General features: G+C 42.8%; 2 protein-coding genes across 2 annotated transcripts; one reads left to right on the top strand and one right to left on the bottom strand.

Annotated features, from left to right (window-relative positions):
- Nucleotides 1–17,126: 17,126 nt before the first annotated feature.
- Nucleotides 17,127–43,192, bottom strand: LOC117510343 (heat shock protein family B (small) member 11). The gene is given in 6 exon segments (XM_034170023.1): nucleotides 17,127–17,426; nucleotides 17,516–17,559; nucleotides 17,636–17,704; nucleotides 34,578–34,683; nucleotides 39,491–39,497; nucleotides 43,077–43,192. Coding segments are annotated over 6 exon segments (411 nt in total). The 5' UTR covers nucleotides 43,169–43,192; the 3' UTR covers nucleotides 17,127–17,333.
- Nucleotides 43,193–43,258: 66 nt separating this feature from the next.
- Nucleotides 43,259–109,721, top strand: smn1 (survival of motor neuron 1, telomeric). Its single transcript, XM_034170022.1, has 8 exons — nucleotides 43,259–43,400; nucleotides 78,976–79,047; nucleotides 79,175–79,291; nucleotides 79,506–79,697; nucleotides 80,260–80,439; nucleotides 87,753–87,827; nucleotides 109,056–109,163; nucleotides 109,415–109,721. The coding sequence occupies exons 1-8, from the start codon at nucleotides 43,353–43,355 to the stop codon at nucleotides 109,469–109,471; spliced, it is 849 nt and encodes a 282-aa protein (XP_034025913.1). The 5' UTR covers nucleotides 43,259–43,352; the 3' UTR covers nucleotides 109,472–109,721.
- Nucleotides 109,722–144,179: the final 34,458 nt, after the last annotated feature.

The raw sequence follows: 144,179 nt of genomic DNA on the forward strand, positions 1-144,179 counted from the left end.
GCAGTGGGATTCAGATAGATGAAATTAGTGTGTTGAGCACTTTTGAAAAAACTAACCCAAGGAAAAGTCATGGGCCGGATGGCATAAGTGGCCGACTACTTAAATGCTGTGCCCCATTTTTAAGTGGAATCTTCAAACACATTTTCCAGTGGTTCTTCTCACTTAATAAAGTTCCCACCTTGTGGAAAAATCCATTCTTGTTCCTGTGGCAAAGGTACCATCACCTAAAACATTAAATGACTATCACCCTGTGGCTCTCACCTCAGTGGTGATGAAGAGCTTTGAGCATATAGTGAAAAAGAGCTTGCTTGCTATGATGCAGACCGTGATCGATCCACTTCAATTTGCTTATCAACCCAGGAAATGGGTGGAGGATGCCTTGGCGACACTATTAAATTTAGTTGTCAGGCACCTCGAAGGCAGGAAAACACACATATGTCTTTGTTTTGCAGATTTTTCATCAGCCTTCAACTGTATGCAGCCTCTTGTCCTTGCTCATAGGCTTTCAGAAATACCTAGTGTTGATTTGGAAACTATATGCGGGTTAGTTGCTTTTCTGACAACTAGGCCTCAGAGAACTCGTGTTAATGAAACCCTGTCCGAGACTCTGTTGTATTCTACAGGCTCGCCCCAGGGATGCCTTTTGTCACCTCTATTGTTCATGCTTTACACAAACGACTGAGGATCGAGTCGAGGTTCATTATAAAATTTGCTGATGACTCTGTGATCGTCAGCCTCCTGCAGGACCATGAGGTAGGCCACGGACCAGTCCTTGACTATTTTGTTAGATGGTGTGGCGACTCATCTGCAACTTAACCTGTCAAAAACAAAAGACATGATAATTGATTTTTGTAAGGAACCACTGTCGCAGCCCAAACCCTTATCAAAGGTACAGCTGTGGACATAGTTAGTCATTATAAGTATGCAGGCACCATCCTGGATGACAAACTGTCTTTTGAGACCAACTCAGATGCCATCTGCAGGAAGGTAAATCAGAGGCCGTTTTATTTGAGAAAATGGAGGTTTTTTAATGTCAATAGAGGTTTCTTAAACTGTTTTACTCATCTTTTATTGAGTCTGTTTTAACATTTGCAATGATTTGTTGTTTGGGAGCCTCAGCATAAAAAATAAGAGAAGGATGAAGAATGTGGTCAAACTCTGCCAAAAAAAAAACCAACTGGCACTAGCCTGAGTGAACTTGATACTGTTTATCAAACCAGAGCCACTCAGAGGGAAAGGGCCATTTTGGCCAATCCTCTCCATCTTCTTCATGCAGAGTTTCGACTCCTCCCATCTAAGAGGAGGCATTCATTCCCTTGTCAGGCCAAATCAAACATATATTTAAAATCCTTTGTCCCTTCTGCCAGTAGATTCCTTAATAGGCTGTAGGTGAACTTGTTGGAAACAATATACTGCACTTTATTAGTCATGACTATGTATGTATGTATGTATTGATCTATATTATCACGTGTGCCATTTTATTGTCTGATTTTGAACTTTTGTTGCAAACCAAATTGCCCTCCGGGGACATTAAAGATTTTCAATCAATTCAATCAATCCATGAGGCACAATATGATGCGATGAACATAGGCAAATTTGGGATGAAATATACAACAGAATGTGAAAGTAAAACTAGAATTAAACAATAGATAGAATGTGTGGCTTGGGATGATACCAAAACCTTTCATTGATATTGAAATGTAGTCATGACTAAATCAAGAAACTGCTCCAGAATGTTTCGAAACCTGTTTCAAACAAGATTACAGGCTGTGTTAAATAGGGCCTCAATGCATCATCAACTTGGTTAGAAACAAATGCTTCAAAATGTCCCATTTGATTTGTCCTCTCTGGTGTTGAAATGCAGCACGGGGCCTTTGTGGTTAACCCTATTGGTTCACAGTGAGAAGGTTTGCTTCTGACCCGGTCCTTTCTGTGTGTCATTTGCTTGTTGTCCCCATGATATAATGGGTTCCCCCCAGGTGATCTGGCTTCCCCCACTGCCAAAGACATACAGGTTAGTTGAATTGCTGTAGTATAAATGTGGCAGCTTGTCCAGGGTGTACCCCGCATCTGGCCCAATGGCCGGTGGGATAGGTTCTAGCACCATGTGACCTAACTGGAATAAGCCATTTGAGGAAAATGCACGAATGAATGAATGGTATTGAAACATATTAAAACACAAGTGAACGAACAAGGACGGCACCCATTTTTCAATTTGATTTTTAAAGGCTGCAGTGAGCGCGGGATCAGTATGTGCACTAGGGCATGCATTGCTTGTATCAGGATTGTGAAAGTGAACTGAACTTATCTGTTAAGAGGACTGTTGAGCCTTAGAGGATGCATGTGCTCTCTGAGCACCTTCCACCTTTTGCAACACGTAGCACCATGCGTCATGCAGCGACGCGTGCAAATGCTCATTTTGAACTTTGAAATAAACACTGATGCTGTCATTTCACAGCATTTCCAGCTGCACTCCTTTTTGTCATTTCCTCATTATCACTCTCCCCTTGGACCCACACAATGAGAACATTGTTTTGCCCTCTATCTCATTTCAGGCTTTATGATAGTGGTTCCTTCCTCACACAGCAACTCGGCTGCCTGTCATAACCACGGTGATTGGACCAAATCAGAACTGAAATCAAATTAAGGCCCATTGTCAGCACACGAGGCTCTGCCAGCGACATGAAAAGAGGACCGCACAGAAGAGATAACGAGAAAATCAAAGTCGCTCCTTTAGCCTGAATGAAATTAGAGAGGGGCAGAGGGATTTTAAATCCAAATTAGCTTGATATATACGTTTATCTCACTTTACACAATAATTACACAAAAATATAAATGCAACACTTTTGGTTTTGCTCCCATTTTGTATGAGATGAACTCAAAGATCTAAAACTTTTTCCACATACACAATATCACCATTTCCCTCAAATATTGTTCACAAACCAGTCTAAATCTGTGATAGTGAGCACTTCTCCTTTGCTGAGATACTCCATCCCACCTCACAGGTGTGCCATACCAAGATGCTGATTAGACACCATGATTAGTGCACAGGTGTGCCTTAGACTGTCCACAATAAAAGGCCACTCTGAAAGGTGCAGTGTTGTTTTATTGGGGGGGGGGGATACCAGTCAGTATCTGGTGTGACCACCATTTGCCTCATGCAGTGCAACATCTCCTTCGCATAGAGTTGATCAGGTTGTCAATTGTGGCCTGTGGAATGTTAGTCCACTCCTCTTCAATGGCTGTGCGAAGTTGCTGGATATTGGCAGGAACTGGTACACGCTGTCGTATACGCCGGTCCAGAGCATCCCAAACATGCTCAATGGGTGACATGTCCGGTGAGTATGCCGGCCATGCAAGAACTGGGACATTTTCAGCTTCCAAGAATTGTGTACAGATCCTTGCAACATGGGGCCGTGCATTATCCTGCTGCAACATGAGGTGATGTTCTTGGATGGCACAACAATGGGCCTCAGGATCTCGTCACGGTATCTCTGTGCATTCAAAATGCCATCAATAAAATGCACCTGTGTTCTTCATCCATAACAGACGCCTGCCCATACCATAACCCCACCGCCACCATGGGCCACTCGATCCACAACATTGACATCAGAAAACCGCTCACCCACACGACGCCACACATGCTGTCTGCCATCTGCCCTGAACAGTGTGAACCGGGATTCATCTGTGAAGAGAACACCTCTCCAACGTGTCAAACGCCAGCGAATGTGAGCATTTGCCCACTCAAGTCGGTTACGACGACGAACTGGAGTCAGGTCGAGACCCCGATGAGAACGACGAGCATGCAGATGAGCTTCCCTGAGACGGTTTCTGACAGTTTGTGCAGAAATTCTTTGGTTATGCAAACCGATTGTTTCAGCAGCTGTCCGAGTGGCTGGTCTCAGACGATCTTGGAGGTGAACATGCTGGATGTGGAGGTCATGGGCTGGTGTGGTTACATGTGGTCTGCGGTTGTGAGGCTGGTTGGATGTACTGCCAAATTCTCTGAAACGCCTTTGGAGATGGCTTATGGTAGAGAAATGAACATTCAATACACAAGCAACAGCTCTGGTTGACATTCCTGCCGTCAACATGCCAACTGCACGCTCCCTCAAATCTTGCAACATCTGTGGCATTATGCTGTGTGATAAAACTGCACCTTTCAGAGTGGCCTTTTATTGTGGGCAGTCTAAGGCACACCTGTGCACTAATCATGGTGTCTAATCAGCATCTTGATATGGCACACCTGTGAGGTGGGATGGATTATCTCAGCAAAGGAGAAGTGCTCACTATCACAGATTTAGACTGGTTTGTGAACAATATTTGAGGGAAATGGTGATATTGTGTATGTGGAAAAAGTTTTACATCTTTGAGTTCATCTCATACAAAATGGGAGCAAAACCAAAAGTGTTGCGTTTATATTTTTGTTGAGTGTATATATACATTTTAAAAAGCATACAACACAAAAAGGCTTTTATGATGTCAAAAGGGCTTTATGACGTCTTAAATATAGGGGGGAACACCTTTAAGGTTGCATGAACTTATAGCTCATAAACAATCCCGTTGGCCTTTCCTATGACAAATACTACCATTTTAAAATATGCTGCAGGAGAAAGTAATTGAAGTGGTTTGTGATGTTTGTATGTGTTAAATCAGCCGGACACACAGTGATAGTCCAGCAGATGTTCCGGAGTGATCGGACAGCGGTTAAGCAGCCATCACAAGAGAACCGGGTGATAACATAGCTCTGCCCTGCAGTGGCATCATGATAATATCGTGCTCATATCCTGCTGTGATTCCGGTGGAGGGCTGACAGTCGAGCACAAAAGGACCTGAATTCATTAGTAATGGGATGGTACATTTCTACTTTGTCCAACATATGACAAAAGACCTTTGACTACAACGCAAACAAAACAAGATGTTGAAATGCAGACACAAAAAAAAGGACGCCTAAAGAATAGGAGTCCAAATGGCAGTTTGTACTGCACTTTATGGTTAAACCTAACCTTTATCATGCAGTAAATACTCCACATACCAGTAAAGAATAGATCACTTTATACCTTACCATCATTACACAGTCCCATACTTAAATAGGCTCCCCCCCAACTATACCCCTAAGCAATTAGTTGCTCAAAATATCAGGGGGCCAGTTATTCCAGTACGCAGTTCAATTTTTTATTAATTTATATGGGAACCTGCATGCAGACGTAACTACGGCAAACACAGCCTCAGTTAATCCCCAGGCTCCTCCACAGTCAGCAAAGTAATTGGGGAGGGAGTCCCAAAGGGTCTCAGTGCACTGCAGAAGCCTTAGCTGGCGACAAGATGAAATGGCAATAGAGGGAGATAGGAGGCGGTGTTTGTGTGTATGTGGAGGATATGAGTACAGGAGGTGGCTTTAGCACTCTGTGTGAATAGACCTGCAGTCCATAGAGACTCATGGGTTGGCTGGGAAACCATCTGGTCCCCCACCCCACTAAGCTACATCACCCCTAGTCCTTTTTTTCTATAGGGCTGTCAAATTCTACTCCTGGTGGGGGTCCTTTTTGAGGCCCACTGCCAAAAATTAGTTAATTAACTATTTACAACACTTTCTTTGGAATTAATTTGGATGTTTATCACATCTAGCTTTTTTATTATCAGGCTTTGCAAACAATCAGTTTGTGTAATTAATTATCAACAGCAGCTGAACAAGGTGGGGGGGGGGGGGGATCCAATAGATTTCTCTTTATTTATGTGCAAATACATCTGACATATTTTAAAACATTTCAGACTTACAGACTTTAAAGAGTGCATTAAATTTCATTGGACAGCTTTGTCTGGCAGTTCAATGAAATTGAAATCTGTAAGTCTGAAATGTTTTAAAATATGTCAGATGTATGCACTGAACAGCAGTTTGGAATGTTCGGCCTTATTGGAGTCCGTGAATGGAGCCTTGTATGGGGCTCTGGTGGGGGACTCCATTGTTCTGCTGGGGCACTTCAACGCACACGTGGGCAATGACAGAGACACCTGGAGAGGCGTGATTGGGAGGAACAGCCTCCCCGATGTAAGCCTGACTAGTCGTTTGTTTTTCAATTTAATTCAATTTATTTTCATTTATATAGCACCAAATCACAACAGAGTTGCCTCAAGGCACTTCACACAAGTAAGGACTAACCTTGCTAACCCCCAGAGCAGCAGTGGTAAGTAAAAACTCCCTCTGAGGAAGAAACCTCAAGCAGACCAGACTCAATGGGGTGCTTCTTGGGTCATGCTACAGACACAAATTACAGAACAATTCGCAAAATGAATATACAGGAAATGCTGTTGGTGCACAGGACAGGAAGGTCCCCAGCACTAATACCACACCCATCTCTGGATGGTGCTGCACCTTAAACAGAGAGAAAAAACAGAATCAGGCATCAGAAAGACAAGAAATACTGTATAATTTGCCAGCATTAAACAACAAGAAAAACAGAAGAAATACTAAGGTGATCGCCAGCCACTAGCCCCAAGCTTCACTAAAAGCCCCAGAATTTAGGTAAAGTTGAGGCCGTGGCACGCTCCGTTTCCTAATAAAATTAATTAAAAGAGTAAAAAGTGTAGAACTATACTATGCCAGTATGCTAGCCATACGAAAGGGAAAATAAGTGCGTCTTAAGTCTGGACTTGAAAGTCTCCACAGAATCTGACTGTTTTATTGATGCAGGGAGATCACTCCACAGAACAGGGGGATGATAAGAGAAAGCTCTGTGACCCGCAGACTTCTTATTCACCCTACAGACACAAAATATTCCCGCACCATGAGAATGCAAAGCCCGGGCCAGTACGTAAGGTTTAATTAGGTCAGCTAAGTAGGGAGGTGCCAGTCCATGAACAATTTTATAGACCAGCAGCAGAACCTTAAAATCTGATCTCATAGGGACAGGAAGACAGTGAAGAGATGCTAAAATGGGTGTAATGTGGACGAACTTTCTGCTTCGTGTCAAAAGTCTGGCTGCAGCATTTTGAACCAATTGGAGAGCCCTAATGCTGGACTGCGGTAAACCAGAAAATAGAACATTGCAGTAGTACAATCTAGAAGAGATAAACGCATGGATCAGGGTCTCAGCATCAGCCAGACAGGATGGGACAAATCTTCACTATATTTCGCAGGTGGAAGAAAGCAGTCCACGTAATATTTCTAATGTGGAGGTCAAAGGAAAATGTAGGATCAAAAATTACCCCAAGGTTCCTCACTTTGTCAGTGTGATGTATAACACACAAACCTAGGCTAAGCGTTAACTGGTCAAATTGATAGCAATGTCTCACTGGACCAGGAACCATCATTTCAGTCTTATCAGAGTTTAAAAGCAGGAAGTTTCTAGACATCCAACTTCTCACTGATTCAAGGCAATCTTCTAAGGATTTTATGTGAATGAGATTACCAGCAGTTATCGGCATGTATAACTGAGTATCATCAGCATAGCAGTGAAAGGTAATCCCAAAACGCCGCAATATGTGCCCAAGGGGTGCTATATAAAGGGAGAAAAGCAGGGGGCCTAAGACGGACCCCTGTGGAACCCCAAATTTCATGTCACTAAGGTTAGAGGTAGTGTTACTGTACAGAACACAGTGAAAATGACTCAAGTATGACGTTAACCATGCAAAGGCACTTCCAGTAATCCCGAAATGATATTCCAGCCTATCAAGTAGAATATGATGATCCACGGTATCAAATGCAGCACTGACATCTAACAGCACCAGAACCATAGTGGTGTCCAAATCCATTGCAAGCAGAAGATCATTCGCTACTTTAGTGAGAGCTGTCTCTGTGGAATGATAATTTCTCAAAGCAGACTGCAGTGGCTCAAAGAGATTAAAAACTTTGCAGTGGCAAAGCCCCAGGGGTTGATGAGATCTGTCCAGAAATGCTGAAGGCTCTGGGTGTGGAGGAATTGTCTTGGATGAGATGCCTCTTCAACATTGCGTTGAGGTCTGGGACAGTGCCTAAGGAGTGGCAAACTGGGATGGTGGTCCCCATATTTAAAAAGGGGGACCAGAGAGTGTGTGCAAACTACAGGGGCTGTTATGTGTCGGACGCAGCCCGGAGAACCGACCAGCGTTTGAAGGACCCAGTATAAAATAAGCAGAGCACGGTACAAAGGATAACAGAGTTTAATAAACATAACAGTGATGTGAAAAAATATAAAAGTGCGCGGTCTGGTGTGGTGGATTGCGGTGCGCTCCCAGCAGCGCTAACGGTCCGGAGCCAGAACCAATTCAGACCCAAGGACCCCGCCGACACCCCCCAGGTGGCCGCGACAAACCGAGTCTGTGAAAGAAGGAATCATTATGTGAGTCCACACTCAACACACAGAGAGACCACTCAAAGGTGTACAAACAGCAAACACTTCCTGGCTTAATTGCAAATCAGCTTCCCACCCTGCAGGCATGGAACACCCTGTTCACAAAACTCCACTGCAGTGGAAGCTGATTTAAACGACCAACATACAGCTCAATATAATAAGGTGTGAGGGACACCACATTTACTGACTGTATAAATGTTAGTCACAAAATCTAACGTACCTCAGGAAGTGTGCTGACGAGCGTGAGACCTCACCCCCTCCTCTTTCACAGACCATGCATCAAACCTGGACGTTCTCTGCATCCACTGATGATGAGATGGCTCCCGAGACGACGATCTCACCCGTCTGGTCACAAGGTCGAGTCTCTGGCAAATACACACTGTGTACTCCAGTCTTAAATTCCACCATGTTCCAATCCATTGTAGATGCACCACAGCTGTGAGTCCTGACGAGCCGCAGGTGATCAGCCTCAGGTGATCAGGGTGAGGTCCTGATAAACTCAGCTACACAGCCACTCAGTCCAAAATGCAAGCCACCTGGAAGGAAAAACAAAAGACAGGACAGAAAACAGAAACAAAAGGCAGCCAGGCCCCCCCCAGCCACACAACAGGGGCATCACAATACTCAGCCACCCTGTTAAAAGTCTACTCCAGGGTACTGGAAAGGAGGGATCAGCCGATAGCCTCCTGGGTGCCTCCTAGGGAGGTGTTCCAGGCATAGGGGAGGTGATGGTCTATTGGTTAAAGCGTTGGGCTTGAGACCAGAAGATCCTCAATTCAAATCCCAGCCTGACTGGCAAATCACTAAGGGCACTTGGGTAAGGTCACATTGGGGTGAATGTGACGCATTATTTGTAAGTGCTTTGAGTATCTGATGCAGATGGAAAAGCGCTGTATAAATGCAATCCATTTACCATATCGATCTGGGAGAAGACCCTGGGGAAGACCCAGGAGTAGGTTGAGAGATTATATCTCCACACTACCCTAGGAAGGCCTCGGGATCCCCCAGTCAGACGTGGTCAATGTGGCAAGGGAAAGGGAAGTCTGGGGTCCCCTGCTAGAACTGTTGCCCCGCGACACGATCCTGGATAAGCGGTTGAAGATGAGTGATAAGTGAGTGTGCTTTGTCTGGAAATACATCAGTATTAGGAAGGCAACACAAATGATCGTTTTCTTTGGAGATTCTCAGTTGGCCAACTAATGGTGTTCAAGTACTTTTAATCACGTCTACTGGATTTGTTGAGTTCTTTGAAAGGGTTTCACTCTTCATTCAAAAAAGCTCCATCAGTCCTAAATTACAATAGTGAGAGGCTCAAATATTCATCCTCTGTAACGTCACTGATTTCACAGTGATGCAAAGAAAGGAATAATTGTCACTGGTCACTGGACATCCCTTGAGTTCAGGTGTGACCTGCCATTGTTCTTTGCTTCAAAAGAGGAGAGAACAATCTTTGAGTCTCTGTGATAAAGTTGAAAGCATAGAATTACATGTGGGAGAGAGGTGGTACCTCAGCCCATCCACCCCACGTAGAGAAGGTTTGATCACTCTGACAAAAATGGCTTCCTTCCAATAAGTCACATTCATTGTTTTATTAAATTGGTTGTGACTGCTTCATGCAATAAGTTAAATGAATTGCCACGTTATTAATTTACAAGGCAAACACTGCATTAGTGAGCAGAAGCTAATGAGCTAAATCACAGAAGCTTCCTCAGGTAAAATTCTTGCTCTGGTAGTCTGACTTCTGTCTTGACTCTTGTAGAGAAGAATAACAGAAGCCACAAAAGCTGGAGTACTAAACCCAACCAGACCCCTCCTACCGAGAGGCAGACTGCTATTGGCTAGTGACTAAACAAATGCTCTAATTAGAACCTATTGTGCTCTAGTTAGCACCCTCCTAATGACGGGGTAGCTGTCCCTCCTAACGATGGGACTGACGCCTCTCATGATGGCTCTCCTGAAGGCTCTCCTGATGGCTCTCCTGATGACGTGAATGACTCATTACCATGAACAAAAGACTGAAACTGCTTAAGCTCCTTTCACACCGGGCCCACTTACAATGCAGAATATCTGCGTCAGGTGCGCGCAGAAGGGGGCAGAGAGGAGGTGAGGATGCAGCCTGCAGGTTCTCGGCACAGAGAAATCAAAGTGCACAGTTTGGCTGCACTCTGATTTCTCTTCTAGTTTATATTTGTTCTTGTGCTGAGCTGCAGGTCTGCGCTCTGAGTTCTGTTATAGTTTATCTTTCCTCCTTTGACCGCGAGATGCGCGCACATGAACCGTCCGTGAGCAAATGTGGAGATGTCTGGAGTTCTACTTGATGTTGACATGTCCTGTGTCTGGCAATCAGTCTGTGAGCAGGACCTATGTCCTTATTTGTCCTTTTTTTTTAAACACAGTGATGAGAGAGTTTGAGGGGAGAACTAGGAACTACCTGCCTGCAGCCAGCCAGTTTTTTTTTCTTTCTTTTAATTGTTCACATGTGCTTGCGCAAACGAACCATCCCTGAGCAAATGTGGAGATGTCTGGAGTTCTACTTGATGTTGACATATCCTGTCTCTGGCAATCAGTCTGTGAGCAGGATTTTTATGGACTTTATACAAACATATTTGTGAGAGAAAAGCAAGGAGCTGCTGCAGCTGCAATCCGCATTTTTTTTCTGTGCTCTTTTTGAGCATGTAGTTTTTACTGCATTGTGTACATGGTATAAAAACAATCCTTCATGATTTATGAAGGTATGCTGCGGGAACAATGGAACACAGCAGGAATCATAAACTGGTGTCGGTTAACGTTGTATTGTGAGTGTGTGGCTTACAGTCACGTTGAGTACCGTCCTGTTGACTTGCGCTGAAACCACTTAATTCTGCGTCGAGCAGAGGACGCAAACAAAAATTAAACATGTTTAACTTTTGGCGTCCAATTTGCTTTGTCCTTTGCGCCCCTTGTGCTGTTGTGGCGCCGAGCTGCATCGTCTCAGCACTGAATTGCTTCCACGTGGCATCGTCGCGACGACATACAATGCAACTGGGAGCAACTGGGAGCAGCCCCGGTGTGAAAGGGGCTTTAGACCTGAGTACCCCATTGTAAACAGGGGACAAAGTGTGTCTCAGACCCCCTCCCCGGTAAAGGCTGGGTTTCAACTGTTTCACATACAACACTTGGCAATAATTATGGAATCACCGGCCTCGGAGGATGTTTATTCAGTTGTTTAATTTTGTAGAAAAAACAGATCACAGACATGACACAAAACTAAAGTCATTTCAAATGGCAACTTTCTGGCTTTAAGAAACACTATAAGAAATCAGGAAAAATAATTGTGGCAGTCAGTAACGGTTACTTTTATAGACCAAGCAGAGGGAAAAAAATATGGACTCACTCAATTCTGAGGAATAAATTATGGAATCACCCTGTAAATTTTCATCCCCAAAACTAACACCTGCATCAAATCAGATCTGCTCGTTAGTCTGCATCTAAAAAGGAGTGATCACACCTTGGAGAGCTGTTGCACCAAGTGGACTGACATGAATCATGGCTCCAACATGAGAGATGTCTATTGAAACAAAGGAGAGGATTATCAGACTCTTAAAAGAGGGTAAATCATCACGCAATGTTGCAAAAGATGTTGGTTGTTCACAGTCAGCTGTGTCTAAACTCTGGACCAAATACAAACAACATGGGAAGGTTGTTAAAGGCAAACATACTGGTAGACCAAGGAAGACATCAAAGCGTCAAGACAGAAACCTTAAAGCAATATGTCTCAAAAATCGAAAATGCACAACAAAACAAATGAGGAACGAATGGGAGGAAACTGGAGTCAACGTCTGTGACCGAACTGTAAGAAACTGCCTAAACGAAATGGGATTTACATACAGAAAAGCTAAACGAAAGCCATCATTAACACCTAAACAGAAAAAAACAAGGTTACAATGGGCTAAGGAAAAGCAATCGTGGACTGTGGATGACTGGATGAAAGTCATATTCAGTGATGAATCTCGAATCTGCATTGGGCAAGGTGATGATGCTGGAACTTTTGTTTGGTGCCGTTCCAATGAGATTTATAAAGATGACTGCCTGAAGAGAACTTAAATTTCCACAGTCATTGATGATATGGGGCTTGTCAGGTAAAGGCACTGGGGAGATGGCTGTCATTACATCATCAATAAATGCACAAGTTTACGTTGATATTTTGGACACTTTTCTTATCCCATCAATTGAAAGGATGTTTGGGGATGATGAAATCACTTTTCAAGATGATAATGCATCTTGCCATAGAGCAAAAACTATGAAAACATTCCTTGCAAAAAGACACAGAGTCAATGTCATGGCCTGCAAATAGTGCAGATCTTAATCCAATTGAACATCTTTGGTGGAAGTTGAAGAAAATGGTCCATGACAAGGCTCCAACCTGCAAAGCTGATCTGGCAACAGCAATCAGAGAAAGTTGGAGCCAGATTGATGAAGAGTACTGTTTGTCCCTCATTAAGTCCATGCCTCAGAGACTGCAAGCTGTTATAAAAGCCAGAGGTGGTGCAACAAAATACTAGTGATGTGTTGGAGCATTCTTTTGTTTTTCATGATTCCATAATTTTTTCCTCAGAATTGAGTGATTCCATATTTTTTTCCCTCTGCTTGGTCTAAAAAAGTAACCGTTACTGACTGCCACAATTTTTTTTCCTGATTTCCTATAGTGTTTCTTAAAGCCAGAAAGTTGCCATTTGAAATGACTTTAGTTTTGTGTCATGTCTGTGATCTGCTTTTTTTTCTACAAAATTAAACAACTGAATGAACATCCTCCAAGGCCGGTGATTCCATAATTTTTGCCAGGGGTTGTACAATGCCTCCTTCACTCCTCTCTCAAACCATTTCTTTTCTCTGGCTAAGATTTTAACTTCCTTGTCCTCAAACGTGTGAGTAGTGTCTTTAAGGTGGAGATGAACTGCAGACTGAGGTCCACCGGCGCCCTCTCTGCGATGCTGGTATAGCCTTTTGTGTAACGGCTGCTTAGTCTCACCTATGTAGTGTTTGTTACAGTTTTCCCTGACATCTGATAGAATACACTACATTGTAACTAGGGATCCTGTCCTTAGGGTGAACTAATTTCTGTCTCAAAGTGTTAACCGGTTTAAAGTAAAGTAAACTGGGATTTTGTGCTGTCTGAAAATCCTCTGTAGTTTAACCCATGTGTCATCGACATATCTGAACCAGTGACTGGAAAAGATGCCCGTGAATGACGCCAAGGCTCTCCAAGAGTTAGCAGATGTGGTCTGGTGTAAGTCTGGTCCTTTCAAGTAGAGACACATCCTCCAGCAGCCTCTGCCTCACAGCTGAGACGGCCTCAGCAGTGGGGATGCAGGTGAACAAGAGTCAAGACAGAAGTCAGAATTTTAGTTGAGGAAGCTTCTGTGATTTGAAGCGAAACGTCCTCGCTTCAAGCAACCCAGTCCAGTCGAAGATTCAAGCTTCTCTACTATGGAAACCACCTGGACAACTGAGAGCCTTCACAGAAACTTTGCGACCAACTGTGGGCATGAGGCCCTGGCACTGGTACGTAAGCTGGAAAAGACTGCTAAAAAGATAGCTAACTTTAGAAACCACTTAAGATTTAACCTGAGACGCAAACAAAACAACATTTTTCCCAAATGCATGAAGCAAAAGGCACTAGAAGCAGGTCGCACAGCAGAAAAGATCCAGCACAGTTACCTTAGGAGGATTTTAGGTCTTAGAATTAGAAGGCTTCATTTTAAAATAGTAGACCTCCAAAATGATCTTGATAGTCTTCACAAAAGGTTAGAAACTTTAGTGTGGGAAGAGGCCCATAATAAGATCACAAAGTTCATAGTTAAAATTCAAATGTCTGAGCATTTAAACAGTAAGGAGTGGTAAATCAGGAAGTTTCACAACCTTTTAGTGCAGAAAAGGCTTACTTTCAGTGGGGGTAGGTATAAAGATACACCCAGACAAATTAGTGACAACAGAGAAAATTGGGTAAAGAATCTCTTCGACAGGGTTCTTACACAGACAGAAAAGGATGTGCTCGCTAAAGGACTAAATTTCTCAGTGACCCCTAAACATATACCGACAGTAGATTACATCACTGCAGTAGAGTCACCCATTAAACATAGCAGTTTGTCAGAGTCAGAAGCTGGGGACCTCCGACTAAGAGTCACAGCAGTGCTGAACAGTGCTAAGCCTCCTTCGTCCAACATCACAGGAGAAGAACGGAAAGCTGTGTCAGCACTGCAGAAGGACCAAAGCATCCTTATCCTGCCAGCGGATACAGGCAGATGCACGGTGGTCCTGAACACATCGGACTAGGAGGCCAAGATCAACAAATTGCTCAGTGACTCCAATATATACGAGCGTCTGAAGAGAGATCCCACAAGCGGCAATAAGAAGAAAATCGTTAACTACCTCCAAAACCTGGAGAAAGAGGGACTCATCGACAGGCAGGCGTACCCTGGGGACACCACTCCATGCATCTACGGGATGCCCAAAATCCACAAAGAGGACGTGCCCCTCAGGCCTATTGTATGTAGCACAGATTCCATCACTTACAATTTGGCCAAACACCTCAAGTGGATTTTGGCTCCTCCAGTGGGTAACTCAGACCACCATGTGGATGACACACAAGATTTTGTGAACAAGATCAAGGACCTTCAGCTGGAGGCAGATGAAACTATGGTGTCACTTGATGTGACATCGTTGTTCACCTGCATCCCCACTGCTGAGGCCGTCTCAGCTATGAGACAGAGGCTGCTGGAGGATGCGTCTCTACTTGAAAGGACCAAACTTACACCAGACCGCATCTGCCAACTCTTGGAGATCTGTCTTAACACCATGTATTTCCTGTTTAGGGGGAATTACTACAAGCAGATCCATGGTTGTGCAATGGGGTCTCCGGTATCCCCCATTGTGGCCAATCTGTACATGGAGCTAGTGGAGAAGAGAGCCTTGGTGTCGTACATGGGCATCTCTCCCAGTCACTGTTTCAGATATGTCAATGACACATGGGTTAAAATCAAGCAACAAGAAGTGGAGGCCTTTACAGACCACATCACCTCGGTGGACTCCAATATCAAGTTCACATGTGAGGATGCCAGAAACAACCATTTAGCCATCTCGGACTGTGATGTTACGATTGGAGAGAACAGGCAGCTCCAGACAGAGGTTTACAGAAAACCCACTCACACTGACCAATATCTGCTCTTTGGCTCAAACCACCCCCTTGAACACAAGCTCGGGGTGATCAGGACTCTTCAACACAGAGCCCTACAGGTGCCCACAACTACAGAGGGAAGGGCTAAAGAACAACAACATGTCCGGAAAGCCCTCACAGTATGTGGGTACCCACGATGGTCCCTGGATAAAGTGCAGAAGTCCCAAAGAACAAAGAGACCACACAGACAGGAGACAGCCAAGAAGAAGAGGAGTGTCTCTCCCTTATTTAGGAGGAGTAGGGGAAAAAACTACAGAGGATCTTCAGACAGCACAGAATCCCAGTTTACTTTAAACCTCTTAACACCTTGAGATAGAAACTCATTCACCCTAAGGCAGAGGTCTCAAACCGGTTCCAGAAAGGGCCGAGAGGGTGCAGGCTTTCTGTGCAACCACCCACTCCAGCAGGTGATTTCACTGATTAACATCACTATGAGCAGGTGGAATCAGTTAATCAGTGAAATCACCTGCTGGAGTGGGTGGTTGCACAGAAAGCCTGCACCCTCTCGGCCCTTTCTGGAACCGGTTTGAGACCTCTGCCCTAAGGACAGGATCCCTAGTTACAAACAGAGCAATGTAGTGTATTCTATCAGATGTCAGGAAAACTGTAACAAACACTACATAGGTGAGACTAAGCAGCCGTTACACAAAAGGCTATACCAGCACCGCAGAGAGGGTGCCGGTGGACCTCAGTCTGCAGTTCATCGCCACCTTAAAGACACTAACCACATGTTTGAGGACAAGGAACTTAAAATCTTAGCCAGAGAAAAGAAATGGTTTGAGAGAGGAGTGAAGGAGGCATTGTATGTGAAACAGTTGAAACCCAGCCTTAACCGGGGAGGGGTCTAAGCAGTTTCAGTCTTTTTGTTCATGGTAATGAGTCATTCACGTCATCAGGAGAGCCATCAGGAGAGGCGTCACTCCCATCGTTAGGAGGGACAGCTACTCTGTCATTAGGAGGGCACTAACTAGAGCACAATAGGTGCTAATTAGAGCAATTGTTTAGTCACTAGCCAATAGCAGTCTGCCTCTCGGTAGGAGGGGTCTGGTTAGGTTTAGTACTCCAGCTTTTGTGGCTTCTGTTATTGTTCTCTACAAGAGTCAAGACAGAAGTCAGACTACCAGAGCAAGAATTTTAGCTAAGGAAGCTTCTGTGATTTGAAGCAAAACGTCCTCGCGTCAAGAAGCCCAGTCCAGTCAAAGATTCAAGCTTCTCTAATATGGAAACCACCTGGACAACTGAGAGCCTTCACAGAAACACAGCTCAGGTAAATGTGCAGTGCAGTTAAATGTTTGAAAACTCAACACATTTTACTTATAACATTTCAAAAATTGTAAGACAATACAATAAGCTGACTTGCTGTTGCCTTGTTGTCTCAAATGTTTTTTTTTTCATTCAGAACTTCTTCTGTTCCCAATTGTGAATCACAGTACCTCATTTAGTATACAGAAGCTTGTCACGTGGAGACAGTACCATCCTATGACAATGGATGGTAATGCAGTATTTGTTTATACATAAGTTGCTTCAGAATGTCAGAAGTCACACAACCTCTCAAACTAGTAAAAAACATATAGTCTGGAAAATATGGTATGTATTTTTTTATTTAAAAATAGGGCTTACATATATAAAGGATACACAAGCATTAAGGAAGATGTTTGTGTGTCTTTTATCAAGACAGACTGATGACAATGAGATTTGCCCTTTAAATTTGAATTAAATTCCAAATATGTATAAAAATATATCCTGGCTGGGACCATGTTTGACAATAATTACAGTGAAATTGTAATCTGTTAATTCTGCACACTGAGTCTGTGCACTGAGACAAAATGGTTATATCCTGAGGTGATGATAAAACGAAGGTGTGTTGCAGTGGTTCCATTTAACTGAAAGATAAAAACAAGAAGTGATAGAGTTGCCCATTAATGGTATACACTTTTGTGTTTTAGACAGGAAAAGTAAAATTTCAACTCACTGAAACAGAATTTGACTGAAGATGTTCTTCTGTGTGTTCAAATTCTGCAAAGAAAATACATGTTTTCGGTTATTTTGCCATGTTTTCAAAGGTGGCCTCAAAGATGGATGGAATCTTTACCTTTCTCTGCAACAGAGTCAAAGTGAGCAGTATCTTCTGAGGTATTCTTTTCAATATTTAGATGCTTGACTGCAAAAAATAAGGGAAAAAAGATATCTTAAAATCATCACTATCATCAAAATTATATCATGTTTAGACAAAGAATGTTACAAACTGTAGGCTCTTGGTCTGTGAGAGATGACAAGAGGCGATTAAAAGTACTGTTCAGAACAAGAAGACATGAAGGGCCTTTCAGACTGAAGGCGTCAGCTGCGGCAGACAACCCCCCCCCCCCCCCCCCCCAACGTGTCAGTGACGTCAGATGCATCGCGTCGGATGTGGCAAGGGAGGCGGAGATCATGACATCACAATCTGTTTTTTTCCACAATGCAAAAAAGCCGAGCGATCGCCATCTTGGATTTGCGTTTGTAGAACCATGAAAGAGCTTTAAAATAAAAAGAAGAACGAGTCTCCCATCACCCTGCTGGGAGAAGCTTTTTTCAGCTACTGTTTGGAGTGTTGCCGAGCCCAGGGAGGACTGATGACTTAGTGGAGTATCGATCGAACTGCAACAGCATGCAGAGCCTCACGGAGGAGCCAGAGTTCAGGCTTCATTCCAGGGCAGAGGAAGACATGGAGCCGGGTTGATGGAGCAGACTGACTCAATCCGAAATTCCTCACTTTTGGATATATATAAACACCCAGGTTGACCAGAATAAATTAAAAATAAAAGTCGACCTTACTGCACTGCTGAAGGTTTAACGCTCAGCTAACATTATCTTAGCCTTTTAGCACAGTTGAGCTGAGTGAACGCTTTAATTTGTAAATGGTTCAGTCTATTTTTTTCACCAAATAAAGCTATAGCTTTATTTGTTACTTTTCTGAGACCACAAAAAGCTTAACATTAAATAACTTAGATTTTTTGGGGTTGTTTTTTCCGAGGAGGGGGGGTCTTTTTAACTATTTAATGTGTCTCTTTATATTTTAAGAAATATTTTTTTATTTGTCCCACAATCAGGAACATTTGCTGTGCAGACAACCTAAATTCAGACGCACTTCAAAAACTTCCTGTGATGAGCTGAACACCATGAAGTCCAGTCAAAAGAAAACATCTCTTCAACATGGGAGAAAGTGTCTTCAAAGCTCCAACAGAGGTCAAAGCTGCACAAGAGACCTTCATCTAGTTAAATGTCCTGAGAGTCCAGCAAACCAACACCTGCTTCTATGCTTCTAAATAAAACAAATCCTCTTTAAACAGAAACTATTTTATTTAAAAAAAAACTGTTCTGTTTTATATTTTAACATTAAATGAATGAATCATCAAACGTGCAAAAAGTTAAAGCTCAGTCAAAAGACATTTGCACAGGTAGAAGCCCCACCCCTATTGTGCACAATTTTAAAACATTCACAATCACTAGTCAAATTCATATTTTAGAAATTACTTTGTCCTGATCACAGCATTAAAGTCAATCACATATTCTGACATAATTACAAGTTGAAATGACTCAATTAAAAATTATATCATGAGGTTTATGTTATATTAAGAAATCCTGCTTTCCAATCACACTGCAGTCATTGTTACATCATCTCCTGTTGCATTTATAATAAACATTTGCATTTATTTACAGTGTCTCTTTTCAAATGCAGATATGAATATCTACCAGATTTTAAAAATGTACACGTTAATTTCCATGTTATATTTATTTGTCTAAAAATAAATGTCCAAGTATGTTAATCAAGGCATCATGTGATCTGAAACAACAGGTAAGTATGGTTTTAATTTACAGATGAAGATGAAGGTTTCTAAAAAATCTTTTATTTTTACTTTTTTTTTTTTTTTTTACTATTTTTAGAACACTTAAGTGTTCTAATGTAAGAAACTTTTTATAGTAATCAGAAATTAATTTTGAGGTAAAAAAAAAAACCTGAAAGGATTTTCTTCAAAAAACTGCTGTGTATAAATGAGCAGTCCTGTGACACGTATCTGCACTGTAGTCTTCTGTGTTTTGGCTTGATGCCTTGTTTCTATTGGACAGCGCAAAGCTACATCACAGCTCACAGCGGTGAAAGTTGGACTGGGTTGAACTTTGACTGCAGCAGCTTTACGACAAGTGGCAATGCCCACTCCCGGCGAAATGTCACTTTAGCTTAGTTTTTGACGCGACGCCAAGCTTCGCTTCAAAAACGCAAAGCGTCTCATTGAGAATAATGCTTTTTTAGACTGATCCGCGATGCATCTAATGCTGTCAACGTTTGCAGTGTAAAAGCCCATTAATCATCTATAGGCCCTGAGGGCCGTTGGTGCCGGTTTCTCCAACCAAACGGTCCCCCCTAAAAATCAGTATGCCCTGCCTTCACTTATCGCCTTGTTTCTGCTTAAAATGGCCTAGTTTCTGCTTAAAACTTACTTTAGAATGTTTTAAGAGGTTTTACTTTGTCATCTGATGGTTAATTATCACATTATTCCCTTTGGTCACTTTGGGTATTGAAACTCAGATGAGGTGCTGTGGTCCCAAATGAGGCATGCGATGCGCAGTGAAGGCAGGGTGAGCTAATTTTTAGGTCATCCTGCATTCGGCCTGCGACACCGGTGCTATCCCCAGATTCCATATCATGAAGTGAAAGAGAGTCTACAAATCACCCTTCAGTGGCATTCCAGTCCAACTGCAAGTTACTTCTTCAGCAAAGACTGGACCAATTTACAGCTGGCTGTACTTAGACAATGCAGATGAAGTGTCATGTACAAGTACACAGATAGGTAGTGCAACTGGGAACTTAACCCGGGTCTACATATTGGTAGCACAACTCCTGTCCCACTGACCTACTGTACCTCCTCTAGAGAGGACAGAAAATACATCAGGAATCCTCTGTAAGTAACTTCCAACTGTGCAAATTCATATAGAAGATGTGTAATAACAAAATTAAATTTCCAATTTATGCATTTTCAAGTGATCCTAATGAACCACTCTGATTTTTTATTCTCTGATATTATTGGTCTCAAAAGGCATTTAACAGCAGCAAATAGTTAGTCATCACTGATAACATTTTAGCTTAGTGCCTAAATTATTAATCAGATGATCAATAGAAAACCCATCTACAAAAATGCTGACAACTGACTAAACAGTCATTTTGCATTAAATTTCTTAAAATATGAAAGCAAACGCAATACGACAGCTTCTCAAATAGGAATATTTGCTGCTTTTCCCCATTTCACAAGACTGTAAATTAAATATGTTCATGAAATAAATATCTTTGAATTATAGACGTGTGGTGAGACGGAACCAAACGGTAACCTTGGACAGTCCCAACTGAGGTCCACTTGGAATTACAAAAAGCTGCAGTTCCTTGACTGGCCACTTGAGGCTGGCTCCAAAAGTATGCTGGTTCCCATAGGAGTCCATGTTAAAATGTCGAACTTTAAAGGAGGGAAAAAGCATGCTTACAGCCTGGTACAAAAACCAGTTTTGGTCTCTATAGCTAGTTTTCCCATCCATGACAACTTTACTAACTTCTTAGTTTAAAGCCCCGGGGCATCACGTACAAAGCGTGCGTAAGCACAAAAACCTGGGGTACGCCCGTCTCCACGTCCACTTGCAGAAGTATCAAAAGTGACTTGAGCGTGGAAATGTGCGGTGCGTCACGCAAAAATCCTGGCTGGCGTACGCACGTTTCCACAGCTGCCATCAGAGTGATGTGCACATCAGAGACACAATGATGAACATTACACACCCATGTGTTTGCAATTATATGGATGGATATAAAAGCACGTGCAAAGTGATGCATAAAAGGTACTAACAATGGCGTTGTTAGAGGACCTTGCAAATAGTGCAATCCGACGTGAGTGTGTATTTGGGGAATGCAAGGACTTACTTCCAAATGAGGATAATTGGCTCATAAACTAATTGAGATTACCAAGGCCACTGATACTGAAGGTGTGCATAGAACTGCAGTCAACCCAGAGGGCAATACGACACAGGAGCTGACCACACTGGGCGTCCAGGCATCAGGGGCTTTTCAGCATGAGCTGGCTGATTGGTCAGGCGTGTGCCAGTCAACCTTGCACCGAGCCGCAATCATCCAAATGTCATCAGGTACATTCCAATACTACAGCGCATTTTGATGAAAAAGCCGGTATCCCGAATGTAATTGGAGCTACTTACTGCACACATATGGCTATAAAGGCACCATCACATAATGAATTTGATTCTGTTAATAGGAAGCATTTTCATTCCATCAATCTTCAAATGATATGTGGTGCGCAAATGCACACTGGAGGCTGCACGGGGGGTGGGGGGGGTGGGGGGACCTTGTGTTTAAATAGCTTATTCATGTAATTGCTCCCAACGAAAACCAGAGGGGGCACTTGGGCATGTGTGCATTCACATACGAGGTCTGTCAATAAAGTATAGGTCCTTTTTATTTTTTTCAAAAACTATATGGATTTCATTCATATGTTTTTACGTCAGACATGCTTGAACCCTCGTGCGCATGCGTGAGTTTTTTCCACGCCTGTCGGTGACGTCATTCGCCTGTGAGCACTCCTTGTGGGAGGAGTCGTCCAGCCCCTCGTCGGAATTCCTTTGTCTGAGAAGTTTCTGAGAGACTGGCGCTTTGTTTGATCAAAATTTTTTCTAAACCTGTGAGACACATCGAAGTGGATATGGTTCGAAAAATTAAGCTGGTTTTCAGTGAAAATTTTAACGGCTGATGAGAGATTTTGAGGTGATACTGTCGCTTTAAGGACTTCCCACGGTGCGAGACGTCGTGCAGCGCTCTCAGGCACCGTCGTTGGCCTGTTTCAAGCTGAAAACCTCCACATTTCAGGCTCTATTGATCCAGGACGTCGTGAGAGAACAGAGAAGTTTCAGAAGAAGTCGGTTTCAGCATTTTATCCGGATATTCCACTGTTAAAGGAGATTTTTTTAATGAAAGACGTGCAGACGGATTGCAGCGTCGGCTCGCAGCCGCCGCGACGCTCCGCCACAGGAAAAACACTTCTGTTGGAAGCCTTAAGGACAAGTTGGAACATGTCCAGCTGTTAAACAATTTCTCATATACTCACTCCACTGAAAGCCATCAAAAGTCGCCTGGATTTTACAAATGGTTATCAACATGGAGGTGTTTTTCCTGTGCCGCCGCACCGCGTCGGCTGCGTCCCGACGCGCGGACCCGTCTGCACGTCTTTAATTAAAAAAATCTCCTTTAACAGTGGAATATCCGGATAAAATGCTGAAACCGACTTCTTCTGAAACTTCTCTGTTCTCTCACGACGTCCTGGATCAATAGAGCCTGAAATGTGGAGGTTTTCAGCTTGAAACAGGCTGACGACAGCACCTGAGAGCGCTGCGCGACGTCTCGCACCATGGGAAGTCCTTAAAGCGACAGTATCACCTCAAAATCTCTCATCAGCCGTTAAAATTTTCACTGAAAACCAGCTTAATTTTTCGAACCGTGTCCACTTCGATGTGTCTCACAGGTTTAGAAAAAATTTTGATCAAACAAAGCGCCAGTCTCTCAGCAACTTTTCAGACAAAGGAATTCCGACGAGGGGCTGGACGACTCCTCCCACAAGGAGTGCTCACAGGCGAATGACGTCACCGACAGGCGTGGAAAAACTCACGCATGCGCACGAGGGTTCAAGCATGTCTGACGTAAAAACATATGAATGAAATCCATATAGTTTTTGAAAAAAATAAAAAGGACCTATACTTTATTGACAGCCCTCGTATGTTTTTATTATTATTAATGTATTTTTTATTGTTGCTTGATGGTGAGCTGCAGAGCTTCTTAACAGGCTTCCTGTGTTCAGTATTTATCAATAAACGTGTGTGTAAATTGTGAATGTTACACTGTCAGCAGACGCGCACCTCACCTTTTTAACGCCAGTGTGTGCGTGCTGTTCTGCGTGTGTGTGTGCGCAGCCTCACACACACACTCCCACGAACATTTTTCCAGTTTCATGATTAATCCGTTTAACAGTGCACTGAATAAACTGTCCCTGCGTGTCACCACGTAATTTCTAGTCACCTGTAGTATAATTCCTTTTCTGTGTTCATGTTGTCTGATGTGACGTCGTGGGGAATTCATGCACCAAGGGCATGTTTACATGAAACTGCATATTTGTTGTTTGTAGTTTGGCTCCACGCTCAATTCCACATTCACTGGGATGTACAAATGGAGCGTGCGTGAATTCATGCTTACGCACACTGTCATACATCTGAATATATTTGTGCTTACGCCAGATTCAGGGTTTTGGTGTACGCCAACTTTTAGCAGAAAGTCCACGCAAGTCCTAGTACATGAGGCCCCTGGTCACACCAAATGATGAACGATGAATAATGAGCCACGTAGTGGTTTTTGTTTTTTGTTTTTTTTTTTGGTACGAGTGGAGTTATTCACGAGACGTGGGAGAATAGTGGCTATTTGAGGCAGATTATTTGGCTAATGAGGCTCATCTCTGAGCGTGGCGCTAATTTCAAGAAGTTCCAAATTTACCAAAAATAGTGTGGGGCAATTTGTGCACAAGGTACTACGAGGACAAATGAGGATGTTAGTGGTGAGTACAAGGCTGTTAGAAACCCATCCGAGTACCTGGCAGCTACAAGGTCAGGACAGGCTACCTGCAACAGAGCAGGTTCCACTCTGAGAAAGCCTGTGTAGTCTTTTTTAGCATCTGTTTCCTGCAATTCCTTCAGAAGAACATCACATACATGGCTCATTATTCGAATAATCACTGAAATTTCTGACAAATCCATACATGGCTCATTATTCATGGCTTTATTATTCGGTTTGACCAGGGCTTAAGATGTTTTAAGCAATAAAGTAATGTATAAATAGTCATGTGGCCTTTTTAAGTGACACCTCACTGTGTCAAGAGTTCAGATTCAGACCGTCACTGAGGCCGCTGGCTGCGACTGCTAGCTGTTGTGGGGGACTGTCTGTCACTTTGAACATTTTATGACAAATACCTTCAGACTTCAGACAACTTTATTGATCCCAAACAAGGGGAATTATGTTTACACTCCAATTACCTCAGACAGGATACAGCAAATAATCAACAATTATTACTTGTTTCCTGTAATAATGGCACACATCAAAATTAAAGACAACACATATACATTTGACATTGTTTATGTGCACTGAACTTGAAGTAGTCCGTCTTCCGAATTGAGGCAAGGGGGGTGAAGGCCGCAGCAGGAGGGGCCCGCGTCGCCCAGCCTGGGGGTTGAAGGCTGCAGCAGTAAAAACCGCGCTGCCTTCGAGGCGAGGTGGCAAGGAGGAAGCCAGGCTGGGGGGAGTAAAGAGACACGGGGGGGGGGTAATAGGAATGGAGGGAGGGAGACATGCGTCGTGTGCAGATGAGTTAAATTTCTGTCAATTTCTGTCCGTGTGTGTAAAGTCTGACAGTTTCTGTCCATGTGTGTGTAAAGTCTGATGTTGCTAGGCAACAGCAGGCTGGGGGGGGGGGGGGGGGGGGGGTGAATTCCTTCACCAAGGCTGTAGATCCTTCTGGGAGAAGAGCAGGGAATTTGGCCTTCAGGAGCCGATAAGGCTGCCATGTTGATGTTTGGCGGAGAGATACAGAATTCTATTTACTGCACCCCTGACCATCGAGAGTCCAAATTTATGAAGAATATTCTCTGGTCCTCAGCAGTACATTCCTTTGCAATGCAGTGATTTTCTCTGAGATTGAATCCATTTTGCGTTTGAGTTCAAGAGTTCACGCAGTCTGAGATTACACAGCATTGCCCAACTCATTAATTATGATGGACTGATGAGGGGACAAAATTCTGGAAGCAGCTGTCTTGCTAATATTCCTGTGGGTCAGGGCAGCGCACAAACCAATCAGCACCAAACCTCCCACCATAAAAGCGAATACGAATGAATCCTCAACGTGTATGTGTGAGTGGAGCTGCATGTCACACTCCATTCTCTCAGGCGTCGAGAGCAAAGCCCACTGGGTAGGTTCCATCAGGGCACGCAGGGTCCCCAAACCCTGATCTCCTTGTCGAAAACAAATGGTGTCAATGGCGTTGAGAGACCAGCTGATCAATTCCATTGTTAATCCAAATCATAACTTGAAGAATTTACAGTCTGGTGAAGATGGGACTTTGAAGGTCGGAGCAGAGATAGAGAGCAGAAAGGAGGAGAGGAGAGGGGAGGAATGCGACCGTCCTTGCCGGAGTCCCAAGCTTGTCTTAATATCGGTGATAATATAACTTATGTGGTTGCTTCTCCTAACAGAGCATCTAAAACATCTGTGCACCACTATTTCTGCTGAGTGAAATTATGGTATGATTTAATTTTGGATGCTAACAACATTAGCACATTTAGCAGCTATTGGCCACTTGATCCATTCGGTTAAGTTAATCAACAATTACTGAGAAAAGTCAGAACTTTTAATGCCCACACCAAAGCAAACTGTTAAAGGCCCAGTCGCACTGCACTTAATGAAGGGCAATGAAGCTAAAACAAAACAAGAAATCTGGACTTTCGTTGACTTTCTCTGCCATCGTTTAACCTTCGCGCAGCTTTGTTCCTGCAGCTGGCGCTTTGTCAGGATTTTTAAATTGTCGAAAAATTTGAACGAATGCCGTTGAAAACCTCAATCTGTCCACATTTTGTTTTGCTGTCATTCTTGATGGTTTCTTATCATTTGCTTAGTTTTTGTAATGTTACCATTTCGTTCGGCTTCGTTTGACCATTTTCATACAGTACAGAAGCCGGTTTGTGAGCACTGCTGTGAAGGAGAGATGGTGCTGGTGTGTGGTGTAGTGTTTCTGCCACTGCGTGTGTCGGCCTCCTCCGCCAGCGCACAGCAGTCCATGATGGTGGTGTTGTTCCAGCGCTGCATGCACCTGAGGAAGGAGGTGCTGCACAAAAAGTCCTGTTGGTGTCATCTCAGGAGCTGCAGCATTCTCTCCAAGAACTCTGAAGAGCTTGCTGTCCTCCAGCCCATGCAGACAGAAGAGCCTGCTGGCCCTTTCAGCGTCTGACAGTTCAAACATTTTGAGGAGGTGATCCTTGATGGCTGCGTATTTGTTTGCAGCAGGAGGGCTTTGCAGGAGCGCAATCAGCCTCGTTGCCGTGGAGCGGCTACCAACCGACACATATATAATAATATTTCACGTCGTCTGCGGTGATTTCTCAGAGTGAACTGTGCCTCAGTTTGTGCAAACCAGGTGGCAGTTTACAGAAGAATGACTTTGAGCATCAAGTGTAAAAAAGTTTCAGCAACAGCGGACATTCGCGTGTGAATAGTTTTGATCGACAGAGGTGTGACAAAAAAAAAAAAACAGAAAACCCAGTGTGATCACAAATGGCTGCATTCTTTTCTGAGCAACGTTTCAATCGCTGAATTATGTACAAGACAGTCCTTTTGTGCGTGCGTGTATGTGTGTTACAACACATCCACACACTGAATCAGCTGGAGAAAAAGTTAAGCGCATGTGTGTGGCTGGTCTGCGTACGCAGCGCCTGTGCGTGCGTGATCAGAACTGTACATGTTCCTCATCAGAATAGGTACTCAAACCCATGCACGTGCATGTGACTGACTGCACGATCACACTGCAACAGCGCCTGGTGATCACAAACAGCAGGCTTTTGAAAAAAAAAAAAAAGGGAGAGAGAGAAAGTGCTATCGCTTTCTCTCTCTCCCCCTCCTCTCCCCTCTCTCTCTCTGCAGAAACAAGAAAAGGGGATCTTTAAGTTTGCTTGTGAGTTTAAATGGCAATATTTTCTCCTTTTTTGGGGGGCAAAGAAGGACTCTGAACTTTGCGATCTGATGTTCCCAACCCTGACAAGGAAGCAGTGTGTCCTGCTGTACATCTGGATACGTGAGTGTCGTTTGCTTTTTACCGTTTTGAGAATGGAGCACATTTCTGCAATGCAAAAAAAAAAAAAAACAAGGCAGGAGTGCAGCAAGGGCTACATGCGACAGAACACATACATTAAAAGTAAACACGCAGCTGCAAGCAAATCTACGAATGCAATGAAACGTGAAAACGCCCAGTACACACACATTTCAGGCATACTCTAAACGCAACACAATGCCGCAAAATGCAGTTCTATGCTCTATGTTTACGCCAGTGTGAAAGAGGCTTTAGAGTTTTGGTAATTGAGAGATTTGAGAAAAATTGGCCGTGTTTGGCGTGTGTATTATTTTTGGTGGAGTATTTAGCGTGTGGGGTTAGTGCGGTGGTGTGTTTTTTTTTTTTTTTGGTTTTGTCTTTGTTTTGTAAAAATGAGGCATGTTATAAATGTTGAGCAACCGCTTCAGTTTTTTTTTTTTTTTTTTTTGTTATTTTTCATTGGAGCAAGATGGAGCCCGCAGTGCATCGTCAGAGTCTGACGCAGACAGTGAAGATGCTGATGATGAAGGAGATGATCCCTCTTTTGCTCTGGACGAGCAATCAGAGCAGGTAGATCCACTGAGGTGCGCACAGATCTCCACGGTGGATCGGATCACACAGGCTTCTCTTTACAGCTTGTCCAGGACTCAGGTGTTACAGAGCTCCGTCGCAGTGCTGAGTCCTGGAATGCAAAGCAGGATGCAGACACACACTGCTCCAGCAGTGGCTCTAGACACATGATGTTTAAAGTGTCGAGGTTAATGTTAGCTTCAGCTTTGTTTCTTTCCTCTTTCGTTCCTTTTGCAGTCTTGATTCGCAGACTATTCGGTGATGGGAAAAGTGAAAGCTCATTCGTTCATCTTTTCTCAACGATTTGTGACTCTGTGGCTTTTTTCCTTCGTTCAGCTATCATCACATGTTGTGTATCCAGGCCATAAGAGAACCACTGCTCAGTCCCCAAAAATATGACTTAATAAACACCTGAACCAAGGTTAGCCTTTTAGCTTACAAGCTTGCTGAAAAAAAGCACGTCCGTGTTCAAAGTCTCACAGGACAAGTTGTGACCTGCCCAGCTGTTACACAATTTCTCGGATACTCACTCGACTGAAAAGCCACCGAAAGCCGTCTGAATCTTCTGAATGGTTTCAACACGGACGTGCTTTTTGTTAGCGCCATTACCGGCTCCGTCCCGACGCGCGAATTCCTCCGCACGTCTTTCATTACAAAATCTCCTGTAACAGTGGAATGTGCCGCAAAAGTGCTGATGTACACCTCTTCCACAATTTCTCTTTTAGTCAGACGAAGGCCCGGATCAACACAGCCTTCACTTTGGAAATGATCTGGTCGTTTCAGCCTGTCGATGGCCGCTCGAAGCGCGGCGCGCCCTGCGGTGGGCCATCTTTAATCCGGTTGTAATGATCCTTAATCTGCGTGACGCCCAGAGTAACTTCACCAAAAGCCGTCTGAATCTTCCGAATGGTTTCCACCTGGCTGTCTCTCACAGTTTCTGGAAAATTTTGATTCAGCGCTGCTCCAATCGCTCAGCCATTTTCCTGACAATGAAAATCCGACGAGGGGGGTGGACCAGTGCTCACTCAAAGCCTGCCCACAGGTGAATGATGCAACCGACAGGCGTGAAAAAACTCACGCATGCGCACGAAGGTTCAAGCTTGGCTGATGCAAGTGCACATGATTCAAATCCATATAGTTTTTTAAAAAAATAAAAGGTCGGATAGTTTTCTAACAGACCTCGTATACACATACATACATACATACATACATACATGTGCTCGCTTGAGCAGGGGGACCTTGCTGCCCTGTAGGATTTTAAACCATGATGGTGTAGTGTGTTACTAATGATAATCTTTGCGACTGTGGTCCCGGCTCTTTTCAGGTCATTGACCAGGGCCTCCCATGTAGTTCTGATTGACAGTCATCTTGTGTTTCTTCCATTTTCTAATAATTACACCAACAGTTGTCTTCTCACCAAGCTGTTTGCCTGTTGTCCAGTAGTCCATCCCAGCATTGTGCAAGTCTACAATTTGTCCCTGGTGTCCTTAGACAGCTCTTTGGTCTTGTCCATGGTGGATAGGTTGGAGTGCAATTGTTTGAGTGTGTGGACAGGTGTCTTTTATACAGGTAGCGAGTTCAAACAGGTGCAATTAATACAGGTAAAGAGTGAAGAATAGGAGGGCTTCTTAAAGAAAAACTAACAGGTCTGTGAGAGCCAGAATTCTTGCTGGTTGGTAGGTGATCAAATACTTATTTCATGCACTAAAATGCAAATTAATTTTTTAAAAATCATACAATGCAATTTTCTGTTTTTTTTTTTGTTTTTTTTTATTCTGTCTCTCATAGTTGAAGTGTACCTACGATAAAAATTACAGACCTCTCCATTCTTTGCAGGTGGGAAAACTTGCAAGATCAACAGTCAATCAAATACTTATTTGCCTCACTGTATGTACATTTGAGCTTAAAAGTTTACATACCCTGGCAAAATTTTTGTTTTTTTTTTGGCCATTTTTAAAGAATATGAATGATAACACAAAAACTTTTTTTTCACTCATGGTTAGTGGTTGGGTGAAGCCATTTATTGTCAAACAACCAGGTTTACTCTTTTTAAATCATAATGACAACACAAACTACCAAAATGACCCTGATCAAAAGTTTACATACTCCTTTTCTTAATACTGTGTGTTGACCCCTTTAACATCACTGACAGCTTGAGAAGTGATGCATTTTGCTTCATAGCAGAGTAGAGCAGAGAAGGATATTCTTTCACCAAAACAGATCAAATTCAGGCTTGCATCTCAGATGTACCTTCTGGCAATTTGTAGCTAAACTTTCAGGTCTTCTTTTTAAGAAAATCCTCCTCTATACCACTTCATCATGAAGATGGATAACTGGTGATAAAAAATGCAAAGCTTGCACTGTGCATAATTTCTCCAATCACAGCCACGTAAGCCTATACAGTAGTGTTCAAATCAAATCAATTTTATTTATATAGCGCCAAATCACAACAAACAGTTGCCCCAAGGTTCTTTATATTGTAAGGCAAAAGCCATACAATAATTACAGAAAAACCCCAATGGTCAAAACGACCCCCTATGAGCAAGCACTTGGCGACAGTGGGAAGGAAAAACTCCCTTTTAGCAGGAAGAAACCTCCAGCAGAACCAAGCTCAGGGAGGGGCAGTGGTTGGGGCTGAGGGGACAGAATCAGGAAAAAGACATGCTGTGGAAGAGAGCAGAGATCAATCACTAATGATTAAATGCACAGTGGTGCATACAGAGCAAAAACAGAAAGAAACACTCAGTGCATCATGGGAACCCCCCAGCAGTCTAAGTCTATAACAGCATAACTAAGGGATGGTTCAGGGTCACCTGATCCAGCCCTAACTATAAGATTTAGCAAAAGGAAAGTTTTAAGCTTAGTCTTAAAAGTAGAGAGGGTGTCTGTCTCCCTAATCCGAATTGAGAGCTGGTTCCACAGGAGAGGAGCCTGAAAGCTGAAGGCTCTGCCTCCCATTCTACTCTTACAAACCCTAGGAACTACAAGTAAGCCTGCAGTCTGAGAGCGAAGCGCTCTATTGGGGTGATATGGTACAATGAGGTCCCTAAGATAAGATGGGAACTGATTATTCAAAACCTTATAAGTAAGGAGAAGAATTTTAAATTCTATTCTGGAATTAACAGGGAGCCAATGAAGAGAGGCCAATATGGGTGAAATATGCTCTCTCCTTCCAGTCCCTGTCAGTACTCTAGCTGCAGCATTTTGAATTAAGTGAAGGCTTTTCAGGGAACTTTTAGGACAACCTGATAATAATGAATTACAATAGTCCAGCCTCGAAGAAATAAATGCATGAATTAGCTTTTCAGCATCACTCTGAGACAAGACCTTTCTAATTTTAGAGATATTGCGCAAATGCAAAAAAGCAGTCCTACATATTTGCTTAATATGCGCATTGAAGGACATATCCCGATCAAAAATGACTCCAAGATTTCTCACAGTATTACTAGAGGTCAGGGTAATGCCATCCAGAGTAAGGATCTGGTTAGACACCATGTTTCTAAGATTTGTGGGGCCAAGTACAATAACTTCAGTTTTATCTGAATTTAAAAGCAGGAAATTATAGGTCATCCATGTCTTTATGTCTGAAAGACATTCCTGCAGTTTAACTAATTGGTGTGTGTCCTCCGGCTTCATGGATAGATAAAGCTGGGTATCATCTGTGTAACAACGAAAATTTAAGCAATGCTTTCTAATAATACTGCCTAAGGGAAGCATGTATAAAGTGAATAAAATTGGTCCTAGCACAGAACCTTGTGGAACTCCATAATTAACCTTAGTCTGTGAAGAAGACTCCCCATTTACATGAACAAATTGTAATCTATTAGATAAATATGATTCAAACTACTGCAGCACAGTGCCTTTAATACCTATGGCATGCTCTAATCTCTGTAATAAAATGTTATGGTCAACAACAGTATCAAAAGCTGCACTGAGGTCTAACAGGATGAGCACAGAGATGAGTCCACTGTCTGAAGCCATAAGAAGATCATTTGTAACCTTCACTAATGCTGTTTCTGTACTATGATGAATTCTGAAATCTGACTGAAACTCTTCAATTAGACCATTCCTCTGCAGATGATCAGTTAGCTGTTTTACAACTACCCTTTCAAGAATTTTTGAGAGAAAAGGAAGGTTGGAGATTGGCATATATTAGCTAAGATAGGGTCAAGTGATGTTTTTTAAGTAATGGTTTAATTACTGCCACCTTAAAAGCCTGTTGTACATAGCCAACTAATAAAGATAGATTGATCATATTTAAGATTGAAGCATTAAATAATGGTAGGTCTTCCTTGAGCAGCCTGGTAGGAATGGGGTCTAATAGACATGTTGATGGTTTGGAGTGTTTAGAATAATAGTAGTGCTATGTGACTAAAAAGATTAATCCAGGTTTTGAGTATATTTCTTATTGTTACATGGGAAACAAGGTACCAGTAGATTCAGTAGATTCTCAAAAATCCAACAAGACCAAGCATTCATGATATGCACACTCTTAAGGCTATGAAACTGGGCTATTAGTAAAAAGAAGTAGAAAAGGGGGTGTTCACAATAATAGTAGCATCTGCTGTTGATGCTACAAACTCAAAACTATTATGTTCAAAGTGCTTTTTTAGCAATCCTGTGAATCACTAAACTAATATTTAGTTGTATAACTACAATTTTTCATGATTTCTTCACATCTGCGAGGCATTAATTTTGTTGGTTGGGAACCATGATTTTGCTCGGTTACTAGTGTGCTTGGAGTCATTGTCTTGTTGAAACACCCATTTCAAGGGCATGTCCTCTTCGGCATAAGGCAACATGACCTGTTCAAGTATTCTGACATATCCAAACTGATCCATGATACCTGGTATGCGATATATAGGCCCAACACCATAGTAGGAGAAAACATGCCCATATCATGATGCTTGCACCACCATGCTTCACTGTCTTCACTGTGAACTGTGGCTTGAATTCAGAGTTTTGGGGGTCATCTCACAAACTGTCTGCAGCCCTTGGACCCAAAAAGAACAATTTTACTCTCATCAGTCCACACAATACTCCTCCATTTCTCTTTAGGCCAGTTGATGTGTTCTTGGCAAATTGTAACCTCTTCAGCACGTCTTTTATTTAACAGAGGGACTCTGCGGGGGATTCTTGCAAATAATTTGCTATAAACAGGCGTCTTCTAACTGGCACAGCACTTACAGATAAATCCAGACTGTCTTTGATCATCCTGGAGCTGATCAATGGGTGAGCCTTTGCCATTCTGGTTATTCTTCTATCCATTTTGATGGTTGTTTTCCGTTTTCTTCCACGTGTCTCTGTTTTTTTTTTTTTTTGTCCATTTTAAAGCATTGGAGATCATTGCAATGAACAGCCTATAATTTTTTGCACCTGCGTATAAGTTTTCCCCTCTCCAATCAACTTTTTAATCAAACTACGCTGTTCTTCTGAACAATCTCTTGAACGTCCCATTTTCCTCAGGCTTTCGAAGAGAAAAGCATTTTCAACAGGTGCTGGCTTCATCCTAACATAGAGGACACCTGATTCACACCTGTTTGTTCCACAAAACTGACAAACTCACTGACTGAATACCACAGTACTATTATTGTGAACACCCCCTTTTCTACTTTTTTTTACTAATAGCCCAATTTCATAGCCTTAAGAGTGTGCATATCATGAATGCTTGGTCTTGTTGGATTTGTGAGAATCTACTGAATTTACTGTACCTTGTACCTTGTTTCCCATGTAACAATAAGAAATATACTCAAAACCTGGATTCATCTTTTTAGTCACATAGCACTACTATTATTCTGAACACTACTGTAACCTCTCTGGTTGTTGGGTGTCTTGGTGGCTTTCCTCACTCTTCTACTTCTTGCACAGTCACTCAGTTTTTGAGAACTCTCTGCTCCATGCAGATTTACCATAGAGTGCCATATTGTTTGTATTTCTTTGTAATTGATGTAAATAAAGTCCAAAACATATTCAGTGGCAGCTTTACCATCAGACAGCCTCGTCCACAACTACCACAAAAGACTCCAAGCTGTCACTGATGTTAAAGGGGCAATTCACACAGTATTAAGAACAGGGGTATGTAAACTTTTGATCAGGGTCATTTGGGTAGTTTGTGTTGTCATTATGATTTAAAAAGAGTAAACCTGGTTGTCTGACAATAAATGGCTTCACCGAACCACTAACCAAGAGTGTAAAAAACGTTTTTGTGTTATCATTCATATTCTCTGAAACATGGCCAAAAAACCAAAAATTCCACCAGGGTAAGTAAACTTTTGAGCTCAACTGTATACACCACACACACACACACACACACACACACACACACACACACACACACACACACACACATCTACTGTATATATCCAGTCAATGGATGTTAACCAGAAGTTTGTAGTAACCTTGAGCTGTACAGATATTTTCTGACAGATATTTTCTGACTTTTTATACAGACTAACATTTAAGCACAGCCATAATAGTTGTCAGGTCAATCAATAATAAATACAACTGCCAGTTGCAGATGTAGATCATCACAGCCACCATACCATTGTAGCTTTCCAGTGTCACAGCAGAAATCTTTGTGGGCACAGCAAAGCGAATGATGAATTCCTGAGGAAACAACCCTGTAGATATCCAAAATGTTTAGTGTTCCTACAGACAAAGACAAGAAAAAAAATTAATATTAAGATTCACGACAGAACAAAGCTGTCTCATTTAAATTTATATCCCAGGGCCTGAGGGTGTTGAAGAGCTCCACAGAGACAAAGCACAGAGGTACAAGAAATCTCAGTTATTCGTACTGACAACTAGCAATATATGCAAGACTTTAGAGCTGCTGAACTACTGTTTAATGGCTTAAAAAGCATGAGTCACTGGCATTAGCATCAATGTATTTGCTAGCACATACTGTATAGACACTGAGCTCACTGTAGACTTTAAATATGAACTTCATCATTTGATCTTCATTGATCTGGTACATGAATGTTCACTGGAGTTCACCACCGTCTAATCAGTTCATCATCATCATTATCTGCTCTTTTAACTACAAAATCAAAGTCAATAAGTAATGCAGAGGTTCAAAGGAGAATAAACAAGGACCCCATAAATAATGCAAGGTTACTTTTTTCATTTTTCCCTGCTTGGTACCAGTGTAGGCATTTTATAACAGAAATGTAGATGAGTGGGTTGTTTGGTTAATCCAATGCAGTCAGCTTGTATGGACAGTAACTCAAAAAAACAACGAACGCGATCATCTTCTATGTTTCCAACTAACTTCTCAGCTTCTCCATTTTTATTTTATTTATTTATTTATTTTTACTCAGGGTCACCACAACAGATCCAAATGTTGATTAAGAACATTTTATGCCCATCCTGATGCAACTCCACATTATGGCCCGCTGACACGGCATACGACGATTCCTGAATGAAGGAAAAAAGTTTAAAAGTCACAAATCATGGAGAAAAGGTGGACGAATGAGCTTTTGACTTCCCCATCACCGAATAGCCTGCGAATCAAGAGAGCAAAAGGAACAAAATGAAATGCGCCTGGAGCCTGCTCTGTGTCCCAGGACTCAGCACTGGGACAGAGCTCTATAGCACCTGAGTCCTGGAGAAGCTGAAAAGAGAAGCGCACAATCCGACCCACTGTGGAGATCTTTGCACACGTTAATGGATCCACCTGCTCTGGTTGCTCGTCCAGAACAAAAGAGGGATCATCCCCTTCATCATCAGAATCCTCACTGTCTGGTTCAGACTCTGACGATGCGCTGCGCGCCCTGTCTTGCTCTAATTTAAAAAAAAAAAACTGACAGCCTTGCTCAAGATTCATAAGACACCTCATTTTTATAAAACAAAAACACCACCACACTAACCACACTCCACTAAAATAACACACACTCCAAACATGCCAAATATTTCTGAAACCTCTCAATAACAAAACTCTAATCGCTGTCTGTACACCGGACATGCACGCATACTCAGCATTTTCACATCATTGCATTCGTAGATTTCCTTGCAGCTGCATGTGTTTGCTTTTAATGTATACGTATTGTCGTGTGTAGCCCTTGCCGCACTCCTGCCTTTTTTTTTGCATTGCAGAAATGCGCCCCATTCTCAAAACGGTAAAGCAAATGGCACTCAGGTTTCCAGATGTACAGCGGGACACACTGCTTCCTTGTCAGGGCTGGGAACATAAGATCACAAAGTTCAGAGACCTTCTTTGCCCCCCACCAAAAAAGTAGAAAATATTGCCATTTAAAAAAGAAAGTTCAGAGAGAAGTAAAAGCAGCTCCAGGTTTTGTTTTTGTTTTTTTAACACGTTCACTCGGGTTAAAATCCTCTCTCTGCTCCGCGCTCGCTGCGTGCACTGATGGTTGTCAGCAGACTAACGTGTCGTGCCTCCATTCAGTAATCTCCCTCACCCACCCTCTCCCTCGCAGTCTGCAGCCTGCTGACTACGCGCGCGTGCGCGCGCACACACACTCACACACCGACAGCTCCTTCAGTAAAGCCGTGGTCACAACCTGCCGTGCTTGCACGTGCGTGCAGTCTACTTGCAAAAACGTGGGATAAATTTGGAGATCCGTACGTCATAAGTACTGCCTCAGTATGAATTTAGGAGCACGCAGACGCACGCAGACACGCCGTAGAGGTTTTAGTGCATGCAGAACTTTCTCTGCGGTCAGGCTGCTGATTCACCAGCAGTACAGATGACGCACGTTGTGAGTACTACCTCAGTACGGATTCAAAGCAGCACATTTTCATTCAATTACTACTGAATTAACCAAATCCGTACGGCGGCAGTAGGCTACTCACCACATACTATGGAATTAAATTGTAGGTATCAGATCTTGAACATTGTGATACACATATATAAATTAGAATTAAGTTGAAATTTAAAAAGCTGGTAATCAAGTATGTAGTGAATAAATTCCTCTATCAGTGTTTCACATCTTGTGTGATGTTTCAGTAACAGGCTGGACATGCTCATGCATCGCCGACGCCGAAAAATACCTGCCGCTCCGGTCCCACTCATAACACACACATCAAAAGAAAAGCCGATCCCACACTGCTTTATTGTCAACTCTCTTTATCGTTACACTCCTAGAGACATGTGTTGAACGTACGCCCTCCCTCCTCTTGCTACTGCCTCCGTACGTTTTCACAAAAACGTAGTGGTCATGGCATCTGCAGAAAACGTATGGCAAAAAAAAACGCATGGTGGGTTGTGACCAGCCCTTAAACTCCGCATTTTAGAGAGTTTTGGATAAGACAGCCACTGTTTTAATCGGCCATCTTATCCAAACAGCAGGACGGATCGCTCCACAGCCTCCATGTTATTGTACTGCCTTAAGACGAGAGTGAAACAGAGTGAGCGAGGCTGCAGCACAATGACGTCAGATTGTGAGTCATTTTATGCATTGTGGATAAAATAAATAATTCACGGTAATCGCGAATATGAAAAATAATTGCAATTGGCGAATATTGTAATAATTGTGACAGCCCTATTCACACATGAATGTCCGCTGCTGCTGAAACCTTTTTCACACTTGATGCTTGAAAGTCATGCTTCTGTAAACTGCTGCCTGGTTTGCACAAACCGAGGTGCAGTCCACTCTGAGAGATCACCACAGAAGATACGAAATATTATTACATTGTGTCGGCCCTCAGGAGCTCCATGGCAACGAGCTGAAACTTTTTCCACACTTGATGCTCAAAGTCACGCTTATGTAAACTGCCGCCTGGTTTGTACAAACCGAGGCACAGTTCACTCTGAGAGATCACAGCAGATGACACAAAATATTATTATGACGTGACGGCCCTCAGCAGCTCCCCACCAAGGAGGCTGATTGCACTCCTGCAAAGCCCCTCGCTATGAACAAATACACAGCAATCAAGGATCACTTCCTCAAAACGTTTGAACTGTCAGATGCTGAAACGGCCAGCAGGCTCTTCTGTCTGCACAGGCTGGAGGACAGCAAGCCCTTCAGAGTTCATGGACAGAATGCTGCAGCTCCTGAGGACACCGGCCGGACTTTTTGTGTTGCAACTCCCTCCTCAGGTGCGTGCAGCACTGGAACACCACCACAACGGACCATGCGCTGGCAGAGCAGGCCGACACATTTTCCTGGCCGCGCCAGCACCACGGCATGATAGCAGCCAACACTCGCCCATCACACGCAGCTGGCAGAAGCACCACACCCACACACAATACTGTACGTAGAGAAGCTGCATCTCTCCCCCACAGCAGCGTTCACAAAACGGGCTTCTGTACTGTGTGAAAATATTCAGCTAGTCAAACGAAGTCAAACTAAACACTAAAGTTACAAAAAACTAAGCAAACGATTAAGAATCATCAAGAACGACAGCAAAACAAAATACAGACAAATTGAAGTGTTTGGCTGCATTCATTCAAAATTTTCAATGGTTTAAAAGTCCTGACGGAGCGCCAACTGGAGGAACGAAGCTGTGCGAAGGTTAAACGATGCCAGTGAAAATCAAGAAAAGTCCAGATTTCTTGTTTTGTTTGGGCTTTGTTGTCCGTCATTAGTGCCGTGTGACTGGGCCTTTACACTAGAGAATGGCCCCAGGTGGTTTTGAACTAAGAACCTTCTCTTTTGGAAGCAAGTGAACTGAGCACTTTGCCACCATGCTTCCCCGTTTCCAACTTATTTGTAAAAGTAGTAAGTAGAACAAACTGATTAAGCCCTTGTGAACTTTGCTGCACCATATCAATCAAAAAAGCAACTTTGTCCCATAGTCATGTCTCCCACCTGCTGGAACAGTGCCCACCTTCACATGAGGTAACAAATTCAGAAAGCGCAAGGAGAAATGTGATGCCCAGTACGTCATCAAACATGAGACAAAATATACAACAGAATGAGAAAGAAAATCCTGAAGTGAACAATGAATAGACTGTGTGAATGGGCATGATGGCAAAACCTTTCTTCGGTACTGACATTACTCATTGTCAACTCAAAACATTGTTCCAAAACCATTCAAAACCTTTGAAACACTCATGTTTTAAACATTTTCATAATTGAGGGAAATGGGCCTGATCATTTAAAATAGTAGGCAAAAGAGGTATTACCTACTATTTTATGTCTGCTCACACATGAATGTAACAATTAACGCAGAATACACCAGAGTACCTCATTCACTTATCTTCAACTGCTTACTCCAATTCAGGGTTGTGGGGGACTGGAGACTATCCCAGCAGTCATAAAGCGTGCGGTAGGGTACACCCTGGACAAGACGCCAGTCTGTCGCAGGGCCACATATAGACAGACAAACATATTCACACCTGCACGCAGACCTACGGACAATTTATTGTTTCCAATCCACCTAACCTGCATGTCTTTGGATGTGGGAGGAAGCACCCGGAGAGAACCAATGCAAACACATGGAGAACATGCAAACTCCACACAGAAAGACCACAAGTGGGAATCAATCCCATGACCTTCTTGCTGTGAGGCAACAGTGCTAACTAGAGGTGCACCAATCGATCGGGCACCGATCATTATCGTCCGATCACGCCTTGTTCGGTTTGATCGGTGATCGGCAAAATGCGCCGATCAAAAGGACCGATCACAACAGTGCAGGCAGTAGCGCAGGGAGCGCTTGGTCCTGTCATGACACGCTTTCCTCTGTGACGTAAACTCATTTTGACTTCTGATATGAGCTGGACGGACAAGGAGAGCAGTCGCCATCATCTAATGTAGTCCATGTCCGTCCAGCTCATATCAGAAGTCAAAATGAGTCAAATGGCTCTGAGAGATCTAAATAGACTGCTGTGTAATTAATGGAACCACACTGCCATCTAGTGGATATACAGTGTGTGTGAGTGTGTATTTGTGAATCAGTAGGCATTTTGATTGTTTATTTTTTCATATGAGTGTAGAGGTACAGAGAGTACAAAGAAGCTTTGTTCATTTGATTTGCTTATATTATGAAGTGCCATGATACTGGAACTGACAACTATGTTAAAAAAAAATGATTGAATTGATTGATTGATTTGTTTGTGGATCTGTGGATTTCGCGAAAAGAATGTCTCAAAATTACGTCACAGAGGAAAGCGATGAATGCATATAATTGGTGATCCACAAATGCTGAAACTCAATTCACATATACAATTTCCAGTTTTACAAATGTATTTTTTTTTTTTTTTACAAATTAAGTTTTATATTTGCAAATACATTATTTGCAAAGACCAATTTACAAGTTACAAATATTAAATTTGCATTTGTGGATATCTGAACACATCTGCAAATCAATGATTATTTGTAGATCACCCTGTGTGCATTTACAAATATTAATAAGACAATTTTAACCCCATAGAATGAAGGCTGTATTTTACATTCTCAACATATTCTCTGTAGGCTGTAACCTGAGCAACATAAAACATGGGAAAAAAAAAGCTTGCTGGTAGAACAAAGCCAGTGTAATAAAACAAAAGTTGGCAGTTTATTCTAGTTTCTTTATTTGAATGCATGTTTTTAGTTTTTATCATTAAGTTTTAATGCAAAAATAGTCCTATACATTGGACCTATATTCTTATTTTGGGCATGATCCAAATATGTACTTGATCGGTATCGGCCTTGATCGGTATCGGCAGATCAAAATTTCAGTGATCGGTGATGGGCCTAAAAAATTCTGATCGGTGCACCTCTAGTGCTAACCACAAACCACCGTGTTGCCATCAGAGTACCCACGATTCCCAAATTGTTTTTGCATGTGCGTTTTGTCTCCTTCCCTCACTTTTCACTTTTCCAAAAAGCTAAAATGTTTCTTTAAACATGCCAAAACTGTCTTCTGTGGAAGAGCGGAAGATGATTTTTATAAGTTTCTTGTTGTGCAGGAGGATCAGATGGAGGCTTCTGCTCAATGAACGGTACGTCCTGATTATTGGATATTGTACCTAAATGTTCACTTTCACCAACTTTTACACAAGCGTGCCACGAGCTGCACCAATTAAATCTGATTATTCATGTTTTGTGGATCACAATTTACCCTGATGTCATGAAGTTTTAAACAAGTTTAAAACATTCAAGATTGCTCATGACAATTGCTGCTTTTATCAATTATTACACCCAATTTCAGGCCTCGACTGGGTATCCATTTTTTGGGGGGGGCAAAACACAGACAATCAAATATTCAGAATCAGCAATGGGAGACCATCCTTACCAATATCATACAGAAATAACTTTTAATGTACTTCCATCAACTGTCAGAAAGTTTATGCACAGGAGAATTCAGGGAGTGACATCATTCTCACGCGTGCCCTTAAACATAATGGTCAAAGCGTACTGTTGTTGTTCACAGCTGAAGAGAAACACCACCAACAGTTCTTGTAATGGACAAAGTTATGTCTGATGTTTCAAAATAAGTGAAAGCGGATGGATTTGAAAACTCAGCAAAGAAACTTCACTAAGCTGAGGTAGGAAAAGGGACAGAAGAATGTCCCTGGTCCATTCAAAATTCCAACTGAGAAATGGAGCTGTGACCTCACACACTATTTGAATTTGAAATTTGGATAAATCTACACGTATGTGATCTTGAGTACAGCTTTATTCAGCCCAACAGCAATGAGAAATTTCAAAATCTTGGAGGTATACGTGTATGCATTACGTCAAGGATCAGCTCTGAGCCTTTTCTTGTTTGCAATGGAAATGGACAAGTTGAAGTACAAGATCAGACGGGAGTCTCCGTGCACTATGATGTTTGCAGATGACAGTGTGATTTGAAGTAAAAGTAGAGAGCAGGTTGCGTTTAGCCTGGAGAGGTGGAAATATGCTCTGGAGAGAAGGGGAATGAACATCAGTAGGAGGAAGACTGAGTACATGTATTTGAATGAGAGGGAGCACAGTGGAATAGTGTGGCTACAAGGAGTAGAAGTGGCTGAGGTAGATGAGTTTAAATACTTGGAGTCAACTGTCCAAATGGAGTGGGTGGTAGAGAGGTGAAGAAGAGAGTGCAGGCAGGGTGGACTGGATGGAGAAAGGTGGCAGAACTGATTTTTGATAGAAGGATATCTGCAAGAGTGAAGGGGAAAGTGAGACCAGATTGTATAGCTAAGAGATGGTATTGCTAACAAAAAGAGAGGAGGCACAGCTGAAGATGCTGTGGTTTTCTTTGTGAGTGCTGAGGATGGACAGGATTAGGAATGAACATATCTGAGGGACAGCACAAGTCGGACCGTTTGGAGGCAAAGTCAGAGAGGAGAGATTGAAATAGTTTGGACATGTGAAGAGGATGGGCCCAGGTTATACAGGGAGAAGAATGCTGAGGATGGAAACACCAGGCAGGAGATGAAGAGGATGAAGTTTATGGATGAGCTGAGGTTAGACAGGTGGTTGGTGTGACAGAGGAAGATGCAGAGAATGGGATGAAATGGAAAAGGTTGATCCGCTGTGGTGATCCCTAAAGAAAGCAGCTGAAAGAAGAAGAAGGGGAAGAAAAAGAAAAAAGGAGAAGAATAAGGAGTCTTCATCTGAATGTTGCAATTGGACATGTTAACTAATGGCTGGCATTATTCACGACAAATTAAATATAAGAAAAGGTGAAATTTGTGATGGAAAACATATATTTGATTAAGTGATCATGACAAAACATGCCCTCCTTTGCCACCAATGTTTTCCCATGACTAGAGTCCCTCCTGTCAGTCACTGCTTTCTCCTCACTTCATTCTTTTAAATTCTGTGAAAACTCAGAGCCACAAATGATGCATTCTTTTCCCACTGTCCGTTTTCATGTTTATCCCACCAGTGTGTGTATTGATGTATAAACACTTCTGATTATGGTGTTTTGAAAGGCAAGCAGCCTGCGCCGATACTTTCGGTGGTGCATTGAAAACTTGTGCTCCGTAAAACATAAGCTCTCAACTGCAGGTTCAAATGTACTTTGACTCAATTTGGACCCCTTTAAAATTACTTCCACGCTTTTGCCCTGCCGTACCAGTTAAACGTGTTCATATAAAGTTACACCAGCACAGCATAAATATCGATCTGACACATCCTGGTCCAAACTAAACAAACAAATAAATTTACCCGTCTAAGATGTTCTCTGGAGGATGATTCTCATCAGCGGAGGCAGCCAAAACCACTTTTGCACCCAAAGAACTCAAAGATGACTCGATCATCTTCACAGTAGCAGAAAACAAACAGATTACGACCCGTGCGACTATCAGATATCGTCTCCAAACCAGTCGTCGTTACGTTACCAAGCCAACCATCGTGTCGCAGGATAAAACGTCACACGTTTTCCTTTGAGGCGCACGCTGCTCTTTGTTTTGCTGTTAGCAGAAGTGTTTTTGTTTGTTTCACATGGCGAATGGCTGTCAAGAAGTGTTATTTACGCGTGGGACAGGACAGGTGAGTTTTGAAGCACTGATAATAACAGTAAGCCGACATGCGGCCCAATTAAAGGTGGAGGAATGTTAAAAGCTAACAGGCTACGCTAACATCGTAGCCTAGCATATAAAAGACAGGAGCTGGTGCTCTTGGTCAATAAAGTTGTTTTCGGAAAGTTAACATCGACTGTAAAACACGTGATGGGCAAATTACAGCGGAAATGTGTCTTTGGATTTGTAGAAGGTAGACTTTTTAAAGGATAAAGTGAAATATGTTTATTAAAGGGGTCGTGTGAAAATTAAGTTTTATCAATATTTTATGTTTAATGTGCGTACATTTTAATCATAAGAATTGTAAAAGTATCATAATTATAGGCTTTTTATGGAGAAGCTGCCCCTGCTCAGTTCGTATCTAGTTTCCTGCTTGTTTTGTCAAACCTGTGAACAGTGTTTTCACGTGATGTCACAGAAACGGAAGTTGCCATCTCAGTGGTACGCCACACACCAGGAGTGGGCAACTTGTTCCAGAAAGGGCCAAGAGAGTGCAGGTTTTCTTTGCAGCTACTGACTCCACCAGGTGATATCACTGATTAACTGATTCCATCTGCTCAAAGTGATATTAATCAGTGAAATCACCTGGTGGAGTCAGTAGCTGCAAAGAAAACCTGCACTCTCTTGGCCCTTTCTGGAACAAGTTGCCCACCCCTGCCGCACGCTCTCACGAGTGCCACTAGCTTAGCTTTATGGCAAGCTAAAATTGGACACTCTCCTTATGGCCGAAAAACTGTCCAGTTTCTGGGTATTCTGTGTTAGTCCGCAGCCGACGTGCTTGATGAATTCCTGCACAAAAAGTAGTTCCCAGATAATTGTGATATATTCCTGTGAGATAATGAGTATATCTCATCTAAATTAATTCTAAGATTTACCAGTAATAAATTTATAAAGATAACCAAAGTTTTAAGATTGGCTGTAATAAATATTTAAGAAACGTAAAGTTTATGAGCAACTTCACCTGTTATCTCTCAAGCACATTGTAAATATTGACGCGATGGAGTTTGATACGGAAGAGTTCAGAAAGGTACGATTGGAATGGTTTGATTACCAATTACAGTTGGCGATGAAAGACTTGGGTGTTAACTTAGTGTTAAAGTCAGAATAAGAAGTCAGAACAAGAAACTATCTGTGAAAAGACACATTCTGTGTGTTGTTGCTACAACACACAGAATGAGAGCGGCACGCTGAACAGTGTGGGGAAAGTAGTCCAGCGAGCTCAATCTGTGGGCGCAAGCTATCCCACAATGCCAAAATAGTCTGTCCAGTGAGAGCGGCACTCTGAGCAGGGTGGGTACTCCGCTCTCCCTTCTGTTTATACCAGTGTCACGCGGACTGAGGTACAGAACAAACTTCCTTTTTTGCGCGTGCGCAGATAGCAACTATACAAATGTGGTATGGAGGTCATCTCAGTACGTGACACCAGCATCTATTCTCGAAGTCGGTCATGTTGGCATTTAACCTCTAGGGGCAGGTTTCGTTGGGGAGCACATCGCCGAGCTCAATACAAATACATGTAATTTGGTCACTTTTCAAAGGTGTCAGACGCATCAATAAAGTCAGTTTAATGTACAATGGTTCATTTCAGGTCAGTTTGGTGTATAAATTTCACCATTCAAGGCAATGATAGCTATCAGCTGGCTAGTAGAAGCAAGCTATAGAAAAATGCAAATTGATTGAAACTAATTTCAATAGAACAGCATACAGCTCAAGCGTGTTTTCATTGATCAGCCAGTCACAGAAGTAGAAATTCTCGCCTTCGGATCGGCCACTGAGCCAAAGTGACGTGGCACCGACCTCGAGAACTGTTAGCATCCACATGCTGTCATGGTGAATTGCTACGTTGCTGCCTGCCACAGTTAGTCAGACAGAGAGCCGACTTGCATTACTATAGATTGCTGAAGGTGATAAGGAAGCAGGACAAAGTTTTTGGAAAAACTGCGAGAATGTAAAAGGTGATTTTCTACAATATGACCACATTAATAATTATCATATTTGATCCGAGACAATACATTTTTAAATCTGTCCATTGAACATTAAAATCAAGATGAAAAACATCATGAATCAAACATTTTTAAACTGTTTTAAGCCTGTCAGAGATCTCTGACAGGTCTCTTAATTGACAGTTGTTAAAATAGACCTGCATTGAAATAAATATGGTCAGATTTCAGAAAGAAATAGCTGATATGTATTTATAAGACCCTTGTGAATGCAGTAAAGTAAATCTGTAAGCCCAGATTTGTAATTCAGCGGAGAAATCTTCGTTTAAAAATGACAAAATTTTCAGCTAAAATTTAGCCCTCTGTGAAAACAGTTTGTACAGCCGTATCATTTCCATGACATCAGGGACAAGACGACGCGCTCCCGCCTTCAGTCTGATCCCGCATTGAAATTGATTTATCTGTTAGTAATGTTACTTATACGTGTCCTGGTTTCAACATCCAAAAGTAAGCTGCAATGAATGTGAGATACAGATCTGTGTGCTCAGATCAGCAACGACATCGACAGCGGGTGTCGTTCTTCCTCTCCTGTTGTCTGCCTCCGCTGCGCTTATTAAGTCTGCGGGCTCGTTAACGAGCTCGTTAACCGCCGACGCGGGCCACTCACACCGCCCCTGTCTGCTTTGCAGCCGGTGTTGTGCCAGATTCAGCGCACAACACCGGCATCACCTCTCTGTCTACTGAATGGAGCTGCAGCACACTTGGCACAAGTCCTGAGATTATGCTCGCTGTTTTAATGCGAAGCGGGCGGTACACCTGTTGCTGCAAGGACAGACTTCTTGCGGCAAAATCCACAGCACCGCACGTCTCGGCAATTGGAGCCCCAGAGCTCCATGGACGCTGAGAGAGGTTTATATATTTTTAATGACTGGGATTCTTTGCGGGTCTCGCCTCCATATCCCGCGATGGTACCGGAGGCGAAAGACAGTAGATTTTCATTGTGACACCACTCAATCAAACGGGCGTATGAAAAAGTCCCCCAAAATAATTTTCAAGCACAAATAAAAGAAATGTGTACTCACCAAACGTGCCGCGAGACAATATGAAGTTTTAAAAAAAGTAGATCCTTCCGTATAAGACAAGAAAAAGGTGCAGATGCAAACTGACGTAAATCCACAAATAACAATTGGCGCAATGCATGCTGGGAGAGGGTCTTGTCTGTGACGTCTCGGCAGCGTCTGTGATGAGAGGGACAATTTGCGGTGGGCTAAATGTTAGCTGTAAATTCTTCATTTTCAAATGAAGATTTCTCCGTTGAATGACAGATCTGGGCTTGCAGATTTACTTTACTACATTCAGAAGGATCTCGTGTAAATGTAAGTCATTTTTTGTTCAAAAAATCTGACTATATTTTTTTCAATGCAGGTCTCCTTTAAAGCCGAACAGAGTGAATATCACCCATAAATGCACAAACTCCCATATTTGACGTTTAACAATGACAGTTATGAAAGCAAGTTAACTTTAAAATAAAGTGTTTGACATGCATCTTAGCTGCATGTGTGGCAGAGCAGCAGGACACATTAACAAGAGAGAACATCAAAGGTAGTAATCCACGCGCTGTGGATGTGCTGATAGCGTTACTTTTCCATTTGTCCTCCACAATCCGTGACATTTTTTTTCTTGGACCTAGCCATAAAAAACTGGTTATAGGCATCCAAGCTTTAGCTGTTTTTCCAGTTCTCTGACAGGGCAAGCTAAAAATAATAAATAATTCACAATGCCCCTGTTGCTAACACTTGCCAATGAACTCCTACTCTCCCACTACACAGATCAGGGTTAGAAAAATATTTTTTGAGCCTACTGGTCAGGACCAGTAGCTTCAATTTTGTTACTGGTCCTCCTGGTCCAAGGTAGTAGCCCCAGGTATTTGGAAGTTCAGAGCCTCTGACAGTGAGACTCAGTGTAGCAGTAATCATCACATCATGCACATGTATTCAATCAATATTGTATTTGTGAATCTAGCGCATGATAGCACGTTTTCATTTTGTGTTGAATGTATGTAAAGTTATAAACATTTTCTTATATGATCCTCTGCTTTCATGTGAATGTACTGTGGACCTTATACTTCGCTTTCCTGTAATTCTAGCCCTTGTGCTTGTCTTATGCAGCCCAAACAGCCTTTACTCTTGTTACCTAATCCACTTGTCTGTTCTTACTGTGTAAGCTCTATAATATCTCTGATTTTTGGTGGGGAGCAACAATTATATCTATTGCTTTTCAGACTAGTATTATCAAAATTTTATGAACAGGTCAGGCGTCTGCAACCTTTACTGTCAAAACAGCCATTTTTGTCCCATCTTCCACAAATAAAATTCTTCTAGAGCCACAAAACATATTTGACCTTTAAAATGAATGAATAAAGATAACACAGCTTATAATGTTTTTCTATATACTGTTTAATTGTTCTTTTTGTTTTGTTTTTTATATCCCCAAATCAGAAAAATTTGGATGATATGAAATATGTGGTGGTGGTGGACCCGTAATGATCCTGACATTTACTTTGACTTCTGTTAACTCCAGACTGTATGAAACAAACATATTTCATGTTTTGTGTGGTCAGCTTTATTTTATTTGTTAATATAAATCCATTCCTACATTTAAGGCCTGCAGCATTTTCCAAGAAAGATATAAACAAAACAGAACAATGCAGGCTGGTTTGACTCCCATGTTTTGTTTTGTTTTTTGAAAATAAGAATAAAATAAGAGGTAACTTACTGTTAAATAAATAAAACATAACTTCAGCCTAATAACTTTGATAAATAGCATAAAATTAGCCAGCTTGTATTTTTATTCTGACTGGAGTACATGTTAGTCTGATGAATCATCCTTTTTTCTACTCGTCAGTCGCGTTTTGTGCTTGAACATAAATCACCTACGTTAAGCTCAAGATCTAAAATAATATCTTAAAAAATAGTAGTCTATTAAAGTTCAGGGTTCTCACCTGCTTAATTTGATTTCTGCTTCCCCCCTCACACGCTGTCTGGTGTGTGAGCCAGCTGGTTCATACACACAGACAGCTTCTTCCTTCGGAAAACTCGACATTTTAGACGGCTTTCAGCAAGCCGGCCACTGCTTTTTGGCATCTTTTCGAAATTACCCATCCAGATGAAGGCTGGACGCTTGATACCCAAAACTCTGTTGTAATCAGCGAATGGGTCAGTTGTTTGAGGCACAAGTTTAAAAAATAATCATCAGACTTGTCAAACACTTTTAATCACTATACCAAGAAGATTTTTAAACTGGATATCGTCTAGCAGAGGAAAATATTCTACTAGGCATAGACCAAAAGTGACTGGTCCATATCCTCGGACCAGTGGATGTCTCTATCCCTACAGATGTGTTGCCATTTCATATTATCTTCAACACCAGTTAACTTCATCTTCATTGAAGCACGATTGTGCTTCACTGCTGAGTCCATCGTTAGATGTCACGGCTGTCTCATGAATTTTGCCATGCGATTGCAGACTTTCAGCATCGAGAGAGTAGAATGTATGCTTCCGTCCTCTAGTCTTTACTTGCCAATACCGCCAAGATTTCAAAGCAGCTGGTGCACTCATAATTCTAACGTCGGTATTCGGGGATCCTGGAAATTATGTAATTTTCTGAGGCATGCGTATGACACTAGCCGTCCACAGAAGAGCTTGTTGTCGTATTTGAATAATAACACTTCAAACGATTCTTGTAACAAATGAAATTATGTCTGATGTTCAGTATATGTGATGGCATTAGATGCTAAAGCTCTGTAAAAATACCTCACCTAGCTGAGATTGGTAGAGTGCATCCAGCAGGTATTCACAGCGCTTCAGTTTTTTCCACATTTTGTTATGTTACAGCCTTATTCCAAAATGGACTAAATTCATTTTTCCTTCAAAATTCTGCTCACGACACCCCATACTGATAACATAAAAGTTTTTTTGGGGGGGGTATTTTAAAAAAAATCACATGCATAAGTATTCACGAGATTTTGCTGGTAACTGTGTTGATGCATGATGCAGACATGACACCTGGCATTCACACCAGAGAATTTAATCTTTACTCCTTATCAAACTAGAGAATTTTGTTTCTCATGGTCTGAGAGTCCTTCAGGTGCCTTTTGGCAAACTCCAGGTGGGCTGCCATGTGCCTTTTATCAAGGAGTTGCTTCCATCTGGCCACTCTACTATACAGGCCTGATTGGTGTGTTGCTGCAGAGATGGTTGTCCTTCTAGAAGATTCTCCTCTCTCCACAGAGGAATGCTGGAGCTCTGACAGAGTGACCATCGGGTCCTTGGTCACCTCCCTGACTAAAGCCCAGGTTACACATAGACGGTTTTGTCAGCGGGTAGTACGTAGACCGAAAGTTCGCGGTAGTTCCGGCTGTTTTCACGGTGAAAGGCGCGGAGCATTTCACCTGCGTTTTGAGCGCCGTACTAGCCGCAAACACGCGGATAAAACGCCGCTAATCCGCCGAATAAAGCAGCGTTTTGACGCCGTAGCATCTGGCACACGTCAGGCAACGGGGGGTTAATACCCAGTTTCTATCCTTTACAATCGCAGGTTAAGACGCGCGTGAGAAAGGCGGTGTTCTGCTGCCACCGATAATTGCCCTGTGTACTGCTGGATTTATCCAGGCAAATCCTGCATTACTCCAGGAACTTTTGCATATAGGCACCGCCCCAGAGTATAATAGGCTGAAGCAGCTGCCCTCCTCAACGTGTTGCTCGTCTCCACACAGGGCTACCCTCTGCTTCTGAACCAGACCTCTTGGTAAGTCCTTGCCGCTGCCAATTTTCTTTTAGGAGGCATACTGGAGCTTCTCTGCAAAAATATCTGGAGCTGGCTGTGTGAGAGGCCTGCATGCAGCGTGCTAAGCGTTTTTATACTGACTTGCCGCCTATCGGGCCGTTTGGAACGCCGTTAACCGGGAGGTGGCGTTTAGAACGTCGTACTGTCCGCTAGCGCCGCCGTTTTGTCTGACTCTGTTGCCGGTTAAAACGCCTTTGAGGACGCCGATATGGGCTCTATCGCCGTTGGTTAGGGATACAATGCCGGCCGCCAATTACGGCGGTGTAAACTGCGGCACTACAGGAAGGGGCAGGATGAAACGGCAATTAAAAAGTATCAAACGCCATTGTTCGCGTTGTCTCCATCGTCACGCGAATTCTCCAGGAGCACTCCCGGAATTATTCGACACATTGAATAATTTTTTTGACGATTCCCGGTAAAGCCGGAACTAAGCCACGCCCCCTAGTGCTGGCGTTAACAACGGCGTATGATCCTTAAGACGACCAAAAACTCTTCCGGGACGCTTCCGGGAGTTCTTACCATCTATGTGTAAACGGGGCTTAAGGCCCTGCTCCCCCGATCACTCAGTTTAGTCGGGCGGCCAGCTCTAGGAAGAGTCCTAGTGGGTCCAAACGTTTTCCATTTACAGATGATAGAGGCATTGTGACCTTGGCATAGAGGCATGTGGGACCTTCAAAACAGCAGAAATGCTTGTTTACCATTCCCCAGATTTGTGTCTCGAGACAATCCTGTCTCAGAGGAAAGTAGAAAGTAGCTAAGACAATTAGGATGTACATAATAAACAATAAAACAAAGCACAGAAAGTGTGAGCACAGAGCCGGTGCATGTACGCATGTCGCCATCTTACTACATGATCATGAGTCCAGCTTTATTCAGCCCAAAAATTTAAAAAAGCTTGAAGTCCTACAGATAGCCTATGTAATGGTTTTGTATTTTAGCAAGCGTTATTCACAACACATTACTGATAAGTAGGGCTGCAGCTAGGGATGGGTATCGAGAACCGGTTCCTTTTGGGTATCGTTAAGAAATGATTCGATCCACCGACATCAATAAGCTTTGTGCTTAACGATTCTGTTATCGGTCCTTCAGAGTGGCTGTTGTTTTGGGGGGTGTTTGTCAGGAAAATGATCATTTCTCTACATTGATTGCAGACCCTGCAGCAGGTCCGTAATCAACTTTTCTGCAGCGCGGCTTTGCTTTGAACCTTGAACCAATCGAAGCAGTGGTTCGTAGATTGCTTCGTTTATTCTTTCTTTCTTTCGCTTAATTTTCCCCCGCTAAATCCCTAAAGAGCATACGTCTGTGAGTATTATTTACCTTTTTTATGTTAAACCGACCTGTTATGGTCTTCTGAAACAGTTGATAGATGTATTTTATAACGTAAAAACGGGAGCGATGCTAACGCGTTAGCATGTCTATGGCATTTTCAATGTTAAAAATGAGCATTAAGCAGTTGCAGCTGTCATCACGTTCGGGTGCATTTGTTTTCAAATTGTATGTTCTTAAATTTATTTTGTTTATATATTAATAATCTAATTATTATTATTATTATATGCAATATATACTTATTATATACAATTTCAGAGAAAGAGACAAAAAGAACCTGAATAGAAACACAACAGAAAATATAAAAGCAACTAACAGTGAACATAAATAAATAAATACATACATACATACAGAAATAAATAAGTGTTTCCTGTGAACACATAGTGACTCTTACACCTCCATTTCATCCCTGTCTTATTTAAGTTTAATGACAGTTTGTTTCGGTCAAAACCTATTTTCAATTTGTTAATTTCTTCATTGATTTCCTCCAGAACTATCTGCCAAACTAGAAAACTGCTGCATCCTAGTAAGAGCAGAATACTACTGAAATGAATTTGAATAAGGAAAGTTGGGTTTGTTCTCACATAAATGGATGCTGCACTCACTGCAGTTTATCGTCTGGAATAGTCCCAGATTTCATTTCAGAGCTTCTAGAATTAAAACATTTTCGTACGGGTGGTGTTGGGGGGTAATTTTGGGTTTCAGCTTTTTTTTGTTTTTCACCACTTTCGTCCCTAAATACGTCAATCATGAGTCACTTTTGTGCGGATTAAAGTTGCTAACTGGGACTCCTGTCTTGTTGCGAAATAAACGAGAATCGTCCTCTGTTCTGTTCACACAGCTCCAGACACTGCGCGGCTCTATGACAAGTCAAGTTAGAATGATAGAATCCAGTCTGAATTAATAACTTCACAGCGAAACACCGTTTTGTTTATTTTTATTTATGTCCAGAGATCAAGGATACAGTGACCAATTTCATATTTATTTACTTTAAGACTCAATGAAATACATAGAAAACCTGTAAAGCCTACTTTTAGTACAAAATTCACGAGGTATCGATAAGGGAATCGATAAGGAATCGGATCGATAAGCAGAATCGATAATGGCATTGATATCGATAAAATTTTATCAATACCCATCCCTAGCTGCAGCTATCGATTATTTTAGTAATCGAATATTCTAACAATTATTCTGGCGATTAATCGAGTAATCGACTAAAAAGTACTTTTGCATTTTTAAACATCATCAATAGTCCAGGGCTCTCCCTAAGCAATAGCACAATGCCGCTGTTCCAGAGTCTTGACATTTTGCTGAAATGGTGATGGGATGTGGCTTTCTGTTCTGTTCTCCCCCCCCAACTTGTAAAATTTAACCATTTTGATTTTTTTTTTTTTATCCCTCGTTCTCTGCGATTCAGCAGATGCATTGAACAAGCAAGCAGTCACTGTTTTTTTTTAAGTTACCGTGTTTGTGAAGCATTGTGTGTTGCCCCCAAAAAAAGCGGAAATTAAAAGGCAGAACACTCAGTGCGAGTCCAAACAAAACGGACAGCAGCCAGTTTTGACTGTGGGTGGCCGTCGGATCAATAGTCACTCACCACGTCAAGCAGACCGTGTGATTTTTTTTTAAAAAGACAAACACACTGCTTCACTTTAAATGCACAGTAAGTTTATTTCAGATGATCAGTGTGGACCCTCTTTCTCTTAAAAGGCTTTATTTTACTCTGTGTCACATTGGAAAGCAGTACCTTTAAGGGCTAAATTATTAGCTGTTACACGGCCTGAGCGCATGCTCTAGTCTTCTTCTGTTGTTTTTCTGGGGATGTTACAGTGTCACACACAGGTCTGGTGCATGTACTACATCGTTAAATGAAGCTTTGAGACACAGAATTTGTCTCGATCATTTTTTGTAATCGAATTATTCGAGTAATTGTTTCAGCCTAAGTGATAAGACATATTTGGATGAAGTGTTCACTATGGGCACCACGGTGGATTACTGGTTAGCATTGTTGCCTCACAGCAAGAAGGTTATGGGATCGATTCCCACCTGTGGCATTTCTATGTGGAGTTTGCATGTTCTCCCTGTGTTTGCGTGGGATTCCTCCAGGTGCTCCAGTTTCCTCCCACATTAAGACATGCAGGTTAGGTGGATTGGAAACTTTATAACTGTCCAGGTTTCCCTTGCAAAAAAGGTCTCCATCTCAGTGAGACTAACGTGGTTAAATTAAATTAAAATAAACACATTTTCCACCTTGTTCCCAGTGTTTTGCAGTGACTTGGGTCCTTTGTTAATTGGTCTCATCCACTGTTTTCTCCTCTCAAAATCCTTAAGAATTCTGTGAAACCTCAGGCCCATTTTATTTATTTTTGTTTTTGTCTGCATCCCTATTTGTACATGAGTAAATGGTGCACTCCTGCCCCTTTGTGCATTTCTGTGGTGATTGTTAAAATGTTTGAGTTGACCCGTAAACACTCTTGATTATGGTGGTTGCAGTTTATCTGCCCGGACTTTTGGAGCGGGATATCCCCTAAAGTGATGGTGCATGCATGTTTCTCCTGCACATAGTCTGTGGGAGAAAGCAATGAAGCCTTATTTTATTTATTTATTGTCTCATTGCACTTTAAAACTGTAATGTACAGCTTTTAAACTTGCAGCTTAAAAAAAATTGCCACAAAAAGATACCACAAGGGGATTTGAACCAGTATTTCTTCTTCTTCTTTGTCTTTCAGCTGTTCCCGTTAGGGGTCGCCACAGCCGATCAATCGTTTCCATCTCACCCTGTCCTCTGTATCTTCCTCTGTCACACCAACCACCTGCATGTCCTCTCTCAGCACATCCATGAACCTCCTCTTTGGTCTCCCTCTTCTCCTCCTGCCTGGTGGCTCCATCCTCAGCATCCTTCTCCCTATATACCCTGGGTCCCTCCTCTGCACATGTCCAAATCATCTCAATCTCGCCTCTCTGACTTTGTCTCCAAACCGTCCTACCTGAGCTGTCCCTCTGATATGTTTATTCCTAATCTTGTCCATTCTTGTCACTCCCAAAGAGAATCTCAACATCTTCAGCTCTGCCACCTCCAGCTCTGCCTCCTGTCTTTTTGTTAGTGCCACTGTCTCTAAACCATACAACATAGGTGGTCTCACTAGTGTTTTGTAAACTTTCCCCTTCACCCTTGCTGATATTCTTCGGTCACAAATCACTCCTGCCACCTTTCTCCACCCACTCCACCCTGCCTGCACTCTCTTCTTCACCTCTCTACCACACTCTCCATTACTTTGAACAGTTGACCCCAAATATTTAAACTCATCTACTTTCACCACTTCTACTCCTTGTAACTGCACTATTCCACTGGGCTCCCTCTCATTCACACACATGTACTCAGTCTTGCTTCTACTGACTTTCATTCCCCTTCTCTCCAAAGCATATCTCCACTTCTCCAGACTAGACTCAACTTGCTCTCTACTCTCACTACAGATCACAGTGTCATCTGCAAACATCATAGTCCATGGGGCCTCCTGTCTGATCTCATCCGTCAACCTGTCCATCACCACTGCAAACAAGAAAGGACTCAGAGCTGATCCTTGGTGTAATCCCACCTCCACCTTGAATGAGTCTGTCATTACGACTGCGCATCTCACCGCTGTCACACTATTCTTGTACATGTCCTGCACTACCCTAACATACTTCTCTGCCACTCCAGACTTCCTCATACAATACCACAACTCTTCTCTTGGCACCCTATCATAAGCTTTTTCTAAGTCCACAAACACACAATGTAACTCTTTCTGTCCTTCTCTGTACTTTTCCAACAGTATTCTCAGAGCAAACATTGCATCTGTAGTGCTCTTTCTCGGCATGAAACCATATTGCTGCTCACAGATCTTCACCTGTTTTCTAAGCCTAGCTTCTACTACTCTTTCCCATAACTTCATGCTGTGGCTGATCAGCTTTATGCCTCTGTAGTTACTGCAGCTCTGCACATCACCCTTGTTCTTGAAAATAGGAACCAGCACACTTTGTCTCAACTCCTCAGGCATGCTCTCACTTTCCAAGATTTTATTAAACAATCTGGTTAGAAACTCTACTGCCATCTCTCCTAGACATTTCCATGCCTCCACTGGAATGTCATCTGGACCGACTGCCTTTCCACTCTTCATCCTCTTCATAGTAGCCCTCACTTCTTCCTTGCTAATCTCTTGTACTTCCTGATTTACTCTCACCACATCATCCAGCCTTTTCTCTCGCTCATTTTCTTTATTCATCAACTCTTCAAAATATTCCCTCCACCTTCTCAGCACACACTCCTCACTTGTCAGCACATTACCATGTGCATCTTTTACCACCCTAACCTGCTGCACATCCTTTCCAGCTCTGTCCCTTTGTCTGGCCAATCGGTACAAGTCCTTTTCTCCTTCCTTACTGTTCAACTTCTTGTACAGCTCGCAATATGCCTTTTCCTTTGCTTTTGCCACTTCTGTTTTCACCTTACGCCGCATCTCCTTGTACTCCTGTCTACTTTCTTCATCTCTCCGACTATCCCAAAACTTTTTCGCCAACCTCTTTCTCCTTATGTTTTCCTGGACCTCTTCATTCCACCACCAAGTCTCCTTGTCTTCCTTCCACTGTCCAGATGTCATACCCAGTACTGTCATAGCTGTCTCCCTCTCCACATCTGGAGTACTTTTCCAGTTGTCCAAAATTGCTTCCCCTCCAACCAGTGCTTCTCTCACCTGCTCGCTAAATTTCACACAACAGTCTTCCTCCTTCATCTTCCACCATCTGATCCTTTGTTGAGCTCTCACTCTCTTCTTCTTCTTTACCTCTAAAGTCATCCTACAAACAACCATCTTGTGCTGTCTAGTGACACTCTCTCCTGCTACCACCTTACAGTCTGTGATTTATTTTAGCTTGCATCTCCTATAAAGAATGTAGTCCACCTGTGTGCACCTTCCTCCACTCTTATATGTTACCCTGTGCTCCTCCCTTTTCTTAAAGTAGGTATTCACCACAGCCATTTCCATCCTTTTTGCAAAATCAACTACCATCTGTCCTTCCCCATTCCTATCCTTGATACCATATCTACCCATTACTTCCTCATCACCTCTGTTCCCTTCACCAACATGCCCATTGAAGTCTGCTCCTATCACCACTCTTTCATGCTTGGGCACACTCTCCACCACCTCATCTAACACACTCCAGAAATCTTCTTTCTCCTTCATCTCACAACCAACCTGTGGGGCATATGCACTGATGATATTCATCATCACCCCTTCAATTTCCAACTTCACACTCATCACCCTGTCAGACACTCGCTTAACCTCCAACACACTTTTAACATACTCTTCCTTTAAAATGACCCCAACACCATTTCTCTTCCTGTCCTCACCATGGTACAACAACTTGTGCCCACCGCCGATGCTCCTGCTCTTACTTCCCTTCCACTTGGTCTCTTGCACACACAATATGTCTACCTTTCTCCTCTCCATCATATCAGCCAGCTCTCTCTCTTTACCAGTCATACTACCAACATTCAAAGTCCCCACTCTCATTTCCACCCTTCTAGTTTTCTTCTTCACCCACTGTTCGTGGCAACGTTTTCCTCCTCTTCTTCGTCGTCTTCGCCCAGCAGTAGCCCAATTTCCACCGGCACCCTGTTGGGCAATAGCACCGGTGGCGGACGTTGTTAACCCGGGCCACGACCGATCCGGTATGGGAATTCGATTCTTAGTCTGCATAGTTCGGTTGACTTGTTTTACGCCGGATTCCCTTCCTGACGCAACCCTCCTCATTTATCCGGGCAGTATTTCTTAATGATATGAATGTTGGGCTAACACTGTACAAATCGTGGCACAATTTATTGTCTTAATTCTCCTCTTGGGTTGAGTGGTGGCATTTAATATGGGTTATGTCAAAAGACGCCCATGTTAACTGGTGATGTCACAACATAAGCAGACGCTGCCAGAACAAATTATTGTCTTATGTGTAGTAAAAGCTGTGGTCCTGATTCACAGTTATTTGTGCATCCCAGGACATTCAGAGAACCCCTGCCAAACCAGAATTATTTTGCTAATAATGATGATGAAAAATCTAGACAAATATCCATTAATTTGGATGGTAATAGCTTACTGGCAGTGATCTGACAGGATCATGATACAACCCCAATTCCAGTGAAGTTGGGACATTGTGTGAAATGTAAATAAAAACAGACAACTTCAACCTATATTCATTTGAATACACCACAAAGACAAGACATTTAATGTGCAAACTGATAAACTTTATTTTTTTGTGCAAATATTTGCTCATTTTGAAATGGACGCCTGCGACACATTTCAAAAAAGCTGGGGCAGTGGTATGTTTACCACTGTGTTACATCACCTTTCCTTGTAACAACACTCAATAAGCGTTTGTGATATAAATGACTTAATTATCAGGTGTATTGACGAGCTGCCAATGCACTTCGGACCACTTTAGTTTTGGCTGTTTCGTGACGCCAATTGCCATCAAGTATTTGACAAGAAAAATATTTCAGCACCAAAAATCTTTGGTTTTGTTTACGTAGGGAGATGTCATTCCTTTGTTGTCCGGTCCTACTGGGCAGGTGACTTTGAGCAGTTGTATGTGGCTGGTCCTCCTGCTAGTATGTATAACATCTCTAATCCACTGTCTTTGCAGCTGATTCGCCATTGAACTGTGATCCACCATGTTAGAGGGCACCGTACATGTGTAATTTTACCTTTTCATTTCAAATGGATGCAAGAATTTTTGGTATCAATTTGTAGGAAATACAGCACAGAACAATTTTGGTTCCAGTGTCAAGCTCTCACATTATTGTTAATTTTTTTTCTTCTATTTTTTTAAATGGCTGCCTCAAAAAATTTGTTAGCAAAAAGTCATTGACCCTTAAATAATTTCTGTATAATATAGCTTTTGACTTGGATTTTTAAGTAACTTTTATGAATAATTAATTGGAGTTGAAATATTGATATATTTGAATTATCTCATAAACAAAATTAAAATAATTATTGCATATTTTTGTTATTTGTAAATTATGCAATTTAATAACCAAGATTACAGAAATATCCAGATAGTGAAAAGTGCCAAATTTGTAGCTAGTATATGGTCATCATCTTCTACCCCATGGTGAGAATTTCCATCCAGTAGCACATCTATTTTTAGACACACCATCTCTTAGTCACAGCATGCAAATTGTCCTGATTTAGACAGGACATTTAGTGGGGTGCTGGGGCACTTCACTAAATGTTAGTGATATTGCATAAGTAGTGGAACAGCTGAGGGTGAGGAACGCTCCAGGGATCTGTGGTATTGCAGCTGAACTTCTCCAGATGGGTGGAGAGACTATATTGTGGCCTTTGTTTCACCCTGGGAGCCGGTTATCACCATTAATTAGCAGAATTATAGTCTTACACACCTCTCTGCAGCTTCTCTCCCCCTGCCATCCCCTCATTACCCCTTCCCTGTAGAGACGGTGCCTGCTGCCAGACCACCAATAACCAACAAAAATCTATTTAAGCATAAAAATTCAAAAAGAAAAAATAATATAGCACCTTCAACTGCACCACAGACTAAAACAGTTAAATGTGGTCTATTAAACATTAGGTCTCTCTCTTCTAAGTCCCTGTTAGTAAATGATATAATAATTGATCAACATATTGATTTATTCTACCTTACAGAAACCTGGTTACAGCAGGATGAATATGTTAGTTTAAATGAGTCAACACCCCCGAGTCACACTAACTGCCAGAATGCTCGTAGCACGGGCCAAGGCAGAGGATTAGCAGCAATCTTCCATTCCAGCTTAATTAATCAAAAACCCAGACAGAGCTTTAATTCATTTGAAAGCTTGACTCTTAGTCTTGTCCATCCAAATTGGAAGTCCCAAAAAACAGTTTTATTTGTTATTATCTATCATCCACCTGGTTGTTACTGTGAGTTTCTCTGTGAATTTTCAGACCTTTTGTCTGACTTAGTGCTTAGCTCAGATAAGATAATTATAGTGGGCGATTTTAACATCCACACAGATGCTGAGAATGACAGCCTCAACACTGCATTTAATCTATTATTAGACTCAATTGGCTTTGCTCAAAATGTAAATGAGTCCACCCACCACTTTAATCATATCTTAGATCTTGTTCTGACTTATGGTATGGAAATTGAAGACTTAACAGTATTCCCTGAAAACTCCCTTCTGTCTGATCATTTCTTAATAACATTTACATTTACTGTGATGGATTACCCAGCAGTGGGGAATAAGTTTCATGACACTAGAAGTCTTTCAGAAAGCGCTGTAACTAGGTTTAAGGATATGATTCCTTCTTTATGTTCTCTAATGCCATATACCAACACAGTGCAGAGTAGCTACCTAAACTCTGTAAGTGAGATAGAGTATCTCGTCAATAGTTTTACATCCTCATTGAAGACAACTTTGGATGCTGTAGCTCCTCTGAAAAAGAGAGCTTTAAATCAGAAGTGCCTGACACCGTGGTATAACTCACAAACTCGCAGCTTAAAGCAGATAACCTGTAAGTTGGGGAGGAAATGGCGTCTCACTAATTTAGAAGATCTTCACTTAGCCTGGAAAAAGAGTCTGTTGCTCTATAAAAAAGCCCTCCGTAAAGCTAGGACATCTTACTACTCATCACTAATTGAAGAAAATAAGAACAACCCCAGGTTTCTTTTCAGCACTGTAGCCAGGCTGACAAAGAGTCAGAGCTCTATTGAGCCGAGTATTCCTTTAACTTTAACTAGTAATGACTTCATGACTTTCTTTGCTAATAAAATTTTAACTATTAGAGAAAAAATTACTCATAACCATCCCAAAGACGTATCGTTATCTTTGGCTGCTTTCAGTGATGCCGGTATTTGGTTAGACTCTTTCTCTCAGATTGTTCTGTCTGAGTCCTCCAAACCATCAACATGTCTATTAGACCCCATTCCTACCAGGCTGCTCAAGGAAGCCCTACCATTAATTAATGCTTCGATCTTAAATATGATCAATCTATCTTTATTAGTTGGCTATGTACCACAGGCTTTTAAGGTGGCAGTAATTAAACCATTACTTAAAAAGCCATCACTTGACCCAGCTATCTTAGCTAATTATAGGCCAATCTCCAACCTTCCTTTTCTCTCAAAAATTCTTGAAAGGGTAGTTGTAAAACAGCTAACTGATCATCTGCAGAGGAATGGTCTATTTGAAGAGTTTCAGTCAGGTTTTAGAATTCATCATAGTACAGAAACAGCATTAGTGAAGGTTACAAATGATCTTCTTATGGCGTCAGACAGTAGACTCATCTCTGTGCTTGTTCTGTTAGACCTCAGTGCTGCTTTTGATACTGTTGACCATAAAATTTTATTACAGAGATTAGAGCATGCCATAGGTATTAAAGGCACTGCGCTGCGGTGGTTTGAATCATATTTATCTAATAGATTACAATTTGTTCATGTAAATGGGGAATCTTCTTCACAGACTAAGGTTAATTATGGAGTTCCACAAGGTTCTGTGCTAGGACCAATTTTAGTCACTTTATACGTTTCCCTTAGGCAGTATTATTAGACGGCATTGCTTAAATTTCATTGTTACGCAGATGATACCCAGCTTTATCTATCCATGAAGCCAGAGGACACACACCAATTAGCTAAACTGCAGGATTGTCTTACAGACATAAAGACATGGATGACCTCTAATTTCCTGCTTTTAAACTCAGATAAAACTGAAGTTATTGTACTTGGCCCCACAAATCTTAGAAACATGGTGTCTAACCAGATCCTTACTCTGGATGGCATTACCCTGACCTCTAGTAATACTGTGAGAAATCTTGGAGTCATTTTTGATCAGGATATGTCATTCAATGCGCATATTAAACAAATATGTAGGACTGGTTTTTTGCATTTGCGCAATATCTCTAAAATTAGAAAGGTCTTGTCTCAGAGTGATGCTGAAAAACTAATTCATGCATTTATTTCCTCTAGGCTGGACTATTGTAATTCATTATTATCAGGTTGTCCTAAAAGTTCCCTGAAAATATATATATATATATATATATAAAATAATTATTTTGTGGCAGATTAATCATTTTTTTCTGCAAATTGGCCATTGAAAATGCCTCTAATCACATCTTGAATCACAGAGGAGGCTGCAGCCGTAGCCGTTCACATGCGCGCCTAAATACCTGCAGAAAGCATTTTGAACCATCTTAAAGGTAATTAATTATTTGTCATGTTTACACTGTCACAACCTGTTAAAACAGTTGTTCTTTCCTTCTTGTGTGCAGCTGTTAAAGTATGTTTATAACAGATTTAACTTCTTGTTATAATCCTTAAGATGAGCTGAGCTCTGATGTGATCCGCTGACATCGCCACTCACTCTGTTCGATTCTTCTTTACTCCACTTGATGAGCTGCACATAGTGTTAGAGATTAGATCATGCCACATAGCACAACATTTGTGTGTGAAAGTTTTTTGAACATTTCAAAATTCTCTGTGTGTAATAGCACACACCGGCACCACTCTCGCGTCCTGTCTTCAACCGTTAAAGACGAGTTTACTCTCCAGCACGAGACAGGTCGTGCTATTGCGTGAATCAAAGGCATGCTCATGTCAGTGGGCCCTTAATCTGTGAAATCACCCAAACGAGTGGGTGCATCAAGCCTGGGTCTCACCAATAATGAAGGATGAAGAAGGAGCCACGCAGCATGTTTTCTTTGCTACGAGAGGGTTTCTTCGACTATCGTGGGAGTTTCATGGCTCTGAGTGGCTCTTGGAGGCATTATCTTTAGTTAACGAGGCTCCTCTCTGAGTGTGGCGCTAATTTCAAGAAGTTCAAAATTTAGCAACAACAGCGAAAGTTTGTGTACGAGTTACTGCGACTGCTTAGAGGCATTTGCGTGGTGATTACGAGTCTGCTAAAAGCCCATTATCCATGTGTCTGGCAGTTACGCAGGACCTGAGAGGCTATTTTTGGAGTGGCTCTCCTCTTACGCACACAATTCCACCTGCTCTGTGCGCTGGACTCTATATAAATAATCTAATCATTTTCTGCCAAACCTTGGATGCTGAAAACACCTCTAATCACTTCTGGAATCACAGAGGACTGTTTCATCTGGACGCTTTTTTCCCCTCTCTTTCCTGCTCCATGTGGAATATATTTTGAACAGCTTAAGGTAACTATTTTTAATGTTTTTTATAAGTTGATAACATCACGCTACACAGCACTGCGTGGCTGATACAAGCCATTCGAGGCTCTAATGACCTGTCGGTCGTGGCTTCTACGTGGCACGTGCGGGGTACAGAGAGGCACCTCAGTAGTGGATACGTGTTAGATGAAAACGTGGGTCATTCTTCGAATAATCACTCCACACCCATGCGTGGCTCCTTCTTCATCCTTCATTATTTGGTGGGACCCAGGCTTTACAAAGAAAGCCTGCACCCTTTAGGCCCTTTCTGGAAACAGTTTGACACCTGTGTACTAGAGGTTCAAATGAAAGTGGACTCATTCTGTTGTTTCATAAAGGACTAAGAAACAATTGAAACAGCTTTTTTTGCTGCATATCATTGTTGTTGTTTGTAGTTGATCTCCTAAAGTCATCTCCACAATTATTTTCGATATGATGCACCGTGTTGGAGCACACGTGTGCAGTTCATCCTGCTGAAATAAAAAGGAAAATACACATGCACAAGATGGGACCAGATGACGTTTGACATAATTTATGTAATATAGAGTGTCAGCAAATGAGCAGTGCAACAAAGCTTACCATAACTGTCATTCCTGAATTATTTAGACACAGGAACAAATTGCATTAGTGCAGCACAGCCTGTGTTCAAGTGCTCAAGCTCTGCGATGTGGAGCACATACTCATAAATGTTTGACCTTTGTGGGAGTGGTAACAATCCAAACATTGATTCGGTCATGTGAGCCCAGTATTACACAGCTTGCTAGGACTATGAATAATAGTCAGTCCCAGTTAGTTGCCACTGAGTGATGCACCCAAGAAATCAACCATCCACTACTTCCCAGTTATGCTAGAAGCTCATCAAACAAAAGCGCAAATATCAGCAGTGTTTCTTTGTAGCCTTTGTTGATTTTTGTAAAGTGCTTGATTTGGTTGTGCAGACTGCCCTCTGGGACATGCAGAGAATTTGCTGGACCACTAAGAAGTTGCTAGCTGTCATAGCCGATGTATACACAGGTGTTATGAGTAAACCCGTTGTAAACCGAAAATTTTGAAATGTTCAAAATCTCCGTCACGCATTAATTACGTGAATGTTGCGCAAACAATTAAAAAACACTGCGTGTGAGTGCGAGTGATTGCATCAATCAATCAATCAATCAACTTTTTTCTTGTATAGCGCCAAATCACAACAAACAGTTGCCCCAAGGCGCTCCACATTGCAAGGCAAGGCCATACAATAATTATGAAACACAGTCTACGTCTAAAGCAACATAACCAAGGGATGGTCCAGGGTCACCCGATCCAGCCCTAACTATAAGCCTTAGCGAAAAGGAAAAGTTTTAAGCCTAATCTTAAAAGTAGAGAGGGTATCTGTCTCCCTGATCTGAATTGGGAGCTGGTTCCACAGGAGAGGAGCCTGAAAGCTGAAGGCTCTGCCTCCCATTCTACTCTTACAAACCCTAGGAACTACAAGTAAGCCCGCAGTCTGAGAGCGAAGCGCTCTAATGGGGTAATATGGTACTACGAGGTCCCTAAGATAAGATGGGACCTGATTATTCAAAACCTTATAAGTAAGAAGAAGAATTTTAAATTCTATTCTAGCATTACAGGAAGCCAATGAAGGGAGGCCACACGGGTGAGATATGCCTCTCCTGCTAGTCCCCGTCAGTACTCTAGCTGCAGCATTCTGAACCAACTGAAGGCTTTTTAGGGAACTTTTAGGACAACCTGATAATAATGAATTACAATAGTCCAGCCTAGAGGAACAAATGCATGAATTAGTTTTTCAGCATCACTCTGAGACAAGACCTTTCTGATTTTAGAGATATTGCGTAAATGCAAAAAGGCAGTCCTACATATTTGTTTAATATGCGCTTTGAATGACATATCCTGATCAAAAATAACTCCAAGATTTCTCACAGTATTACTAGAGATCAGGGAAATGCCATCCAGAGTAACGATCTGGTTAGACACCATGCTTCTAAGATTTGTGGGGCCAAGTACAATAACTTCAGTTTTATCTGAGTTTAAAAAGCAGGAAATTAGAGGTCATCCATGTCTTTATGTCTGTAAGACAATCCTGCAGTTTAGCTAATTGGTGCGTATCCTCTGGCTTCATGGATAGATAAAGCTGGGTATCATCTGCGTAACAATGAAAATTTAAGCAATACCGTCTAATAATACTGCCCAAGGGAAGCATGTATAAAGTGAATAAAATTGGTCCTAGCACAGAACCTTGTGGAACTCCATAATTAACTTTAGTCTGTGAAGAAGATTCCCCATTTACATGAACAAACTGTAATCTATTAGACAAATATGATTCAAACCACCGCAGCGCAATGCCTTTAATGCCTATGACATGCTCTAATCTCTGTAATAAAATTTTATGGTCAACAGTATCAAAAGCAGCACTGAGGTCCAACAGAACAAGCACAGAGATAAGTCCACTGTCCGAAGCCATAAGAAGATCATTTGTAACCTTCACTAATGCTGTTTCTGTACTATGATGAATTCTAAACCTGACTGAAACTCTTCAATAGACCATTCCTCTGCAGGTGATCAGTTAGCTGTTTTACAACTACCCTCTCAAGAATCTTTGAGAGAAAAGGAAGGTTGGAGATTGGTCTATAATTAGCTAAGATAGCTGGGTCAAGTGATGGCTTTTTAAGTAATGGTTTAATTACTGCCACCTTTAAAGGCCTGTGGTACATAACCAACTAACAAAGATAGATTGATCATATTTAAGATTGAAGCATTAAATAATGGTAGGACTTCCTTGAGCAGCCTGGCAGGAATGGGGTCTAATAAGCATGTTGATGGTTTGGATGAAGTAACTAATGAAAATAACTCAGACAGAACAATCGGAGAGAAAGAGTCTAACCAAATACCGGCATCACTGAAAGCAGCCAAAGATAACGATACATCTTTGGGATGGTTATGAGTAATTTTTTCTCTAATAGTCAAAATTTTGTTAGCAAAGAAAGTCATGAAGTCATTACTAGTTAAAGTTAATGGAATACTCAGCTCAATAGAGCTCTGACTCTTTGTCAGCCTGGCTACAGTGCTGAAAAGAAACCTGGGGTTGTTCTTATTTTCTTCAATTAGTGATGAGTAGAAAGATGTCCTAGCTTCACGAAGGGCTTTCTTATAGAGCAACAAACTCTTTTTCCAGGCTAAGTGAAGATCTTCTAAATTAGTGAGACGCCATTTCCTCTCCAACTTACGGGTTATCTGCTTTAAGCTACGAGTTTGTGAGTTATACCACGGAGTCAGACACTTCTGATTTAAAGCTCTCTTTTTCAGAGGAGCTACAGCATCCAAAGTTGTCTTCAATGAGGATGTAAAACTACTGACAAGATACTCTAACTCCCTTACAGAGTTTAGGTAGCTACTCTGCTCTGTGTTGGGTATATGACATTAGAGAACATAAAGAAGGAATCATATCCTTAAACCTAGTTACAGCGCTTTCTGAAAGACTTCTAGTGTAATGAAACTTATTCCCCACTGCAGGGTAGTCCATCAGGGTAAATGTAAATGTTATTAAAAAATGATCAGACAAAAGGGAGTTTTCAGGGAATACTGTTAAGTCTTCTATTTCCATACCATAAGTCAGAACAAGATCTAAAATATGATTAAAGTGGTGGGTGGACTCATTTACTTTTTGAGCAAAGCCGATAGAGTCTAATAATAGATTAAATGCAGTGTTGAGGCTGTCATTCTCAGCATCTGTGTGGATGTTAAAATCGCCCACTATAATTATCTTATCTGAGCTAAGCACTAAGTCAGACAAAAGGTCTGAAAATTCACAGAGAAACTCACAGTAACGACCAGGTGGACGATAGATAATAACAAATAAAACTGGTTTTTGGGACTTCCAATTTGGATGGACAAGACTAAGAGACAAGCTTTCAAATGAATTAAAGCTCTGTCTAGGTTTTTGATTAATTAATAAGCTGGAATGGAAGATTGCTGCTAATCCTCCGCCCCGGCCCGTGCTACGAGCATTCTGACAGTTAGTGTGACTCGGGGGTGTTGACTCATTTAAACTAACATATTCATCCTGCTGTAACCAAGTTTCTGTTAGGCAGAATAAATCAATACGTTGATCAATTATTATATCATTTACCAACAGGGACTTAGAAGAAAGAGACCTAATGTTTAATAGACCACATTAACTGTTTTAGTCTGTGGTGCAATTGAAGGTGCTATATTATTTTTTCTTTTTGAATTTTTATGCTTAAATAGATTTTTGCTAGTTATTGGTGGTCTGGGAGCAGGCACCGTCTCTACGGGGATGGGGTAATAGGGGGATGGCAGGGGGAGAGAAGCTGCAGAGAGGTGTATAAGACCACAGCTCTGCCTCCTGGTCCCAATGCTAGACAGTCACAGTTTGGAGGATCTAGAAATGAGAGCTGCTCCCTCTAAAGTGGGATGGATGCCGTCTCTCCTAACAAGACCAGGTTTTCCCCAGAAGCTTTGCCAATTATCAATGAAGCCCACCTCATTTTTTGGACACCACTCAGACAGCCAGCAATTCAAGGAGAACATGCGGCTAAACATGTCACTCCCGGTCTGATTGGGGAGGGGCCCAGAGAAAACAACAGAGTCCGACATTGTTTTTGCAAAGTTACACACCGATTCAATGTTAATTTTAGTGACCTCCGATTGGCGTAACCGAGTGTCATTACTGCCGACGTGAATTACAATCTTACCAAATTTACGCTTAGCCTTAGCCAGCAATTTCAAATGTCCTTCGATGTCACCTGCTCTGGCCCCCGGAAGACAATTGACAATGGTTGCTGGTGTCGCTAACTTCACATTTCTCAAAACAGAGTCGCCAATAACCAGAGTTTGATCCTCGGCGAGTGTATCGTCGAGTGGGGAAAAACGGTTAGAGATGTGAACGGGTTGACGGTGTACACGGGGCTTCTGTTTAGGGCTACGCTTCCTCCTCACAGTCACCCAGTCAGCCTGCCTTCCCGACTGCACGGGGTCTGCCAGGGGGGAACTAACGGCGGCTAAGCTACCTTGGTCCGCACCGACTACAGGGGCCTGGCTAGCTGTAGAATTTTCCACGGTGCGGAGCCGAGCCTCCAATTCGCCCAGCCTGGCCTCCAAAGCTACGAATAAGCTGCACTTATTACATGTACCGTTACTGCTAAAAGAGGCCGAGGAATAACTAAACATTTCACACCCAGAGCAGAAAAGTACGGGAGAGACAGGAGAAGCCGCCATGCTAAAACGGCTAAGAGCTAGTAGCTACGCTAAGCTAACGGATTCCCAAACAGGGAATCCGACACTAGACAGGCTGTGGAGCAGCACAGGTAACGCACGACAACAGTGCTAAAATAAAATAAAAATCCACTAGACAGGCTGTGGAGCAGCACAGGTAACGCACAACAACAGTGCTAAAAAATAAAATAAAATAAAAATAAAAATCCACTGGACAGGCTGTGGAGCAGCACAGGCAACGCACGACAACAGTGCTAAAACAAAATAAAAATCCACTAGACAGGCTGTGGAGCAGCACAGGTAACGCACGACAACAGTGCTAAAATAAAATAAAAATCCACTAGACAGGCTGTGGAGCAGCACAGGTAACGCACAACAACAGTGCTAAAAAATAAAATAAAATAAAAATCCACTGGACAGGCTGTGGAGCAGCACAGGCAACGCACGACAACAGTGCTAAAACAAAATAAAAATCCACTAGACAGGCTGTGGAGCAGCACAGGTAACGCACGACAACAGTGCTAAAACAAAATAGAAATCCACTAGACAGGCTGTGGAGCAGCACAGGTAACGCACGACAACAGTGCTAAAACAAAATAGAAATCCACTAGACAGGCTGTGGAGCAGCACAGGTAACGCACGACAACAGTGCTAAAACAAAATAAAAATCCACTAGACAGGCTGTGGAGCAGCACAGGTAACGCACGACAACAGTGCTAAAACAAAATAAAAATCCACTAGACAGGCTGTGGAGCAGCACAGGTAACGCACGACAACAGTGCTAAAACAAAATAAAAATCCACTAGACAGGCTGTGGAGCAGCACAGGTAACGCACGACAACAGTGCTAAAACAAAATAAAAATCCACTAGACAGGCTGTGGAGCAGCACAGGTAACGCACGACAACAGTGCTAAAACAAAATAAAAATCCACTAGACAGGCTGTGGAGCAGCACAGGTAACGCACGACAACAGTGCTAAAACAAAATAAAAATCCACTAGACAGGCTGTGGAGCAGCACAGGTAACGCACGACAACAGTGCTAAAACAAAATAAAAATCCACTAGACAGGCTGTGGAGCAGCACAGGTAACGCACGACAACAGTGCTAAAACAAAATAAAAATCCACTAGACAGGCTGTGGAGCAGCACAGGTAACGCACGACAACAGTGCTAAAACAAAATAAAAATCCACTAGACAGGCTGTGGAGCAGCACAGGTAACGCACGACAACAGTGCTAAAACAAAATAAAAATCCACTAGACAGGCTGTGGAGCAGCACAGGTAACGCACGACAACAGTGCTAAAACAAAATAAAAATCCACTAGACAGGCTGTGGAGCAGCACAGGTAACGCACGACAACAGTGCTAAAACAAAATAAAAATCCACTAGACAGGCTGTGGAGCAGCACAGGTAACGCACGACAACAGTGCTAAAACAAAATAAAAATCCACTAGACAGGCTGTGGAGCAGCACAGGTAACGCACGACAACAGTGCTAAAACAAAATAAAAATCCACTAGACAGGCTGTGGAGCAGCACAGGTCACGCACGACAACAGTGCTAAAACAAAATAAAAACCCACTAGACAGGCTGTGGAGCAGCACAGGTAACGCACGACAACAGTGCTAAAACAAAATAAAAATCCACTAGACAGGCTGTGGAGCAGCACAGGTAACGCACGACAACAGTGCTAAAACAAAATAAAAATCCACTAGACAGGCTGTGCAGCAGCACAGGTAACGCACGACAACAGTGCTAAAACAAAATAAAAATCCACTAGACAGGCTGTGGAGCAGCACAGGTAACGCACGACAACAGTGCTAAAACAAAATAAAAATCCACTAGACAGGCTGTGGAGCAGCACAGGTAACGCACGACAACAGTGCTAAAACAAAATAGAAATCCACTAGACAGGCTGTGGAGCAGCACAGGTAACGCACGACAACAGTGCTAAAACAAAATAGAAATCCACTAGACAGGCTGTGGAGCAGCACAGGTAACGCACGACAACAGTGCTAAAACAAAATAGAAATCCACTAGACAGGCTGTGGAGCAGCACAGGTAACGCACGACAACAGTGCTAAAACAAAATAGAAATCCACTAGACAGGCTGTGGAGCAGCACAGGTAACGCACGACAACAGTGCTAAAACAAAATAGAAATCCACTAGACAGGCTGTGGAGCAGCACAGGTAACGCACGACAACAGTGCTAAAACAAAATAGAAATCCACTAGACAGGCTGTGGAGCAGCACAGGTAACGCACGACAACAGTGCTAAAACAAAATAGAAATCCACTAGACAGGCTGTGGAGCAGCACAGGTAACGCACGACAACAGTGCTAAAACAAAATAGAAATCCACTAGACAGGCTGTGGAGCAGCACAGGTAACGCACGACAACAGTGCTAAAACAAAATAGAAATCCACTAGACAGGCTGTGGAGCAGCACAGGTAACGCACGACAACAGTGCTAAAACAAAATAGAAATCCACTAGACAGGCTGTGGAGCAGCACAGGTAACGCACGACAACAGTGCTAAAACAAAATAGAAATCCACTAGACAGGCTGTGGAGCAGCACAGGTAACGCACGACAACAGTGCTAAAACAAAATAGAAATCCACTAGACAGGCTGTGGAGCAGCACAGGTAACGCACGACAACAGTGCTAAAACAAAATAGAAATCCACTAGACAGGCTGTGGAGCAGCACAGGTAACGCACGACAACAGTGCTAAAACAAAATAGAAATCCACTAGACAGGCTGTGGAGCAGCACAGGTAACGCACGACAACAGTGCTAAAACAAAATAGAAATCCACTAGACAGGCTGTGGAGCAGCACAGGTAACGCACGACAACAGTGCTAAAACAAAATAGAAATCCACTAGACAGGCTGTGGAGCAGCACAGGTAACGCACGACAACAGTGCTAAAACAAAATAGAAATCCACTAGACAGGCTGTGGAGCAGCACAGGTAACGCACGACAACAGTGCTAAAACAAAATAGAAATCCACTAGACAGGCTGTGGAGCAGCACAGGTAACGCACGACAACAGTGCTAAAACAAAATAAAAATCCACTAGACAGGCTGTGGAGCAGCACAGGTAACGCACGACAACAGTGCTAAAACAAAATAAAAATCCACTAGACAGGCTGTGGAGCAGCACAGGTAACGCACGACAACAGTGCTAAAACAAAATAAAAATCCACTAGACAGGCTGTGGAGCAGCACAGGTAACGCACGACAACAGTGCTAAAACAAAATAAAAATCCACTAGACAGGCTGTGGAGCAGCACAGGTAACGCACGACAACAGTGCTAAAACAAAATAAAAATCCACTAGACAGGCTGTGGAGCAGCACAGGTAACGCACGACAACAGTGCTAAAACAAAATAAAAATCCACTAGACAGGCTGTGGAGCAGCACAGGTAACGCACGACAACAGTGCTAAAACAAAATAAAAATCCACTAGACAGGCTGTGGAGCAGCACAGGTAACGCACGACAACAGTGCTAAAACAAAATAAAAATCCACTAGACAGGCTGTGGAGCAGCACAGGTAACGCACGACAACAGTGCTAAAACAAAATAAAAATCCACTAGACAGGCTGTGGAGCAGCACAGGTAACGCACGACAACAGTGCTAAAACAAAATAAAAATCCACTAGACAGGCTGTGGAGCAGCACAGGTAACGCACGACAACAGTGCTAAAACAAAATAAAAATCCACTAGACAGGCTGTGGAGCAGCACAGGTAACGCACGACAACAGTGCTAAAACAAAATAAAAATCCACTAGACAGGCTGTGGAGCAGCACAGGTAACGCACGACAACAGTGCTAAAACAAAATAAAAATCCACTAGACAGGCTGTGGAGCAGCACAGGTAACGCACGACAACAGTGCTAAAACAAAATAAAAATCCACTAGACAGGCTGTGGAGCAGCACAGGTAACGCACGACAACAGTGCTAAAACAAAATAAAAATCCACTAGACAGGCTGTGGAGCAGCACAGGCAACGCACGACAACAGCGCTAAATAAAAATCCACTGGACAGGCTGTGGAGCAGCACAGGTAACGCACGACAACAGCGCTAAATAAAAATCCACTGGACAGGCTGTGGAGCAGCACAGGTAGTAACGCACGACAACAGTGGTAAAAAATAAATAAAAATCCACTAGACAGGCTGTGGAGCAGCACAGGTAACACACGACAACAGTGCCAAAAAAAATAAAATAAAAATCAAAATCCACTGGACAGGCTGTGGAGCAGCACAGGCAACGCACGACAACAGTGCTAAAACAAAATAAAAATCCACTAGACAGGCTGTGGAGCAGCACAGGTAACGCACAACAACAGTGCTAAAAAATAAAATAAAAATAAAAATCCACTGGACAGGCTGTGGAGCAGCACAGGTAACGCACAACAACAGTGCTAAAAAATAAAATAAAATAAAAATAAAAATTCTCTGGACAGGCTGTGGAGCAGCACAGGCAACGCACGACAACAGTGCTAAAACAAAATAAAAATCCACTAGACAGGCTGTGGAGCAGCACAGGTAACGCACGACAACAGTGCTAAAACAAAATAGAAATCCACTAGACAGGCTGTGGAGCAGCACAGGTAACGCACGACAACAGTGCTAAAACAAAATAGAAATCCACTAGACAGGCTGTGGAGCAGCACAGGTAACGCACGACAACAGTGCTAAAACAAAATAAAATCCACTAGACAGGCTGTGGAGCAGCACAGGTAACGCACGACAACAGTGCTAAAACAAAATAAAAATCCACTAGACAGGCTGTGGAGCAGCACAGGTAACGCACAACAACAGTGCTAAAAATAAAATAAAAATAAAATCCACTGGACAGGCTGTGGAGCAGCACAGGCAACGCACGACAACAGTGCTAAAACAAAATAAAAATCCACTAGACAGGCTGTGGAGCAGCACAGGTAACGCACGACAACAGCGCTAAATAAAAATCCACTGGACAGGCTGTGGAGCAGCACAGGTAACGCACGACAACAGCGCCCAAAAAAATAAAATAAAAATCAAAATCCACTGGACAGGCTGTGGAGCAGCACAGGTAACGCACGACAACAGTGGTAAAAAATAAAATAAAAATCCACTGGACAGGCTGTGGAGCAGCACAGGTAACGCACGACAACAGTGGTAAAAAATAAAATAAAAATCCACTGGACAGGCTGTGGAGCAGCACAGGTAACGCACGACAACAGTGCTAAAAAAAAAAAAAAAAAAAAAATAATAATAATAATAAAATAAAAATCCACTGGACAGGCTGCGGAGCAGCACAGGTAACACACGACAACAGTGGTAAAAATAAAATAAAAATCCACTAGACAGGCTGTGGAGCAGCACAGGTAACACACGACAACAGTGCCAAAAAACAAAACAAAAATCCACTGAACAGGCTGTGGAGCAGCACAGGTAACACACGACAACAGTGGTAAAAAATAAAATAAAAATCCACTGGACAGGCTGTGGAACAGCACAGGTAACGCACGACAACAGTGCTAAAAAATAAAATAAAATCCACTGAACAGGCTGTGGAGCAGCACAGGTAACACACGACAACAGTGCTAAAAATAAAATAAAAATCCACTGGACAGGCTGTGGAGCAGCACAGGCAACGCACGACAACAGCGCCAAAAAATAAAATAAAAATCCACTGGACAGGCTGTGGAGCAGCACAGGTAACGCACGACAACAGTGCTAAAAAATAAAATAAAAATCCACTGGACAGGCTGTGGAGCAGCACAGGTAACGCACGACAACAGTGCTAAAATAAAATAAAAATCCACTAGGCAGGCTGTGGAGCAGCACGACAACAGTGCTAAAAAATAAAATAAAAATAAAAACGAAAGCGTTAGCAAGCTAGTTAGCTTGCCAACGCTGATGAAGGTTAGCTGATAAAAGAGCTCCGTCGCGATGCTTCGACCGTTAGAGGTCTTCTTTAGGCGTTGGAGCACGGTGAAAAAGTAAAAAAAGTCTTGAAAAAGACTGTTAATTCAAAGAACTCAAACAGCTCAGTCCAAACAGCTAACAGATACAGCAGAACACCGCTGTGCTCCGGAACCAGAAAAAAGTTCCGGAGCACAGCGCACCGCATCACAGTGCAGCTCATCTGAACAATTATAACGAGATGTTAAATCTATCATAATTGTACTTTTACAGCTACTTGTAAGAAGGAATGAACAGGCAACTGTTTTATCAAGCCATTACAATATAAATATTACAAATAATTACCTTGTAGATAGTTCCATTGCATTCTCCACCTCATTAAGTCTATGAGAGAGAGGTAAAAAAAAAGAGAGGCAGATGAAACGGTCCTGTGTGATTCCAGAAACAATTTGAGGCGTTTTCAACAGCCAACTCTGACAGAAAATGGTTAATCTGATATGAAATATTTATTTTATATACGCAGCATCCAGCGCACAAAGTGCAGCATCAAGTGGAACAAAGCACGACATCCATTTGGGAACTCAGCGGGTGGGATTGTTACGACGAAGTGCATGCAAATGTGCGGATCAAAGTCCTGCAAGTGTCAGGACACCTTTAAGATGCTCTTTACAAGGTCTGTCCGAAAAGTAACGGACCTTTTTATTTTTTTCAAAAACTATATGGATTTGAATCATGTGCACTTGCATCAGCCAAGCTTGAACCTTCGTGCGCATGCGTGAGTTTTTTCATGCCTGTCGGTTGCGTCATTCGCCTGTGGGCAGGCTTTGAGTGAGCACCGGTCCAGCCCCCTCGTCGGATTTTCATTGTCAGGGAAATGGCTGAGCGACTGCCGCTTTGCTCCATGAAATTTTTTCAGAAACTGTTAGAGACAGCCAGTTGGAAACCATTCGAAAGATTCAGCTGGCTTTCGGTGAAGATTCTGTCAGCATCACATGGATTAAGGAGTGTTAAAACCTTTTTAAAGATGGCCCACAGCGGCGGAGGGCGCGCGGTGCACCGAGCGGCCATCGACAGGCTGGAACGACCAGATCATTTCCAAACTGAACGCTGTGTTGATCCAGGACATCGTGTGACTACCACAGAAATGGCAAGAGACCTGGACATAGCACTTTTGTGGCACATTCCACTGTTACAGGAGATTTTGTAATGAAAGACGTGCGGAGGAATTCGCCCGTCGGCACGGATCTACTCATGGCGCGCAACAAAAAAACACCTCCGTGTTGGAAATGATTCGGAAGATTCAGACGGCTTTCGATGGCTTTTCAGTCGAGTGAGTATCCGAGAAATTGTGTAACAGCTGGACATGCCACAACATGACCTGTGAGACTTCCAACACGGAGGTATTTTTTTTGTTGAGTGCCATGAGCGGCTCCGTGCTGACGGGCGAATTCCTCCGTACGTCTTTCATTACAAAATCTCCTGTAACAGTGGAATGTGCCACAAAAGTGCTAAGGTAACACGATGTCCCGGATCAGCACTGCGTTCAGTTTGGAAATAATCTGGTCGTTTCGGCCTGTTGATGGCCGCTCGGTGCGCCACGCGCCCTCCGCCACTGTGGGCCGTCTTTAAAAAGGTTTTAACACTCCTTAATCCGTGTGACGCCGACAGAATCTTCACCGAAAGCCATCTGAATCTTTCGAATGGTTTCCAACTGGCTGTCTAACAGTTTCTGAAAAAAATTTCATGGAGCAAAGCGGCAGTCGCTCAGCCATTTCCCTGACAATGAAAATCCGACGAGGAGGCTGGACCAGTGCTCACTCAAAGCCTGCCCACAGGCGAATGACGAACCAACAGGCGTGAAAAAACTCATGCATGTGCACGAAGGTTCAAGCTTGGCTGATGCAATCACACGTATTCAAATCCATATAGTTTTTGAAAAAAAATAAAAAGGTCCGTTTACTTTTCGGACAGACCTCGTATAGGTTAGTGTCCAATCAAATGTTATTCCAAAATACACTGAATGTGTCTCATGTTTTGGGGGTGTTTCCATCCAAGAAGACATTTAGTTTGTTATTGGCATGTGCATTATGTAGATGAAATACACTGACCACTGTTTTGGATGAGTTTGGTTTAAGTCTCCATGTGTAGCAGTAATTTGTCAAGAGAGCAACGTCACTAGTGAGTGTGTTCTTCAAATCGGTAAAAACCTTAGCTTGAGTGCAGAGGCAGATGTCATCAGCATTTACAAACTTGCGAGCCTTTGTTTGTGGCAGGTCATTGGTGTATAGGCTAAACAGTATAGGGACCAGAACGGACCCTTTGGGAAAGCCATTTAACTGAAATCTCCATCGAACACGGAAATATCTGTTTTGTAAAAGCAACCTAACAATATGTGTGAACCATGGCTGCATGGTTTGATATTTTATGCAGACCTGTATGCCATAGTGTGTCATAGGCTGCAGTTAAATCTAGGAAAACAGCTCCTGTCTTCTTTCTGGACTGGAAACCATTTTCTATGTATGTAGTGAGAGCTGCAACTTGGTCACACGTGCTGCGGTTTTTTTTTTTTTTTGAAAGCCTGCTTGGTCAGAGCTCAGTCTCCTCATAGATGGGTGAGATCAGCTGGAGAACAGCACGCTCTCCTTGCAGTTCTTCTGCCCTGCTGGTACCCTTCCACTGATGCTGGAGAACTCTAAGCCAGCCAGACATGAAAGGACTCTTTCTTCAGCCCGACAGCTTCCCTCACCACAGGCAGTCCCAGCGTGATGGGCGGGCCTTAGGGTGCCTGGCATGCCCTCGTTGGCATTTGGGCCCGCCCTGGATGGACGAGCCTGTCAGTCACCTGCCTACCACAAAAAAATAGCAGGGTGCCATTATTACAATCAGTTTGTACAAATTTCCAATGTAGATGAGTCATAATAATATTGATAAACACACGTGCTTTATCTAATTTTTTTTTACTAAAATAATTGTGAATGATTCAATTGGTTCATGAAATGTTCTTGGTAAAACAGAAATGGAAAACAACATGATATGTGTAGAATGTTGACTACATAAGAAAGTGCATTGCATTCACTGGACTAACAAAAAAAATTGACATAGTAATTATGAGAAATCTCATAATTATGAGCTCAGGAAAGGTGCCTTAAAGGTTCCTTTAAGGCAGGGGTGGGCAACGAGGGCCGAGACACTGCATGTTTTCCTTGCAACCAATCACCTCAGCAGGTGGGTTGCTGATGAGCTTCTCCCTTGAACATAAACACCTGGTTGTCAATGAAATCACCTGCTGAAACACCTGAAGATTAATGAAATCACCTGCTGAGATGATTGGTAGCAAGGAAAACCTGCAGTGCTTTGGCCCTTCATGGCGCATGATTGCCCACCCCTGCTTTAAGGTGTTACTGGATGAATTAAATTCCTCCAGGGAGGGGCAGGGAGCACCCAGACTGATGTGAGCCCCTCTATCATAATCATAATCTGGGGCAAAGAAAATCCACACATTGTGTCTGATCACAGCGCACCGTCTGCGTTTGCAAATTGACGATTTTCAGTATATGGTTCTGAGTGAAGTGTTCAATGTGGCACCTTTCCTTATCTCATAATTACGAGATCGTAATTATGAGATCTTTTCTCAAATTACAAGATAAGGTGAGTATTTTTTATTTATTTTTGTATTTTTATCCAGTGAATGCAATGCGCTTCCATAACTAATAGACCAAGCTGTGAAAGAGTGAGAAGTCAAAAAACTATGCGGAACTAAAAGATGAATATACTGTATTTCTTTAATCAAGGACCACTGAGGGTCCTAGAAGAGAGTGAAAGAAACAGAGAATTTCACCGTTACGGATAGCTCACGCTGGGTATGAGTTACGTGTAGCCTATACTTGTATATGATTCATAAAGGAGGTGTATGAAGCTTTAAAATCCTATTCACTAGCCCGATATTAGAGGTGCATTTAAACTGCGCTCAGTAACCTGCACTTGCTTTACAGCCCTGCGCTTTGTTTACTTGAGTCAGACATGATAAGATTGCTCTTTCCTTCTCATTGTGCATTATAATTGCATATTCAACAGTTAAAATTTTTAAATGTCTCGGGGAGAAACCCCCAATTAAATAAGACTACAATTCTGGCCTAAAAAAGTGCCCCCTCAGAGCAATGCGGGGCCCCTCTGCAAATCTGTGGCTGGCACTGGGACTGACTACAGGTGTCCACCAATGGGTTTCAGGGTTTTTGCTATGACAAGCATGACTACAGTTTGGCCACAACTCAAAGCAGCTGCCTCATCGATGGAGGCATTGTTTAAAAATAATCATCATATGTCTAAATATACAAATAAATCTTATGGGCTCTAAAAATGGAGGCACAATGTGTACAAATGTCTACAGGGCTCAAGAGTAAAGCTTGTCCACCCGACATCGGCGAGTGAAAGGTGCTATCGGAGTAGTGCTCCATGCCTCCGTCTTGTGTTTTCTTCCTGGTCACAGTCATAGTCTGTGAAATGGGTGTAGGCAGAGGCACGGGGAGTAGGAATACCCCCACCCTACCCCCTTGGAGTAAAGACCACTTTTGTTTTAATCCCTTTCCCCTCGGTGCCTGAAATAAAGGGCCATTTGCTCAGACATTAATGTGTCAGTGTGAAGTAGAATAAATAAGAAATTCAAGATTTGTAATGTTTTGTAATTAAGGGTCATGGGGGGGTGGAGCCTACATCAGCAGCCATGGAGCGTGAGGCAGGGCACACCCTGGACAGGTCTTTGAATTAAAGCTAGCAGTCTACACTGCAAGTGCATCTTTAATTTCAGCACCACTATGGCGGTGTACAGAGGCAAAACTTAGAAAATTTGTCACTGTTCAAATACTTATGCACCCAAATGTCTTTTTATAAGACATGCTGTGTAATATTACCACCATCTGCTGTTGTGAATCCTCTGGATTCCAGGACGTTGAAAACTGTCAACCTCCATCTACAGTCAAACAAACCTCTGTCTTGTATGTGCTTAACCAGTGGATTTTATTCAGAGCACCATTACCATCTCATCATCTACTCATCTGCATAGGTTTTAATCCTGTTTGTGTATTTGGTTTTTTTTCCTAGAGTGATGATTCTGATATATGGGATGACACTGCATTGATCAAGGCTTATGACAAGGCAGTTGCATCATTCAAGGTAATGTAGCTGGACTTTTCTCTTCCTTCATTTGTTTGTTTGATTAATATACATGTTAAAGTGTCTGTTACACGTTCATGTTTGGGCTTTGGTTGGGTCCTGACTCTGGTTTGGCTTTATTTGTCAGACTGCCCTAAAGGGTGAAGAGGAGCCACAACCCTCCAAGAAAAATCAAATGAAAAAACGCAAGAACAACAAAAAGAACCAAAGCAGAAAACGAACCAATGCATCGCCAGATAAAGAGGTAAATAACTGGAATTCTAGGAAGAAAAACAGAATATAGTTCATTTGAATTTAACATTGAGGACTCTGAACATACACATGAAGAGATATTTGTCCACCTAAACTGGTTCTTTACTCGTGCTTTTGTAGATCATGAGACGCATGCTATTTGATAATCTCATTGAAACACTGAAATTAAGCTCTGATTCTACTGAAGCTGTCATGTTGTGTCTCAGTGGCAGGTTGGGGACTCATGCAGCGCCTACTGGTCAGAGGATGGCCAGCTGTACGCAGCCACCATCACCTCCATAGATGAGGAGAGGCGCACTTGTATAATTGTTTATACCGGCTACGGCAACGAGGAGAAGCAGAACCTTAAAGACTTGCTCTCTGAGGTTTCTGGAGGTGGCGAGCAAACAAATTCACAGGTAAATGCAGTATAGGTAAAGTTTGTGACAGAGAAATTGCATCATAAAACAGACATTTTCTTTGATTATTCTGTTCTATTATTCTCTGTTTTAGCCAGCTGGGAATGCATGTTATGTTCAGACTATACAGAGGCCTGTCTGTCAATTTCATGCACAGATTCTTCAGGTAGCAGGATTGTTGTTCTCTGTACTCTAAAAGGTTATGCTATATTACAGTGTTTTTACTCAGCAATGACCAGTGAACATCATCCAGCTTTTATTTCACATTTAATCAATTGCAAGGATGTTCGTGTCTTTGATTAAGTGGACATACTTGTCTGTAGTAGGTCAGGACTGTAGAAAAACAGGGATTACCTTTTCTGTCAGTGGTTGGTTGGTTCAGTGCTGTGGTATGTTACCTCATGATGTTGGAGAAGAATATTACAGGACGTGTTTCAGTGTAGGTGAAAAAAGTGATTTAGTCTATACAAGTCTGTGACTGGGTCCTGGCTAATTAATAGAAAATAGATGACTGTAGTTTTTTCTTCTTCATTGTTAAAAGTAGTATTTGTCTGAAATACAGGAGAATGAGGCAGAATCATCAACAGAGGAGAGTGACAGATCACTCACACCAAACCTACACAAACAGCAGCCACACAGTAAAGCTCACAAGTTCAAGGCTCACAGAAAACCTCCTCCTGCTTGGGCTCCTGGGTTCCCTGGGTTACCTATGGGTCCTCCTCCCATTCCGGCTTTCAGACAGGTAAGAATATTCTCAGGAGCTCCTTATCATCACACATGGATGTAGAATCAGTACAAATAAGGTCAGGCCTGGAACATGCGCTGGTGCCACATGTCACCACACCTGCTACACTACAGGAATGTCAACTACTAGGCCAGAGAGCCAGTCTGTCCCCACCTCATGAAAATGGGAGTCTGTCTGCTGCAGCAAGGTGATTCATGGGTGTGTACTTGACTTTCTTCAGCTACTTGGGTCACTGAGATACCTGCTAAATCATGTCCACAGAAACGCACCATGTGGCCAAAAAACATATCTGGCATTCCCTCACAATGCAAAGTTGTACTCCTTATCCCAATGTCTGTTCTGTTGTTCACTGTTTTAACAAGCTGGGAATGCATGTTACAGGAATCTGTTTGACAAAACCATTCCAGCAGGATCCAAAGCTCCTTTGTAGACTAAAGGCACCTTGACACTTGCACACATTTAACCACCACACTGCCGTGCAATTCGTCGTGCCAGTGCAACCCTCTGTGCTCCACTGGATGCTGTGCTTTGTTCCGCAGGATGCTGTCTTTATATAAAATAATTATTTTGTAGCGGATTAATCATTTGCTTTCAGAGTTTGGCTGATGAAACCATCTGTAATCACTTCCGGAATCACAGCTTTTTTCCTCTGTCTCCTGCGCTTCATGATGTGGAGAATGCATTTGGAATCATCTGAAAGGCAATTATTTGTAATATTTATATTGTAATGGCTTGGTAAAACAGTTGCATGTTCTTTCCTTCTTAGGAGTATCTGTAAAATTATGTTTATTATAGATTTAACGTCTTGTCATAATCCATCAGCTGAGCTGTGCTGTGATGCGGCCCGCTGATGCAGTGGCTCGCACTGACACTCAGTGTTTTTGAATTGTTTGTGCGATGTTTACGTGTAGTTCACAAAATTAATTTGTGCCAGAGATTTTGAACATTTCAAAATTTTCTTTGCCCACAGCCACGCACAGTTTACAACAAGTTTACTCTCTGGCACGGCACATTGCGTACCAGTGCACAGATCAAATTCATGCAAATGTCAAGGTAACATAAAGGCCCCTGACACTTGCACGTCCTGTGTCGTGCAGGCGAGTAAACTTGTCTTTAATGGGTGTAGACTGAATGCGAGAGGGGCATCGGCGTGTGCAATTGCACAAAGAGAATCTTGAAATGTTCAAAAAACTCTTTCACACATAAATGTCGTGCAACATTGCATGATCTTTTCACCAACACTGTGCAGCTCGTCAAGTAAAGAAGTGAAAACTGCGAGTGATTGCATCAGCGCACCGCATCAGAGTGCAGCTTGTCTGAATGATAACGAGATGTTAAATCTATCACAAACATACTTTTACAGCTACACACATTAAGGAAAGAACATGCAACTGTTTTACCAAGCCATGACAATGTAAACATAACAAATAATTACTTTTTAAGATGGCTCCAAATGCTTTCTCCAGCTCGTTCAGCGCCAGAGTGGTCCTCTGTGATTTAGGAAGTGATTAAAGCAGTTTTCAACAGACAACTCACAGAGAAAATGATTAATCCGCTACAAAATAATTATTTCATATAAGCAGCCTCCAGCGCACAGCGTGTGGCAGCCAGTGGAACAAAGCACAGGGTCCAGCTAGGAACAATGTGCGTGCAAGTGTCAGGGGGCCTTAAGCCCCTTTCACACTGTGGCTGCTTCAAGTTGCTTCTTGTGGCATGACGACGCAGGAATGTCTGCATCAGGTGCGCGCAGCAGGGGAGCAGAGAGGAGGTGACAGCACAGAGGAGAACCTGCAGGCAGTCTGACTCTGCACAGAAAAACAAAGTGCACAGTTTGGCTGCAGCCAGACTGTGCACTTTGATTTCTTGTCAAGTTTATATTTGTTCTTGTGCTGAGCTGCAGGTCTGCGCTCTGATTTCTGTTATAGTTTCTTTCTTCCTTTGACTGAGAGCTACGTGCGTGCGCGCATGCACGAACCATCTGTTAGTAAATGTGGAGATGTCTGGTGTTATACTTGATGTGGACATGTCCTATCTCTGGCAATCAGTCTGTGAGCAGGACTTATGTCCTTTTTTATCCTTTATTTAACATAGTGATGAGAGAGTTTGAGGGGAGAGCGAGGAAGTGCCTGCAGCCAGCCAGTTTTTGTTCTTTTTTCTTTTAATTGTTCACATGTGCGCGCGCAAACTAATCGTCCGTGAGTGGACTGGAGATGTCCGGACTTTTTACTGGATGTGGACATGTCCTGTCTCTGGCAATCAGTCTGTGAGCAGGACTTTCATGGACTTTATTTAAACACATTTGTGAGAAAATCTAAGAGCGAGGAGCTGCAGCAGCTGTCAGGCTGCAATCAGCATTTTGTTTCTGTGCTTTTTGCACGTGTAGTTTTACTGCATTGTGTACACAGTATAAAAGCAATCCTGCATGATTTATACTTCGGGAACAATGGAACACAGCAGGAATCATAAATTGGCGTCAGGTGACATTGTATTGTGAGGGTGTGGCATGCAGTCACATTGAGTACCATTGCGTTGCCCTGACTTGCACTGAAACCACTTCCTATCTGCGTCCTGTGCTCGATGCAGAAAAAATTAAACGTTTAATTTTTGGTGTCCAATTCGCTTTGTCCTTTGCATCCCTCGCACTGTTGTGGTGTTAAGCTACAGTGGGGAAAATAAGTATTTGACCCCCTGTCAGTTTTGCAGGTTTTCCCACCTACAAAGAATGGAGAGGTCTGTAATTTTTATCATGGGTACACTTCAACTGTGAGAGACAGAATCTAAAAAAAAAAATCCCGTAAATCACATCGTATGATTTTTAAATAATCAATTTGCATTCTATTGCATAAAATAAGTATTTGGCCCCCTAGAAAAACAGAGCTCATCAATTGGTACAGAAACATTTGTTTGCCATTACAGAGGTCGGATGTTTCCTGTAGTTCTTGACCAGGTTTTCACACACTGCAGTAGGGATTTTGGTCCACTCCTCCATACAGATCTTCTCTAGATCTTTCAGGGTTGGAGTTTCAGCTCCCTCCAAAGATTTTCTATTGAGTTCAGGTCTGGAGACTGGCCAAGCCACTCCAGGACCTTGAAATGCTTCTTACAGAGCCCCTCCTTAGTTGCCCTGGCTGTGTGTTTGGGGTCATTGTCATGCTGGAAGACCCAGCCATGACCCATCTTCAATGCTCTTACTGAGGGAAGGAGGTTGTTTGCCAAAATCTGGCAATACATGATCCTATCCATCCTCCCTTCAATACGGTGCAGTCATCCTGTCTCCTTTGCAGAAGAGCACCCCCAGAGTATGATGTTTCCACCCCCATGTTTCACGGTTGGGATGGTTTTCTTGGGGTTGTTCTCATCCTCTTAACATGGTAAGTGTAGTTGATTCCAAAAAGCTCTATTCTGGTCTCATCTGACCACATGACCTTCTCCCATGCCTCCTCTGGATCATCCAGATGGTCACTGGTGAACTTCATACAGGCCTGGACATGTGCTGGCTTGAGCAGGGGGACCTTGCTGCCCTGCAGGATTTTAAACCATGACTGCATCATGTGTTACTAGTGTAATCTTTGTGACTGTGGTCCCAGCTCTCTTCAGGTCATTGACCAGGTCCTCCTGTGTAGTTCTGAGCTTTCTCAGAATCATCCTTACCCCACAAAGTGAGCTCTTGCATGGAATCCCAGACCGAGGGAGATTGACAGTCATCTTGTGTTTCTTCCACTTTCTAATAATCATAACAGTTTTTGTCTTCTACCAAGCTGCTTGCCTGTTGTCCTGTAGTCCATCCCAGCCTTATGCAGGTCTCCAGTTTTGTCCCTGGTGTCCTTATGGCCCAGTCACATGGCACATGACGATTGCTGAACGAAGGGAAAAAGTAAAAAAACGTCACAATTTGTTGAGAAAAGGTGGACGAAAGAGCTTTTATCACAGAACAGTCTGCGAAGCAAGAGCGCGAAAGGGCCGAAAGAGGAACTTAACAAAATCAAAGCGCATGATCTTGATGCTTTAACGAAACGTGCCTGGAGCCACAGCTGGAGCAGCGTGTGTCTGGATCTCTGAGTTCCAGGACTCGGAGCTGGGATGGAGCTCATAGCGCCTGAGTCCTGGAGAAACTGCAAACAGAAGCTGTGGAGATCTGTGCGCACGTTGGTGGACCACCTGCTCTGGTTCCTCGTCCAGAACAAAAGAGGGATCATCTCCATCGTTATCAGAATCCTCACTGTCTGTCCACACGCTGCGCGCTCCGTTTTGCTGTAATTTAAAAAAAAAAAAAAAAGTGCTGTGGTCACTGCTCTATCACTGTATTATGTTCTAAGCCATATATATTGATTTATAACAAACTGTCAAAAGGGAGAATAAATATAAGTGTAAAGATGATTGACTATATCAGAGCAGCAAATTGATCAGTGCGTGTGAACGTGCGCATTGACTCACGTGCGGTTATTTCCACCAGCTGATCACTGATCCACAACGTGAATTCTTTCTTCCAGAACAGCTCTTTATATAATCAATTTGTGGCAAAATAATTAATTATATCCACACAAAAGATTAATTCTGTCCTATGTAAGGTGCCTGAGCCCATTGAAGCTGCCCCCCCCCCCTCCCCCCCCCACACACACACAGATTAAAAAAATCCAAGCAAGCAGGCTGAGTTTGCCCTGTAATTTCCAATGGTACATGAAGCAGCAGCAGCCTCAGTGCTCACAAACCGGCTTCTGCACGGTGCTCCAACGAAGTCAACTTAAACAATAATGTTACAAAAACTACACAAACGATTTAAAAAACGTCAAGAACGACAGCAAAACGAGACACGGATGAATTGAGGTTTTCGTTGCCCTTCGTTCAAATTTTTCAACAGTTTAAAAATCGTGACGTAGCGCCAGCTACAGGAATGAGGCTGCGCGAAGGTTAAATGATGCCAACGACAGTCAACGAAAGTCCAGATTTCTTGTTTCGTCAGGGCTGCGTCACCCTTCGTTAAGTGCCATGTGACTGGGCCTTTAGACAGCTCTTTGGTCTTGGCTATGGTGGACAGGTTGGATTGTGATTGTGATTGATTGAGTGTGTGAACAGGTGTCTTTTATACAGGTAACAAGTTCAAACAGGTGCAATTAATACAGGTAAAGAGTGCAGAATAAGAGGGCTTCTTAAAGAAAAATTAACAGGTTTGTGAGAGACAGAATTCTTGCTGGTTGGTAGGTAATCAAATACTTATTTTATGCAATAAAATGCAAATTAATCATACAATGTGATTTTCAGTTTTATTTATTTATTTATTTTTTTAGATCTGTCTCTCACAGTTGAAGTGTACCTACGCTAAAAATTACAGACCTCTCCATTCTTTGTAGGTGGGAAAACCTGCGAAACTGACAGGGGGTCAAATACTTATTTTCCCCACTGTACATTGTCTCAGCACTGGGTTGCATCCACGTGGCGTTGTCATGACGCCGCACAATGCAACTTGAAGTGGGCCCGGTGTGAAAGGGGCTTTAGGACTAGTATCTCACTGGGCACGACTGTTAGAGAGTAGTTGGAGATCCAGATTAGAGACCAAACACGCAAATGAGTGGCAAATTTGCAGTTGGTATCTCACTGAAGTGGTACAAATAACATGTTGCACACAAAGTGCTCAGCTGGAATTAACCTGCTATTATCCATGTGAATAGACGTTGTGGACATTCCCCTGACTGATAATAATAAAACAATAACAACAAAACCTTTTTCAGAGATTAAAATTCTCCATCTGTAAAACAGCTTTACATCAATTTGGCTGCCAAAAAGCAGCATTTATATGGTCATATGCTAAAGTAGGAAGCATCTGGGACCTTGAACCTTCTTTCTCCTGCAAAGGTATCTCCATAGGCAAACACTTCTGCTCAGCGAACTCATGACGCCATGAGATCTTCCCACTTCTCTCTTTTTCTCTCTCTCTCTCTCAAAGGCCATTTAGAGACACTAATGTCACTGCCAAGATGATTCTAATAATTCTACATATTCAACACTTTCACCATATACAAATACACCTCTGATTGCCGAGTCCAAGAAATCAGTGAAAGCTGGGATCTTTGTCTTGATCCAGGGCGATTACAAACCCAGAAACTCTGATTCCTCACTCAGCTTCTTAAGTGCTGCAATCAGGACATCCAGTGACTACACAAATATCACAGCATCATCCAAGAAGTCAAAGTCAGTAAAAATTTCCTGACCAGCAAATGCACTTGAACTGCTCGTTTCCACCATCCTACCTAACATCTAGTCCATGCAAGCATTGCACAGCGTAAGAGCCAGAACATGTAGCTGATGAAGTTGTAGTTACTGTTTGTGTTTTATCCATCTGTTGTTGCATATTTTTATTTATTTATTTTTGTGTCAGATTGGAGGGTCAGTTCAGTATCCCTAAAATGAGGGTTTTAGTCTTTCCAATATATCCCATTTATTGAACACGAAAAAAAGAAAAATCTAAACAGTACTGTAATTTAATGCTCTACCAAATAATAAGTCCCTTCGGCTGCTCCTGCATGTTGATTTGGCACAAGTTTTACACCGGATGCCCTTCCTGACACAACTCCACAGTATATGGAGAAAGGTGGCAGGGGTTGGGTTTGAACTGGGAACCTTCTGCAGTGAAACTAACCCCCTACCAAATGAAAAGCCAAATTTCTTGTTTTATTATGTTACAAAATGCTTTTGCATGAAGAAGCATGTTTTAGTGGATGAAGCTTACTTTGTCCTGTCCTTCTTTTGTATTGAATTCAAAGTAGTTGTTTACTTCCTGAAAACAAAACAGTTGTTAAAATAGTTTGAGACACATAACTAACTGAAGAAAAAAGGAAGTTCATTAAACAGTATTGCAACATAAATTTTATTTCCTGTAATAAAGGTGGCTCACACCTATTTAAAACTTCCAAGGGATGTGAAATGTCAACAACTGGTACAATGTGAGCAGTAAAAAATACAATATAAACATTTATGGGGTAATAGACACATGAGCATCTCAAAGTTACCATTTATGGCAGATGTTGACATCTGTATTTTTGTGGTGCTGCAATTAAAAAGTGGGCTATAAAAATCTATTTTTAAAGCATGTATCCACGTGTGTGGAGGCTTCCTGCAGGCACCAGGTACTTTTTGTGGAAGATGCTGAGATTATAAGAAGCAAGTGACCCGAACTGAACTTATTTTATGTAAAGCAGGGTTCACATGAAAGTGTTGCTGGAACTGTTAGCCTGTTGTTTATGTAAAACCTTGTGATTATGTTAATTCAGTGTGAATGAGACCTGTGTGTTTTTTGTTTTTTTTGTAACCTGCAGGGGGGAAGCAGGCAGTCTGGTGGTTATGGCCCTGTTCCGCCGTCCTGGCCTCCCATGATGCCCTTTGGGCCACCAGTGAGTTAACCTGTGTATGTATGTATATAGATAGGTAGATAGAACTAGTTTCATGTTCTGTGTAGAAGGAGGCAGGATCTTGTGCCTGAGAAAAGGAGGTGTGGCCACACCCCCTCTGCCTGCTGTGTGTGACTGACTGGTAATGGAGGGAACGGCGAACCAACCAGTTGAAGCAAGCAATTGCATTATTCCAATCAGAAACTTTGGAATATGAATAGGAATCTAAAAATATACATGGAATTGGTTAATTTACTTTTTCTTCTGAAATACAAACCTAAAAGCATAAGCGTTCTGATGCCACATTTGATGTTGAACCACTGTGCTCGGATGAAATCAGACCGCATTCCAGTTTAGACGCCACCGACTTATAACAAAAGGTGATGTTTTCCATGAATTACAGTAATATTTCACGGTGGAGATGACAGGCAAATAGCGACACTGTACATTGATTTCAGTCTATACAGAGTGAGATTTTGTGAGATGCTGTCATTGCGCAAAACACAAATAAATTTAAAATGGGCAAAATATTAAAGGGAGTTTGGCTGCACATGTTGCATAAAAGCAAAACACTTAACATGCTGCACAGTAAAATCATCCTAACGCTAATCACAAGATGTAATCTAAGTCAGAAATGTTTCATGAAAAAAGAAAGTTTACATTTATATTAAGGGTCAAAGGGGAGCTGGAGCCTTTCCCAGTGGTTATTAGGTGACAGGCAGGGTACACCCCGGAAAGGGCATCAGGCTATCACAGGGCCACATATAGACAGACAACCACAATCACCCGCACGCACACCTACGGACAACTTAAAGTTTCAAATTCACCTGGCCTGCATGTCTTTGGATGTGGGAGGAAGCCGGAGCACCCGGATGGAACTCACGCAAACAGGGAGAACAAACTCCACACAGAAAGGACCAGACAGGGAGTGATCCCAGGACAAACAAACACTATTCACCCATATTTTTCATACGCAGAGGCATGTGACACTGAGGGCAGCAGCTTGAGTTTTTGATATCTTGGATATCTTGATTGGTTTTTCTAACGAGACAACAGACCAAAGCTTGCCAGATCCTCTCCAACTCCCTCAGCTTGTCTTTCAGAATGAATCTAATTCTTTCCCAATGAAGAGTGTCTGTCAAATCTGTCAGCCAGTGTTGGAAGAAGGGCACCTGTTTTGTTTTCCAGAGAAGTAAGTTCCAATTTTTTGGCAGTTACAACCCCATATTTTAGAAGGTGCTGCTGTGCTACTTTAAGTTTCATAAGCTCATCAGAAATTCCCAAAATTATTAAAATAGGATCTGGATCTGTCTGAACTTCCACGATCATGGGGGAAAAGTTGAATATTTCACACAAGCACTCACATAGTTTGGGGCATAGGGCATATCTATATGATAAGGTAGTGTCCATGGATTCACGTTTCTCCCACAGATGTGGTACTTCTGGGAATATTCTATGCATCTTTGTGTTTGAATAGTGTAATCTGTGTAAGATTTTGAATTGTTTTAAACAGTATTGGGCTTTAATAGAACAGTCATGGATGTGCTCTAAACTCTCCTCCCACACACTTTGGTATATAGGCCCCCTGACATGACTTTGATGCATGCACTGGCACGCCCTGTGATGTGCAGGAGAGTAAACTCTTTAAGGGGTGTAGACTGATCGTGAAAGGGGCGTCGGTGTGTGAAATTGCACAAAGAGAATTTTTAAATATTCAAAAAAATCTATCGCGCATAAATGTCGTGGAACGTTGCGTGATCTACTCGCCAGCACTACGTGCAGCTCATCAAGTCAAGTAAAGAAGTAGTGAACAGAGCAAGTGGTTGCGTCAGTGCACCGCACCAGAGCGCAGCTCATCTGAATGATTATAACGAGATGTTAAATCTATCATAAACGTACTTTTACAGCTGCACACAAGAAGGAAAGAACATGCAACTGTTTTACCAAGCCATGACAATGTAAACATGACAAATAATTACCCTTTTTAGACGGCTCCAAATGCTTTCTCCGTCTCGTTCAGCACGCACACGCTCGAACAGCTGCAGCTGGAGCAGTCCTCTGTGATTCAGGAAGCAATTAGAGCCATTTCCAACAGCTAAGAGAAAATGATTAATCCGCCACAAAAATAATTATTTTATATACACAGTGTCCGGCGCACAGCGCGTGGCAACCGGTGGAACAAAGCACAGCGTCCAGCTGGGTGGGATTTTCACGACAAAGTGCATGCATCAAAGTCGTGCAAGTGTCGGGGGGCCTTATGAATGTATCAAGCTCTCTTTCCCACTTCTCCTTTATACAGTTGAATTTCAGAATGCACATGCTTTGTAGAGCCTCGTATAGTTGGGGGATTATGAAATGTGAGTTGGCAACAATTTAATGAAGCTCTATAGCTTGTCTTGTTTTGCCCTCTCAAAATTAGGAATGTGTGATTTAACATGGTCTCTAATCTGAAGATATTTGAAGAAATAGTCCTTGGGCAAGTTTTGTCTCTGCTGGAGTTGTTGACAAGCAAAATCCTTTGAGTGTACAGGTTGTCAATATTACAGATCCTAATCTGTTTCCAGATATTGAAGGTCCCATCCATATTGGAGGGAGGTAAGGTGGGGTTTGCTTGTATAGATAGTTAAAACGGCACTGTACTGAGCTTGAAATGTTGTTTCAGTTGTCTCAGTATCCTTATTGTGTCGTACATGATAGAGCTGTACTTCAAGTATGCTGTGGACTGGCACAGGTGATAATATAACTGCACTAACAGAGTACAATAGGCCAGTGATTCTGAACCGGGGTGCCGCGGCACCCTAGGGTGCCGTGATCGATCGTCAGGGGTGCCGTGGGTATTTTTCATATTCGCGATTATTTTTCATATTCGCGATTACCGTGAATTATTTATTTTATCCACAAAGCATAAAACGACTCAGAATCTGATGTCAAACGTGCTGCAGCCTTGCTCTCGTCTTAAGGCGGGACAATAACAAGGAAGCTGACAGCAGATTAAAACAGTGCTGTCTTCTTCAAAAGCCTTCTAAAATGCGGAGCTGTCGGTGTGTGTGTCTGTGCTTGTGTGTGCGCGCGCGCGGAGTTAACAGGCTGCAGACTGTGAGGGAGGGGGTGAGGGAGGGAGGGAGGGGGTGAGGGAGATTCCTGAATGCAGGCGCGACACGTTCAGTGCGCAGCGAGCGCGGAGCAGAGAGAGGATTTTAACCCAAGTGAACGTTAACAAAACGGAAACGTGAAGCTGCCTTTACTTCTCTCTGAACTTTCTCTAAAGGTGTGATTCTGCCGTTACCATCCTGTTCACACCATGTGCGCGTCGTATGCTGAATTTATGAGATCATGAGGTGAAATAAATGGTCAAATATCTTTAAAAACATATTTAAAAAATGAGAATATATGAATGAACTGAGCCACACAAAAAAAAAAAAAAACAATGTTCAGACGCAGAGATCACAAAAAGCAGGTGAGAACTCTGAACTTTAACAGCTGTTATTTTCCAAAGGTATTTATTTGTTCAATCTTGAGCTTAATGCAGTGTTTAAGCACAAAACGTGACTGATGAGGAGAAACAATTTCAGAAATGCAACAGAAACAACCACAAATCAGAAAAAGGTGGGACTGTATGTAAAATGAAGATAAAAATAAAAATGTTGCACCATTCCCAGTTTCTCCACTCACAGAAGCCAAACGTTCTTCCAGAGTTGTATAATTATACTACAATAGTAGAATATAAAGAAGGGGAAAAAAAAGAAAAAAAAAATAGACAATATATTCGTCAATCGCAATTATTTGTCTGACAATTAATCGTCTCCAGAAATTTCTAATCGTGACAGCCCTACTTGAGATCAGAGCGCAGAATGCTTGAGGATTTTGAACCAGTCCCAGCAGAAGACTGCCCCTCCCTGAGCCTGGTTCTGCTGGAGGTTTCTTCCTGTTAAAAGGGAGTTTTTCCTTCCCACTGTAGCCAAGTGCTTGCTCACAGGGGGTCGTTTTGACCGTTGGGGTTTTACATAATTATTGTATGGCCTTGCCTTACAATATAAAGCGCCTTGGGGCAACTGTTTGTTGTGATTTGGCGCTATATAAAAAAAATTGATTGATTGATTGATTTTCGAAATGCGGTGTTTTCTGTATCGATTTTCTATTGCGATAACTGGGTTTTGCGCAAAACCAGAGGTAATAGCCTTATAATATTATTTTGGTTGGTGGTGTGCCGCAGGATTTTGTAAATATAAAAAGGGTGCCGCGGCTCAAAAAAGGTTGAAAATCACTGCAATAGGCAGTCCTCACATTCCATCTGTAACCCACCATAGGGTGATTGGGATGACACACAATCAGACGTTGATGATTTGTGCAATGGAGCGTATTCCAGTAGCCCGTAAATATAGGGTGAAGTCAGGCAGCGCGAGTTCCCCGTTGGTTTTATGCTTGCAAAGATCTTTTTTTTATTCTGTAGCCTTTATAATTACATAGAAAGGGAAGAATGGTCGAGTCCAGTTAAAAAAAAAAAAAAAAAAAAAGGTTTAGTGAGGTATATAGGTAAGTTTGGGAAGAGGTAAAGTATCTGGGGCAGAAAAATCATCTTTATACCATTGACTGTACTTAGCAAAGAAATAGGGAGTGTATTCCAAAATTGGATATTGTGTTCAAGTTTGCTTCATAGAGCAAACCATCTTGATATTTTATGGTGCACAGTCTATAGTGCAAATACATGTTGGTCATGCCTAACTCCACATTGCTAGTTACGAGCGGCGATTGAGAAGTTCTGAGCCTGACTCAGGAAAAAGTAGGGTGTGATTCTTCATGTTTTGCTTTCTGAGAAACCAACATTTCTCAAGAATGTGTGGTTTTGACTCACTGGGTCCAATGTTGAGAAATGTTGGGTTCTCAGAATGCAGACGATGGAAAGCCACACCCTACTTTCAGGCTCAAAACGTCTCAATCACCTCTCGTAACTAGCAATACGGAGTTAGGCATGGCGATGGTACATGACATGAAATCTGAGCAAAAAAAAAAAACTAGGATACAAAGGATGGATTCAGTCAAGTAACCGTAGTCATGTCATGGTGGAGGATTGAGCACAACATAAAATAAAAAAGCTGTCATTCCCTTTCAGACACAAGTGCACTGGTGTTAATTTCAGCACGGCAGCATTACGTTAGCAGTATAGAGGCTTTGCACGTGACGTCACAGGTCACGTGCAGGGCGGTACCACCCACAGCTGCAGGTCAAGTTTAGCCGGTCACAATACAGTTGGCTGTGAAAACAAGCCATCTCAACTCCTCTCTCCTCTGTTTTTTGCTGTTTTGTTCTGCTATTACATCATACTAGGGTTAGAAATAAGTTTTGGGAAAAAAAAAGTCCCACTAAAACATTACTCTTTTCATTAAGGAAGCCACGGGACCACAAAAAAGGGGAAAAAAGAGTAACCTGGATTTTTCTCCACAAACACACAGCAGCACACCACATTCAGTAAAGTTAAACAGTATCACAGTGTAGGGTTGGAAATACTGAAATAAAAAATAAACGCACCACAAAACAACAGACTTTGCTCATTTTTATTTATTTATTTATTTTTTCACAAACAGAGCAGCGAACACAACATTCAATAAAGTTAATTTTCAACAATATCACAACGGGTAGGGTGTCGCCGACCAAAGGGCCCCCCCCTAAAAATCGGTCCACTTTTTGCATCTGCACATGCGTCATTAGCCGCAGTTCACGGATTAAAACCTTGTTTCTGCTTCAAACTGCACTCCAGTCATCATCTGTCTCAACGACAGATATCTGATACTTTTGTACAACAGTCATTTCCCAATAAATTCAGCATTGTTTCATTACAAAAGGCAGTGGAAGCAATCAGAGCGCCGCAGCTAAACGAGCTGTTAGCTGAGGCATTCACTGTGCATTGCCCATTTCAAAGCGTCACAGAATTTTGCCTCGTTTCTGCTTAAAACTGACCTTAGAATGATTTAAGAGGTTTTACTTTAATCATCTGATGGTTAATAATCCCATTAATCCATTTAATCGCTTTGGGTGAAGAGACTTTGTCTCAGACAAGCTGCTGAGCTCCGAAATGATGCATGCGCAGATGCTAAATGCAGACCGATCGGTCTGCTACAAGGGTTAGAAATACTGAAATAAAAATAAATGCACCACAAAAACATTACTCATTTTGTTAAGGAAGCCATGCATGATGGGACCACAAAAAAAAAGACTACTCATTTTTTCACAAACACAGAGCAGCGAACTCACCATCCAATAAAGTTTATTATAAACAATATCACAAAGGGTAGGGTTAGAAATACTGTAATAAAAAATCAATGTGCCACAAAAACGTTACTCGTTTTGCTACGGAAGCTGTGAGGCAACCACAAAAACAAGAGGGAGACTCGGCTTTGTTTTTCTCAACAAACACTCAGCAGTGTTAATAAAGTTAATGATGAACATTTTCACTAAATACTATTACAAATATGCAAGTCTGCAATCCTCAATTAACTTAAGTTCTGAGTGTACTTACACGTGCGGTGATAATGTTGATCCAGGTCCAGTCAGCTGCTGTGTACAGGCACCCAAAAACAGCAATTTTCTCCTTGTAACGCAGTAATTCAGCACCAGAAAGACACCTGGTATGTTTGGCTACTCCACTGTTAGGTTCAGAGATGACGGGTTTATCTCAACGCTTGTCTAAAACATCACAGTATGTAAAGTGTTTCTCGTGTAAATAATCCTGGAAGCCCTGCGCATGACTGGCAGCGTAGCCAGGGGGAGTGGCCAGGTCACATGTCTGCAAAGCCTTTATAGCGGGGCTATTCATCTATATTTTTCCGGGGGCCAAATTTGTCAGAATACTATGATCTGTGGGCTGGACATTCTCGTGACCTGTACTATTACTCTCAGATGTACAATTGAGACAAATGCCACTACAGTTTTTCCCTTTTTATTTAACAGGACATCAAAAGTCACACTTTAAGTGCAGGTTTCAACCAACATTAGCAGCCTCTGGTATAATAACATCACAGTCACAACAGGAATAACTGCTTTTAGTACAAGTAAAAAGTGAACAAAACCATCTTCTGGCTTGACAACAAAACAATAACTACTTCTGGCTTAATGTGCAAAAAAGAGAAGATACTTAACTTCTGGGTCGGCAGCATCACAGTAACCCTAAATGCTGTTTTTAGTGCAAAAACGTAATCATACAGCTTCTCATAAGGAACAACAACACAAACCAATAGAAGCTGCTGGCTTTATGTGCAGCAAAAATGAAACATAACCAACTTCTGGTTTAAATAACTATACATGTCACTGCTGACATTTATGAGAAAAACAAAAATGGACATTTTTTGTACATGGTGCAAAAAAAATTAAAGCTTTGTGTGTTAGAGTGTTTGTACTGAAGAGATAAAAAGACAAAATAAGAGATGGGGAAACAACCAGTCTTCTTACTACTCTACATGTTTTTTGCTATTAGTGAGAGAAGTTGTGTGTGTGTGTGTGTGTATGTATGTATGTATGTATGTGTATATATATATATTATATAATATATATATATTTTTTTTTTACTTAACTAGGGCAGAAAAATTTGGCTTGTATGGAGTGAGGGTGATCTGCAAACAGTGATGCAGATGCTAATTTGTCAAAGAGGCACGATTGTCTGTTTTTATGGCAATCATGTGAGAGAAACTGGATTCGCAGGTGTATGTTGACTGTCAAACATTCTTAACACACACAAAGCCAACCTTTTCATTTTGGGCAATTTCTCTGCAACAACATACCTAGTCCAAAAGTCTGCACAGTTTCAGTTCACTTGATGCCTGCATGTCAACAGTCTCCAGCTGCATGAGCCCTTCATCAATGTCATGTAGCCTGAGGAAGTCTCCTGCTTTGGGAGAAATGTGTGTTGTGTTGGTAAATGGGTCCCTCACTACATCCAGCAGCTCTTTTGGGATGCCAAAATCATTAAATCTCTGTGGAAAGTTGTGCCTCAGTTTATCTAGAAAATCTGACATTAGTTTTGTGACACTGGCACATTGCGATGACTTAATAAAGTCAGTGAGTGTGGGAAAGTGCAGCAGCCTGTCATTAAGATCACATGCAAAAATGTCTAGTTTATTTATAAAAGCAGTCAGCTTTTCAACGACATCAGACACTGTTTTATCCCTCCCCTGAAGACTCAGATTAAGACCATTCAAATGATGCATGATATCACGTAAAAAGCACATTCCTGAGACAAATTTCTCATCCATTAGAAATGGAGAAATTAGAAAGGTGATCATTTCCTCCGTCAGTTCACAGGCTCTCTGAAGTGGATTAACCCCATCTTAACCACCATACGTTGTTGTGTACAAATAGGTCAGAGTGCTCAGCTGACATATCAGCAAGTAATCTGCGAAACGACCTGTGTTGAAGACACAGAAGTTGTTGCTCTGATAAAGTTCACTGCAGCAATCACAGAGTCCATGGTGCTTTTCAACTCACCACTAAGCTGAGAGCAGACAACACTCTGGTGAACGAGACAGTGGAGAGAATGTAGTTTTGGTGCAACAGCAGACAGTCGTGCAGACAGTCCGTTGATCCTTCCTGCCATTGAGGGAGCTCCATCTGTAACCAGCAGGTTAACACGCTCCAGGTCTAGTCCATTGTCTTAAAAAAAAAAAAAAAAAGCAATAATCTTTAATAATCCTTCCAGTGGAATTAGGCCCAATACTAGGGGAGCTGCGACCATTGCCTTTGCAGGACTACACCAAACAAACTTTTGTATGTTCCTTAGATGACCTCAAAACACATTCAGGATGTTCCCAAAAATAAAAACTGGCCTCAAGCCAGTTACCCAAGATGGTGTCCAAGATGGCTGCCAAAATAGGGTTTGTTTGTTTTTTTTCCACTAAAACACCTTTAAATAACATAAACTACTTCCTACTATGTATTTTAATAAGGGTCTATTGGTGGCCATTTTGGACGCCATTTTGAGTCTTAAACCCATGAATGAATTTAGTTTAGGCACAAATGAGTTTGCTGTGACCTGCAGTGGTCTTCCCATTGAATCTCTGTAATATTTAAGTTGTTTATATGTTGTTTAAAGGTGTTTTATTGAAAAACCCCATTTTGGCAGCCATCTTGGACGCCATCTTTGATAACTGGCTTGAGGCCAGTTTTTATTTTTGAGAACATTCTGATTGTGTTTTGGGGTCATCTAAGGAACCTAAAAAAGTTGGTTTGGCTTAGTCTTGGGGGGGAGGGGGTGCAAAGGTAGTGGTCGTAGCTCCCCTAGTACAACAGATCCTCCTTGAAACAGTCACCATTGAAAAACTACACATACAAAGTTGTGCTATATCAGAGCTGTCACTCGACTCATCCACAGCCAACGACATGAATTCAACTTTCTTCAGTTGAGTTAGTCTCGAAAACATCTGTGGCTAAAGCATCCACTCGTCTTGCAGCTGTTGTATATGACAGAGGGATTGACTTGATTGAAGACATTACCCGCTGTTTTAGCTTGTCTTCCGCTACCACCTCGTCGACGGCAGCTAATATACATTCTTTCACTGTTTCGGAGTCAGTGAATGGCATTTTCTTTTTAGCAAGAACCCACGCAACACGCAGGGATGCTGCTGTTGTCTTCTGTTGCAGAGTGCAGCTACGGGAGAAGATTGCAGTGCTTCGCTTGTAGTTCAGATTAAGTCCTTTTATTTTTGTTTGACGAGCATCAGAACCTGGTGGATATTCATTGTCAAAACAGGAGTGAGTTGTAATGAAGTGCCTCCACATGTTATATTCCTTATTCACCAAGCAATAGTCAGAAGACAGCAGGCACATAGGATTGTCTTCGGTATTTTCTACGTGCACATATTTATCAGTCCAGTCATTATTAAATCTTCTATTTTCATTGTCAACTTTACATCTCTTCTCCTTTGAATGTGCCGTGTTATCTGCTTTTTATTCTTCTTCGAGTTTATTACCGGTTTGCAAACCAAGATGGTACATTACCGCCACCAACTGTTGAAGTGCCCGCAATGTTCTCACGTGACGTGGGTCTGTTTGGAAATGGTGCTGACATGCCGTAAAGGACTCAACGTGCCACAGAGCGCCACAAAGTGTCATAAAATGCTGAAAATTGGAGAATGTGCTTTGTAGAGGCTTTTGGTCATGTATTTATTATTATTTATGGGTAGCTGGGCTGCGGGCCGATCCAAATGTATTAAAGGGCAGCGGGCTGCCAGTTGAATAGACCTGCTGTATAGGAAGTCCACGTTCTAGCTTTCATATATGTAACTCTGTGATGCCAACAAATTGGTTCATCTATGGGTGATTCTTAGACTACGGGCACTTATGTCCTTTGATCATATTGTATGAAAAACAGAAAAAAGGGGAAATGTCACACTTTTATAGTTATCTTTACAATGAAAGTGTGTTAAGAAATTTGTTCTAGTAGTCTATGATGACTTTTTCACCTTTTTTCAGCATCATTATATGCAAATATTGCCGTTTTGTGCTTGTCCCACACCCAGAATTTTCATCTTCAATGATAAAAATGAATGGTAAAGAAACGTTTTTTCTAATGTTTTAAAATATCTCTGAATAAAATATCAGTAAAATAATCAAAACACAATCGGGGTATTCAATGTCATACAGCTGTTGTGATTTTTTTAAACAAAATGTAGTTGTCCCACACTATTGCCGTAATTTCCACCACAACACTGTAATGTCCCTTTAAACAGTTTGTATGAAAGATTGTTTGGGTAGTTTCTATGGAGATAAACAGTGACATCAGAGCACTTGCATATAGCGCCAAATCACAACAAACAGTTGCCCCAACGCGCTTTATATTGTAAGGCAATGGTGTGGTGGAAATTACATTTACAAGGCCAATAGTGCCCGTAGTTAAAGAATCACCCATATAAACAAATTGTATTGAGTGCAATGTATAGCAGGAAGAAACAACTTTGATCCATCATGATATATCTTTTTTTTTCTCCACTATATAACTTGCTACTTTTAAAACTTTTATTACTAAGACATAGGCATAACATAGAGGTATTTTACATTTGTTGTGCAAACATGCAATAAATGGAAAAAATACAAATCCTTTCTCCACAGTGTAAACCTTTTCCCAACCAACATGATACAGAATTGCAAAATAAATACTTGCTCTTAAGTTAGAGTATTGCAGGAATAGCAGTATTGAGAGTACAGGCATAGTACCTGAATCAGTTGTCACCCCCCCCCCCCCCCCCCCCCCGAAACATAGATGTGCTTGTGTGAAGTACTGTAAATTAATGTGGATGGAGTAAAATGGGCCATAAATAAATGTCGATCTTATGTGAATTACATACATACAGTTACTTTACAATTCCATGTTATCCATTTGTTTATTCATTTTCTATCGCCATTTATTCCAATTATGGTCACAGGCGCTGGAGCTTATCCCAGTGGTCATTGTTGCAAGAGGCGGGGTACATCTGGACAGGCCACCAGTCTGTCACAGGGCTAAATGCATTTTATAAACAGTTATCAAAAATATATAATAAATAAATCACATCTATAAAAAATAAAATCACTACTCCTCTTTAATGTCCAGAGAGCTTGTCAATAGTCAGGGTGGGCCAAAACAAAAGCATTCCACACCAGATGTGGTCCATGGACCCTACACTGGGAAGCAATGCTGAAACAGCCACTGAAATGCAGGAGGAAGAAGAGTGAGATATTTATGCATTTCTGTACATTTTATAACATTTTATTTTTCTGATTCATTTCTTGCTCCGTTTACATTGTAGCTGTCTTGACCACTACTTCTCTCTCTCTCTCTCATAACTTGTGCCAAGTTATGCAGATGTGGTGACTGTGAGCAAAAAACAGAAGAGAATTTCTTGCTGTGATGGAGGTTTGATAGATTGGAAGCGAGTCTAAAAACATCACACGCTACTCTTAGGTTTTCCAAACGATTCACTGCTGCAAGCTGATGACAAAATCTGTTCTACCGGTTAACTCTGCATACTGTCTGGGCACTGTTGAGTTCTACTTTAGTTTTTTTGTTTTGTTTTGTTTTTTCCATTCCATCCAGGGTTACATTACAAAGCAGCATTTAGAAAATGGATTAGACATTTCTCACTATTCAGAATCCACGTCATGATGCATCTATGAGTTCCCCCCACCTCCCCCCCTTTCCCCTATCCATTCTATTATGCCAACATGTCACTTTGAAGTGCTCAGAGTAACCAGTCCATACACATGGTCAGACCGTAAAGACAATGGCTTTGTACAAGGTGTGTTCTGGGGAAACCCTGTCAACTAACATGTGCATGAGGGAAATATTCAGAAACTTGCTCAGCAAATCATCTACCATCATGGTCTTGCACATCATCCAGTGTGAAACTTCAAAACAGGAGTCCTGACTGACCTACAGAGAATCAAAGGCCTGTTCAAGTCCAGCAACACTGGAAGAAGACTGCAAGTTTGATGTATGAGTGATGATGAAAATGGGAGATGAACATGTGAATTTCTTCAAGGCAGTAAAAAAATAAAAAATAGTAAGGCCCTTATACACTTACTCCCTTGTTTGCACTCAGGGTCGCCACAGCAGTTACGCTGAATGCCTTTCTGACGCAACTTCACATTACATAGAGAAATGTGGGAGGGGTGGGTCTTGAATCAGGGATCTTCCACACTGAAATCAAGCACACTAACCACTTGGCTGCCACTCCTGCCATGTGAATTTCTTCAAGGCAGTAAAAAAACCAAGAAACAAAAATCCAAACTAACCATGAAAAATCATGGAAGGAGTTAAAGTTGGCCCTAAAAGAGTGGAAAAGGGCATCTGGGTTCTTTGTTGAACAAGCCACTGGTTCTCTGGAAGCTCACAGCATTTCATTTTGCCCTCACATCACCAACAAGCAGAGATTTAAGGTTTGTCATAAAGGGTACATGGGCAGCATGTTAGCTTACTGGTTAGTACTGTTGCATCACACCGAGACGGTTGTGGGGTTGCTTCCTACCCGCAGCCTTTCTGTGTGGAGTTTGCATGTTCTCACTATGTTTGCGGTGGTTCCCTCCGGGTGCTCTGGCTTCCTCCCACATCCCAAAGACATGCAGGTTAGGTGAATTGGTAATGTTAAAATGGCCGTAGGTGTGTGTGGAGGTGCGAACGCGTTTGTTTGTCTATATGTGGCCCTGCGACAAGACTGGCATCCTGTCCAGGGTGTACCCCGCCTCACACCCTACAACTGCTGGGATAGGCTCCAACACCCCGTGACCCTTAATTGATGTAAGCAAATATAGAAAAAGGATGGAGGGATGGATTTTTTTTTTTTTTTTTTTTTTTTTTTTTTTTTTTTTTGCCAGCTTGCACTCGACCGAGACGGACGCACTTTTCTCTTCTCCCTCCCTCCTTATCTTTCCTGCTTTTGTGGCGTGTTGTCTGTGAGGCTGCAGCTTTGCTCTTCTGGAAACGACAAAAATGGATCTGTTAAAGTGGTCTCTGAACGCAATTGACACTATTTTTTCTACAAAATCTTCGGGAGCGGAGGACCCGACCTGTCCTGCTGGGACGCATGTGATGGGTTACGTGATGGACTCGTGGAGGAGATGGCAGGTCATGTGCCTTTACATGCTTTCTGTGGAGGACGTTGAAGATGTGTACATATTCGGCTTGGTGGTGACCGGCTTTCTGATGTGTGGAGCGGGGCACTTTGCTGGTTTCCCGGAAAATCAAGAAAGTGGAAGCAGCTTTGATTGGTCGTTCCAAGCTGCCCTATATGATTGATTCAATTGGGAAGGCAGTGGCTGCGCAGTCGGCGGGGGTTAACCGCGCTTTGGATGACATCTCTAGGAAGATTGTAGCCCTGGAAACCCGCTATGACCGTCTGTGAAGACCACATTCTACATTTCAGATGCATTGAGAGCCACTCTGTTCTCAGAACTGTGGAATCTTTCAGGCGTCTGTTAATCTGGCTATTCATTTGGCTTCCCCAAATACAGCTGCACTTCAAGGTCGCTGTGATAAGACACCTCCTCAGAAGAACAACACTTAAGCCTCGCTCCCTGGTCTTCTCCCCTCCCCTCAGCTTCTCCAGCTCTGACGTGAACTGTGGACTGTCCAGGACTTTCTCAGCCTGCGCAGGGCTGTTCCCTTCCCCCCCAGACTGTCAGACAAGGCCGTCGGCGGCGCCGAAACTGGCTGCCTTCCGGAGTGTTCTGATAAACTGGTCCTTTCAAATCTCGGTTGTCGTCCTGTGTCCTTGTTTTGTCTTTGTGATTATTGTTTTTTGTGCTGATGGGATTTTTTTTTTTCCTCATTGCCGCTGTGTAATGCAGCGGCTATGAGGGTTTTTTTTTCTTCTCCTTTTCCCTCGTGTTTTGCTTTCATATATATGTTTTATGTACCGGGCCGGCCTATGTGTTGTGTGTTATGTGTGTTGTTTGTTATGGGTCGGTGTTGGTTTGCTCAGCCCTGCTGTTGACCAAGGCAGGGATGTACATCTGGAGCTGGTCCCCGGGCGCCTAATGGCGACCTCTGCTCCTACTGGCAAATAGGATGGGTTAAATGCAGTAGCCACATTTCATTGTGCAGGAAAGTTCTTCTGTTCTGTGCATATGACAATAAAATTTCCTTGATCCTTGATAAAGACCACATCCCGCAAATACCTGATTGAGGAATCAGATACTTTCACAAAGGAATATCCATTGTGAGCAGCTCAATGATGGTATGGCAGCTCTAGACTCAGTGGCTCCCTGATGAATATGGGGTGACATGCAGAGGCATACATTAAATTCTGCACACCTCCTCAATCAGTGAGTGCTGCCAAGATTGTGATGATATTGGACACTTGTGGCCACAATCATATCATGGAAGTGACACAAAGTAGAGGCTCAGCTGGAAGACGAGTACTCATTACAAGTAAAGCTCAAGAAATGCCAAAAAAAGATTGGTATCAGTTTTTGGCACATGGTAGAAACAGAACTGAGCTCATCAAATTCATGGTACATTATGTGAAGGATATTAGGAAGAGATCTTCAACAGTATTATATATTCAACAAAAAATAACAAACACTTTTGTTCCCATTTTTCATCTATTGAAGTAAAAGATCCAAGATTTCTTTTATGTGCAAAAAAGCCTTTCTTTATTTCTTTTTTTTTTCCCTACTCAGATTTTGTTCACAAATTTCTAGTTGGTGACAACTTCAGTTTTGCCAAGATAATGGCAGCTGTGGCATATCAACATGCTGATTAAACAGTATGGTTATTGCACACATGCGTTAGACTGGTCATTGTAAAAAAAAAAAATAAATAAATAAATGTTTTAATGCATAACTATGCCATTGATGTCAGACATTTTGAAGGAGGGTGCAATTGGTATGCAGACTGCAAGAATGTCCACCATAGCTGTTGCCTGTGAACTGAATGTTGAATTCACTACCACAAGCCACCTCCAACATCATTTCCATTCAGTCTAAGCACTGCAGATTACATGAAGCTCTGCCAGCCCAGGACAGTCACATCCAGTGTCTTCCCCTAATAAAGAGCTTTTTTTTTCCAAGATCAGCTGCATATTTTAGTGCAACCTTTTATTTTGGCCACTTCACATCTGTACAGATTCTGGTCTGACTTCTTCAAGGGGAGATAACTGGACTTTTGTGTTGAGTTGTCATACTGCATGATTCAAAACACACCTCCATCTGACCTCTTTATGGATTTAATTTAAACTTGGGTCCACAGTGCACCATGGGAAAACAAAAAGAAAACATGCATGAAAGAAAATAATTCTGGCCTAATGTCTTCAAGGGTAAATAATTGGATTTTTTTGTGCGTCATATTTGTCAGTTACATGTACGTGGGTTGACCGACTGATATGTAATAGATGTAAGCAAGTGTTATGTTTGGCAGGGGGTGTATCTTTTTTGTGAGTAAAGCAGAGTTATTAAACTTATGTGTAACATTGTATATATTGAATGTTTCACTGCGGTGCAATCACATTCCACTGCCTCACGATTACAATGCGTCAGTACCAGTGATGCCGGTAATGCGTTACTTAGTAACGCGTTACTCTAATCCGACCACTTTTTTTAGTAACGAGTAATCTAACGCGTTAATCTTTCCAAATCAGTAATCGGATTAAAGTTACTTCTCCATGTCACTGTGCGTTACTATTATTTTTCATTGTGGGTCGACAGCAGCATTAAACTTGGTCTGTGGGCAGGGGGTCGGGGTTCGACTGAACTGCCCACTTTCAGTGAGCTGTGAGCTTTTCATCCACGGTTTTTTGCAGCTGCTCGACTCGTCCTCACCTCTTAAAGCGCGGTGATCAGCACACCTGCACTGAGCTTTACAAAGACATTTTTATACTTTTTCCCCTCCTTTATTTAGAATTCTGAGCTGAGCTGCTCCGTATCGTCTCGTTAAAAACAGCTGATCCTCCGCGACGCGTCAACAACTAACACTATTTTCCACTCAAATGCACCTAAACTCTCTTTCTGAGGACCACATGATGTGAAAACGCAATAAAACTTTCTTACCTGTAAATCTGGTCCTGTTTTCTACATAAATAAATGTTATCCATTCTTTGTGCTCAAACGCCAAAGCAGGGGCGAATCCAGATGGAATGGGGGCGTGGGGCAGGGATGTGCCCCCCTCCCCCACAACACCCCTAGATTAAAGGTCCAGTTTTGAAGCCGTTTTTTACTACAACTACTAATATTGCTTAAAATAATAATTTCGACAAGTAAAATGTTTAGAGAGTTAGAATTTAATAGTTACATTTCTAAACAATGTAGGTTTGAAATTGCAAGTTTTACTGTTACAGTGCTGTCAGCAGTTAAATATGAGGTCAAGAAAGAGGTCTTTATTTTACTTTTCATAAAACAAGTATTTATTTTCATTGAAGTCAAGAAAGGGTGACTATAAAGTGAGTTGTTGTCGGCAGCTGGAGAAAGTAACTAAAAAAGTAACTAGTAATCTAACTTAGTTACTTTTACAATTGAGTAATCAGTAAAGTAACTAAGTTACTTTTTCAAGGAGTAATCAGTAATTGGATTACTTTTTCAAAGTAACTGTGGCAACACTGGTCAGTACTGCACCTGACCACAGGTCATTTTATTTAGACCGACGCACCCACAACTATGCAGGTGGATTTGAAAATTAAAAGATGTGGCCATTGGGCATGAAGACCACAACCGCGTTGGTTGCATCCTACCAAAAGTGGTTGTGTTGCACTGTTCACATCGTTTCACTCGGTGAAAGATGGGGTCCATATATACAGATGATCCATCATAATTAGCATTAGACCAGAAATACTGATGTGCATTAATATTGAAACTTGATTTATTTATTTATATATATATATATATACACACACACAGTAGTGTTCAGAATAATAGTAGTGCTATGTGACTAAAAAGATTAATCCAGGTTTTAAGTATATTTCTTATTGTTACATGGGAAACAAGGTACCAGTAGATTCTCACAAATCCAACAAAACCAAGCATTCATGATATGCACACTCTTAAGTCTATGAAATTGGGCTATTAGTTAAAAAAAGTAGAAAAGGAGGTGTTCACAATAATAGTAGCATCTGCTGTTGACGCTACAAACTCAAAACTATTATGTTCAAACTGCTTTTTTAGCAATCCTGTGAATCACTAAACTAGTATTTGTATAACCACAGTTTTTCATGATTTCTTCACATCTGCAAGGCATTAATTTTGTTGGTTTGGAACCAATATTTTGCTGGTTTACTAGTGTGCTTGGGGTCATTGTCTTGTTGAAACACAAGACATAAGGCAACATGACCTCTTCAAGTATTTTGACATATCCAAATTGATCCATGATACCTGGTATGTGATATATAGGCCCAACACCATAGTAGGAAAAACATGCCCATATCATGATGCTTGCACCACCATGCTTCACTGTCTTCACTTTGAACTGTGGCTTGAATTCAGAGTTTGGGGGTCGTCTCACAAACTGTCTGCAGCCCTTGGACCCAAAAAGAACAATTTTACTGTCATCAGTCCACAAAATATTCCTCCATTTCTCTTTAGGCCAGTTGATGTGTTCTTTGACAAATTGTAACCTCTTCTGCACATGTCTTTTATTTAACAGAGGGACTTTGCAGGGGATTCTTGCAAATAAATTAGCTTCATACAGGCGTCTTCTAACTGTCACAGCACTTACAGGTAACTCCAGACTGTCTTTGATCATACTGGAACTGATCAATGGGTGAGCCTTTGCCATTCTGGTTATTCTTCTATCCATTTTGATGGTTATTTTCTGTTTTCTTCCATGCGTCTCTCTCTTTTTTTTTTTAAGCATTTTAAAGCATTGGAGATCATTGTAGATGAACAGCCTATAATTTTTTGCACCTGCGTATAAGTTTTCCCTTCTCCAATCAACTTTTTAATCAAACTACGCTGTTCTTCTGAACAATGTCTTGAACGTCCCATTTTCCTCAGGCTTTCAAAGAGAAAAGCATGTTCAACATGTGCTGGCTTCATCCTTAAATAGGGGACACCTGATTCACACCTGTTTGTTCCACAAAATTGATGAATTCACTGACTGAATGCCACACTACTATTATTGTGAACACCCCTTTTCTATTTTTTTTTTTTACTAATAGCCCAATTTCATAGCCTTAAGAGTGTGCTTGAATGCTTGATCCTGAATGCTTGGTCTTGTTGGATTTGTGAGAATCTACTGAATCTACTGGTACCTTGTTTCCCATGTAACAATAAGAAATATACTCAAAACCTGGATTAATCTTTTTAGTCACATAGCACTACTATTATTCTGAACACTACTGTATATATAAAATATAAATTACTATAAATGTAACCAATAACCAACCAATGCATGTAACGCTGCCTTCTCTCGGATTGGCAGTCGCTGTGTCGAGTCATTCAGCATTTGTATAAAATCAGTGGTGGGCACAGCTAACTGAAAAATTAGCTTTGATAACTGCTAATCCGTTAACTGAAAAGTTAACTTTCATAAGACTAAGGCAATAAACTGCAAAAAAAAAAAAAAAAATTAGCGGAAGTTACAACTAACCGCTAACGTATAGTACACTTTTAGTACAGTTGGCTACTGATAAGCCAGTTTTGAGTTTCAGTACCACCAAGGCTTCTGAGTAAATTCAAAAGCGATCACGAACACAAAAATGAGCAATGAGTCAGAGCTCCTGTCTTACGTAGTCAGATGGCTGTGAGCTCAGTCCTCACCCAGCAGAAGAGAACGACGCAGGCCGGCTACTGTTGCCTTTAATTAAAAAAATAAAAAAACGCAAAAAGACAAACAGCATGCAGCAAACATGAATTGCAAAGCACTTTTAACTTTTTTAAGTTAAGGTTTTACTCATATGCAAGTAATTCTGGACAGTTTACCGACATTAATGGTAACTGTCATTTTTACAAAGTGAAAACATTGCACATATCTCTTAAAGTAATACACTAATTCTGAAGGTTTCAGCTTTAACAGACGCTTGCCGAAAGGTATTATGGGAAAAATGAGTCTACTTCACTGGTTGGTTGGTTTATTTATTTCTAAAAATCACCACACAAGTTACTGTAAAGTGTGTGTTGGTTTTTACAAATAAATGTGTATTTGTGCATAATTTGCATAATTTGTGTGTTTGCAAAACAGAAAATTCTGTGAAGTGTAATTCATGACCAACATCGCTATTCACACTCCCATCCAGTAGATGGCAGTGTTCTTTTCATTTTGAGGGGGTGGGGGGGGAGTGATCGAAAGAGACATTTGAATTTCCCATAATGCCTTTCAGCACGTGTCTGTTAAAAGCTCACACCTTCAGAATTTAGCGCATTCCTTTAAAAGAAATTGTCATATGCGTGATATTTTCTCTCTGTAAAAATGGCAGTTACCTTTAATGTTGATAAACTGTCCAGAATTAGTTGTTTATGAGTAAAACCACGAGTGAAAAGTGCTTTGGTTTTCATGGCTGCTGCCTGCTGTCTGTTTCTTTACATAGGAAATGTAAATTACTTGTTTTTTTTTTGTTTTGTTTTTTGAGGCAACAGCAGCTGGCTCGCTCCACTGTCTTCTGCTGGGGGAGACCTGAGCTCACAGCATTCTGACTATTGGAAAAGACGCAACAGGTAGGTATTAACATGTATGATTTTGATCATTAAGTTTTATTCACTAGGCCAGCAAAAAAAAAAAAGCTAGCGGACTGAAAATTAGCAGAACTAAATTTAGTGGAAGCTAAGTGGTCCACTAATGGTTTTCAAAATTAGCTGAAAAGCTAATCTGATAACAAATAAGTTAGCTTCGCTAATTTAGCAGTTAGCAGATTAGCGGAACTGTGCCCACCACTGTATAAAATACACTTCTCTATTTTGGCCCTGCCTGGTTGGCGGCATAGTGACCGCTTGTCTGTTTTCGCTATAATGCGCTCACTCTAATTGAAAATGAATGACAGCGCATGGCTTTGCCGCCACTTGTTGTAGCTAATATGACCAAGGGTTTTTTCCCCGCATTATTTGGTAAAATAAAAGCTTTCATATGAGCAAAAAATGAGACCCATACCGATCTGTTTGAGAAAGGTTCATATCGGTCAGCCTCAACACTTAATAGGTTGGTGAGCGGAAAGTCCACAACCGATGTGCAATCGAAAAATGGCCTCTGCTTGCCGTCGCTCTCGCTGTTCGCCGTCACTGTGCATTGGTCTCCAACAGTTGTGTGAGTGTATTGAACTGTTTAAAACACTCGCAGCATTTGTGCAGCCAGTTAATGGATACATGGGTCTCATAATTGGCCTCGTTAACTCTCACAGGTCCCAGAGTCAATTGACTCTGCATGGGGTTGCATCACTGATCGCGGATATTAACATATATTTCATTTGCATAATTCAGTCGCAATACATGCTTGGTATAAATGCAAATAACAGATCAAACTGAAGACCAGCCAAGACTTGTGAGAGCTGACAGCATGTCAATTTCAGTTCAGTTCGATTTATTTATACAGCGCCACATCACAACAAAGTTGCCTCCAGGCACTTCACACATGTAAGGTCTAACCTTACCAATCCCTAGAACAAGCACACAAGCGACAGTGGTATGGAAGAACTCCCTCTGATGATTTGAGGAAGACTCAATGTCTTGTAGGTGTTAAATGGGTCTCAGTGCGGCGTGAACGGGGCATAAGTGGCAAACAAGGTCGGAAAGTGTTTCATTTGTCGCCCTGCATTCTGTATTCAGATAACCGTATGTCTTGTCCATCTGTCTTAGATGATCCCGCCACCTCCACCCATGAGCCCTGACATGGAGGACGATGAAGCTATGGGCAGCATGCTTATCTCCTGGTACATGAGTGGATATCACACTGGATATTACCTGGTATGTGCACATGGCCTCAGCTGAACTCTGGGACAAAGTCCTCACTGTTATTGACACATACAGTGCTTTTCATTATTTAGCTGAGAGCTGTGGGAGTGTCTTTCTGCTCATTGTTATTTACTTTTTGTTTTTTCTGTTATGCTACTCTGAAATGTCTTGACCCAACGCTGACATCACCGGCTTGAACAACTTTTCTATTCTGCATTTTAAATGCAATACCAATCTTTCTTCCATATCTTTCTTGTTCCCAGGGGTTGAAGCATGGGCGCAAAGAAGGTGCCAGTTGGACTAAATTCCCTAAAAAATAAAATGATCAGTGACTGAGGTCAAAATTTGAACTACTCCCAGTTTGACTGGAAGTAGCAGCAGCAGCCCACGCTGCCATCTGATGTCCATCCATCTTATTTCAGATGGAAATCTATTCAAATGCATCTCCTTGTTGTAACTGATGCATTCCTCTGAATTTTTCAAGGAGAGCTCTGTGTAAATAAAGATGAATTAGACATTGGTAACTGTATTTGTTACATTATTATTGAATAAACATAAATATTTACTGTACTCTTGAGAAATGTGTTTGTTTTATTAATTTATCCACATCTATATGTCAAATTCTGTATGGATGTAATTCCAACAGTTGTCCAGCAGAAGTCATACTAGTCTAATGCTGTGTTACGTGGAATGCAGTATGAGTATACTCTACATTGTCTTAAAACCTTTGCAGAATCACTGCCACAGGCAGCAGCAGCAGTCTGTTTGTGGATCTATCTCTGCTGGGTTGCGGGAAATTTGATTGCAGGCCCATCTCGAGTTCCGCTTTATTCTCGCCGCCGCCTTCCCTTCCATGTAGTTAATTCGCTCTCGTTCCAGTATATGCCTCCCATTCAAGCTCTGCGTTGTCCCTGAGGAGTTTCTTCATCCACTGCCCAATATAGGATCACATCCATCATAATGCCTTTCAGCTCACATCAGATTGGTGCATGTGCCAAACTGATGGTGCACAGAAACTGGGCAGGGCTTCAGAGCAGACAGTGATGACACTGGATCAGCCAACCCCCCCCCCCCCAACTGTTAACATCACTGCAGTATTAATTAAGTTTTCACCTTTTGCCCTTTGGCTTCTTGAACAGAAGCTTGAATATTAATGTGCCTGGGCCTGAACACGGAGACTTGGAAGACTAATTTCTTTAAGTGGATTCTTGAAAATGCATGTAAATCCTGGCTTTTAATTATAGCAGTTGAAGTTGCAGTGTGTAGGATTTATACCCCCATCACACATACGCCGATTGAGGCCTGATTGCATCACAATGAGGCATCCGGCCACAATAGGGAAATACTGAGATGCAGTCTGAAGACCAACAGACGGCAGTCTTTGTGCATATTTGGTCCCATTCCCTCAGCTGTCCCGAGTGTGTTGCATATGTTCAAAATAGTTGGCGCCATCGAGATGCGATGCACATATGCAGTTTTTGCATCATCTAATCACAGTCTACATATTGTGACGGCATCAAAACAGCATCTGAAATGATCTGATCGCAGGTGATTGAGCTCTGAGATCGATCGGTCACAGCAAAGCCTGCTGGCATGTCGTGTCGTGGATGTCCACCTCCACTGGACCCCGGCCAGGGAGGGCAAAGTTAATGTTGATATGTAATAACATGTATGTGGCACACATTCATCATGTACAGTGGGTGTGAACAGCGCGCAATCAAACCGAAAGCACCGTGTGCTGCTGCACCTCTCCGCGGTCTCATGCGCAATAATGTGTCATAGCACACATCAGGCACGGAGCTGAACGGATCTCACGACTGTAATATACATATTATTACTTGATTACCATCTAAACTCTGTAGGAGGCGTGACGTGGAACTGTATCGCCAGTCAATGACATTATTAAACATGAAACTCACCTCCAGCACGGAACCAGGACCAAACCACATATGTGTGGCTGGAATTGTCACAGCTGTGTGTGTGTGTGTGTGTGTGTGTGTGTGTGTGTGTGTGTGTGTGTGTGTGTGTGTGTGTGTGTGTGTGTGTGTGTGTGTGTGTGTGTGTGTGTGTGTGTGTGTGTGTGTGTGTGTGTGTGTGCTCAGCTACAATGAATTCAAATGCTTTAAAATGTCAACAAAAACTAGAAAGACGTGGATGGAAACAAAAAAAAATGGTAAAGACTCAGCTAATGATCAGCTCCAGTGTGCTCAAAGACGGTCTAAAGTTACTTCTGAGTACTGTGACAATTAGAAGACACCTATGTCAAGCCACGCTATGGGCAAGACGCCCCCACAAAGTCCCATTGTTGAAAAGAACGACATGCTGAAGAGGTTACAGTTTGCCAAAGAAAACACTGACTGGCCTAAAGAGAAATGGCGCTACATTTTGTGGACTGACTGATAAAAGCAAGATTGTTTTTTGGTCCAGGGACAACAGACAGTTTTGTCAGTGAAAATGGTGAAGTGTGGTGGAGCAAGCGTCATGATTGTTTGGCCTATTTATCCCATACCAGGGATTATGGATCAGTTTGAATACATCAGAATTCTTGAAGAGGTTATGTTGCCTTATGCTGAAGAGGAAATGCCCTTGAAATGGGTGTTTCAACAAGACAATTACCCAAAACACATCAAGTGAGCAGCATCCCGGTTCCTGACCAACAAGAATAACATTGAGTGGCCAGCCCAATCCCGGGATCTTAATCCAATAAGAAACTTGTGGGGTGACATTAAAAATGCTGTTTCTGAGGCAAAACAAAGAAATGCAGAAGAATTGTGGAATGTTGTCCAATCGTCTTGGGCTGGAATACTTGTTCACAGGTGCCAGAAGTTGGTTGACTCCATGCAACACAGATGCAAAGCACCTCTCTGAAACTGGTTATACAACTAAATATTAGTTCAGTGATGTACAGGAAAGAAAAATCTTCAAGCATTTTTTGGTTTATACAGTAAATGTTTGCGTTTGGAAAAAAAAAAAAAGTGCAGACACTTCTATATACAGTGAGGAAAATAAGTATTTGAACACCCTGCGATTTTGCAAGTTCTCCCACTTAGAAATCATAGAGGGGTCTGAAATTTTCATCTTAGGTGCATGTCCACTGTGAGAGACACAATCTAAAAAAATTCGGAAATCACAATGTATTGATTTTTTTTTATTTTTTTTTTATAATTTATTTGTATGTTACTGCGGCAAATAAGTATTTGATCACCTGCCAACCAGCAAGATTTCTCTCTCACACATAAAATTGCAGGGTGTTTAAATACTTATTTTCCTCACTCTATATACAGATAGATATAGATATATTGAACAGCCTAATATTCCTTCTTCACTTTATGTAAAGTAATAACTTTGACCATTTTTTTCTTCACGTTTTAATTTGAAATAGAATGTGCAGTGTTCCCACTGCATTTGTGTGTATGGAAATAAAAGCTATTTTAAGGATTTTGACCTTGACTCACTTTTTTAAAAACACACTATTATTTTAAACACAACTGTACCTTATCTAACATTTAACTGACTAACCTAGATTTTTACACACCAGTGAACACACAGATCCTTTTCATTTGGTGGATTTTATGTCATGTGACAGTCATTATTTGTTCCATTGTATGGACGACGTCACAAGAGTGTTTTTTTGTTTGTTTTTGTTTTTGTTTTTTGGCTACCATTGGCTGTGCATTTTTCTCCCATCCCGTTTGCACAACTGCATGGCTCCATGAGCTTCAAGTAAAAATAATTCCATGATACGAGGGAGCTAAATCCAGCAGCCGTATGTTCACCGGGACATTTTGAGCAGCTGTCGGATAAAGAACTGGACAAGTTCTCAAGGGACACAGTTGTCAGAAACTAGGGACACAGTTGTCAGAAACTCGAGACCACAGGAAATCAAGGGAGACTTGCAGAATGTGAGTGTAGGAGTCTCGTCAGACACCATTAGAGCGAAAGTCCCTGTTCTTCCCTGGTTCTCAGAAAAAGTATCCTGTGCTGCGTTGGACTGGGTCACCACACATCCAGGTGCCAGGGCTCTCAGATGGCTCTGGAGATAGGAACACAGCCCCGGTTGAGAGCGCCACCTGGTGGGACACTTTCAGCTCGATTGGGCCCCGACCGTGCCGATTCTCTGGTTGATTCACAAGTCCTCAGTTTCCCTGAGGGAGTCTTCCCAAGAGATTAATAAAGTTCTATCTAATCTAGCCTAAATTCTTGTCGTAATTTTTCACTGGATGAAAACAGATGTGCAATGCTCAGCTCCTCAGGTTCTCCCTCTGCTCACTTGTGTGTCAGCAGCTTCCTGTCAGCCAGAATGAACTGCTGGGTCACGCTGCCGTCAGGTTCCTGCCCCGAGAAGCAACACCTCTCTAATTTTCATTCATTTATTTTCTATACCCACTTACTCAAATTAAGGGTCATGCGGGGCTGGAGCCTATTGCAGCAGTCATAGGCCGCGAGGGAGGGTACACCCTGGATAGGACGCCAGTCTGGCAGGACCGCATATAGACAAACAAACACATTCACACTCTCGGTCAGTTTAAAGCTTTTAATTCACCTAATCAGCATGGTTTTGGAAGTGGAAGGAAGCAGGAGCATCCCAAGGATCCCAGATGGGAACCAATCCCATAACCTTTGTCCTGTGAAGCAACAGTGCTAAACACTAATCCACCTCTGTAATTTTCAGTAAAATATAAAAATGATGCAGATCTGTTTCAGTATCACATAAAACAAATACTGTTTTCCACTCTTGCAATGAAAATAATATTTTCCATGTGTTGAAAGATAGAATGCACCACATTGTTCCATCTTTGAACTCATAAGATAATCCTTTATTGTCCCACTGCGGGGAAATTTGCGTTCTTGGAGCAGCAAAGTGAGAGCAGAATATAAGAAAAAGAAATAGGGGGAACAGCAAGTACTCAAAAAAAAAAAAATTCTGCGTTCCACACTTCAAACATGTAAGACACCGTTAAACACACATACATAATATTACACATGCAAAAGCACAGTTATTGTGCACATTAATTAAACACACTGTAGCTAAAAGATAATTATACCTCATGCAAATATTACCATTGCACTCATAAACATTCATTATTTGTATAATATTCCATTTTTGCTCATAAACGCCCCTAAATCTGACACGCTGCAGCTTTAAGGAAGTACAGTTACTGCAAGAAGAGCATGTAGAAAACTGCTTTACAATCATTTTTCTTGAGCCTGTTCTACATTTATTCTGTGAAGATGATACCAAAGAGTTTTTAGATCCTTCCTACTCTGCTGATTTGTTGCCTTCTTACACCTATTCTGGTTCTGAGCCGCTGTGCCATTGATCAGTGTGAGAACAAGAGAATATTGTTTTCTGGTAGGCTGTAACAGCAGGACTGTCTTGTATTTTTTTTTTTTTAATGCCATGTGATCTTTCTCCAGCCATTGTGAGTGAAGAGCCATTTCTTTGTTTATCTGACTGTGGTTGTGTTCTAACCCGCTGTGATTGTGCCAGTGTACATTACTGTGTTTGATTCTTACTGTAGAAATCACTTATGTTCTCATTGTTTTGTGTGTGGACAACACAAATAATTTTGTGTGTGGGTGGGGGAAAGTAACATGAAAATGTACTTTTTTGGAATTTACCAACAGTGTGCACTATAAATGAGGACTGATAAACCCGACCTATCTTTCCCTCACAGATGGGTTTAAAATGAGCCGTGTCAAAGCCTGCACGTAAGCCCGTTCCCTGTTTTGACTGCAGCAAACCGAGCTGCCGAAGGCCTTGATGGGCCCAGCGTGGAGTTAAAAGGGAGGTCAGGCCCACCTTAGAACTGTCCGCCCCGACTGTCCGCACAGAGCAGCATGAGACGTAAACATAATATGCAATTCACATCATCCCTTCTTGGAAACAGACGACTAAGTGAGACCACATTTCGGCACGAGTTACACAACCTTCGGCTATTTATTCAAATTCCCAACATAAACAAACATCCTACTTTTAAATGAGAGACTTCAGGGGGAGATCAGAGAAATGGGGGCTTCACAACCCCCTCCCCCCTTCTCCATAGAAACCAAACATTGCACAACTGCAGGCTTCAATGTGCAGTTATTGTTGACTGAAAGCACAGTTTCTGTCATAGGAAGAAACAAGAGCAATCAGAGATTTCTAACGTCTGCCAATCCGGATACAGTTCATCTCCAAAATTCAGTGGAGTCTTTCCATGCCCTAATATCTATCTGTGGTGCAAATTGAGTAAGAATTTGTGAAGTAGTTTTGTCGTAATCCTTCAAAGCCTATATAAAGTGAAATCTTGATCCAGAATCTGGATCCGGGTCCAAAATTTAATGAAGTCTTCCATGGCCTAATATATATGGGGTGAAAATTTCATCAAATCCATGAAGTACTTTTGACGTAATCCTGCTGACAGACAAATGAATAATTGAAAGCCTCTTGAAGAGGAAAAATCCACATATAGGTCACACTAGAGTATAAGTCACACCTTTTTTCTGTATTATCAGTTCTTTAATTTTGGATTATTGTGCATTGTTGTAGTGAACTTTTTGTTGTTGACATTTATTCTGTTGTTATTATTATTAATAAATAATGTTAGTTTCTATTATTATTTTTTATGCAAGTCACACAGGAGTATCACTCGCAGTACCTTCCAAACAAATAATAATAATAATGATAATAATAATGCAGCTTATAGTGTTCGATTTAAAAGTTGGAATTTTCACTTGGACTTCATGAACTGAAAATAGAACATTTGAATTAGTTCTGTATCTCTTATTAATTAAAAAGTCACATTTTAATCTCGCATTTTGATTTTGTTCAATTTTGACTTCCTAAATCAATTATGATAATAAAGTCTCAATTGTAAATGTACAACCCCAAATCCAATGAAGTTGGGACGTTGTGCAAAATGTAAATAACATAGAATACCATGATTTGCAAATCCTCTTCAACCTATATTCAATTGAAAACACCACAAAGACAAGATATTTAATGTTTAAATTGCTAAACTTTATTGTTTTTGTGCAAATATTTGCTCATTTTGAAATGGATGCCTGCAACACATTTCAAAAAAGCTGGGACAGTGGTATGTTTACCACTGTGTTACATCACCAGTGATCACCAAGAACACCTGTTTGGAGCATTCCACAGGTGAACAGGTTAATTGGAAACAGATGAGTGTCATGATTGGATATAAATGGAGCATCCCCAAAAGGCTCAGCCATTCACAAGCAAAGGATCACGTTCATGAGGATCACCACTTTGTGAACAACTGCATGAAAAAATAGTCCAACAGTTTAAGAACAATGTTTCTCAACGCTCAGTAGCAAGGAATTTAGGGATTCCATCATCTAAAGTCCATAATATAATCAGAAGATTCAGAGAATCTGGGGAACTTTCTACACGTAAGCGGCAAGGCCGAACATTGATTGCCCGTGACCTTCGATCCCTCAGGCGGCGCTGCATTAAAAACCAACATCACTGTGTAAAAGATCTTACCGCGTGGCCTCAGGAATAGGGATGGGTATCGAGAACCGGTTCCTTTCGGGTGTCGTTAAGAAATGATTCGATCCACCGACATCAATAAGCTTTGTGCTTAACGATTCTGTTATCGGTCCTTCAGAGTGGCGGTTGTTTTGGGGGGTGTTTGTCAGGAAAATGATCATTTCTCTACATTAATTACAGACCCTGCAGCGGGTCCGTAATCAACTTTTCTGCAGCGCGGCTTTGCTTTGAACCTTGAACCAATCAAAGCAGTGGTTCCCAGATTGAAGCAATGCTTCAATCTATTGCTTCATTTATTCTTTCTTTCTTTCGCTTAATTTTCCCCCGCTAAAACCCTAAAGAGCATATGTCTGTGAGTATTATTTACCTTTTCTATGTTAAACCGACCTGTTATGGTCTTCTGAAACAGTTGATAGATGTATTTTATAACTTAAAAACGGGAGCGATGCTAACGTGTTAGCATGTCTATGGCTTTTTCAATGTTAAAAGTTAGCATTAAGCAGTTGCAGCTGTCATCACGTTCGGGTGCATTTGTTTTCAAATTGTAATATTTCTTAAATTTATTTTTGTTTCTATATTAATAATCTAATGATTATTACGAGGTCTGTTAGTAAAGTAACGGACCTTTTTATTTTTTGCAATAACCTTATGGATTTGAATCACGTGTGATTGCATCAGCCAAGCTTGAACCTTCGTGCGCATGCGTGAGTTTTTTCACGCCTGTCGGTTGCGTCATTCGCCTGTGAGCAGGCTTTGAGTGAGCACTGGTCCTCCCCCCTCGTCGGATTTTCATTGTGAGGGAAATATCTGAACGGCTGGAGCAATGGTGCATCAAATTTTTCCAGAAACTGTGAGAGACAGCCAGGTGGACACCATTTGGAAAATTCAGATGGCTTTCGGTGAAGATCTTATGGGGATCACACAGATTAAGGACCTTTACAACCGGATTAAAGACGGCGCTCAATGGCGGATGGCGCGCCGCGCTCTGAGCGGTGATCGACAGGCTGAAACGACCAGATAATTTCCAAACTAAATGCTGTGTTGATCCGGGACATCGTCTGACTAGCAGAGAAATGGCAAGAGAGGTGCCCATCCCTACTCAGGAACACTTCAGAAAACTATTGTCACTTAACACAGTTCGTCACTACATCTACAAGTGCAAGTTAAAACTCTACCATACAAAGCGAAAGCCGTACATCAACAACATCCAGAAATACCACCGCCTTCTCTGGGCCTGAGCTCATTTGAAATGGACAGACGGAAAGTGGAAAAGTGTGCGGTGGTCTGATGAGTCCACATTTTAAATTGTTTTTGGAAATCATGGACGTAGTGTCCTCCGGACAAAAGAGGAAAAAGACCATCCAGATTGTTACCAGCGCAAGTTCAAATGCCAGCATCTGTGATGGTATGAGGGTGTGTTAGTGCCCATGGCATGGGCAACTTACACATCTGTGATAGCACTTCAATGCTGAAAGGTACATCCAGATTTTACAGCAACACATGTTGCCATCCAAGCAATGTCTTTTTCAGGGACGTCCCTGCTTATTTCAGTAAGACAATGCCAAGCCACATTCTGCACGTGTTACAACAGCGTGGCTTCATACACTCAACAAAAATATAAACGCAACACTTTTGGTTTTGCTCCCATTTTGTATGAGATGAACTCAAAGATCTAAAACTTTTTCCACATACACAATATCACCATTTCCCTCAAATATTGTTCACAAACCAGTCTAAATCTGTGATAGTGAGCACTTCTCCTTTGCTGAGATAATCCATCCCACCTCACAGGTGTGCCATATCAAGATGCTGATTAGACACCATGATTAGTGCACAGGTGTGCCTTAGACTGCCCACAATAAAAGGCCACTCTGAAAGGTGCAGTTTTGTTTTATTGGGGGGGGATACCAGTCAATATCTGGTGTGACCACCATTTGCCTCATGCATTGCAACACATCTCCTTCGCATAGAGTTGCTCAGGTTGTCAATTGTGGCCTGTGGAATGTTGGTCCACTCCTCTTCAATGGCTGTGCGAAGTTGCTGGATATTGGCAGGAACTGGTACACGCTGTCGTATACGCCGGTCCAGAGCATCCCAAACATGCTCAATGGGTGACATGTGAGTATGCCAGCCATGCAACAACTGGGACATTTTCAGCTTCCAAGAATTGTGTACAGATCCTTGCAACATGGGGCCTTGCATTATCCTGCTGCAACATGAGGTGATGTTCTTGGATGTTGGCACAACAATGGGCCTCAGGATCTCGTCACGGTATCTCTGTGCATTCAAAATGCCATCAATAAAATGCACCTGTGTTCTTTGTCCATAACAGACGCCTGCACATACCATAACCCCACTGCCACCATGGGCCACTTGATCCACAACATTGACATCAGAAAACCGCTCACCCACATGACGCCACACACGCTGTCTGCCATCTGCCCTGGACAGTGTGAACTGGGATTCATCCGTGAAGAGAACACCTCTCCAGCGTGCCAAATACCAGCGAATGTGAGCATTTGCCCACTCAAGTCATTTACGACGACGAACTGGAGTCAGGTCGAGACCCCGATGAGGACGACAAGCATGCAGATGAGCTTCCCTGAGACGGTTTCTGACAGTTTGTGCAGAAATTCTTTGGTTATGCAAACCGATTGTTTCAGCAGCTGTCTGAGTGGCTGGTCTCAGACGATCTTGGAGGTGAACATGCTGGATGTGGAGGTCCTGGGCTGGTGTGGTTACATGTGGTCTGCGGTTGTGAGGCTGGTTGGATGTACTGCCAAATTCTCTGAAACGCCTTTGGAGACGGCTTATGGTAGAGAAATGAACATTCAATACATGAGCAACAGCTCTGGTTGACATTCCTGCTGTCAGCATGCCAATTGCACGCTCCCTCAAATCTTGCGACATCTGTGGCATTGTGCTGTGTGATAAAACTGCACCTTTCAGAGTGGCCTTTTATTGTGGGCAGTCTAAGGCACACCTGTGCACTAATCATGGTGTCTAATCAGCATCTTGATTTGGCACACCTGTGAGGTGGGATGGATTATCTCAGCAAAGGAGAAGTGCTCACTATCACAGATTTAGATTGGTTTGTGAACAATATTTGAGGGAAATAGTGATATTGTGTATGTGGAAAAAGTTTTAGATCTTTGAGTTCATCTCATACAAAATGGGAGCAAAACCAAAAGTGTTGCTTTTATATTTTTGTTGAGTGTAGTATAAGAGTGCAGGTACTAGACTGGCCTGCCTGCAGTCCAGACCTGTCACCCATTGAAAATGTGTGGTGCATTACGAAGCACAAAATACGACAACGGAGACCCCAGACTGTTGAACAACTGAAGTTGTACATCAAGCAAGAATGGGAAAGAATTCCATCTACAAAGCTTCAACAGTTAGTGTCCTCAGTTTCAAATGCTTATTGAGTGTTGTTAGAAGGAAAGGTGATGTAACACAGTGGTAAACATACCACTTGGAAGGTGTTGCAGGCATCAATTTAAAAATTAACAAATATTTGCACAAAAACAAAGTTTATCAGTTTGAACATTAAATATCTTGTCTTTGTGGTGTTTTCAATAGGTTGAAGAGGATTTGCAAATCATTGTACTCTGTTTTTATTTCCATGTTACACAACATCCCAACTTCACTGGAATTGGGGTTGTATATTTTGTAATTATGACTCACAAAATCCAATTTTTCTAACAGTGTTTCATAATTATATTTGGAAAATTGAAAAAAATTTTAATCTCGTAATTCTGACTTTGTCAAAATGATGGCACATGGGAGACTCAAGCCTAGATTTGATCTGTTTTCTTGGGTTAAGTTTTTTCTTACTTCCACTCCTCTATAAATCTGTATAACTGGTAACTGCTCAGACAAAAGTTCCATGCACAGCCCTAGAAGCTTACAACCTTCAGAGTTGTAAAGAGTGTCTTGGTGGCTTCTCTCACTGCTCTTATATGGTCACTCAGTTTTTGAGAACTGCCTACTCCAGGCAGATTTACTATGCAGTCAATACTGTTTGTACTTCTTAGTGATGGATGTAAAATTAATTTCAAGACATATTCAGTAACTTAGAAATGTTCATGTATCCATCCCCTGAGTTATCTAAAGAAAATGAAAAAAAAAATTTATTTAAAATTCTTGTTGTGAAAGTGTAGGAACACAGACCCACAACAGGGGGCGCAAATGAACGGACAATGGAGTAAGTCAAATAACAACGCTTTACTGTTGTGAATGTGCACAACGAATACAACCAATCACGGAAATGGACAACAGTCAATTCACAAAAGTGTCGTGTGGGCAGGCTCGAAGATAGGAGACGCCTCTCCAAGGTAAGACCGGAACCACACGGCTTCCTCCGCCACAGGACCCCGGGAATACTGGAGCCGCCAAGTCCCGAACTCCCAGGTGGCCACTGCCTCCGCGTGTCGGACCTGGTACTGCTGGCGAGGAACAAAGAACAGTTAGATGGGGGCGCGTTTGCACCCAGGACTCCGAACAGCAGGGAAGTTACCTCCACCTCTCGTTGGAACAGTAATCCACAAACTAAGCACAAATCCAAAAGGATACACTCCGTCAGCTTTGATACGTTACCTCTCAGGTAGAAACGATATCTCGGCAATGAGGTGGAGATGCCGTCCTGCTGATATACCCCACTGATGATTGCCGTCAGCTGTCTCAGGTGATGGGTGACAGCTGTCACCTTGGCTGCTCCCGTGAGGCGGCGGCGCCCTCTGGTACCTGGAGCCCGCACTCCAGGCAGGGCGCCCTCTGGTGGTGGTGGGCCAGCAGTACCTCCTCTTCAGCGGCCCACACAACAGGACCCCCCCTCAACGGGCGCCTCCTGGCGCCCGACCGGGCTTGTCCGGGTGGCGATGGTAGAAGTCGGCCAGGAGGGCCGGGTCCAGGATGAAGCTCTTCTTCACCCAGGAGCGTTCTTCGGGACCGTACCCCTCCCAGTCCACCAGATATTGAAAGCCCCGGCCCATCCGTCGGACGTCCAACAACCGGCGCACTGTCCAAGCCGGCTCGCCATCGATGATCCGGGCAGGAGGTGGTGCCGGACCGGGTGTACAGAGGGGCGAGGTGTGATGGGGCTTGATCTTTGACACATGAAATACTGGATGGATCCGCAGTGAGGCTGGAAGCCGAAGCCTCACTGCGGCGGGATTGATGACCTTGAGAATCTTAAACGGACCTATGTACCTGTCTTGCAGTTTTGGGGAGGCCACTTGCAGTGGAATGTCCTTGGTGGACAACCACACTTCCTGCCCGGGGCGATACGTAGGGGCCGGGGTCCGCCGCCGGTCTGCATGGGTCTTCGCCCTCATCCGGGCCTTCAACAAAGCAGAACGGGCGGCACGCCACACCCGACGGCACTTCCGCAGGTGGGCCTGGACCGAGGGCACACCGACCTCTCCCTCCGGCTGATGACACTTGACTGTTGTGGGCGTACTCGATCCAGGCCAGATGAGTACTCCAGGCCGCCGGGTGCGCGGCTGTCACACAACGTAGTGTTTGCTCCATTTCTTGATTGGCCCGCTCTGCTTGCCCGTTGGTCTGGGGGTGATACCCGGATGAGAGACTGACCGTGGCCCCCAGTTCCCGGCAAAAGCTCCTCCAGACGTGCGAGGAGAACTGGGGACCGCGATCGGAGACGATGTCTGATGGTATCCCATGCAGGCGGACGACGTGGTGGACCAGGAGGTCCGCTGTCTCCTGGGCCGTTGGGAGCTTCGGGAGGGCCACGAAGTGGGCCGCCTTGGAGAATCGGTCCACTATCGTGAGGATGACTGTGTTTCCCTGGGACGGCGGGAGGCCCGTGACAAAATCCAGGCCGATGTGGGACCAGGGGCGATGAGGCACGGGCAGCGGCTGTAGCAGTCCCAGAGCCTTGCGATGGTCGGCCTTGCCCCTGGTGCAAGTGGTACAGGCCTGGATATAGTCCCGGACGTCGGCCTCCAGGGACGCCCACCAGAAGCGCTGCCGGACAACTGCCACGGTTCTTCGCACCCCTGGATGACAGGAGAGCTTAGAGCCATGACAGAAGTCCAGGACTGCAGCCCTTGCTTCTGGTGGGACGTAAAGTCTGTTCTTTGGTCCAGTCCCGGGGTCCGGGCTTCGTGCCAGGGCCTCCCGGACGGTTCTCTCTACGTCCCAGGTGAGGGTGGCCACGATAGTGGACTCCGGGATGATGGGTTCCGGTGGATCCGACAACTCTGTTTTGACCTCGTCTTCGTGTACCCGGGACAAGGCATCCGATTTCTGGTTCTTGGTCCCGGGCCGGTAGGTGATGCGGAAGTCAAAACGGCCGAAGAACAGTGACCAGCGGGCTTGCCTGGGATTCAGCCGCTTGGCGGTCCTGATATATTCCAGGTTCCGGTGGTCAGTGAAAACCATGAATGGCACGGACGTTCCCTCCAACAGGTGTCTCCACTCTTCAAGAGCCTCTTTCACCGCAAGGAGTTCTCGATTGCCGACGTCATAGTTCCGTTCAGCCGGGGTCAACCTGCGGGAAAAATAGGCACACGGATGAAGGACCTTATCGGTCTTCCCACTCTGGGACAGCACAGCTCCTATCCCTGAGTCCGAGGCGTCCACTTCAACCACTAACTGGCGACTAGGATCGGGCTGCACCAGAACGGGTGCAGACGAGAAGCGCCGTTTCAACTCCTTGAACGCGGCATCGCAACGATCCGACCAGGTGAAGGGGACTTTTGGTGAGGTCAGGGCTGTCAGGGGGCTAACAACCTGACTGTAGCCCTTAATGAACCTCCTGTAGAAATTCGCAAAGCCGAGGAACTGTTGCAGCTTCCTACGGCTTGTGGGTTGGGGCCAGTCTCTCACCGCCGCAACCTTGGCCGGATCAGGAGCGACGGAGTTGGGGGAGATGATGAACCCCAGGAAGGACAAAGAGGTGCGGTGAAACTCACACTTCTCGCCCTTAACAAATAGCCGGTTCTCCAATAACCGCTGCAGGACCTGACGTACATGTCGGACATGGGTCTCAGGATCCGGAGAAAAGATGAGTATGTCGTCTAGATATACGAAGACGAATCGGTGCAGGAAGTCCCGCAAGACATCATTAACTAATGCTTGGAACGTCGCGGGAGCGTTTGTAAGACCGAACGGCATGACCAGGTACTCAAAATGACCTAACGGGGTGTTAAATGCCGTCTTCCACTCGTCTCCCTTCCGGATCCGAACCAGGTGATACGCATTCCTAAGATCAAGCTTGGTGAATATCTTGGCTCCATGCAGGGGCGTGAACACCGAATCCAACAAGGGTAAGGGGTATCGGTTACGAACCGTGATTTCGTTCAGCCCCCTGAAATCGATGCATGGACGTAATCCGCCATCCTTTTTCCCCACAAAAAGAAACCCGCACCCATCGGGGAGGTGGAATTCCGGATCAACCCGGCAGCCAAAGAGTCCCGGATGTAGGTCTCCATTGATTCGCATTCAGGTCGTGAGAGGTTGTACAGCCTACTGGACGGGAACTCAACGCCTGGAACCAAATCAATGGCACAATCATACGGGCGGTGCGGGGGAAGGGTGAGCGCCAGATCCTTGCTAAACACCTCCGCAGGGTCATGGTACTGCACCGGCACCGTCCCTAGATTGGGCGGGGCTCTGACCTCCTCCCTGGCCTGGGAACCGGGAGGAACCGAGGAACCTAAACATACCCGATGGCAGGTTTCGCTCCACTGAACCACTACCCCGGACGGCCAATCGATCCGGGGATTGTGTTTCAACATCCAGGGGAAACCTAAAATCACACGGGAGGTGGCCGGAGTCACGAAAAACTCGATCTCCTCCCGGTGATTCCCCGACACCACCAGAGTTACTGGTGGTGTCTTGTGAGTGATTGGAGGGAGTAGGGAGCCATCTAGCGCCCGTACCTGCACAGGCGAGGTAAGCGCCACCAGAGGGAACCCTATCTCCCTGGCCCATTGGCTGTCTAGCAAATTCCCTTCTGAGCCCGTGTCCACCAGTGCTGGGGCCTTCAGGGTTAGATCCTCATAAAGGATTGTAACTGGGAGTCGTGTGGCGATGTGGGTGTGTCCCACGTGAATGTCTCGGCCCACCCCTAGCCCAGTTTCTAGGGGCGGGCGTTGGTGTTTAACCGCTCGGGGCAGTCTCTTAATTGATGCTCAATCGAGCCACAAACAAAACACGCCCCGCGGGCCAGCCTCCTTTGTGTAACCGTTGCCCTAAATGTTGCCCTACTCGTGTCCATAGCTTCGTCAGCAGGGGGGCTGTAACCGCACGGAGCGCAGGGGCCGTGGAGCGTGGGGAGGGCGGAACGCGGTCGGAACCGGAAGGGAGAGGGACGACGCGTGCCTGGCCACGCCCTTCGGCTCGTTCCCGACGGCGCTCATCTAACCGATTGTCTAATCGTATGACAAGATCGATGAGCCCATCTAAATCCCGCGGTTCGTCCTTAGCCACCAGGTGCTCCTTGAGGACCAACGACAGTCCGTTTACGAAGGCGGCGCGGAGGGCAGCGCTATTCCAGCCGGACCTCGCAGCCGCGATACGGAAGTCGACTGCATAGGCAGCTGCGCTCCGGCGCCCCTGTCTCATTGACAGCAGCACGGCTGAAGCGGTCTCTCCTCTATTAGGGTGATCGAACACTGTTCTGAGCTCCCTCACAAACCCATCATATGTCAGAAGGAGCCGTGAACTTTGCTCCCAGAGCACTGTAGCCCAAGCGCGTGCCTCACCACGAAGCAGATTTATCACATAAGCTACTTTGCTAGCGTTGGTCGTGTACATGACGGGACGCTGTGCGAAGACGAGCGAACACTGCATAAGAAAATCCGCGCACGTCTCCGCACAGCCTCCGTACGGCTCTGGGGGGCTTATGTATGCTTCAGGGGAAGGTGGGAGGGGTCGTTGGACAACCAGTGGAACGTCGCTGTTACGCACAGGGTCGACGGGAGGGAGAGCCGCAGCGGCGCCCGGAGGGCGCGCTTCCACCTGCGTGGCGAGAGCCTCCACCCTGCGGTTCAGGAGGACGTTCTGCTCGGTCATCAAATCCAACCGAGTCGTGAAAGCGGTGAGGATCCGCTGCAACTCACCGATTACCCCTCCTGCGGACGCCTGTGCGCCCTGTTCTTCCATTGGCCGTTCAACAGCCGGTTGACGCCCCTCGGGATCCATGACGCTGGCCGAGATATCCTGTTGTGAAAGTGTAGGAACACGGACCCACAACAGGGGGCGCAAATGAACGGACAATGGAGTAAGTCAAATAACAACGCTTTACTGTTGTGAATGTGCACAACGAATACAACCAATCACGGAAATGGACAGCAGTCAATTCACAAAAGTGACGTGTGGGCAGGCTCGAAGATAGGAGACGCCTCTCCAAGGTAAGACCGGAACCACACGGCTTCCTCCGCCACAGGACCCCGGGAATACTGGAGCCGCCAAGTCCCGAACTCCCAGGTGGCCACTGCCTCCGCGTGTCGGACCTGGTACTGCTGGCGAGGAACAAAGAACAGTTAGATGGGGGCGCGTTTGCACCCAGGACTCCGAACAGCAGGGAAGTTACCTCCACCTCTCGTTGGAACAGTAATCCACAAACTAAGCACAAATCCAAAAGGATACACTCCGTCAGCTTTGATACGTTACCTCTCAGGTAGAAACGATATCTCGGCAATGAGGTGGAGATGCCGTCCTGCTGATATACCCCACTGATGATTGCCGTCAGCTGTCTCAGGTGATGGGTGACAGCTGTCACCTTGGCTGCTCCCGTGAGGCGGCGGCGCCCTCTGGTACCTGGAGCCCGCACTCCAGGCAGGGCGCCCTCTGGTGGTGGTGGGCCAGCAGTACCTCCTCTTCAGCGGCCCACACAACAATTCTGTGTGGATAATAACTCCAGACAGTGGGTCTGGTGTGCTGGGATACTGGATTTAGTTGTGAGACTTTATTTACACGCTGTGAAGTACCGAAGCTCAAACAGAGCATGGGAATTACAACTCTGCGTAGTCTCAAATGGACTCTAAATTTAGATCTTGTAATTTATTGGCAGATGGCGGACTTCAGACAAAAACACACAACACACATACAGAAAGACTTGAATGTCACTGTGCCAGATGATTTTCGACTTTACTACCTTCAGAACCTAAATTGTACAGCAAACAAGTTGATAGTATCAGCTCTCACCAGTGTAAAATTCTGAGCGTGTCTCTGAAGACTGAGATTCTCTTGTTTTAGGATGATGCCCCTCAGGGAAAATCTGACTTTCTCCATAGCAACAACAGTGCAAAGACCTCGGAGGTCGAGATTTTTTTTTTTTTTTTTTTTTTTAATACAAAACTCTTAATGATTGCATTCTGTTCTTACCAGCATTTAGTATTTTAAACAACTTCCCACCTTTCCTAATATGAGCGTTTAGTGTTGACATAACCAACGTTCTTAAAATAAAAATCAAAAGACTCAGAACTCAGAAGCTGTGTTGTTAAATGTGACTGTCAAGTTAAACTCTCAGGTTTTCTGTAAAGTAGGTAACAGCGTGAATTAAGACAGTAATATTTACAGTGTCAACATTTTGTCAACACTGGGGTGAAGATCTGGAGCTGTATTCTCAAAGTCCAAAACAGAGATGCCCCTAGTGACAAAATTCAAAGAAACTTAAAAAGTAAATCCTAGTAAAGATACAAGTTATTCATAAAGCATCTTAACCCTTAAAATAGCTCCTAAGGTGACAAACAGTTCAGAATAGGTCTTAAGCAGAGGAGGAAATGGCCAAAAGATGGAGGGAGAAGAGACGTGCTCCAGACAACAGATGACAGTTGCTTAATAAAACTTGACAGATTAGATCGTGCAGGGATCATGTTTGTGACACATCTTACACACACATTTTTTCAGGCTCAGAAAATGCCTTTTATGAACATAGCAGGATTCCCCAGTGTTGTCTGGGGAATTGACATCCAAATTATTGTACTATCACAAGATGAAGATACTTAAGCCAATAGAAAAAGGCCTAACAGCATAAATGTTTGTCTTTTTCTTGCTGAGTTGCTCTGAGATTGGTCCTGAATCACTCTTAAGATAAGACTCCATGCTACGTAGAAGTTTTTAAACTGAAGAGCACCTTGAAAGGATGTTCCATTTTCCATCTTTGTGAATGCGACCACTGATTGCTTAACCTTTGGCAAAATAATTTTTTTCAAGGCAATTTCAGGATCAACCTTCATTGACACATCAAGTTTGATAGAAATAAGCAAAAGGACCTGGGAGGAGTAGACCAACAGACAGACATGACTGAACTTTGTCAAATTTGTCCTCACCTGTGCAGTTCCAGAAGCCACCAACATATGTGTGCCAGGTATGGTTGGCATTGGAGTGATTTTTTTTTTTGTTTGTCTTTGACCCAATGACCTTGACCTTTCACAAATTTGACATGGCCTGAATAATTCCAGAATCCACTTGCATATTTATGCTAAGTTTGGTACAAAAATTTTAATTTTATCCTTTGACCACAATAATTGACCTTTAGTCAATTTGGCCTTGCGTGGGCAAATCAAGAGCCCACCTTCATATGTGAGCCACATTTGGTGTAACTTGGAATGAAGGACTTAAATTTTGACCTTTGACTCCAATGACCTTCATGCCAATAATTGACCCTTGGTCAGTTTTATCTTGCCTGCGCAATTCCAAAACACACATACACATGCTTGCCAAGTTTGGTTATCATCAGAGTGAAAATCAAAATTTTAACTTTATAGACTGAATGGCCTTGACCTTTGTCAAAACAAACCTTTTAGTGGTTGACTGTCATCCACAGCCTGTATTCATAAAGATTCTAAGAGTCCCCTCGGAGATCAACTAACTTAAAACACTTGAAGCTAGGAGTCTTATCTTAAGAGTGATTCACGACCAAATGCAGAGCAGCTATGAACAAGGAGAAGACAGAACATTTTATCTGAGTGAAGAGGTAGGCCTGATCTTGTTGCTTGGTATGACACATTGTTTTGAAGGCTATGGTTGGTTGTCCAAGAAAGAATACACTCACGCAAAAAGGTACTCTTAATGATGACATATACTTTGCCTTTACTTTGACGCCTGTTTTTGCCTATTTTACCCGAAATCTGTCAGGATTTCCACTGGATCCTGGTTTTAACAGTTTGCTTTTATCAGTGTCATGTATTAGTTTCTCCACCAGATGGCGCCCTCAGTTTTGTTTCACACCTGGATCAAATGAGTGATTTCTGATAGACTATTTAAACCCGGTCTTTCTGTTCTTTAATTGCCGGATTCTTCCAAGAGCCAAGCCAGCTACATGTCGCATGTCCTTTGCTGCCTTGCTTTCCTCGTTTTGCCTCGTCAGCTTCCGAAGCCTCAGCTTCGATCCAGACAGATACCAGGATGACCAAACCTGATTACCGCCTTGTGACCTTGACCGCATCTTCCAGCTGTGTGCTCAAGACGCTGAAGCTTTCCGCAGCTTAAGCTCAGGTAACGTTGGCCTCCCCCTCTAATTCTTGTATTAGAGTGAACTGTCTTTTCCTGATGTTCCAGATGATTCTAGTACAGCTCCCAAGCGGACCTGGACCCTGGCACTAACTACCTGCACCGCAACATCAATTTGGGAACACCTCGGCTCCCGGCGTGGAGCGCGTCTCGACTAAACATCTCAGTGGGATGCTGTTCTCACTTGTTCCTGTTTGTGACTGTGCTGTGATAAAGAACTATTCCAAGAACTCTGTTTAAGAACTGCATGATATCAAACAATTGAAGAACCCAGCCTGGCTGTATAAAGTCCTGCTTAACTGGCGCTGCACTTCAGCACGCAGCCCTTGACCTCTGACCTTTGGATACAACTTATGAACTATGAACAATTGCTGAACAGTGAACTGTTTTTCTTAAGAAGATAACTTTATTTTATGAACTCTGAAACAACCTGTGTTAGCCCTTTTAAGAACTGCAACTGTTTTGAGGCTCCAGCGTTACGAGTGCATTCACTCACCCTGTGTGTCTTCATTCCCCATAGTTCCTGGTTTTGGAGGCAAGCATTCCACCTGGTCCTGGTCCTTGAAACCTTAGCTGACATTCTCCTTCAAGACTGTCTCGGAATCCTGCAGCACCCGGATTTCCACCACTATGAGCGGGCTGACTCTCACCTCAGCAGGCCACCTTTATTTCATTGTTTAGTGTTAATAAATCCCCTTTCATTCATATTCCGTCCTGTTTCTTGCTCCCTTGCATTTAAGTCCATTGCCAAGTACCAGCCCGGTCCCGTCTGGACCCCTAACCGTAACAAAATCACACACATACATATATTTTTGCTATATTTTATTGACATTTGATTCACCATGCTGCTCATTTTTTGTACTTAATATATTTGTAACTAAAGAGAAAAACATGTATTTTGTGGTGGTACCTCTTCTGATTTTGCAATAATTTGGACGTTTGTTTCATCAATTACTCCAACAACAATGGGGAGGCCTGCTATATTCATAAATGGCATTTTCTGAGCCTGCAAGGTGGTAATGTCCACTTTAAAGGAAATTAACTGTGACATAATGTAAGGTTGTGAAAGTGCTGCAATTACCCTGCACATTGGCAAAGAAGCAAGCAGAGTATTGCTTTTACAACGGTGCATGTCAGATAAATCAAAAACGGCTGGATGGATTTCCTTCAAACTTGGTGGGAATATTCCTAGGATAGATACCTAGAGGTTCTTGTATTTTGAAATACAGTTGAATGTAAAAGTTTCGGCACCCCTGATGACTTCCATGATTTTCCTTTATCAATTATTGGTTGTTTGGATCAGCAATTTCAGTTAAATACAGTAAATCATACAGCAGACAAACACAGTGATATTGCAGAAGTGAAATGAAGGATTTACGCAAGGTATGCAACAACAACAATTCTTTAAACAAAATTAGGCAGGGGGGAGGTGATGGTCTAGTGGTTAAGCATTGGGCTTGAGACCAGAGGATCCTCGGTTCAAATCTCAGCTTGACCAGAAAATCACTAAGGGCCCTTAGGCAAGGTCCTTAATCCCCCAGTTGCTCCCGGTGTGGAGTGGGCGCCTTGCATGGCAGCAGCCTGACATCGGGGTGAATGTGAGGCATTGATGTGTAAAGCAGATGGAAAAGCGCTATATTAATGCAGTCCATTTACCATTTAGGTGCACCATTTCATTTACTATTTGTGTTGGGGTGCCCAACACAAATGGTAAATGAAATGGCACATTTTACACCGGATGCTCTTCTTCATGCAACTCCACTTTCACCTGAAGAAAAACACACAATCCCTGGTGTTCCAAAGAGGTCTCCCATCCAAGTAATTCCCAGGCCGCACACTGCTTAGCTTCTGAGACCTGACAGATCAGACAGAGCAGGCTGACTATGGCTGCTGGGGAAACGCCCACAACTCTACTTTTTGTACTTGGTGGCTTTGTGAATACGGGCAGAGGTTTGGTGGAAGTCAGCCAAAGCGCTTGGGAGGAGTCGGGAAACAAACAGACAAATGTGGCTCAAACTATAGTATGATAACAGTAATCTGCTGTTTCAAATCATACTTCCAAATATTACCCTTTAGTTCAGATTGCCATTTTATTTCGATAAACAGCTACTTCTGCGTTTCTCCCACATTTTCTTTCAAACAAAAGCTGAAGTTTGATTACTTGTTTGTAAAAATTACTTTCCCTGCACCTCTCTATTACAGAATTGTGGCTTGTCACGCAGCAGACAAAAGTCTTCTTTTTAATCTCTCCAATCACAGCCAGTGAACCTAAGAGTCCTGGGGCTTCATTGAAAATCTTTGCACACTCACAAAATGGGACCTGATTGATGTGCACAACAATTTCAAGGCATACATTGTGATTTATAAAAACAAACTGGGTGGCATAATGTTCGCATATGTACAATGCCCCACGTGTTGGAGAGGGTTAAAATGTGAGTGGCAGCATTAGACATGCAATGAAAATATGCACAAATAATCACTAAAAATGATGAAATGTTAATATCTTAAAAAAGTCCTGAGCAATAAAAGTCAATAAGTGCCTGGGTGAAGGATAAACAACAGCTGTCTGAATCCTGCGCTCTATTCACCCTTCAGCCGCGGCCACATTGTTGTGATGTCATCGGGAGAACGGGACCTGCAGATTCAGCACAAATCAATTGTAAACATGGTGGTGGTCAAGCTGTTTTCGGATGATTTTTTTTTTTCTTCTGTGGAGCTTCTTTTTTAAGTCCAGTCTGAAAGTGGTTCTGAAGAAGCAGTGGGGGGCACAGCCTTATGGTTTTGAGCCTTATTTAGACCACAATGAGGGAGACGAAACCTTGAAGTAAAACCTTCAGTCTGACAACAGTGACGCTATTGGCAGTGTTCAGAACATAGAATGGTGATTATAAAATAAATAAATAAATAAATAATGCAGGCGATTTTAGCATGTGGGTGGAGATGATAAACTGTGTTTGTCAGCTCTTTGGACATAATCGTCTGATAAAAAAAATTTTTAAGATTGTTTTACTCTCCTTGAGATCAGAAAAAAGTGAAGAGAAAGTGCAGACTTTTATTTATGTTTTTTCCTTAGAAAAAAGGTACATACACTTCAAATTTGAAAAATGACATGAGGGACTGAAAATATCAGCTATTTTGAAAATAAATCTTGTTTCCTTCTTGAATACAGTTAGTACGTTAGTAGCGTAACAAGTTTTTATTAAATATTAAAACCATTCACACAAGAAGAAAATATCTTCTAAGTATTACCTGTTCCTTTCAGTGAGATCATCTTCACAGTCTTACGAAAATGTATACACATAAAGCCTGGTTTTGGAAAACGATGTCTGAAAATAATTGAATTCCTTGTCTTGGCTGAAGAAAAGTCCCTCGATGACACCGGCAGTTTGCGCAAGGTTACAGCACTGGCACAGGTGTATTCTGTTGATTGTGTCTGCGTCTGCTGCTTCAAGTCTCTGTTGTACTGATCCAGGACCGGCATGGTCAGCTACAGGTGCAATCCGTTGATTGTGTCTGCGGCTGATGGTTCAAGTCTTTGCTGTGAATGGAGCCTCCTCTTCTTCCACCGTGGGCCATTTTGCACAGCAAGTTGAAAGACTCGAAGCACCTCATCTGCCATCAGTGGATTCTGTCAGCACACAATGAAATTATCCCATGATCAACAAAAAAATAATTAACTAGAAGCACTCAGAGAGTGCAAACCTCTGCCAAGGCCATGGGGTCACTGACGCCATAACATCTACACGCCGTAGAATCACTGAACCAAAAAAGTCTAACAATGTTTGCTCAGTAGTAAAAAAAAGTTTCTTCTGCTGTGACTGAATAGCATGTCTCCTTAGCGCTTGGCATCACAGTTTATTGCAACTTGCATCTTTCCCAGAAGCTACTGTCATCTGAGCACTGATATTGATATTGCATGTGCTTATAGACAAAAACAAATAAGAGACAAAATTCAATTTATTATTCAACTAAACTGCAAATATATGAATTTTTTAACATTTATGGAACACTTCTCTAAACAAGGCCATAAGGTCACTGACCCTAAAGAGATTCCCACCTTGGCACAGTGATCTATTTATTTTGTCTCGTTCTCTAAAATTGTATATAATAATCATTAGATTATTAATATATAAACAAAAATAAATTTAAGAAATATTACAATTTGAAAACAAATGCACCCGAACGTGATGACAGCTGCAACTGCTTAATGCTAACTTTTAACATTGAAAATGCCATAGACATGCTAACGCATTAGCATCATGATCCGAATCCTGATCCGGATCACCACTAAAATTTAATCACTTGTTCCTCTTGTCATTTCCAACCACTCCACAAAATTTCATCAAAATCCGTTCAAAACGTTTTGAGTTATCCTGCTGACAGACAGACAAACAAACAAACAAACAAACGTGACCGAAAACATAACCTCCTTGGCGGAGGTAAAAATTTAAATAATGTGAAAATACTCAGTTTTGCCTCCGTGTGGAGTGGAGACGACACTGTGCACACACACTCGTCAATATAAGTGTTCCACCTGCCAATCAAAATGGTTCTGCCTGTGAGACTTAACTGTTCTGACACGTATTATACCATGCAGCACTGACCCGAACCTCTGGGTGGAAACGGGGCTGTCAGTAGCCTGTAAAAATCCATAAAATTGCCCCATCATTGTTTAAGCCGCAGTGTTCAAAGACCGTGAAAAAAGTGCAGTTAGTCCATAATTCACTCATTCCGATGCATGTAATCCTTGTAGGAACCTGAAACCAGCTGACTCCACCCACAAGTGTTTTCATAAAAACTTGCAGCAAACACATCCAGCCAGCATAACTCCAGAAATGACGCACTTAAACACAGAAATATGTCCGATCTGTAACCAAACAAATGGGGCTGTTAAGATGATGGTTCTCCCGCTGAGATCAATTCCTCCTTCTTCTCTAATGCCATGACTCGCCCGGACATTCCTGTTTTTTTGGTGGCACGCAGTTCAAAATCTGAATATTTATCACTTTAGTAACCACACACCAGGAAAGCATTAATTTCAAACTGTTGTTTAATTTTAGTCTTAAATACTTAAAAAATAAATACATATCTTGCCACCTACACTTTAAAGACATGTCACATAGACATGTACAGCATGATCATTTAAAAACATAGCATTGTTAGATGTGCTAGTGAGCCATAATTATTGCAGAGTGACTCTTCAAGCCCAAATAGATCTAAACCACATTTAATAAAGCATCAGTGCACCACAGCTGCTGACTGGATTATCACCATCATATGGACGAGGTGTGAAGCCCTGCCTGCTGATACTGATGTGAAACAAGGACAATTATTTTCCTTCCTGCAAGTTTCTATTTAAAACTGGCCCATCTTATTTTCACTGGTCCAGTTGTACTAGGAGATATTTTATCTTCATAAAGGCAACAGCGTGTTGAAGTTAGAGCAGGATAAAGGATTCTGGGAACAGTAATGATAAATCATTGTCCACTTACTCTGTTATTTGGAAAGTTTCTTGCTGGTTCATGTGGTAAGATAGTTTGTTAAAGCTTTTTAAAAAATTGAGTGTGATGTCAAAATAAACAAGAAACATGCGGCACCGTAAGTCAAGGATTTTCTTTGAAATGATACATTTCAAAAACACATGCTAGCCATTATCACTCGCAACATTCTGGGGAAGTGATGGTCTAGTGGTTAAGTGTTGGGCTTTAGATCAACCCAGCCAGGCTGGATTTAAAAAAAAAAAAAGTTTCCTAATGTTGCACGAGTGTTCAAGTAAAGTTGTACACAAGTGTACACGTATTATTGCACAAGAATGTGTAGTATTATTGCACATGAGAGACAGCTTCAAGATGCCTCCTGTATGGAGAAACTAGTCACATGCATTTCTCAGGTATGATTTTGGTCCTTTCTTCCACACAAACAGTCTTCAAATCTTGAGGATTACATGGACCTCTTCTATGAACTCTGATCTTTAATTATTTCCATAGATTTTCTGTTGGATTCAAGTCAGCTGACTGGCTGGGCCATTTGAGCAGCTTTATTTTCATTCTGTGAAACCAGCTGAGAGTTTACTTGGCTGTGTGTTTGGAATCATTGTCTTGCTGAAATGTCCACTCTTGTTTCATCTTCATCATCCTGGTAAATGGCAGCAGATTTTTATCAAGAATGTCTCGGTACATTTTTCCATTCATCCTTCCTTCAGTTATATGAAGTTTGCTAGTGCTGTATGCTGAAAAACAGCCACACACCATGATGTTCCCACCTCCAAACTTCACTGTTGATTTGGTGTTTTTGGGGTGATGTGCAGTGCCACATGACCTCCAAACGTGTGTATTATGGCATCCAAAGAGTTAAATTCTGATATCATCTGACCAGACTATATTCTCCCAGTATTTCACAGGCTTGTCTAAATATTGTGCAGCAAACTTTAAATGTAGTCTTGTGTGGTGAGTGTGCACACAGGCCATGATGGTTACGTGCATTAGTTGTTTTCTTTGAAACATTTGTTCAGTTGCTCTCCACAAGTGGACCTTGGCTCTTGGACAACGCTTTTGATAAGTCCTTCACTCTTCTGTCAGATATCTTGTGAGGAGCATTTGATCATGGCCAGTTTATAGTGAAATGATATTCTTTCCCCTTTCAGATTATGGCTCAGCAGTGCTCACTGGCGTTTAGAAATCTGTCTATGACCAGTGCCATCAGTATGTTTTGCAACAATAAGGCTGAAAAGATCTTGAGAGAGCTCTTTGCTTTTACCCATCATGAGATGTTTCTTGTGTGGCACCTTGGCAATGAGACATCTTTTTATAGGCCATCACTTGGGACTGAACCAGCTGACAACAATTTGTACCGACAAGGGGCAGGATTGCTTTCTAATTACTGATAGATTTCAGCTGATGTCTTGGCTTTCCATGTCTTTTTGCCCCTCCCTTTCTTCAAGTGTTAAGTACTTTTTCCCTGTCTCATTTCAGATTATTACACATAGCTTAATTTGTGGACATCTATGGTTTGATTTCTTTGTATCTGTGGATTACTTGGGTTGTTGTCGGCATCTGGTGAAAATGTCGTGTCAATAGCCCCTTCAGAAATATATTTTCTGAGAAAAATGGTGACATGTTCAATACTTATTTTACCTGTTGTATACTGTGAGTATGGAATCTATCCAATGTTTTATAAATGAGGCCCCTGGTTCCTTATTTCACTAGTCTCTTTTATTTATTTATTTGAATTTAAGATAATTTAGAAATGTGCTTGGACGGATTTACCATCTAATGTTATACTTATCCCACTTTTAAATAGCTTATTTAACTAAACATTTTATCTGCTGACTTGTCAGTATCGAAGTCACGCTCCCCAACAGTAAAATATCTGAACACATTCACATTAAATTAGCCATTTTCTTATGCAGCCAGAAATGTGACTTGTTTTATGACCTGGTTGGCTGAGCAAAATATAAATTTGATCATTTCTTCCCAGCCACAGGTTCAGTGTACCTGCTATGTTTGATCAAAAGAGAATTAGGTGTTCTTAATATATCTGGTGTAGACACAGACATAAGCACGGAGCTCGTGGAGTACAAACTTCTACCAAAACTAATTATCAATTCCACAAATTTTACCTTGGAAAAAATTTTCAAAGTCAAAGTCCTGATAGAAGTGGCTTTCATAAGCTAAATTAGATGTGATCAAATGTCAGGAGTATCTAATTAGTTCATGCACTTGAATCAAAGTTTTTGTGTGTGTGTGGTGTTGTCAGGTTTGTTTGTTTTTTGTTTTTCTTTGTTTTCTTTTTCAGATCATTTTCACAGAACATTGGTTATCTCTGCTATGCACAATTTGTCATTGCTTTTTGACACTTGGTTTCTGATAACTGGCATAAACACATAAAATTGGAACCTCCATCCAATTTTAGTGGTGTTGGTAAATCCATGACAGGAAACTGAGAGTGATTGAGGCACTATTGATTAAGATATAATGCAAAATGTTCAAGTTTTTCAATATTAAATTCAAAAGTCCACAAAATTAAAAAATCCAGATCAGATCCGGATCAAACCTTAATAGGTGATAGTGAGGTGCCAGTCTGCACCTCACTTTCAAATATGAAAGTGATTGGGTTTGATTAAGATATAATGTTAAATATGCATTAAATGGGGTTTTGAATGTTAAATTTAAATGGCCACAAAATCTGTAATCTGGATCAGATCCAGATCAAACTTTGTCAGTCAATAAAGGATGCCATCCTACATAATGCTTTCAAATATGAAAGAAATTCAATATTTTTGACAGAGTTATGAATTTTTGAAAATTTATTCAATGCTAAAGATAGGGATTTTTCAAATTTTCCAAGATTTTTCCTGAGTTTGACCTTTTACTTATGACCTTTGAATCAGTTCTTGCCTATCAGGATATGAATCTTCTGTAAAAGTTTCATAACGATATATGAAAATTGTGGGTGCCAGGGTGTTCACAAAGAGACAAACAAATGGACGAAAGCATAACTTCACTGGCGGAGGTAATTAGAGAGACGATCACAGCAGTGTGTGCTGCCAGCACTGACAACAGTAACAACACACATTTAACTATGAAACAGCTCAACAGGGAAAATACTATTTGTTCCTTAAAAATGGGTCCTACAGTTAAAAAAAAAAAGTTGTTCCGAGAACAGTCACACAATTTGAATAAAACTACTAATTAATTGACAGTGTGTTCTTTAAAAACCTTTTTCTTTGCCCAGCTGGAGAGTTTTACATCAACTGGTTTCTCTGAGATTATAAGTGACTTAAATATAAAACACACATTCTTTTATTTTGTCACATCAGTCGTCAAAGCCAAAACTGTTTTTAATTGCCTGCCCACATTAGTTAAAACACTTTTGCATAAAATTGGAAGTGCAGTGAGAGGTGTACATGAATGGAATATTTACACCTGCATGCAGTGAATATTGTGTTTATGTCATGTCGGTTGGAGGGGAGGAATTTCATGTGTGGAGTTTTGCATTTTCTTTGTATTCATGTTTGGGTTTATCTTTTATTCAGGCTCCATCTGCCTTGTGTTTGCGTTTGTCTGACTGCACGCTCTTGTCTTGTGCTTGGGGTTTGGGGTTTAGCCGTCTAACATTAGTAGATGATTTTTGTGGGCATAGCAGCCTCACGAGTGTCATTGCCAAGAAATGCCTACAATGTGTGAGAACTTTGTTTACTTCCAGGTTGGTCGTTGTCATGAACTGTCCAGCTTTTGTTTCATTAACTGGCTTAGTTAACATTTGAGGTAAGACACTGAAGTTTTGTCGTCTAAAATAAGATTAGCCTCCTCTGTACCAGGCTAAAAATTTTGGTCAGGTAACACAAAACTTTAGCCGACAAAGCGCTTTGTGCTACGACTAACGTCAAAAAAATGAGTCAACTAAGTGAGTTTATTAGACTAAACAAGATTAGACTTCTTTATGAAACCGGGCCCAGAAGTTATGACACAACACTAATATCTGTCTGTCTGTCTGTCCTGCAACTGTAATCACCTTTTCTTTTTTGTGTGTCAATAGACCTGTTGAAGGTCTAGGTGTTGGTGTGTGTAATAATGATAATAACATAATGCATAATGTAATAAAATTACGATGTGACTGCCCATGAAGCGCTATAACCATGCTGTAAGTCTGCCATAAAACCAGTGTAGAAAGGTTTGTGCATTGCATTGAGTCTACTCATACTCCTGGTACAAAATGACCACAGAAAATAAGTAGAAATTTTGTCACCCTTACCCTACAGTCACATTAGCTAAAAACTGATGATGACGACAGGTTGCCTTTGTCGCTTGATTTCAATTCAATTCAATTGATTCATTTTATATAGCACCAAATCGCAACAGAGTCGCCTCAAGGCGCTTCACACAAAACAATTCAGAAAACAAAATAAAATCAATTAAAAGATTTTAAAAAGCACAATAAAAGAGTTTAAAAAAAAGTAAAAAGCATAGTAACATAGTAACATCGTAACATAATACGCCAGTATGCTAGCCATACGAAAGGCAAAATAAGTGCGTATTAAGTCTGGACTTGAAAGTCTCCACAGAATCTGACTGTTTTATTGATGCAGGGAGATCATTCCACAGAACAGGGGCACGATAAGAGAAAGCTCTGTGACCCGCAGACTTTTTATTCACCCTAGGGACACAAAGTAGTCCTGCATCCTGAGAACACAAAGCCTGGGCTGGTACATAGGGTTTAATTATGTCATTGAAGTAGGGAGGTGCCACTCCATCAGCAATTTTATAGACTAGTAGCAGAACCTTAAAATCTGATCTCACAGAGACAGGAAGCCAGTGGAGAGATGCAAAAATGGGTGTTATGTGGTCAAACTTTCTGCTTTGTGTCAAAAGTCTGGCAGCAGCATTTTGAACCAATTGGAGAGCTCTAATGCTAGACTGCGGTAAACCAGAAAATAAAACATTGCAATAATCCAATCTAGAAGAGACAAATGCATGAATCAGGGTCTCAGCATCAGCCATAGACAGGATGGGGCGAATCTTCGCTATATTTCGCAGATCAAAGACATATCTCTAATGTGGAGGTCAAAAGACAATGTAGGATCAAAAATTACCCCAAGGTTCCTCACTTTGTCAGTGTGACCGTAGGACCTTTGTGGCCGGGACGGCGGTGGGATCGAACCCCTGACCAGAGGACCTTTGGGAACTGAGGACACTAATTGTGGGATCGAACCCCTGACTGGAGGACCTATGTGCCCGGGACGGCGATGGGATCGAACCCCAGACTGCTCGCACTAAAGACCATTCCTCTACCAGGTCAGCCAAAGGGGAATTCCCCCTTTAGCCAAGCTAGCAGGAACGTCTTTTCAATCCAGACTTCATCTTGCTACAGTAGTAAAAGAGTGCAGGTACTAGACTGGCCTGCCTGCAGTCCAGACCTGTCGCCCATTGAAAATGTGTGGCACATTATGAAGTTCAAAATATGACATCAGAGACCCCGTGTTGTGAGGGGGGATTTAACCCTTCAAGCAGGAGCACTGGTGGACACGGGGTCAGAAGGGAATCTGCTAGATAGCAGATGGGCAAGGGAGGTAGGGCTCCCTCTGGTGGTGCTTCCTTCGCCATTGCAGGTGCGGGCACTAGATGGCACCCTCCTCCCTTTACTCACACACAAGACACAACCAGTAACTCTGGTAGTGTCTGGAAACCATCGGGAGGAGATTGAGTTTTTTGTGACTCCTTCTACCTCCCGCGTGATTTTGGGCATCCCATGGATGTTGAAGCACAATCCCCGGATTGATTGGCCGTCTGGGGTGGTGGTTCAGTGGAGCGAAACCTGCCATCGGGGGTGTTTAGGATCCTCGGTTCCTCCCGGTTCACAGGCTAAGGAGGAGGTCAAAGTCCCTCCCAATCTGACGGCAGTACCACGATCTTGCTGACGTCTTCAGCAAGGATCTGGCACTCACCCTTCCCCCGCACCATCCGTACGATTGTGCCATTGATTTGGTTCCAGGCGCTGAGTTCCCGTCCAGCAGGCTGTACAACCTCTCACGACCTGAGCGCGAATCAATGGAGACCTACATCCGGGACTCATTAGCTGCCGGGCTGATCCGGAACTCCACCTCCCCGATGGGGGCAGGTTTCTTTTTTGTGGGCAAGAAAGATGGCGGACTTCGTCCATGTATTGATTACAGGGGGCTGAATGAGATTACGGTTCGCAACCAATACCCGTTGCCATTGTTAGATTCCGTGTTCACCCCCCTGCATGGAGCCAAAATCTAAGCTGGATCTTAGGAATGCGTATCACCTGGTTCGGATCCGGAAGGGAGACGAATGGAAGACGGCATTTAACACCCCGTTAGGTCACTTTGAGTACCTGGTCATGCCGTTCGGCCTCACCAACGCCCCCGCGACGTTCCAAGCCTTGGTTAACGACGTCTTGCGGGACTTCCTGCACTGATTCGTCTTCGTATATCTGGACGATATTCTCATCTTTTCTCCGGATCCTGAGACCCATGTCCAGCATGTACGTCAGGTCCTGCAGCGGTTGTTAGAGAACCGACTGTTTGTGAAGGGCGAGAAGTGCGAGTTTCACCGCGCGTCTTTGTCCTTCCTGGGGTTTATAATCTCCTCCAACTCCGTCGCCCCTGATCCGGCCAAGGTTGCGGCGGTGAGAGATTGGCCCCAACCAACAAGCCGTAGGAAGCTGCAACAGTTCCTCGGCTTTGCTAATTTCTATAGGAGGTTCATTAAGGGCTACAGTCAGGTAGTTAGCCCCCTGACAGCCCTGACCTCTCCAAAAGTCCCCTTCACCTGGTCGGATCGGTGCGAAGCCACGTTCAAGGAGTTGAAACGACGGTTCTCTACTGCGCCAGTTTTGGTGCAGCCCGACCCTAGCCGCCAGTTCATGGTTGAAGTGGACGCCTCTGACTCAGGGATAGGAGCCGTGCTGTCCCAGAGCGGAGAGACCGATAAGGTTCTTCACCCGTGTGCCTACTTTTCCCGCAGGTTGACCCCGGCTGAACGGAACTATGACGTCGGCAATCGAGAACTCCTTGCGGTGAAAGAGGCTCTTGAGGAGTGGAGACACCTGTTGGAGGGAGCGTCTGTGCCATTCACGGTTTTCACTGACCATCGGAACCTGGAGTATATCAGGACCGCCAAGCGGCTGAACCCCAGGCAAGCCCGCTGGTCACTGTTCTTCGGGCGTTTCGACTTCCGGATCACCTATCGCCCCGGGACCAAGAACCAGAGATCGGATGCCTTGTCCCGGGTACACGAAGACGAAGTCAAAACAGTGCTGTCGGATCCACCGGAGCCCATCATTCCGGAGTCCACTATCGTGGCCATCCTCACCTGGGACGTGGAGAAGACCGTCCGGGAGGCCCTGGCACGGAGCCCGGACCCTGGAACCGGTCCGAAGAACCGTCAGTACGTCCCACCAGAGGCCAGAGCTGCAGTCTTGGACTTCTGTCACGGTTCCAAGCTCTCCTGTCATCCAGGGGTGCGAAGGACCGTGGCAGTTGTCCGGCAGCGCTTCTGGTGGGCGTCTATGGAGGCCGACGTCCGGGAATATATCCAGGCCTGCACCACCTGTGCCAGGGGCAAGGCAGTACATAAGAAGGCCCAAGGGCTCCTCCAGCTGCTGCCGGTGCCTCATCGCCCCTGGTCCCACATCAGCCTGGATTTCGTCACGGGCCTCCCGCCGTCCCAGGGCAACACCACCATCTTCACGATAGTGGACCGATTCTCCAAGGCGGCCCACTTCGTGGCCCTCCCGAAGCTCCCAACAGCCCAGGAGACAGCGGACCTCCTGGTCCACCACGTCGTCCGTCTGCATGGGATACCCTCCGACATCGTCTCTGATCGTGGTCCCCAGTTCTCCTCACACGTCTGAAGGAGCTTCTGCAGGGAACTGGGGGCCACCGTGAGCCTCTCGTCCGGGTACCATCCACAGACGAACGGACAGGCAGAGCGGGCCAACCAGGACTTGGAACAGACCCTCCGCTGCGTCACATCCGCGCACCCGACGGCCTGGAGTAACCATCTGGCCTGGATCGAGTATGCGCATAACAGCCAGGTGTCTTCTGCCACCGGCCTCTCCCCATTTGAGGTGTGTTTGGGGTATCAGCCCCCGTTGTTTCCCGTGGTGGAGGGAGAGGTCGGTGTGCCCTCGGTCCAGGCCCACCTGCGGAAGTGCCGTCGGGTGTGGCGCTCCGCCCGTTCTGCCTTGTTGAAGGCCCGGACGAGGGCGAAGACCCATGCAGACCGCCGGCGATCCCCGGCCCCTGCTTACCAGCCCGGGCAGGAGGTGTGGCTTTCCACGAAGGACATCCCCCTCCAGGTGGACTCCCCAAAACTTCAGGACAGGTACATTGGCCCCTTCAGGATCCTCAAAGTCCTCAGTCCTGCCGCAGTGAAGCTCCAACTCCCGGCTTCACTGCGGATCCATCCGGTTTTCCACGTGTCCCGCATCAAACCTCACCACACCTCACCCCTCTGTGCTCCCGGACCGGCGCCGCCTCCTGCTCGGATCATCGACGGGGAGCCGGCTTGGACGGTGCGCCGGCTCCTGGACGTCCGTCGGATGGGTCGGGGGTTCCAGTACTTGGTGGACTGGGAGGGGTATGGACCCGAAGAACGCTCCTGGGTGAAGAGGAGCTTCATCCTGGATCCAGCCCTCCTGGCCGACTTCTACCGCCGACACCCCGACAAACCTGGTCGGGCGCCAGGAGGCGCCCGTTGAGGGGGGGGGTCCTGTTGTGTGGGCCGCCAGAAGAGGAGGTACTGCTGGCCCACCACCAGAGGGCGCCCTGCCTGAAGTGCGGGCTTCAGGCATGAGAGGGCGCTGCCGCCATGGACACAGCCGGGGGTGACAGCTGTCGCTCATTACCTCTTGACAGCTGTCACCCATCTACTCAACATCATCTCACTCCATAAAGACCAGACGTCATCTCCACCTCGTTGCCAAGATATCATACTTCATAGGAGGTACTACTCTCAGCCTTTTTTTGAGATTTATAAATCTGTGATTGTGAGTGTTTGCAGGAGAACCGGTCGTTTTGGTGGAGGCTGTGCATGACGGCGCTCCTTTTCCTCTGAGACCACTGCAACGTGTTGAGTGAGAGGTGGAGGTGGCATTCCCACCGTTGTTGTTACTGGGTGTACACACACCCACACTTGACTGTCTTTGTTCTTCGCCAGCAGTACCAGATCCGACAGTCGGGGACGGTGATCACCTGGGAATTCGGGACTTGGCGGCTCCAGTATTCACCAGGTTCTGGGGCGGCAGAAATCGTGTGGTTCCGGCTCTTCTCAGGACAGACGTCTTCTATCCTCGAGCTTGCCCACACGTCACCTCTGTGTATTGACTGTTATGATATTCTGTGATTGTCTGTATGTTCGTTGTGCACATTCACAACATTAAATTGTTATATTTTGGCTCATCTATTGACCGTTCATTTGCGCCCCCTGTTGTGGGTCCATGTCACTACACTTTCCCAACACCCCGGACTGTCGAACAGCTGAAGTCGTACATCAAGCAAGAATGGGAAAGAATTCCATCTACAA

Source organism: Thalassophryne amazonica, chromosome 5, assembly GCF_902500255.1.
Source record: "Thalassophryne amazonica chromosome 5, fThaAma1.1, whole genome shotgun sequence".
NCBI lineage: Eukaryota > Metazoa > Chordata > Actinopteri > Batrachoidiformes > Batrachoididae > Thalassophryne > Thalassophryne amazonica.

Bases quoted from the DNA above. Each gene is read 5' to 3' on its own strand.
- smn1 (XM_034170022.1), top strand. From the start codon at position 43,353: ATGGCGAATGGCTGTCAAGAAGTGTTATTTACGCGTGGGACAGGACAG. The intron at 79,292-79,505 runs GTAAATAACTGG...GTTGTGTCTCAG, and splicing joins ATGCATCGCCAGATAAAGAG to TGGCAGGTTGGGGACTCATG. The intron at 109,164-109,414 runs GTATGTGCACAT...TCTTGTTCCCAG, and splicing joins ATCACACTGGATATTACCTG to GGGTTGAAGCATGGGCGCAA.